Source organism: Lissotriton helveticus, chromosome 4_1 (assembly GCF_964261635.1).
Source record: "Lissotriton helveticus chromosome 4_1, aLisHel1.1, whole genome shotgun sequence".
Taxonomy (NCBI): Eukaryota; Metazoa; Chordata; class Amphibia; order Caudata; family Salamandridae; genus Lissotriton; species Lissotriton helveticus.
In genome coordinates this window covers 12,149,440-12,293,618 of record NC_136063.1, presented here as the reverse complement: position 1 = coordinate 12,293,618, position 144,179 = coordinate 12,149,440, and positions in this window count along the sequence as shown.

Here is a 144,179-nt window from a genome sequence, read left to right as displayed (position 1 = left end):
TTCTACGATACTAAGTTGAGCCCCGCCGTGCGTGTATCTTTTTAAGAGCTGAGGTGTAGCGGGGGTTTTATTTATTGGCCTTTCTCGCTACAATTCACCATTAAGTCTTATAGACCCCAGTTGGATCATTTGTCTATGGGATGGCGTAGGGGGTTGATCTGCTCCCAATTAAGCATGGGCGAAATGTGCGAATTTGCGTTCCGCAAATTCGCGCGAAAGCGAATTCGCGTTCCGCGACATCCGCAAATTTGTGCGAACTTGCGGATTTTTTTATTTTGGCGTGTTCGCGGGTTTTTTTTAAGAGCGGCTACCGCAAACTTACCCATGTGGTCGTTTTTGGGCGCGACCATCTTGAGGAAAACAACTCGGCAAACTCAGAATCAAGGTAAGTCAACGCAGCACGCGCGAGATTGTATTTTCGAAAAGCGAACAAGCAAAAAAAATTTGCAAACTTGCGAATTGTTTGGCAATTTCGCGCGATTCGCGGAACGCGAAATCGCCAAAAATCCGTAAATTTCACGAGCGGAGCAAATTATCAGCCCATGCTTACTCCCAATACATCCTCACTGCTTAATATCAAAGGCAAAGGCCCACATGGATGTCCTAAAACAGTAGTGGAGTCAGGAAGGCTATTACTAGGATACTCAGTTATTGGGGCTATTTCTATCGACTGCAAGCCCCGGCTCAAATCATCTTCAACACTGGTGAGCTCATTCAGCGCGGGGAAGGGGAATAGGGGTGCATCCAGGTGGGTGATGGTAAAACCTCCCTCTTCCCCTGAGACCTTCCCAAGAGGAACTCTATTGTTCAATAGTCAATCCAATTCCTCTAAAAACGTCAAGGGGTCGAAACTGTTCCTTAGACTCAGTGCACCCGGATTTCCCAGGGAGGCACCTGGGAATAGGTGACACGGTCCCATTCTATCGTCAAAGCTGTCCCTTCTTTCCAAATATGCAGGGCCTTGATTATGACTCGGGGTTCCCCTCAGATAGAAGTAACCAAAAGGCAAGGATCTAATGATGCTTGAGTGGTTTACAGGTCCCCCTTTTAGGATATGATTACGGTCCCTAAAATTAACCACCACACAATTACCAATAATATCCTTATTCCTGTTCCCCAACCAGCTCACTCTCCGCACATGCAAGATTTCCCCCTGTTCATTCCCTGCCAGAACATAATCTTATTCCTTAATACTTTGTGAGATTCTGTCTGTTCTGGTTTCAATTCTGGCACCCCTGCCAGTACAACTACGTATAGGGCTGCCTCAGGGGGTACATTTATGCTTGGCGGTTGATAGATAGTTGTCATAAGGGGTGACCCTCTTAATTGACCCAGAATTGGATGTTCCAGGATGGTCCTTTTGTGATATGGGGCTTGTGCAATGGTAGTTGACGGGGCAGCAGTGAACAGGGCAGTAGGTACCTTCCCTGTACTCATGGCGCTTCTAATAGGGGTACCGCTAGTGCTTAGCTGTTGGCTAATTATAGGTGGTATTGAAGATATGGCAGTGATAGTTTGCACTGCGGGAGGTCTGCTAGGTACATTCCCAGCGATAGTCTCAAGGACATTGGTGTTAGCTACAATGGCATGAGGCATAATGCCACTCTGACCCCTCCCCTTGTTTTCACTAGGGTTACTATTTTGTCTAATCTGCTCACAATTAGTTTCATCTGTGTACTAACCAATTGGTCAAAATGGCACTGTAGATCAATTACAAGTTGGGACACCCAAATGGGGGGTAATTGAAATTGCGGCACATGCCCAACCTCATCCCCTGCCACACTTATTACTTTATTGGGAGCCGGGTTTGTTTTACGCTTCTTAGACTTGGGTTTTCTGGGACTAGACCCCTTTTTCTTGCTGGGAGGTGCCTTTCTCCCATCTTTTGATTTCACAAAATCAGGTTTATTCTCCACCTGAGCACATGAGATCTCCGAGAGTGGCGACGCTAATGGACTGTGTGGGGAGTTAACCATAACCATAACATCATTCTCAGTCTCTTGAGTCGTTGTGGTCAGTTCAAATTGTGGGGTTAGTGATAGGCGTCTTTCTGTTCGCTCTATTTTGCTGGATACCACCCCAATCGCCCTTTGCAACATTCGATCATTTGCAGTGGGCTGTGCGGTTGTGGGGGGGAGAGTTTTCTTTTGTTAAGTCGCCGAGCTGGGGTTTGATGGGATACTGTGACACCGTTTTGTCAAGTCAAGTCAAGTCAATAAATTTATATAGCGCGCTACATACCCAGAGGGTCTCAAGGCGCTAGGGGAAGGGTGGGGAATTTTTTGTCAAATATCCATGTTTTAAGTTGCTTTCTGAATGCTAGGTGGTTCTGAGTAAGGCGAAGGTGAGTGGGAAGTGAGTTCCAAGTTTTAGCCACCAGGTAGGAGAAGGATCTACCTCCCATGGTGGTTTTGTTGATGCGAGGTACATTGGCAAGGGCTTGTTTGGAGGATCGTAGCTGGCGGGGGGGAGTGTAGAAGGACAGTCGTGTGTTGAGGCATTCGGGTCCGATTTCGTAGAGTGCTTTGTGTGCGTGGGTTAGGAGGCGGAAAGTAATTCTCTTGTTGATGGGGAGCCAGTGGAGGTTTTTCAGGTGACCAGAGATGTGTTCTTTACGCGGGATGTCTAATATGAGTCTGGCTGAAGCGTTCTGGATGCGTTGGAGTTTTTTCTGGAGTTTGGCGGTGGTACCGGCGTAGAGGGTGTTTCCGTAGTCCAGTCGGCTCGTGACCAGAGCGTGGGTGACTGTTTTTCTAGTTTCGGTGGGGATCCAGCGAAATGTTTTTTTGAGCATGCGAAGAATGTTGAAGCAAGATGAAGAAACGGCGTTGACTTGTGTGTTCATCGAGAGTGAGGAATCCAGGATGACGCCTAGGTTCCGTGCGTGGTCCGTCGGGATGGGTGCTTTTCCAAGGGCCTCTGGCCACCAAGAGTCATCCCAGGCGGAGGGGGAGGTGCCTAGGATGAGGACTTCTGTTTTGTCTGAGTTCAGTTTCAGACGGCTGTGCTTCATCCATTCGGCTACTCCTTTCATTCCTTCATGCAGGTTGGTTTTGGCAGTGTTAGGGTCTCTGGTGAGTGATAGGATCAGTTGAGTGTCGTCGGCGTAGGAGATGATGTTGAGGTTGTGTTGGCGTGCGATGACCGCGAGGGGGCTCATGTATATGTTGAAGAGGGTGGGGCTGAGTGAAGATCCTTGTGGTACGCCGCAGATGACTTCAGTGGCTTCTGACTTGAATGGTGGAAGGCGGACTCTCTGGGTTCTTCCGGTGAGCAACGAGGTGATCCATTCCAGTGCTTTTCCTTGGATTCCGACGTTTCTGAGGCATTGTAAAAGGGTGCTATGACAGACCGTGTCGAAGGCTGCGGAAAGGTCGAGGAGGATGAGGGCGACTGTGTCTCCATTGTCCAGTAGAGTTCGAATGTCGTCTGTTGCTGCGATGAGGGCGGTTTCGGTGCTGTGCTTGGCTCGGAAGCCGGACTGTGAGGAGTCGAGGGATTTGTTGGTTTCGAGGAATGCGGCGAGCTGGTTGTTGACCGCTTTCTCGATGACTTTGGCCGGGAATGGAAGGAGTGAGATAGGGCGGTAGTTTTTGAGTTCGGTGGGGTCAGCTGTGGGTTTCTTCAGGAGGGCGCTGAGTTCGGCATGTTTCCAGCTTTCCGGGAAGGTTGCGGAGTTGAGGGAGCAGTTGATGACGTCTCGGAGGTGCGGTGCTATAATGGAGTCTGCTTTGTTAAAGATGTGGTGAGGGCATGGGTCTGTGGGGGATCCTGAGTGGATAGAGTTCATCAGACGGATGGTGTCCTCAGTGGAGATTGGCTTCCAGTCATTGAGGATCTGATCTTGTTTGCACAGTACTGGCCATTATAATGCAGATCTGACACACGCCTACAGTCCCAGTTGCCAAATTAGCAGACACAGCCAAGATGCATCTCCAAGTCCCTAAAATCAATCTGTAATTTAAAAAAAGCCACCCCTGATACCCAATTTCTCAAACCGACCAGCACCACCCCACAATTATTATTTATTACAAAAGTTCAGTGGTGGCAGCTCCACCTAGTCACTCACAGTCCAGGCACCAGCTCTTTTCTAATCTGGCCTGAGTCAACACCAACGGAATCCAACGTGCCCTCAAAGGTCAGCGGACTGTCTCTTGAAAGGGGGGGCCAGCCCATCTTCTAACAGTCCCAGACGGCCCGCCCTTTGACCGGGCTTAGCCCGTCGCCCGTCTGCCCGCATCCCGCTGAGCGGGAGAGGCTAATTACTTTTAAACCATCCAATTACAGGTGGGAGGGGTGAGTTCTCCGGTGCCCCACAGCGTCCTGGGCCCTGTAGCCCTGCAGTATCCCCCACCGGCACAGCAGCGGAAGCAGGCGGCAATACGAAGCGTCTCCCTTCAGGACTCATTAAATGCAACCATAGAGTCAGCACCTGGAGTACACTGCACTCCCAAAAATAGAACAAAAGCTCCAGCCTTACGAATGTTTTAAAAAGTTGTATAAAAATCCCAGAGGTCATGGTTTTCTTGACCCTGCAAACATAGGGACATTTTTATAAACATTGATCGCTGGGGCCTGCTATAACTCCTACAGGTCCCCACAACAATTTCTGAATTTATTCATGGTGCCTCTGGCATCCTGGGGCCATGACAAGATGGGAAAGACATAGGCAAATCAGGTCCTACAGGTTTTGTGGGGCGCTCCTTGCGGGAACCTGTAAATATTTTACTAGCGCTCTGCCACTGTGCCAGGGAGAGCTGCACAGATTATTTTTTGTTATCTCTTTTGTTTTTGGGGTGTGCCCAGTCCCACCCTGGCACCCCATCTGCTCATATTGTTGGGGGCAGCCTAGGGAGCCCACCCTGGGCTTCCCATCCGGCTCTTGATTAGCAGCCTCACTTTCCTGCTGCGGCACAAGGCAGTAGCTTTTCTCCCTCACCCGTGACCTGGGATTTCCACGTTGGTGGTGCTGCCCATTCTTCCCAAACACTTGAAGCAGTACAGGCCCATGCCTACTTATGGGGGGGCGCAGTGCTGTATATTCACCTCTTACAGAGTGTGCAGTTGCAGGCCCCTGTGAAGGAAACCCAGCTGGGATTGAGATTTCAGGGTCCTCTGAGCTCTGGGGTGGTGCTCCATGCTGCCCCCTCCCCCGGCTATACAATGATAATGCTCCTTGATGGGACAAAAGTCAGGAAAGGCAGTGGAGACACTTTCACTCCATTTGGTCACCTATCTTCAAACTGCCTATCTCGAGACCTGTTGGGCCAATTTGGGCAATCTTGGGCTCAATTTACTCCTGGTGGTGCACTCTAGCAGATTTCCCTCCAAAATGGCGTAGTCTACAGGGAGCAGGTTCCACTAAGTCCTTTTGCCAGCTCTCCTCTTGGTCTTTGTATCTGAGTGCAGAAAGCCAGGGCTTTCCCCCAACTGGTCCTCAGAAGGTTGTAGGTGGGCCAGCCTCACTGGTCCTTGGGGGGGACTCATGGTTCTGAAGTTAACTGAATCCTTTTTGGGTATCGGGTGTTCTTCATTTCAGTTGCTCATGGCTATCGCAGGCATAGGACCAGCAGCCAGACGTACAAAAACACCAACCAAGAGAGAGTCTCCCCCTGTGTGAGACTCTCTAAAGGTGGGTGTAACTTTCTAGGAACAAGGTTCACTGGCCAATCCTGTGTGGAACATCACATCTCCATCCCTGTCTCAACCCTCCTTCACAGCATGTATCATAAAGGTGTCACTCGTCACATATAATCTGGGGGCCTCATCCTCACCCCTCACTGACATCACTGGTAGGGGCTTTCCAAAACAAAGGTTTGAAAGAGAAGCTCCCTCCTGTGTTGGCTCCATTTGTCCAGCCTTCCTCCTTTGTTCAGTGTGTATGGGCTGTCCCAGGCCCTGGTGCAGTGCAGCGAGCAATTAAAAATTCAGATTTCTTTATCTCCACCCTTATGCACTCATGAGTTGAGGGAAGCACTATTAATTACTCAGTTTGTGTAGCGCGGACTTGTTCCTGCTGCTGGAGAAACATGTGTTTAACTTGGCACAGCAGGGTGACAAAATACCTGTTCTCTGATTCTGATTGGTGCCAGAGAAATATGACGGAATGACCCATAACTACACAGATATCTTGGTGTAACCTGCAGATTTGATTGTCATGCACAGGTTTCACCCCAATTTGACATGTCACTGGATTTTGTAGGTCAAAGGGAAGCAAAACTCTGCTGTAAGGCAGTTTTCCCTCTTGGTGTACAATAAAGTGTCACTACAGAAAAAAACAGTAACTCACCCTGACTTACCCTATGTGTGTACACTAATATTCTAAGACCTGCACCAGATAAATACCTAACCCTACATTGTCCCCTCTGCACCAGACTACCTGCGCACAGTTATTGGGCTGTTATTGGGCTGCCCACAACATTAGTCTCACACGTACAGTCCTCACAAATGTGTCTGTGCACACGTGTTCACATGAAACCAGCCAAGTGCTCCTTAACTTTGTTGCATCTCAGCAGCCTTATTTTAAAAGGAGGACACTGGTGGTAAACATGTGCAGTCCTTTTGTCATGTGATTACCGTGGGTGAGACACCGGCAGTGAGACTCGCCCACAGTAAAAAGTCCAAAACCAGGTGCTCCTAAAAGCAAAACAATCCAAGAAACCTGAATGGGCAGACCCCAATTGCAACACCTGGCATATGTTCATTTTTTAGACACTGGTCAAGGATTCAGCATGGTATTTGAAAGGCTGTTAAAGCATCCAGTGAGGAACCTCAGGTTTCAGGCAGATCCATTAAGTGTTACTTTCTATAGTGGAACCCAAAGATTCCTTTGTGATTTGTATTGGGAAATGCAGCTTTTTGACCACCTCATTAGGGCTCTCACATATGATGTCTTTGCATGAAATTCAAAGCAGCAAGAGTAAGCACAATGTAAAATAGTCTGCCAAGTGCTGTATGGATCCACAAACCTGCTTCAAAGTCATTAGGTATTAGAATATTTGTTTTGCGTGCATGTATTTTTGTCCTCCACATCATCTTTCTCTGCCCTGTATTAGCTCCTTTCCTTCTGCTCCTGGTTATGTTTTAGCTTTTGTTTGTGTCAGCACCTTTTCTGTTTGTGTGTTTATTGACTGCTACAGATGCCTCCAGTCTACTATTCTGATACTAATCACTTGGAATTTAGCATCTATCTGCTACCTCACATGTATATTACATCCGCATCACAGCAGTCCCAGAGCCTCCACTTGGTGATTTGGCTGCCAGCCTGATTGTTGGTAGGACAGGGGTTAGTCACAGCCTCTCAACACTGAGGAAAAGGTAAGTCACAAAATGTACATTGTATTTTTTATAACTCTTGACATTTCAACAGTCTCAATGTATATTTTGTGTTTCAGTGTCTCTCCTTAAATATCTTAACAGTGCTTCAGTTTCCGGGGGTCCCATTCTGAATCAGGGAGCTTGATATCTTCACCCCCCATTTGTCCTGGGCTACTAACCTACTATAATAATAGGAGTGAATCCAGGCCTACAATGTGAATAATAAAACAGTGAAAGTTTCAGAATCGAGCACAGCCAATCAAAAGAAAGCAGATGTTTCACCGATCTGAACCTCCGATGTGCAAAGTTCTGTGAACTAGGTTCTAACAAGGGACGTTATTGGGCAGTGTGAAGGGGTGAATGTTTTTAGAATTCTAATGATATTTAAAATGAATTAGCAAACCAGAAGACACTTGATCTGCAAATGCAATAAACAAACAAACTCAGCGCCTTGAGACCCTCACGGTATGTAGTGCACTCTATAAGTGACTTGATTGATTGATTAATTGATTGATAGTATGCGATTTCTAATCCTATTTTATCTTTTTTAGGAATTTAGATTTGAATAACTCGGATATGAGGTGACCACATGAATCTATACGTGAATACACTTGCTGAAGCTAATCAAACATCTTTACAGCTCCCTGTTATAAAAAATAAAATAATTCCTGCATCAATACTGAAAACAAAAAAGCTCATTTTCTGACAAAAGTGAATCAGTAATTCTTATGCTTGGAATTGATTGTCTCCCAATCAACTAAACCAATATATTCCAAGAATCAGGGTGTTTGGCTACAGTGCAAATGAGGTCTATTTGTTGCCAGTTTACATCTGGGTTTCTTTGCATCACAGAATGGTTCCTCATGGTTTTCATTGTGGTTAGAAAGTACACAACCACCCTATGAGTAGGACAGGTTAGAAAAGCAGGAGCACTTGGCGCCGAGAGGAACAGAACTACATACGGTTCATTCCAATGGTGGATGTGAGGTCCTTTCTTGCATTCACGCATAGTAAAGTGGGATCGTAAGTGCACCATGTTTACAGTCCATCATGCAGGCGTGTCTTACACCAACCTGCTATGACTTTGCAGAACAGAAATGTACCATCCAGTGGCATTTTACTAGTGCATACAAAGGTCATACTCTTACCTTGGTGACTTATTTTTTTTTACTCACCAGTTCCCATGATGTTGTTTTGAGCAGATGAAGATGTGCCTACAAGGAGAAATGAGCACCAAGTCAGATGTGGCCGGAAAGTCCTAACTAGTTAAAAAGAAGGATAACCAAATCCATCCTCATATTTATTGAAAGTGAAAGTGATATTTCAGCGAATAATTCAAGTGTTTAATATTTGTTGTACTCTGCCATTTCAAGGCAAACCATGTTAAGAGAGTTTAAAAGGAAACAGAGGTGTGACATGGTAAAGTAAACCAATGAAAGCTTCTCATGGACTCAGTAGGCACATTTCATTATAAACATTGTTATAGTTAAGTTGCAAATGTACATATATATATATTCACTGAAAAAACCATAGGATTCAGGTCATATATAGTTAGGTATTAGCATTTAAAAAACCTTGGAAATTCACTGAAAAAACCATAGGTTTCAGGTCATATATAGTTAGGAATTAGCATTTAAAAAGCGTGCAAATTCACTGAAAAAACCATAGACTTCAGGTCATATATAGTTAGGTATTAGCATTTAAAACAACATTGAAATTGCTCCTATATAGTTAGTTGGACTAACTATATCTCGCGCACCCGCAATCCACTGCTGATGATGTCACATATTACATCATTCATAACATGGTCAGTGACATCACTGATGACATCACTGATGACATCTCAAATGACATCACTGATGACATCACTGTTGACATCTCAATTGACATCACTGATGACATCACTGATGACATCATCCAGTGACTGTGTGTTTCTGTAAAGTTTAAATATGTTTTACATATTGAAGAATGAGTAGATGTATAAGTGTCTGGATGAAGGATTTAGTAGGCGTGTGACTGACTGTATGAGTGAGTGATTAAATGTGTCTTACTGAATGCATGGGTTAGTGACTAAACTGTCTGAATGTGTGCATCAGTATGTCTATTGTTGTGTAAGATGCTGTATGTGTTGATTAGTAGCTATATAAGTGGCTATATGGGTCATTGATTGGTTGCCCAAGTATTTGTATGTGAGACTGAGTGTGTGTGTGGGTGACTGGGAGGTGTGTGACTCTGTGAATAGATGTGTGAGCGGTTGATTCACTAGGTGTATGAGTTCAAGAGTGCATATGGAAACAGCTGTATGGGCGGTTTACTGTGTGCATTTGTGTGTCGGTGAGTGAATGTATATCTCAGTGCTACATGTCCAAGTAAGTACAAATGTAAAACACAGTGCATGTGAGAGTTGGTATTTATAAATGACTATACATGAGAGCCAGTGATTATGCAAGTGGCTTTATGGATCAATGTGTACTTGTATCAGGGATTGTTTAAGAGGGTAAGTATGTGTTAGTATATGTTTGAATAAGTAAGGTGTTGTGTGTATAACTGTATAGATGAGGAAATGGGAGTGTGATTGATTCTTTGCATGACTGACTAGGTGTGTGAGAAACTCCATGGATGAGTGAAAGTGTATGAGTGTCTCTATAGGTGTATAAGTGCATATGATAGTATTGTATTGATGAGTGACTGTATGTATGAGTGATTGTATGGGTGAATGAGTGGATGTGTGTGTAGACCTAGGAATCAGTGAGTGCGTATGTAGTAACTGGTATTGGTGTGTCAATGGTTTCAAGAATGGTAGTTTGTATTTAAGACTGGGTGTATCAAAGGTTAGATTAGAATGTGAGGAGGTCCATCGTATTATCACATGAATTATGTCATCAGTGATGTCAATTGAGACATCATCAGTGATGTCATCAGTGATGTCATTTGAGATGTCATCAGTGATGTCATCAGTGATGTCACTGACCATGTCATGAATGATGTAATATGTGACATGTAATATATAACTATATATGACCTGAAACCTATGGTTTTTTAGGTGAATTTCCAAGGTTTTGTAAATGCTAATACCTATCTATATATGACCTGAAACCTATGGTTTTTTCAGTGAATTTGCAAGGTTTTTTAATTGCTAATACCTAACTATGTAAGGCTTCCAACTTATAGTTTTTTCAGTGAATATATATATTTTTATTTTCAAGTTTTTTTTATATGATTACAGGATCCATGCACCATGAGCGCTCCGAAAGCACACCGTAAACGCTCTGAGCTCTTACCCCGACAATTTTTTTTAAATTTCTAAAACATAATATCTACGTTTTTACCGTTGATTTTAAAGGTAGACAATATTTGCTTTAATGTAGAAAATGTTTTTTTAAAACTTTTAACAACAGTATATTACTTTTTAAAGTAGTAACAAATCTAGCGAGGGTGCATCGCACGTGCACGCAGCGTAAGAGCTCCGTCCGCGCAACGTAAAAGCTTCGAGCTCTTACCCCCGAAAGTTTTATACACTTTAAATCGTTATATCTACGTATTCATTGCACAATGTAAAGGTACACATTATCTGGGATAATAAAGAACATGTTAATTTAAACTTTCAAAGACCATAAATAACTTTAATAAACTAATTATAAATCTCGCGAGGGTGCGTATTACGTAAGCGCATTGTAAGATGACGTAACCGCTCCGTAAATAATACGTAAATGCATCGTAAGCTTACGTAAGCTTACGTAAATGCTCCGTAAATGCTCCGTAAGATTACGTTCAACCATGTGACCTGAAAACAAGACATTTTATTGGTTTATAATACTTCCTACTCCAATTGTTCATCATTCCTCTTTGGCTTTCAGAGAAGCAACATCTACTTTCAACAGCTCCTGGCTTGTTTGGAAATGGCTGAACGTGAGGAATCAGAACATTCTTCTTCAGAAGTATTTGTGGAAGAGGACCCCAATCCATCTAAAAAAAAGAGTCCATAGTCTGGAAGTTTTTTTCATTCCCAGAAGGTTTGAAGAAAGTCAATGTACTGCATGTCACATGGAAAATCTGTGACACAGTATTGTCAAGAGGAAATCCAAATAAAAAATACTCTTTTGGTACCTATAGCATGGAACGCCATGTTAAGAATATGCACCCCAACAATTGGGCTAGAGCTGTGGTGCGTAGATCTGAAGAGCAGGGCTCTGCTCCAAGTACTTCAACAGCACCACCAATGCCAGGTCCATGATTGCCAATATCCAACCGGAATTGAAAAATCTAATGATGCAGTGCATACAGTACAATAAATTAGTTGCCTTTGGACAACAGTCCGTAGAGGTTATTTTGCAGAAAAACAGGAGCCACAAGTGCACCAAATAATTTTTTTATTTATTTTTCATGGTTTGTTCATGTTGAACAATTGTTTTGGTTATAAAGTCAATTTTTTTACACCGTTTCTCTAGCAACCAAAAAAAAAAAACCAGTTCTTTTTAGAACTACCTCTACTGGTCAAATAAAGAACTATATTTCTATGTTTGTATGTAAAAGTTTGTTATAGTAAATGTAAAAGTGCAAAACTATAAGGATATGGTACAGCATAAATCTATAGGGTGTTTACCTTTAGTATACTGTAGTACTTCCAAAGCACTGAAATGTAACATATATATATAAATATGTTACAACTCAATGGGCGCAACAAAAGAGGGGACTGGGCTGTTCCTCGGGTATGGGTGCAGGTCAAAGTGTATGGATAAAGGAGGGTGGTTAAATGGTAACCATCCAATGGGTATCCATTTTGTTGGATATAGTGGCCTCACACACCCTTGCAGGTGTCATGCTTCATCATGGGCAGTGCTCCTCGTTGGGTGGGCGGTGCAATACCCAACGGGCTACACCTCAAAAGAGGGGCTCTTTGGCGGAGATCTTTTTCCAACTGCCCATGGGTGAAGTGTGGGTGAGGGGCCAGGGGAGGTAGTAGACGGATAGTGAAGTTAAAATAACGCAAGAGTACCAGAGGGAATTTTATTCTGATGGTCCCATGCGTTAACTAAAAACAATAGTTAGTCTGGGAGTTATGGAAGGTTAAGTATTCCGTGCTCAAGACTATACTACAAAGTGGCAGTAATGGTAGACATGTTTCTCGCATGGGGCAAGGTTACCCGCGATTCATCAGGACCTTTAGTGTTGCTGTCTACTGTGTTTCTGATCTGCCTAAGTATCAGTATTCACATCAATAGTATGGAAAGTACCTGTTTATACAATGTTCCAAGCCTAGAGGTCAGTGGTAACATGTACCAGTAGTGCCTGGCAGGATAGACATCGGTGAGCTAGGCCTCTGTTGCTAAGGCTAATTGGGTCTCCCGCGTCTGAATAGGAACGCCTACCCTTCTCTATCCAGGACCATTACCGCCACTTTGTTTTTAGTTAACACATGGGACCATCAGAATAAAATTCCCTCTGGTACTTTTGCGTTATTTTAACTTCACTATCCGTCTACTACCACCCCTGGCCCCTCACCCACACTTCACCCATGGGCAGTTGGAAAAAGATCTCCGCCAAAGAGCCCCTCTTTTGAGGTATAGCCCGTTGGGTATTGCATCTACCACCCAATGAGGAGCACCGGCCCATGATAAAGCATGACACCTGCAAGGGTGTGTGAGGCCACTATATCCAACAAAATGGATACCCATTGGATGGTTACCATTTAACCACCCTCCTTTATCCACACACTTTGACCTGCACCCATACCCGAGGAACAGCCCAGTCCCCTCTTTTGTTGCATACATTACTAGGGCAACTGCTGTGGCTTGGACCTTCCACTTCCTCCAAGTGGTAAATCTGCCTTCTTGATCGATTTAGATCTCCTCTCCCCCCTTTTTTGAATACAACAACAACTCAATGGGCCACATGTATGTAATCTCCATTTACCTACTCTTAAATACCAAATCATACCTGTTCAACATTTAAGAGTAGGTAAATGGGATGTAGTTAATTTCTCTTTTGGAATTACCAAATCTATATAATTCAGTCATTTTACCGAATCGGAATTTACCGATTCGGTAATTGCCATTGATTCCTATGGTCCTTGAGGCTAATACGAATCAATGGCAATTACCGAACCAGTAAATACCGATTTGGTAAAATAACTGAATTGTTAAGGGGGACAGGTTATCACTTTGACACCCTGTTGCACCCCTGATTCTAACTTGTGTGCCATGTCACACACATACATGCTCTTACGGCTTGTATGTGTGCCACATGGCACAAATGTACATGCACAGATGTGCATGTACACAGGAACTCGTTATTTACCACCGAATAGTATTTGGTGGTAACTAACGAATACTTAAGGGCCTGTGGCACTGTTTTCAGTGCCACCTACATCTAGATTTACCAAGGAAGTTCACTGGGGAAAGTGAAGTGCCAATAAATGAAGGCTTACTAACAGGTAAGAAATGGATAACAGAGTGAAGGAAGGAAAATAAGATCAAACACAAAAAAATAAAGAAAGAGGGAAACTGACTGAGGTAAAGAGGAGGAGTGGTAGAAAGAGAAAACATACAAGATTAAGTGTCAGGGAGAGATATGTAGAGAGAAAGAGAGCAAGGGACTGAGAAAGAGTGAGGCAGTTATTCTGTCACAATAACAGAGTGATAACAAACTTATTTTTCTTTCTTATACTTACCTTATAAATAATAAAAACTTAGACACTATTGCGAAAAAAGTTTTTTATTTGTTATACTTACCTTCTAGGCTATAAAAAAAGTTAAGGAAATTATTATTTAAAAATATATTATCTGTAAAACACAAGAAAAAAATAAATTGTAATGCATACAATGTATATTTCACAATACAAGAAAGAAGGAAGAAGATTAAAAGATGGGAAAGTTAAATGACACACGCAGAGGGACAGATGCCACAGGTAGAGGGTAAAATGGTGCAGGCAGAGAGTGAGATAGAACAAGTAGAAGGTGAGATGGTGCAAGCAGAGGGTAAGATGACAAAGGCACAAGTATATATTGTGCAGACAAAGGGTAAGATGGCACACACAGAGAGAAACATGGAACAGCCAAAGGAAGACATAGCACAGTCAAAAGAGAGATGGCAAATGAGCGTGAGACAAGGGGACTGAGGACACAGAGGGAGTGAAGGAAAGAGTGAGAGAAGGGGACTGAGTAAGGGAGCAAAGAAAGACAAGTGATGGAGTGTGGATGAGTTAAAGAGAGTGAGTGTAAGGGAAGGGCAGTGAGACAGTGAAGGGACAGAGGAAGTAAGGCTAACAGAGAGACTGAAGAAAGGGAAGTGAGGATGTCAGAGTTCAAAGGGAGTGACAGAAGGAGTAACTGAAGTGGAGTAAGGTGAGTGAGGAAAGGTTAATGAGTAAGGGAGCAAAAGAAGGAAAGAGGGGTAAAGGGGAGTAAATCAGATGAACTGAGAAAAGATAAGTGAGGGAAACAAGAAAGGAGAAGGGGAATGAAGGATAGGAATAAAGGGTACTGAGGGAAGCAGCCTAACGAAACAAGGGAGAGGTGAGTGAGAGAAGGACAGTGAAGTTGAAGAAAGACAAATGATAGAGGGTGGATAAAGTCGAGTGAGTTTGAGACAATGGGAGTGAGTGATTGACTACACACAGAGAGTGAATGAAGGAGTGATAGAAGGACACTCAGTGAGGGATCAAAAAAAGGAAAATGGGTAGTGTAGGTGAGGGAAAAGGAGTCAGAGAAAGGTTTTAAGTCCCTGTCAAGGCATCCACTCCAGTATAAACTTATCCTAGACTCTCCCCCCCCCCTTTTTAACCTGCAGCTGACAATTGCCCAGAACCAATGTTCATCCGCCTGGGAAAATATCAATAATAGAATTCTTCACCTAGCATCCAGGGAAGACTACATTTTCCTTCCCTGTTCAATGAACTAAGTATCATATATATATATTTGAATCATGTAAGCCAAGAATAGTACATGATGATAGCCTAACAGGAATATGATTTACCAAGCCCCTGTGGTAGATATAAAAGATAGTTCCCTTACAGGGAAATAATTCAGCATACAAGCAGTTGGTATATTTGCATTAAGCACAGATCATGACCACAGTCCCCCCCCTTTTGTTTTCGTTTATATTCATAGATATCCCCTTTTTTTCCGATCATGAAAATATCCGGATGATCAGCTACCATCAATTGATTATCATATACCCAACTGATACAAGAGTTGGTGAGTATTGTGTCTGGACGATATGTATCTAAATGTTAGTTCCTAAAACCAGTAAATACTAGCATTGGATTCATATAGATGTGATCTTTATGTATATAGGTCAAAGCATTTAAGAAGCTACTCCCTTCAAGAACGGTGGCTCCTCTGTGCACATAGAAGGCCCTATATTTGATCTGTAAGGTAAATAATGATCTAATCAATTATAAGCATAATTTGAAAGATACCCATATAAAAAGACAGAAATAAGTGGGTTCCATTGTTTTTGTACCTTTGTAGCCCATAAGACTGTGATTATTATCAGAGAAGTCCACAGCGAGTTGGAAAGCAATTGAAAAACTCTCTCTACTCACAATACAGGTACATTTATCAACACTGTATAGGAATACGAGGGTGGACCCAAATAGATTATGGGTAGACCTAATACATTACGGATAATATCAGTAGTCTGGTTAGACAAAATTAGGACTTCCTCATAATGAGTTGACAAAATTAGTACTTCCTCAGATTGAGTTGAGAAAATGGAAGGGGTCGAGCATGGTAAATAATGTTTAGGTAAAAGAGAAAAGAGCAAGGTGTGTTTAACAAGAACCAACAAAGTATATAATGATGCTAAAACACTGTTATTTAATTTGTAGATACGGAGTCAAATGTTTTTAATGTCCTGATGAAGGTGTCAAGATTGAATAGCACCAAAACGCCGTATCGACTGTTTTTACTTTGACTGTAACTATATTCATTGTATTACCATTGTAGGTGGTTTTTTAATTGTTTTTTATTATGTTTTAGATTGTAACCCAGTTGGGAGGAAGAAAATAAATTTCACTATTTGAATTTCCCTTCGGTGTATCTACTAGTCGTTTTACTTTAGTTGCCTGCTCTTTTTTGGTTAGTAAATTTAAATTGTTTAGTGGTATGTGGAATAATTCCACTATCCAACAGAGACCCCCCAAAGTTTGTCTCAGCGATCCTAGCCTGCTACATTCATGACAGAGACTTAAAAACTTTCTCTGACTTAGTATCCCCCTCCCTGCTATACACAACAGGGGAACCTCCTATATCTTTGAGGGAAAAGGAGTGACAGAATGAGGTGATGAAAAGAGTCACGCTAAAAGACAGGGAGCGATGGAAGGATAGACAAAAAGAGAAATAAAAAAGTTTTTTTTGTCAGTCGTACTTACCTTATAAATGAAATATCTGTGGAAACGAAAAAACAAATCAGTTATAATACATTATTCACAATACAAGACACAAAACAGGAGAAAAAGGAAAGAGGAGTTAGGGAAGGAAAATGAGGGAGATGGAAGGGAGAATTAGTGCAGGTGCGTTAACAACAGTGAGTCTATCACAGAGGGAGTGATGGAAGAGTACAGAGAAAGTAAGAGGACACAGGGAGTTTTATGAAGGTGTGTTTGTAGTGCAGTTAGGTGAGTGACAGAAGAGGAATTAGTGAGTGAGCAAAGGAAGGAAAGAGAGGTGAAGGGGAGTGAAACAGAGGGACTGACTTAACATGAGTGGGTGAGAAGACTAAGAAGAAGGGAAGTGAAGTATAGGGAATGAGGATAAGTAAGGGAACCAAAATAAAGGGACAGGGGTGACGTAGGGTAAAAGAATGACAGTAAGTTTGATGAAACAGAGATGATAGAGGATGAATAAAGGTGAGTGAGCATGAGACAAGAAGACTAAAAGAGTGAGGAAATAGAGGGAGAGAAGGACAGAGTGAGAGAAGGGGACTATGTGAAAGAGCAAAACAAAGTCAGTGACACAATGTGGATGAGTTAAAGGGAGCGAACATAAGAGAAAGGGAGTGAGAAACTGAAGGAATGAAAGCAGTGAGGTTAAGAGAGAGGTAGTAAGGGAAGGATAGAGAGAAACAGAAATAAAAAAGTAATGAAAATGTATTTTTTATTAGTTGCACTTACCTTATAAATGTAATATCTGTAGAAGAGAGTAAAGAAATCAGTTACAATAAATATTTCACAATACAAAATGCAAATTAAATTGTACAACATGTTATATGGTTTATTTTTGCTGTTCTCAGAATATATTGATTTTCACTAAAAACAGTGAGTTCAATACTACTCATCATATCACAGCGGGCAGAAAAACACAATCAAAATGATTGTGTTTGAAAAACCCATAAAACTTAGAAAAAACATATCTTAAATGTTTTCTTCCAAACAGCAATTTCTAAGATACAGTATCTCATTATTATACTCTCAAACTAAAGTGAAATAGAAACATATATTAACCACATTTACCCGAAATACATAATCTTCATTCACATACCTTTCCAAATGGCCAAATGGTACACAGAAAGTCATCTTTATAGAAATTACTTATTAGTAGTTTTAAACTTCCATTTACCCAACTTTCGGAATGAAAAGTCCAACATCTATTTCATCATCTAACAAAAATTATATTTACACCTCTGACTTACTCTTGATAAACATTTCCTATAATACTGATATCACTCACTATGTGATACACTTATACTACCTCTGTGACAACTACCAGTTTACTAATGATCTTGATCACTTTCACTCACAAACTAATTTTGAACAACCCACTTACTTTTATTAACTGCTCCAATCTTCATTGTCCAATTACTTTCACTAACATTTGGGTTCTAAAAACACTAGGTAAGAATTTGTTAAGTCAAAAGGAAGCGTTGTTTGAAAATCAATTGAGTATCATTACAAAATTATGTAAAAACATATATTATCAACATTTACCCGAGAAACTCATTTTTCATTGATGTACTTTCCCACATGGCCAAATAGTACGTAAAAATTCCTTGTTTTGGAAAATATTTAATAATACTCTTGACCTTCCATTTCCCGACCTTCTGCATGAAAGCTCCAACGTCTTTCTTAACACCTAACAATATTTATATCTCCACCCAAGGATGTGTATCATGTCCATAAAAAATTAAACAACCAGTAAACTATCAGAATCTGAACATCATATAATATCCTGATGACTAACTTTTATTAATTGCTCCAATCTTTCTAGGCCAATTACTTTTCCTAAAATTTAGGTTGTAAAAACACTAGGTAAGAATTTTTTAAGTCAAAAGGCAAACGTTTTTTGAAAGGTAAAATAGTATCATTACAATAGGTCCAATCGTTTTGACATTTTAAATAAGCTGTATAATGTCCAGGTGTTGTTGAAGGACGATCATGGAAAATAATTTCTACTGTTACAAAGGTTCTTCCTGAAATGGATAATTGAGAAGCCACAACATTTTTAATTAAAGTTGTTAATTTAGTTCCATCAGGTCTACATCGTTTTGTATAAATAATGTTGATAGCATTGCACAGTTACATTGGGTACAAACCATGTTTTGCTCAGCTGCTCTAACTAGATTATTAAAAGACACTGATTTGCAGTCTGGTAAAGTCAAATATATAAATCTTTCGGTATCTACTGTTGTACTACTTGAAAAGGAACAATTAACACAGACATGTTGCATTGATAAGAAACGCCAAAAATATTTTCAACATCTATACCTTCCTCTTGCAATTCAACAAGCATATCCATTAGAAATTCCTGACAATCATTGCTGAATATTCTGAGAAAATTGAGTTATACCAGAACATATGTCTAAATCATTTCGAATATCAGAAACACTTTCTATATTTGTTCTATCACTGCTACATTTCTCAAACACAGTATTCAACAAACAACAAAAACTTTGATCCAGATTTTCAACAATCTGTTCTTGCAAACTTTGGAGAAAAAAAACAACATTAACTACTACATTAGCATAGCAGTTGACACCAGAACTGTTCTCAAACTGAAATCCAACAATATCTTCAACAGAATCCTCTTTGTTTCTGCTTACAATTACTGGTTCATCTAGTCTTCTTTTTTTTGCTACAGCCTTGCTACAATTTTTCTCATTTCTTCTTTTTTGGCCTACTACACGCTTTTCAAATAGAGGAAAATGAGGTAAATTTGGAGCATACTCTCTTCTTAACCTATTATATTCCTTTACACAATTTAGATCAGCACTAATCTTTGTCTCATCAAAATCAATCAAGTACAATCCAGATAAAGTTCTGACTCAAGATAAAGCAACATATGCCATACCCTACTTTAAGACAGAACTTCCAATATTCATCAAAGCACTATCTACACTTAAACCTTGAGATTTATGAATAGTTACTGCATATGACAAAGAAACAGGAAACTGTTTTCGGCGGATATATAAATCTTTCACAAGCAAAAATCGAACAGAACAACGACTAAACTGTTGTACTTCTTCAATTCCATCAAATTTAATTTTCAAAAATTCAATTCCATCTCTATTTCGGTAATTCACAAAATCAACAACATGACCCATTGCTCCATTTACTAAACCTCTTTCCACATTTAAATTCCGTCGTAAAATTATACGACAATTTAAACATACATATAGAGTCTTTTCAAAACCAGCAGTTTTAGAAATTGTCTTCTCTAAAGAATCCAACTTTGATTTCAACTTTTCTGACAAAACAATAGTAACTCCTTCGTGCTCTATTTTATCAATAGCTTCCAGTTTCACAATCTCTTGATGTTCTAAATCTAACATTTTGTTGTTGAAGACTGAACATTCTTGAAGAGTTGGCATCAAGCATATTACAGTTTTGTTTTCAGCAACTTTCTGATAAATAATCTCTGGGAGAATAATTTCCTTTTGAAACAAATTTGAAGTTAATTGTGACTGTAAAGCTTCTTTGCCATGTTCAGTTACTTTTCCAATTCTTACATCTTGTAGAATATTTTTATAATCTTCATCCTTTGTCTATCGCATGTTTTGAAGCAGTTCTGCATATTTAAAATATAACCAGATATTCACATTTCCAATGCTTCCTAGGCACTTTCTTGTATCTTCATGCGTAAGCATCTTAAACACTGGTTGCCCTTTCACTGGAGTTAGCTGCAGTAGATCTCCAAAGACAATGATGTGTTTGCCTCCAAATAACACGTCATACTCTGTTTTGAGAATTTGTTGCATTCTTAAATGCACAAAAGCAAGCATCACATTTGAAACCATGCTTACCTCATCAATGATAAGAAGTTTCATTTTCTTCAGGTCTTTACCAACTTCACAACAAGCTTCTCAAGATAGCTTGTGGTATTTTAATTTATTATCATGCTCTACTGGCAGCATCAATAAACGATGTAAAGTAATCCCTTTAATGTTATGTGCTGCCAACCCAGTTGGAGCAGTAACAACACAAGACAGTGATGACTCTGTTCTTTTCTGGAGATAACTTGCAATTGATTTAATCAGAAAACTTTTCCCTGTTCTGGCTTCTCCACTCACAAACAGTCGGACAGGTTCAAATGACATACATCAGCACTCTTTTTTATCATGACGTAAACCATGCTCAATCTGTTCTGTGACTTCATCATATATTTTTTTCTGCTCCACGTTTAGTTGATTTCCCAAATCTTCTAAATTAACTACATCCTCCTGAGCTTGTTCCATGGCTCTTTCCACCTCTTCCATTGCAGTGGCAGCTTCATTTTGGATAATTGGTCCTCTTAGAGGATCCTGACTCAACGAAGCAGAACTCTGACTGTCTTGAGAACTGTCTCTAGCAATCTCTGCTGCAATGATAGCTTCTTGCTGTATTTCATCGTTCAACATTTGCAGATAATTTGAAAAAACAGGACATTCTATGGTATCCTTAGTTGCATTGAAAGAATCTTCAAAACTGAGAAAATCTCCAAGTAGTTCCTCTTCTGAACGCCATGGCGTAAAGAGTTGCAAAAGAGCTAAATAGTCAAATTTCCTTTTATCAGGAGATTCGCAACTCAATTTACGATGATTAATCAAATGTCCTTTTCTTTGTTTCACCAGAAATCCTTCACATCCAATTAAAGCAAATACTCCTTTATTGATATCTTCTGTCATATTCCTCTTAAAAGTATAGCTTTGCAGTACTTCATAGAGACAAACGTTCTCAAGATGACTACTTCTATTTGGATAATATGTATCCAACATGTTTGTCTTCAAAATATCTGTACTATTTAGTTGAAACTCCGCCAAATATTCAATTTCTTGTGCAGACTTCAAAACTCGGTTTCGTGTTGCAGCAAGATCTATACTTATCCAAATGATGGATCTCGATTTGGCATACAGACTTGCTGATGATAACTGATCTGAACATTCATATGCTCCAATTTCTCGATGCAAGAACATCTTCAGACTGTAACTGTATAATTTTTTACTTAGGCTCTTTTCATGCGAAATATCCTCCCACATTTCCTTCAGTTCCGTCTTTTCTGATTTTGTGATGTAAGACGTTACATATCGAGCCACAGCAATAGAGTTGTCAGCAACATATTGAATATCCATGTTAGCATTCCACATGGGCAAAATGACTGGGTTGTAGTCCAAGACCTGGAACACCCTCCCTACCGACCTCCGCCTGACCCAAGAACACCTCTCCTTCAGGAAGAAGCTCAAGACCTGGCTGTTCGAGCAGTAGCGGCACCCCCCCCTAGCACTTTGAGACCCTCTGGGTAAGTAGTGCGCTCTATAAATGCCTTGATTGATTGATTGATTGATTTATGTATTTGGACTCTTCATTTCTTTTCAAGTTGTACGTATTTTTCGGTGATTTTCTTGTCAAAGTATGTCGCAGTGAAGACATAAAATTGTTCACTCTTCCTTTACATATTACTGGTCGTGGAAATCCAAAACGACATTTTGTGTAGAACTTCTCCTTGGATTTGAACTTTCGACAACAGTACTTTCCACAGCGATGGGTTTGAAAGCGTAAGACTTGATGTCGTAAATTGTCTTCTTCTGTACTTTTCGGAACAACACAAGTGGAATATTGTTCAATGAAACTCATCACTGTGTCATCCGAATCTGTTCCAAATTTTGGAGCATCTTTGATCCATAGCAGCATATGTATGTGAGGAGCACCTCTTGCTTGATACTACTTTCTCCAAAAGAAATCCAAAACCTCTCCAAGTGGAGGATTTTTTTTGTTTGTGATGAAAGACATCATAGCTTCAAATCGATGATTAAAATACCTACAAACATTAACTGGATCCAAAGTGCACAGTTCTCCAGGTGTCTGGAATTCTATATTTTCTATGTTTCCATTTGCCTCTCGAAGAAATTCAAGTAAGTCTTCCCAGGCATACTCAGCACAGCTAAGAGTGAGGAACCATGTAGGAGTTCCTAAGTTTCTTAGCATACATTTCAATTCCCCATGACGACGGTACCAATACTCATTCGTACCACGCTGACATGCCATGAGATTGATTAGGTGAGATTCCAAAATACTGTCTTCCACTTGGACTTTATCCATAAAGTCCCTTGCCAAAACATTTTGAAGATGTACTCCAGATTTCAGTATATGGTTCACAGCATAAGATAGTCCAGAGAAGTCACTCTCAAACAGAAGATGAAACAAATATGGAATGCATTGACGAAATCTTGGATCTTCTGCATATAATCTTCTAGTCCGGTATTCCGACGCAGGAATCGGTCATCATATCTTCCACCTTGACCTGTTGGAAACAATTGAGGGAAACAACGATCTTCCAAGCTTTCTTCCCATACACTTATGGGACTTCCTTTGGCTTCTTTCATTTGGAAAAACTCAATAGCATTCCCCATTACTTCTTTGGATTGCAGAGAATGAACACTATAATGCTCACAAATCTGTTCACTTCTAGACACATCTACTTTTTCAATCTGTCCAGCTGATGAATCACTGTCCTCTTCTACAGTTGTTTCCTCTTCCCCTACATATACATTTTTGTAGTACTGATTGTTTTTTACTAAATACAACTTTGCCTTTTTGACTTTCCTAACATCCACTAATTCTTGGCAGATTTTCTTACTCTTTGTAGGAACGCCATTAGCTAGAATAACTAGAGGTTCCTCTTCCACTTTTTGTTTGCCAATGGTGTCAATATTTTTCTTTAAATCTAAAGGCAAATAAACAACTCTTCCCTTTAATCCTCTCTGTAAATCTGAAGGAGGCAATTTCCCTGTCTTAGGCTCCAAGCGAACAATAGCCTGAATAGGATGCACACATTGAATCAGAATAGACTCATAGGTACTTAAACCCATCAATTCAGACGGAATCTTTACCACCTCAGGATTATTATGTACAGCTCTAGCAGGCATTCTGTTTTCATTTAATTTATTATAACAATATTTACAAATACGCAGATCAGAACCCAAATCAAAACAATTCTCTACCAACAAATAAGTTGCAAAATCCTTCCATTCATTATTATTTTCCATTTCACTTTTAACATATAAATCAACTTACCGAGTCTGATTCTTATAATGAGTTTGTGGACAACACACACAAGAAAAATGTGGCCTTTCACTTGAAATGACCTTAAACTTTGTAATTTCATCATCAAAATTTTGAGTACTTACAATCTGTACATTCTCTTCCACATTACTTTCTATTACTGTATCAGTTACGGCAGTGTCCTCTTTTTCACCAAAGTAACCAAACTCTATTTCTTCACAAATCTTCTTCACAATTCAGATCCATGCAAAAGAGCACTGTTTAACTGTTTTAGCTTAAGTGCGGGACATTTTGCATAATACAACCTTCTCACTATTTTCCTCACTTTAGTTTGATGCACTCCTGAAATGAAATGAAAGGAAAATTTGTAAAGCGCGATGGTTACCCAGAGGCGTCCCAGCGCTACAGAGGTTTTGGGTTTAAGCTGGGTATGCTAGACTTAAAGGTTCTAGGGGGAATTAGACAGATGTTTTATTAAAAAGCCAAGTTTTAAGGAGCTTCCGGAAGGTGAGTAGCTTAGGTTCTGATCTGAGTGGAAGGGGGAGAGCATTCCAGATCTTGGCTACATTGTAGGAGAGCGACCGACCTCCACATCTGACTCTTTTAATTCGTGGAACAGGGATTAGATGGGTGGTCCCAGATCTGAGGGGGCGATTGGGATGGTAGGCCTTTACCAGGGGGCGGTTGATGGTAGGACCTGTTCCCCAGTAAAAACGGTGAGCAATACACATGCTCTTGAATTCGATTCTCACTTTTACAGGGAGCCAGTGGAGATCCTTCAGTCGAGCTTTGACTGAGACTCGACGTGGGATATCGAGGAGGGTTCTTGCCGCGCAATTTTGAATAATTTGGAGTCGGTTAAGTGTGGACTGTGGGGCCCCAAGATATAGGGCGTTTCCACAGTCAAGACGGGATAAAATCAGTCCCTGGACCATGGTTCGTCTGGAGTGAAATGGGAGAAGAGGAAGGATTTTACAAAGTAGCCTTAGGAGCCCAAAGCAGGTGGCAGCAAGCTTGCTTGCTTGGTAATTGAAGTTGAGAGTTCGGTCACTCCAGATGCCGAGACTCTTGATTTGTTCTTTGGGTAGCGGGGGACTACTTAGACAGAGGGGCCAGATGGTATCGATGGATTTGGTGATGTTATTTCCCAGGAGCATAACCTCTGTTTTATCCCCGTTCAGTTTTAAGCAGGAGCCCGACATCCAGGCGGCTACTGCTTCGAGGCATTTATATAGGCTATGGTGGGAGTTGAGAGGTGTATCTAACGCTACCACCAGCTGTGTGCCATCCGCATAGGTGACAATTTTCACTCCAAAGGGGCGGTCGACATCAGCTAGAGGGCTGAGATAGACATTAAAAAGAGTGGGGCTCAGGGAGGAGCCCTGAGGCACTCCGCAGTTAAGGGGTTTGCTGGAGGAGATAAAATCCTTCTCAAATACCTGGAAGGATCTGTCTGAGAGAAAGGATCTTATCTAGGTGAGTGCAGTTCTGGAAACTCCTATCCTACTGAAGCGGTGAGGTAGAGTATTGTGATTTACAGTGTTGAAGGCAGCACTACGGTCAAGTAGGATGATGGCCGTCGACCCGCCACTGTCTAGGATCCTTCTTGCCTCCTCCGTCACTGCTATCAAGGCCGTCTCGGTTCCATGAGGGGGCCTGAAACCTGTCTGAGTGGAGTCGAGTAAGTTGTTTGATTCCAGGAAGTGTGTCAGGACCGAGTTGACATACTTCTCAAGAAGTTTACTGAGCCAGAGTAGAAGGGAGATAGGTCGGTAGTTAGAGGGATTGTTTTGGTCGAGGCTGGCTTTCTTTAGTAATGCCTTGACCATTGCTCTCTTCCATAGAGGCGGGACAATGCCAGTATCAAGGGAAGAGTTGAGCAGGTCTTGAATGGTGGGTGAAATCTGACTGCTGATCGGGGTGAGAAATCGCGGGGGGCCGGATCAGTGGGTGATCCGGATTTGACCTGTCGCATGATACTTTCTAGGTTGGTGAGATCTAGTGGCGGGATACTCTTAAGAGAGTGTGATGGTACTGGTGCGGGACCTATATCGGCGATACCGCTAGGCGGGATGAGGGTCTGGGGAAAGGAGGAGTTGATGACTTCTATTTTGTGGTGAAAGAACTCCTCTAGCTCTTCGCAGTGGACCTGGGTGTTGCTGTGCTCTTTTGGGGCCTCAGGAAGTTGCAAGAGAGATTTAGCTATCCAGTAGATCTCCTTGGGTTTCGAAGCTGCCTCGTCGATCTTTTGTTCGAAGTATTTGGCCTGAGCTAGTTTGATGCTAGATTTGTAGCTTTTAATGGCTGCTTTATAAGCTATTTTGTCCGCTGGGAGGTAGTCGAGATGCCATTTCCTCTCCAAACGTTTGCAGATGCGTTTGGCCTCCCGGAGATCAGTCGTGGACCATGGGGCTGTCGGGCTACCCCGCTTAGGATGGGTATGTTTTAGTGGAAGTACCAGATCTAAGGAGCTGGTAATCCATCTATTGTTGTTCTCACTGCCCTGGATGGGATTGGTGGTATTGGCGGGTTTTGTAAGCTGTAGGTTGTCCCGCCATTACGGCAGGGGGATTTTGGACCAGTTGCAGGAGTGTTGAGTAGTCGGGGGTTTAGGGGGGTGATTAGGAAGGGTCCAAGTGAAAGGGATGAGGAAGTGATCAGTTCAGGGGAGGGGGGAAGGGTTTCCTATGTGGAGATTAGGGCAGTTGCTGAATATGGGGTCCAGAAGGTGACCCTTTTGGTGAGTGGGTCCGAGGACAAGTTGCTGTAGTTCAAGGGCACCTAGGCTAGAGGATAGTTCTCTCGCGTTTGGGTCGTTCAGGCCGTCAAGGTGGGTGTTAAGGTCACCCAGGATTGTGAAGTTAGCGGAATTGAGTGCAAGGTTTGCGACTGTTGGGGCAAGGTTAGAAAGAAACTGTCCTTGCGTCCCGTGCGGGCGGTATATAAGTATACCGGAAAAGGTATGTATGGGGCTGAATTTTATAGTGAAAGGAAGACATTCACTATCTGGGAGATGAACAGGGGTGCTAGTGACTTTGTATCCTGTTTTATAGATCACCGCTAGTCCACCGCCGATACCTGTTTTGCGGTCGAGGCGGAATATTTGGTATCCGGGTGGGAGAGTTTGTACCAGATCAGGTTCTGAGTGTTCCTGCAGCCACGTCTCCGTGATAAAGAGGATATCTGGGTTTGCTTCCTCTATCAGTAGAGAAATTTCCGTGGTGTGCTTGGGGAGTGATCTGCAATTGAGCAGGATCATGGAGTAGTTACTGGGTTCATATTTTGGGTGGAGTAGAAAATGAAATCCGCACTGATTGCAGGCGGGGTGTTTTGTGGATAGGTCCCATGCGTGTAAGCAGGGTAACCCTGCTTCTTGCTTTAGTTGGCAGAGGGAGTGGGGACTGTGGGTTATGACCCGGTATAGTGGTCGGGCAGCGGGGGTGGCCCCTTGCCCCTGTCGGCCACGGACGGGCGCAGATGGGCTTGCCATTGGCGCGCCTTCGGCGCACATGCGGCGCGCCCGCAGCACGCGTCCGCTGCGCGTCCGGGGGAGGCACATTTATATATGAGGAGGGGGCTTGGCCTCTGGGTCATGGGTGTGGCCTGCGGGCAGAAGATGGCAAATGGCGGCGAGTGTCACTGTGCCGTGTCAGTGTTTAGTCGGCTGCGCGGCGAGTGCCAGAAGAAGTGAAAAGTAAGCACTAGGTAAGTGCAGTGCAAGTTAAAAACAAGTATTTGTGACAATTTTCAGTTTTAAAATCAAGCGTCTCCCGGCTTTCCGCCTCAGGAGTGTTCTGCCTCTGAGAGTGAGCTAGTGATCAGCGCGCTTTAAGTAGCCGGGGGTGGAGGGGGCGTGGCCTCTGGGCCGTGGGCGTGGCCTGCGGGCTGAGGATGGCAAATGGCGGCGGGTGTCACTGTGCCGTGTCAGCGTTCAGTCGGCTGCACTGCGAGTGCCAGAAGAAGTGAAAAGTAAGCACTGGGTAAGTGCAGTGCAAGTTAAAAGCAAGTATTTGTGAAAATTTTCAGTTTTAAAATCAAGCGTCTCCCGGCTTTCCGCCTCAGGAGTGTTCTGCCTCTGAGAGCGAGCTAGTGATCAGCGCGCTTTAAGTAGCCGGGGGTGGAGGGGGTGTGGCCTATGGGCCGTGGGCGTGGCCTACGGGCTGAAGATGGCAAATGGTGGCGAGTATCACTGTGACGTGTCAGCGTTTAGTCGGCTGCGCTGCGAGTGCCAGAAGAAGTGAAAAGTAAGCACTAGGCAAGTGCAGTGCAAGTTAAAAGCAAGTATTTGTCCTAACATCCTAAAATGGTGAAAAGTACTCTGACATACTTTTCTAGAAAGACAAGCCAGTGAATGACCATGCAAACCTGTTTTTTCCCTCACTCTGCAAGGATCTAAGTCTTGTAACATCTTAAAGTTTTGTTTTAGACTTTTCTTACTATATGTACGTAAGAAATTGCAAAACAAATTATTAGAATCCTGTCGCACACTACAAATACTACTACAATTCCAAGTATAGATCGGACCCTTAGCACGTCTCCCTAAAACTTCATCAGCTAACACCTCATCTGCATTTCTAGGCACAATTTTTTCTTTTTCAACTGGACAACAGTCCTTCACCTCATATGCTCGACCACTGGTGTCAACTGCATGCACCAAATCATTATCCTGAAAGTAACTCTCTTCATTAAAAAATGGCTCACTACTTGAACTATGCTTCCATTCTCCCGAAAAAACATCACAAAAATTAGTTCGATTGATTACTCTTTTCCACTTACATTTTGATTTCAAATCATTGATTGCCTTATCTAGTGTACGAACTCTATTGATTACTAAAATATACAGCTTTCTCTTCACTTCAAAAGCCTGATCAACAAACTTTTTTATTCTTTTCTTTTTCTTGTAAAAAGTTGTTTTCCTATTATATTTCTTAAGATTTTTTAATAAATTCAAAACTACTCTGTTACGAAACATTCATCTACGAATGTCAATAAAATTCCTTTGTTTGCTTACCAGGAGCTTTTTTTTTCTCTGAAGATTGTCCTTTGCATGAATCTTCTAATTGACTCCTCTTGGTCGATAAAACGTTCTTATAAAGTCTCTTTTGGCGGTCTTAAGTAGGCATAATCTATTATGACTCTGTAGATATTTACAATCTGTTGAAAAGAAAAATGTGACATATTATAGACCACTACCAACATAACACATAGCAAACACATTAACTAAACATTTTAAACACTAGTTCACATCTCTCTTTGTGTGTCTCGTTTCACTCTTTGCCTGCACTATCTCCCTCTTTGCATGCCTCATCTCACTCTCTCCTTCCACCATCTCTCTGTATGGGTGTGTCATCTCAATCTCTGCCTACACCATCTGTCTGTTTGTGTGTGTGTCATCTCACTCTCTGTGCCTAAAACGAGTTAACAAGCTAAATGTTTTTTGCTGAAATGACTGGCTTTAAGATTTTTGACAAGCATCACACTGAGTGTGTATGTGAATTAAGGAATTATATTTTCATCTTTTTCCTTAATGTTAGCTGTGTGTGCTTACAGTTTGTATCTTTTACCTTATACGGTAGACTTCTTTTTAAAGTGTTTCTCATGCTTGAATTCAATGCTGGTATAGAGATAGTGCTAATGGTTTCATTGGGCTTGTAAATATGCTCCTTTTTTACAAGCGCTTTGCGCTACCTTTAACATGGATGCAAGCAGTAAATGTATACAGAGGGATAGGAATAGCAGATAGAAAACAATATGAAATGCCGTGAGAGATGCATAAAGGATTTTACTAATGTTATGTTATCGTAGGCTTTATTAAGCGCTCAGCTACTCTAACAGAGTGTCCCGGCGCTGACAGATCACACACAGCATAACTCATCCATCGGGGGGCAAATTAGAGGCCGAACAGCCACGTTTTAGGATCTTTCCTGAAAGATGCCAAATTCTCGCTTTTTCTCAGAGCAAGAGGCAAATCATTCCAGGCGCGTGACGCTAGATGTTGAATGAAAAGAACGGCCCCCAATCCGTGCACGCCTGATTACAGGGATCCTCGCAAGTGACAAGGCAGCCGATCGTAAGGCTCTGGTTGGATGGTGGAAGACAATTCTCTTCCACAAAAAAAGAGCCCCAATGCCATGAAGGGCTTTAAACACCATTGTAAGGGCCTTGAACTTAATGCGCTTCCTGATTGGAAGCTTGTAAAGGGCCTCCAGAAGGCCAGTGGCATGAGAACGGGGACCAAGGCCAAAAATGGCCCGAGTCGCCGCGTTCTGCACTACCTGCAACCGTGACAAAAGATATCATGGCATCAATTGAGATAGAATATACAAAAAGAGGGGCATATTTAGAAGCCCCTTGTGCAATGTTTAATATGGATGCAAGCAGAAAATGCATACAGAGTAATTTAATTGGCATTACACTATCTCTATACCAGCATTAATGTTAAAAATTGCACAAGGGGCTTGTAAATATGCCAATGAAACCATTACACTATCTCTATACCAGCATTAACGTCAAACATTGCGCAAGGGGCTTGTAAATATGCCAATGAAACCATTACACTATCTCTATAAAAGCATTAATATCAAACATTGCGCAAGGACCTTGTAAATATGCCAATGAAAACATTACACTATCTCTATACCAGCATTAATGTCAAACATTGCGCAAGGACCTTGTAAATATGCCAATGAAACCATTACACTATCTCTATACCAGCATTAATGTCAAACATTGCACCAGCGGCTTGTAAATGTGCCAATGAAACCATTACACTATCTCTATACCAGCATTAATGTCAAACATTGCACAAGGGGCTTGTAAATATGCCAATGAAACGATTACACTATCTCTATACCAGCATTAATGTCAAAAATTGCGCAAGGGGCTTGTAAATATGCCAATGAAACCATTACACTATCTCTATACCAGCATTATTGTTAAACATTGCGCAAGGGCCTTGTGAATATGCCAATGAAACCATTACACTATCTCTATACCAGCATTAATGTCAAACATTGCGCAAGGGGCTTGTAAATATGCCAATGAAACCATTACACTATCTCTATACCAGCATTAATGTCAAACATTGCGCAAGAGGCTTGTAAATATGCCCATGAAACAATTACACTATCTCTATACCAGCATTAATGTCAAACATTGCGCAAGGACCTTGTAAATATGCCAATTAAACCATTACACTATCTCTATTCCAGCATTAAAGTCAAACATTGCGCAAGCGGCTTGTAAATATGCCAATGAAACCATTACACAATCTCTATACCAGCATTAATGTCAAATATTGCACAAGGGGCTTGTAAATATGCCAATGAAAACATTACACTATCTCTATACCAGCATTAATGTCAAACATTGCGCATGGGGCTTGTAAATATGCCAATGAAACCATTACACTATCTCTATACCAGCATTAATGTCAAACATTGCGCAAGCGGCTGGTAAATATGCCAAATAAACCATTACACTAACTCTATACCATCATTAATGTCAAACATTGCGCAAGGGGCTTGTAAATATGCCAATGAAACCATTACACTATCTCTATACCTGCATTAATGTCAAACATTGCGCAAGGGGCTTGTAAATATGCCTCTTTTTTTGTATATTCTATCTCAATTTATGCCATTAAAAAAAACCTTCAAGCATCTCTCATGGCATTTCATATTCTTGTCAGTGTGCCAATTTTAATACTCTGCATGCATTTTCTGCTTGCACCCATGTCAAACATTGCGCAAGGGGCTTGTATATATGCCCCTCTTTATCTTATATTCCATCTCAATTGATGCCATTAGTGAAATCCTTTTTACATCTCCCACACCATTTCATATGGTTTTCTATCTGCTATTCCCATCCCTCTCCATACATTCACTGCTTCTACCCAGGTTAAAGGTTGCACAAGGCGCTTCTAAAAAGGAGCATATTTACAAGTCCAATGAAACCATTACACTATCTCTATACCAGCATTGAATCCAAGCATAAAAAACAATTTAAAAAGAAGTCTACCTTATAAACTAAAAAATACAAACTGTAAGCACACACAGCTAACATTATGGAAAAAGGTAAAAATATAATTCCTTAATTCACACAGACACTCACTGTGATCCTTGTCAAAAATCTTTAAGCCACACATGTTATCAAAAAACATTTAGCATGGTAAATCATTTTACACACAGAGCACAACCCATTTAAATGAACACTACACTACAATGCAGAAACCTGACTCATTTTCAACAGGAATGAAGCCCAATATGCTTGTCATGCTTCCCAATACTGCAAACAGCACTCTCTCTATATTACTCACCTTTAAAATCGCTTTTGAAAATATAGAACAGTGTCAAACACACAGAATCTCTGAAATGCACCTCAGACACTGAAACCAGAAATGGCACACTTTCCCACTCATTCTTCACACATATTTCAGTTCTTAACCAATGAAATCTCTTCCCACACTATTTCAAAACTAAACTAACATTTCAATTGGTTCTAAATTCCCACAATTTCAAACTCACATAATATTCACCCATCCCCCTAGTGCTCATTCAACCTGTCACCATGGTAACTCCCACCTAAGGAAGAACAGAGTTTAAAAGTTCATCATACTATGTTGCAAATGAATCCAACAAGGTTGTTAGAGCTTTCAAAATAACAGCTAATCATGTGCAATGTTCCTTTCAATGACCTTTTCTGAACCAATAGAATTGCATCTTTTAGAAAACAAAACTATGCACCCTAATATGTTCTTTTCCATTTCCAGAAAGCACCAACCATTTCTTAAGCTTCAAGTGCAGTGAATGTCCTCCTCTTTGTTTTCTAAACTGCAAGCTTTCCAACTGCCATTTCATTTACAGCCCTCATCTGAGTACAACCAGACCTGCCTTGAAGATGCCTTCAGTATGGTTTGTAGGACACAGTTTTGTATTCTGGTCTAAAAGGTATGCAACAAACAGAGGAATTTTAAACCTTGATTTACCAAATGTGGACATTTTATGGATTGGCCAGAGAGGATTGAGATGTCACCATTTGATACCATTGGTTAAATCCTTCATGCATCTCCCACATCCTGACCTTATAATTGTGCACTGTGGTGGAAATGACTTATGCACTTTGACTGGGGTTGTTCTGGAAATGCTATTGAAGGACATCTTTGGACAATTGATGTCACTTTTTCCTCAAACTGCCTTTGTCTATTCCAATATATGCCAAAGACAAAAATGGAATTGGTCCAATCAATTTTGTCCACAGATTGAGAAAGCAAGGAAGCATGTAAATAAATCTGTTTCTGCATACATGAGAGACTATGAGAGACTATGGAATAGGTTGTACATACCACAACAACTTGTGTTACAACATGCAAGGCATCTCTAGGACAGATGGTGTACATTTCACTGATGAAGGGAACAGAGTCTATCTCTGTAATATCAGACTCTGCTTTGGTACTTACTTGTAGGTATAAAAAAACACAATGAACACAACGGCTCTTTTTAGAGCCAACTAACATGTAAACACTCAAATATAATTTTTTACTTTATTTTTTTGTATTAATTTTTACCGAGGTCCATGCACCGAGCACTCACCGAGCACTCCCCATGCGCAGACCCATCATGTTTTCTGTTATTTAAAAAATATATATATATATTTGTAACCTTAGGATTCCTTGAACGACAACCTGAGAAGGCATAAGGGGTCAGGGACACTCTACCCTACCCCCTTCCCTCGTTTTTAAGTTATATTTTTCACTCTCTTCTGGAACCACAAAATGGCGGCGATAGGGTTCGCGCACCGTGCATTTACCGAGCACTCACGGTGCGCGGACCTATTGGAATAAAAAATAAAAATAAATAAATGGAGATGGACATCGTCTCCTCTGTAGATACCTTGTATGTTGTAATGCAAGTTATTGTGGTATATTCAATCCATACTGTAGTCTTTCAGGAAAGCAGAAACAGATTTGTTCACATGATTCCTTCCTTTCTCAATGTGTGGTCGGAATTGGTGTAGGGGGTCATGAGTTCCTACTCTGGTGAAACACACTTGCTGTTCTATATACTTACTTATGTTGTAATCTAGTGCATCAGAGAAAGTCAGTGACAGAAAGGATACAGGACATGAAGAACACAAAATTGTAGCACTTTGCTACTACCTCATAAATTACATTTAAATAAGTATAATTTTCAAAACAATTTTTTTTTACTAAATTAAAATTTATTTATCAGAATTTTCAAAATCTAAAAGAACTTGTAGGATTTCTTCATCAGAAATTTCATCCATCAAAGTGTCTGAAAATGATTCGTCAAACTCAACAACGTCTACACATTCCATTAATTCCATATCTAGTGTTTCATCAAAAAAATCTGCCATGGTATCTGCTTCATGTTCTTCTTGATTTGTTTCATCTATAGGATCAATATACACCTCAGAATAAGTTGCCTCAATAAACGTTGCTGTTATTTCAAAGAAGATGTTGGTAGGCTCCTCAATTTCATTCATCATTTTATGTTAGTGTACTATTAAAAGAAAGAGAAACAGCGCATACTGCATGATTTCCTGCTCTGGTGAGACACACTTGTTGTTCTTTAAACTTACTTATGTTGCAATCTTCTGCATCAGAGACAGACAGTGAGAGAAAGGATGCAGGACATGAAGAAGAGATGTCAAATACACATTTAAGAAAATTTTGGGGAAGAACGGAAGTATTTATGAGTAAACTTACTTTGTAACACAAAAAATTATCAGTTTGCTACTACCTCATAAATTACATTTAGTTAAGTATAAATTCTCATACAATATTTATTTACTAAATTTAAATTTATTGTTGGGAATTTCCAAAATGTAAATGATCGTCTAAGATTGCATCATCAGCAATGTCAATATTGAAAATCTCCCAAAAAGAATCCTCAAACTCAATGAACTCCAAAGCTTCCATTAAATCTGAATCCAAGGATTCATCATACAAATCATCCATGCCATCTCTTCCATCATAAAGCTCTCTTTCAGGATTACTCTCATCAACAGGAACATCCTCAATACCAGTCACAAAAATGTCTATAACGATGTCAAATGACTCTTAATTGTCAACCATTATTGATGTAAGTATACTATTAAAAGAAAGAGAAAGACGGTGAGATGTTGCAGGGTAAGAGTGAGATAGGGCAGAGAAAAACTCTTAAACTCTATAAGAAGAGTTACTACTGTGTAAATCTCAAACAAGAAATTGAACACCAAAATGTCCACAAAAAAGTACATCAGACACTATAGTCACAAAATGGCCGTGTTTCCCTGGACAATGTATAGTATCAAGCAAGTATTAGCAATATAAAGCACTGCATCTGATGGTGCCCTACTCAATCCATAAGTATAACAGAAAAACAATAAATAACTAACAGAAAACATTTTCCTTTTAACTTAAAGTGAACAGAGTTCTCCTTACAAATTAACAACTCACCTTCTAGAAAACTGTTGTACAGTAAATTCTGTCTCAATCTCACACCTCAGAAGTATACCTCAAACACTAAAATCTCAAAATGGCTGTGTTTCCCTCTCATTTTTCATACATATTCAAATACCCAGCCAATCACATTTCATCACACACAAAATCAAAACCAAAGTAACATTTTAATTGTTCAAATTATCAACACATTCAAACTCTTATAATCTTCAACCTACCCCCAATGCTTTCTACCAATTACCATACTAACTCTCCACAAAACATCTACCTAAACCCAAAGTTGAAAGAGTCATCACTCAATGTTGCACTCAACCAACATCTAAACACTGAAACTTGTTATTTTAATGTATTTCTTTTTTGTCTTTTTAAGCCGCGGTCTGCGCACGGTGAACGGACCCCGCGATTTTTAAAAAATGTCTTTTTTATATTTTTCAACCTTCGGGGTCTTTTACAGACACCATGACAAAACCTAGGGAGCTCAGGAATCTCTACCCTGCCTCCTTGTCAACTATTACACTTCTGTTTACAACCACTATCATCTGCCACAAAAACAAGATGGCGGACAACACTTCCTCATTTTGACTGAATGGAATGTTGACAGACGTCCAACAGCCAATCAGAATTCCGCGCGCGTGCGCTAAGGTCCGCGCACGTACAAGGACAGTGCAAGGACGGTGCAAGCCCGTGAGCACACCGTGTCCCGACTATAGATATATAATTTGAAAAAAGTCGATTTTCTCAACAATTACTGAAGAGATTTTCACCAAATATACAAAAGACACTTCTGCATACCAGGCTCAACCATTTTGCCAAGTTTGCAGTAATTCCATTCAGCCGTTTGGGCTGTAGCTGTGTCTAAAGGTCCTATGGAAAATTGCATTGGACTCAATTTCACATTAAATTTTCTCATAAACTACTGGAGGGATTTACACCAAACTTACAAAAGGCACTGCTGCATACCAGTCCCTACCATTTTTCCAAATCTGGTGTAATTCCGTTCAGCCGTTCGAGCTGTAGCCTTGTCAGAATGTCCCTATGGAAATTAACATGGGGAAAACACGTTTTGGGACCCCCCTTTTTTCTCAGCCCCCGTTTGACAAATCCCCCCGAAACTCTCGGGGAAGGAGCGGAGCGCAGCGAGGCAAATTTAAGGAAAATTACAGGCAGATCCCTCAATCGGCGCCAAAGTTATTATCAATAGAATGTTCACAATTTCCCATGGTGACTAGGTCCTAACTATATATACCTACTCGCGACCGCCAGTAGGTAATATAGAATAATGCAACCAAGACAAAAGGTGTATTTGAATAAAGAATAATATGCATTTACGTTATAATTCCTCTAATTATCATTATAGGAATTATTCTTCCTGCAGAGTGTGCATTGTGGACCGGGGTTAAAGTGAATTCTAGGAAGTGGAAGTACTTCAAGAAATCTAAAGTTTCTGCTTAAAAAAAAACAATAATAGTGAAAATATTCATAAGTAAGGCTTTTTTGTTAGTATCAACATTGTTTCTATAACTATAATACTAGTAATTATTATTATTCTAAGTAGAAGTAGAAGCAGTAATAGTGGTGGTAGTAGTGGTAATCGCAGTAGTAGTGGTGGTAGTTGTGGTAGCAGAAGCAGTAGTAATAGTAGTGGTAGTAGTAGTAATAGCAGCAGTAGTGGTAGTAGGAGTAGTAGTAATTGCAGTAGTAGTAATGGTAGTAGGAGTAGTAGCAGTAACAGTAGTAGTAGTAATAGTCATTGCAGTAGTAATGGTGATAGTAGTAGTAGTGATAGCAGTAGTATCAATATTAGTAATAGTGGTAGTACTTGTAATCGTTGTAGTAGTAATAGCAGTAGTACTGGGGATAGTAGTAGTAGTAGTAGTTATAGCAGAAGTATCAGTAGTAGTAATAGTGGTAGTACTATTAATACTTGTAGTACTAATAGCTGTAGTAATGGGGATAGTAGAAGTGGGAGTAGTAGTAGTGTTAATACTAGTAATAGTCGTAGTACTAATAGCAGTAGTAATAGGAATAGTATTAGTAGTATCAGTAGTAGTAATAGTGATGTTACTAGTAATAGTACTAATAACAGTAGTAATGGGGAGAGTATTAGTAGTATCAGTAGTAGTATTAGTGATATTACTAGTAATAGAACTAATAGCAGTAGTAATGGGGATAGTAGGAGTGGTGGTAGTAGTAGCAGTAGTAGTATCAGTAGTAGCAATTGTGGTAGTACTAGTAATAGTTGTAGTCCATATAGCTGTAGTAATGGGGATAGTAGTAATGGTGATAGTAGTAGCAGTAGTATCAGTAGTAGTAATAGAGGTAGTACTAGTAATAGTCGTTGAACTAATAGCAGTAGTAATGGGGATAGTTGTAGTAGTAGTGTCAGTAGTTTTAGAAGTACTTTATTAGTAGTAGCAGTAGTATCAGTAGTAGTAATATTGGTACTACTAGTAATAGTCATTGTATTTATAGCAGTAGTAATGGGGATAGTAGTAGCAGTAGTTATAGCACTAGTAGTGGTGGTAGTAGTAGCAGTAGTAGCAGTAGTAGTAATAGTGGCAGTACTAGTAATAGTCCTTGTACTAATAGTAGTAGTAGTAATAGCAGTAGTAGTGGTTGGAGTAGCAGTACTCTCAGTAGTACAAGTAGTTGTTGTACTAATAGCAGTAATAAACAGGATAGTAGTAGTAGTAGTAGTAGTTATAGCAGTAGTAATGGTGGTAATAGTAGCAGTAGTATCAGTAGTAGTAATAGTGGTAGTAATAGTAATAGTGGTAGTAGTAATAGAAGTAATAATGGCGATAGTAGTAGTAGCCTTACTGAATGTAACAGGAGCTCTTGTTGGCATCTAAGGACCCTCAGCAGCCAGTGGGACTTCACCCTCCAACCATCAGTGAGCCACTGTTAGGGCCCCCTTACCTGCATGTCCATCACCACCATGAAATCGGCGATGGAAATGCAATTCAGTATTGGGGCAAGATGGCGTCCGCACGACGGACATGCGTGTGAGGAGCTTGCTACTCGATACTGTGTGTTCCAGCCGCATTTCCTAGTCGAGCTGTGGTTTGGATTCCAGTGGCTTTGCTGACTGCTAGATGTGGAACGCGGGCCGAAAGAAATCGTTTTTGTGGCAAAGGCATAGGAGAGAGCCGCAGCGGCTGCTCAGAGGAACGCTGACTGCAGGGTTTGGAGACCAGCCTGGAGACCAGCGGGGTGCATCTGCTCACCTGCGGCCACCTGAAGCTGTTCAAAGCCAACGTTGTTTTTGGAGTTGGAGCCAGAGGAGAGCTTCCTACACAAGCAGTAAGGCTCGGGAAAAGTGTTTATTAAATCAATACACAGCGTGCAATAATACTGCAATTTTAAGCAGCTTGGAAACGTGGATGCTGAAATAGGCTGAATTGGTAGATAAGGCTGCAGCTAAATACTGGAGTTAACGAACTATCGTACATATAATGTTTTTTTTGGGAAGATACTAAGGAATAGCAGGGCCACTGTTGCCATTAGTTATTATTATTTGTGGGCATTATTTGCGATTTTCCTGCTACCGCTGGATGGTGACCTAGTTATGAAAAGAATAAGGAAGCAATTGGGGTGCCTTTGCAAGTTGTTTTTTTGTTTTATTTGTTTAGAAGATACACTTAATACCTGGAGTTTTTCGATCATCGAGCTCGATAAATACATTGTAACAGGTGCCTGGGTGCTGCACTGTGCGTCTTTATTGTGGCATTGTTTGGAGTTTGGCTACGGCACCTAATGTTGCTCGTGGAGGAAAAACTAGAATGACAGGGAAAGGGGCGGTAGGAACACGTGCCGCACTCGCTGCAAAAACTAAAGAAGTGCCGGGTATTGAGGAATTTGATAGCACCACTCAGGGCAAAGACCTAGTTCATGGCACTCCTAAGATTCCACAAATCTCTCTAATGGAGAACAGTTATTAGGGAGACTGGACTTATCTGGCCAAGCAAGTGGGGGTTTAGATGTGGAGACATCAAGTCAAGTGTCGTTGGAAGAAATTTACAGATCTATTTTAGAGCATGGGTTGGAGGCTCAAGCTGAGCACTTAAAAACAAATACTGCATGTAGGAAATTGCAAAATTCTGTTAGACACTTGGCAAAAACATGTAATGACTTCACTGATAGAATAGCGGAAGCTGAGGCCCATATATCATCATTAGAAGACCAGATGGTGACCCAAAAAGAAGATGTTGCTGGCATAAAGGCGCACAAGGATGAGGTACATGGCAAGCTTGCCGACCTAGAAAATCGACTTTGGCGCAATAATTTATGCATTCTTTGGGTCCCAGAAGGTCTTGAGGGGCAGGATATATGCAAATTCATAGTTGAGTTTCTTGAGGAAGAACTTCCAGAGGTGAAAGAATGGAATTGGGTTCCGCGAAATTCAGCGGGCCCATAGATTTCCATTTTGGCAGTGACCGGTAAGAAGTGGGCAAGCAGGACAGCAGCAACCCCGGGCTATACTGATTTCTTTGAACAATTTTTTAGCTAGGCAGGTACTGTATGATCTGGCCAGACCAGACAAGAAGAGATCTTAAAAAGGAATACAATTTTTCGTGTGGTCTGTCCCTCCAAGGTTGAAAAGCGATGGCAGTTACGGCAGCTGATTGCAACGTTTCAAACAAAGGATCTGCAAGTTTTTCTATTACAACCAGCAACTTTAAAGACAGTCAATAAGGGGCAGATTCATTTTTTTACGTCCGAGGCGGCTGCAAAAGAATGTCTTCATTCTTTGGTTTGATGGACTAGCATATAGTCATGGTTGTTATAAATTTATTATGAGGCACTTCAATTTGTGGTATCATGTATTATTCTCTTTATTTTGCAGTTTTGAAGCTTTTGAGTTTTTTGTTTTGTATATTTAGATAACGGGAGGGGCAGAGTATTTAGGGAGCCACTCACGGAGCATCACAAGGGCGATCGGCCCCATCGCCCTATTTAAGGGGGGTCATGTGCTGAGAGGTAGGGGGGTCTGATGGAGGTGAAGGGGGGTACTATGGGACACTGGTGGTGTAGTGGGCTGGGTTGGTATTTGGTAAAAGGTAAAAAGGACAAAATGTCAGTTAATAGCATGTACTGTAAGAACTTTGGAGTATATTTGTTTTTCTATTCGTATGTCAATGACCAGCGATATATACGTTTTAATGACTAATAGGAGTCTACGTTTATGTTCATTCATTGTTTGTGGGCTGAATAACATCCTCAATAGGAAACGCGTGATTGCTGAGCTGTGGCTAATCAATCCTGACATTCTTTGTGTACAGGAAATGCACATCCCCTGGTCTAAATATAGGATTTTATCGGAGTTTGGATTTACTTTATTATCAGCATCTAGACAATCTACCATGAATAGGGGGGTGGCAATTTTGGGGCGTCGGGCTGTAATTGGTACGGGCAGGGAGCAGACGGACAACTTTGGGAGGTGGGCGATCACTGAATGTACTATAGGGGGCACCACTATTACAATATGCACAGTGTACGGTTCTAACTTAGATGAAGCAGAAATCCTGGAGCCTTTGAATGTTGAATTAGCACTGTGGGGGACCCCTCTGTTACTACTTGGGGATTTTAACATACATGGGGATTCACAGATATGGGATGTTCATTTTGTGAACTATAAAGGCTGTAAGCTGAAAGTATTCAGGGCTTTGCATCAGTTGCTACAGCAACATGGTCTTGTGGATGGGTGGACGATGTTAAATCATGGAAATCCAGGGTATACATTTTTTTCTTCTCCACACAATAAAATTGTTAGGTTAGACTATATTTTTTTACCTCGATTTTTAACTGTTGGTGCAAAGAGGCAGGTAATGCCCCGTATCACCTCGGATCATGGTCCGTGGTTATGGACTTGGCTTGTTTTTGTACTACGCGCGAAGAGCGATCATTTACGTTTATTAAAAAGCTTGTAAGTGATGAGGAATATATATGCCAAATTCAGTTATGGGCTTAGCAGTTTTTTTTAATATAATAGAGGAACAGCTACTCAACCAAGGGTTTGGGATTCTTTTAAAGCCGGATTAAGGGGCTAAACCTGTAGTTATGGATGGGCCAAACAGAAGAAACAGAAAGCTTTGATATCGGGTCTGCTCGAGGAGCTGAAAAAAGCTGAGTGTGAGCTTATTTCAGCAATTACTTCTAATGTGGATAGCCAAACTGTGCAAACCAAGGTCGCTTGTAGTAAAGCTAGAATTAACGGGGTCTGGAGCCAGGAAATAGCAACTCAGATTAAAATACACAAAGCTGAAAGATACGAGTATGGAGAAGCAACTGGCAGATGTCTAGCTCAAAGACTGCGGGGTAGGCAGGCATCTCATTGCATTGGAATTTTTGAGAATGACAAAGGGGGTACGGTAAGACCATAGAAGGTATTATCGAAGTCTTTCACATATGTTATAATAAATTATACACTCAAGACCCTGTTGTTCAGGATCAAATCGAACAATATCTCCATGATCTTGATTTACTCCGAGCTAGGCCTCATTGAAAGAGAAGAGTTGGAAGCTCCAATTTCCATGCAAGAACTGCAGAAAGTACTATATGAATGTGAATGTGTATATACTGATAAAGCGCAGTCGCCCCTTCTCGGGGCATCCTGGCACTGTAAGCATACCACTATGCAACCCTTCCTCGCCTTTCCCTGTGAGATGTCCCCTCCTAGGCACCCCCAAGGTGAAGCCAGGCATCCCAGCGCTGTTAGGGCCGTTGTGGAGATTAAGCAAGCTATTGCCCAGAGTTGCAAAGTGGGACCCATAATTAGAGTAGGCACCGAGGCGAGAATTATCGAGTCCGCGGACATTGAGCCCCAGACCCTGCCGCGTCGGGTATTGAACGCTGGTCCCGGGCCTGGCCTCTGCTTCAGGGTCTGCCGCTTCTAACCAGTGAGCCACACTTCTCCACTTAGCGCTCGGGAAAGCAGCTGGTCAGGTTAAACTTCCTTTGGAGGTTTATCGGCTGGTGTTCCATACTATAAAGGACGATATGCTTGCTACTTTTATAGCCGCTCAATGTGGAAATCCTCCTTTATCTTGGGACGATGCAAACATAGTGTTTTTTAAGAAGAAATATAAGCCCCCCAGATTTCCTGGGTCATATAGACCCATATCATTAATAAACGCGGATGCAAAAGTATACTCAAAAATACTTGCAAGTCGGCTAGTACAATTCCTTCCATTGCTGGTATCTTGGCACCAGCATGGGTTCCTTCCTGGTCGGAGCACGGTTAACCATCTGCACAGAGTCATATCGCTGTTCGATATGCCACTTCATTACAAAAAAACATTGTAATCATATTTTTAGATGCTGCAAAAGCATTTGATTGTGTTACATGTTTTTTTTTATGGACTACAATGCGCAAGATGGGGTTTGGGCCCCAGTTCCTGCATGCATTACAGACTATGTATAAATGCCCTCGGGCCAACATCTGCACTATGGGGCAAGAATCATCTTTTGTATATATCACTAAGGGCACACCGCAAGGATGCCCTTGTTCACCTTTACTTTTTGCCATCTATATTGAACCATTGCTGCAACTATTAAAGACCACTAATGGTATACAATCAATGCTAGTGGGCGAGTATCAAGTGGGCTTTCTCGCCTATGCTGACGACAAAGTGGTTGTTACATCAGACCCTGCGCAAGCACTAAGAGAGATTGAGCACTTGACTCACGAGTTTGGGAAGGCCGCTGGATATAAGTTAAATATTTCAAAAACCCAGGTTGTCTGTATAGAGGGGCTTTGCCCAGGCGAGCCGCGTGTGACATAAGAGGCTAGGTACTTGGGGATTAAAATTAGGATGTCACTTCAGGAGATAATCGATGTAAACTGGGCTGACATACAGGGATCAGTTAAAAAACTGTTGAAAAGATAGAATGCCTATATCTATCAATGGTTGGTCGACATAATGTTTTAAAGATGTGAATACTCCCTAAAGTGCTCTATTATTTTCGGACGGTAAAGCTAGAGTTGACACGTGCACAATTAATGTAGTTGCAATTGATTATGGATAGGTTTATTTGGGGGTGGAAAAAAGCCCGGCGTGCTTCAAAATATATGATGTTACCATTGGCACGAGGAGGGTGGGGTGTTCCAAATTATTTGGTTTGCCTTTTGCAAAATAGGAAGTATTTGATTATTGAGGGAGAACCAATGCAGTTCAAATCCCCAAATATTTATCAGATGTTATTAGGTGCTCAGGCGTGTGAAGTTTTGCTTACATTTTTTGAACCAAGTTATCTTAAAAGCACAATATTTAAAACTATATTCGCACCATATAAAGGATGGAAATGGCTGCACAAAATTATATCTATGAATCGGATTAACTACCTCGCCCCTCTTGACTCCACAGAAATATTCCAGTTGATATTCTGGGATACAAAGATGAAGATATGGAGAAATAAGGGGATTAGCCGTTTAGGGGATATCTCTAGTGCCGGGGAATTGGCTTCCTTCACGGAATTGGCTGAACAATATACAATACCCAAGAATGAGTTCTTTAAATATTTATACTGTAGATCTCAACCTATTTCATACATTGAACTTCTTGAAGCTTTGAATAAAAGGGCTAAGATTGGGATTCTGTATGAAATATTATTGTCAAAGCAACAAGATGATATAGAGGCTCAAGATATGAAATGGCGGGCTAGACTAGGCAACTCTGGTTAATTTGTACAAGAATCAGTCGATATGGCTAGCCAAGTTATTCTGACTGCAAATCTATGCACCCATTACAAAACTGTATTTAATTTATACCATACACCTGTTAAAATGATGAAGTGGGGTGATGTTCATGATGGAAAATGTTTTAGGTGCCAGATGGAGGAAGAAGATATCGTACATATATTTTTTGATTGTATTGTGCTTAGACAATTTTTTCTGTGCTTCGAACAATTTCTGTCTCAAACGACGAAGGTGAATGTTTTGATATGCAGAGAGTTGATGTTATTTGGGGTGTGTAAGGACAGGGAAGCTATACAGATTTGCTATCCTTTTCAATATTTTATTTTTATGACGATGGCTGTAGCTCTACTATGTATTGCCACGATGTGGCTGAAACCAGAGGCGCCATCTTATGAAATGTGGCGAACGAAGTTTTATAATTTATTTCATCTTGAATTTAATCTGTATCGCATTTAATCATTAAAGAAAAAACAATTAGGGGTGAAGATTTGGCAGCCCATGCTACAACATATGGAGATGTCATTGTGAAACTATGTTAAGATAATGTTTACTCCTTTTTTTTGACTCTCTGTGCCATCTTTACATTTTTATACAGCACTGTGACTGTAGTTATATATAATACACAATTGTTATATATGCTATGATCTGAACAATAAATATTTTTTTTTTTAAAAAGGAAATGCAACTCAGAATGTGCCAGCACAGTCCCGCCACTTTCCACACCACCACCGCTGCAGGATCCCGGCAGAGGTGGTGGTCCTGAGGCAGTCCGACCAGCACCCTTGGAATACAGCGAGTGGACCCGCAGGGGTGGGGGTGATCAGATGGCCACCACTCATAATTAGTCCCTTAGTCACCCATGCCAGCCTGCAAGAAAGTCCAACCCACTTCATCTGACAAATCTTCTACCATTCTCACAAAGCAAACTCATCCTGCTTAAAGACTTACATGTCTACCACTCCAAACATTATCTCACATCTTCCCTTTACTAATCCACTTAAAATCAGACTTTACTGTTAAATAAAGTTCAAAACTGAAATCTCTATCTGTTCTCAATCAAATGTTAACTCTTACTAAATGTAAAAAGGTAACCCAATGTTATTCAAATGGAAGAATAGGCCGTAGAGTAGTGAAGAATCAATTAGGTGTGTTTCACTACCTGCAAAACACACAAGATGATGTACGGAATGTTGCACAATGGCAAAACATTCAACCCCAGTCACAGATCTGGGTTTAATCCATCGTTATTTTGCTCACCAAGTCACCCCATTTCAGACATATGCAAATCAGCCTTGACCCTGTGCCTTATGAGAACAGTCCAGCCTGAACTGCCAAGCCATGTCTTCCCTGGACCGGAATCAAGCATCCTAGGACTGGTTTCTGGCTAACAGTCGTCATCAACGAGGATAGCTTGACTCCAGTGGCTTAGTTAGCAAGGGAGCCACGTCTGGGCATACCCTTCCCACATAGGGTGAACAGCAAAACACAGAAGATGATGGACGGAATGTTGCACATTGGCAAAACATTCACCCCCAGTCACAGATCTGGGTTTAATCCATCGGTATTTTGCTCACCACACCACCCCAGTTCAGACATGGCAACATGCAAATCAGCCTTGACCCTGTGCCTCATGGGAACAGTCCAGACGGAACTACCAAGCCATGTCTTCCCTGGACCGGAATCAAGCATCCAAGGACCTGTTTCTGGCTATCAGCTGTCATCAGCCAGGATAGGTTGACTCCAGTGGCGTAGTGAGCACGGGACCCACGTTTCACTACCAGGACATGCAGATCATAAACACACAAAGCCAATTCATCCTGCTTACAGAGTTACATGTCCTTCACTCCCAATAGTATCTCACATCTTCCCTTTACTAATCCATGTAAAATCCGACGTTAATGTTAAATAATGTTCAAATTTGACATCCCATTCTGTTCCCAATCAAATGTTAACTCTTGCTGAATATAAAAAGGTAACCCAATGTTATTCAAAGGGAGGGTTAGGCAATAGAGTAGTGAAAAATGAAGTTAGGTGTGTTTTACTACCAGGACATGCAGAATGTAAAAAAAAAAGAATGTCATCCTGCTTACAGACTTACATGTCACCACTCCCAATAATATATGAGATCTTATGTTTACTAATCCACTCCTGTTAATCTATTCCGAGCAAAACACTAGAGTAATGCTTGAGATCACAACAGCAAAGTTAACAGCAAAGTTATCACACGTGCCATTGCTAATCCTACAGTGCATAAGAAGCAAATATCACTAATCTACTCAGCAAAGTGCTTCAGCGCCTCGTCAGCGACAGCAAGCACTATATAAATACAATTTCCCTTTACAATGACCCTTAACACCCATGGCACTCGCAGTCAATGTTATCAACACCTCAGTACACAAAGGTGTGATGTTTAGCTGCACAAACCTCCTAGGAAGCGACTAAGCCCTGTAAAGTGAGTCAGGGTGTGAATTCGGGGGTGAGAGCTCCCCTCAGGGATGAAAAGGCATGAGCGTTCCCAGTGCCACCAGCAGCATCACGCGCTAAACAGGGCCTGGGTGTGAATATGAAGCAGCGGTCCGAGGGTCCCCAGCTCACCTGCCCCAGCGCCGCACAGTTCACGTCTGCTCCGCGTGATCTTCGGCAGTCTCAGCTCACCTGCTCCAGAGCCGCACAGCTCTGCTCTGCTACGTGTGATCTTCGGCAGCCACAGCTCTCTGACTACAGAGTCTCAGCACCTAACAACTACAGCAGAAGTGCCGTCCTCTGCCGCAAGGGGGCGCGGCACACCCAGGCATTCTCCACGAGCCTGAACTCGACACACAGCGCGGAGAGACTGCAGTGGCGCTGTTGGTGCGAGGCGCTATGGAGACCGTCGCAGTACAGACAATGGGCCCTAGAGTGTCTGTCAGCGGGAGTGACCCGGGGCCTCTCATTGTCTTTAATCACACGGAGACCAGGAGAGCTGCACAACACACCCAGGGACAGCACTGCACAGCACAGACCACCCGCAGAGCCAAGGACAGACCGACGGACACACCCAGGGGGACAACAGGTGATCCAAAGGGCAGGAGCTGCGCGCTTCGAGACACTTTACAGGGCAGCACTGAGCAGGAAATAGCTTTGGACGGACGCCAGAATAGAAGAAAAGTCACTACCAGATCAGACAGATAAGGGACTGGAGCACATTTACAAACCCACGACGTGTTGAGGCTGAAAGACAACCTGGAGGTGTGAGACAACACAGACCTCAAAGGCTCACACACCGACCCCTCAGACCGTAACCCAGGCTCACACACTGACCCCTCAGGCCATAAACCAGGCTCAAACACCGACTCCTCAGACCATAAACCAGGCTCACACACCGACCCATCAGACACTAAACCAGGCTCACACACCGAGCCCTCAGACCCTCAACCAGGCTCAAACACCGACCCCTCAGACCATAAACCAGGCTCACACACCGACCCCTCAGACCATAAACCAGGCTCAAACACCGACCCCTCAGACCATGAACCAGGCTCACACACCGACCCATCAGACACTAAACCAAGCTCACACACCGAGCACTCAGACCCTCAACCAGGCTCACACACCGACCCCTCAGACCGTAACCCAGGCTCACACACAGACCCCTCAGACCATAAACCAGGCTCACACACCGACCCCTCAGACCGTAACCCAGGCTCACACACCGACCCCTCAGACCATAAACCAGGCTCAAACACCAACCCCTCAGACCATTAACCAGGCTCACACACCGACCCCTCAGACCATAAACCAGGCTCACACACCGACCCCTCAGACCGTAACCCAGGCTTACACACTGACCCCTGGGACCATAAACCAGGCACACACCGACACCTCACACCATAAACCAGGCTCACACACCGACCCATCAGACACTAAACCAGGCTCACACACCGAGCCCTCAGACCCTCAACCAGGCTCACACACCGACCCCTCAGACCGTAACCCAGGCTCACACACTGACCCCTGGGACCATAAACCAGGCACACACCGACCCATCAGACACTAAACCAGGCTCACACACCGAGCCCTCAGACCCTCAACAAGGCTCACACACCGACCCCTCAGACCGTAACTCAGGCTCACACACCGACTCCTCAGACCATAAACCAGGCTCAAAAACCAACCCCTCAGACCATAAACCAGGCTCACACACCGACCCCTCAGACCATAAACCAGGCTCAAACACCGACCCATCAGACACTAAACCAGGCTCACACACCGAGCCCTCAGACCCTCAACCAGGCTCACACACCGACCCCTCAGACCGTAACCCAGGCTCACACACCGACCCCTCAGACCATAAACAAGGCTCACACACCGACCCCTCAGACCATAAACCAGGCTCACACACCGACCCATCAGACACTAAACCAGGCTCACACACCGAGCCCTCAGACCCTCAACCAGGCTCACACACCGACCCCTCAGACCATAACCCAGGCTCACACAGCGACCCCTCAGACCATAAACAAGGCTCACACACCGACCCCTCAGACCATAAACCAGGCACACACACCGACCCCTCAGACCGTAACCCAGGCTCACACACAGACCCATCAGACACTAAACCAGGCTCACACACCGAGCCCTCAGACCCTCAACCAGGCTCACACACCAACCCCTCAGACCGTAACCCAGGCTCACACACAGACCCCTCAGACCATAAACCAGGCTCACACACCGACACCTCAGACCATAAACCAGGCTCAAACACCAACCCCTCAGACCATAAACCAGGCTCACACACCAACCCACTCAGACCATAAACCAGGCTCACACACCGACCCCTCAGACCGTAACCCAGGCTCACACACTGACCCCTGGGACCATAAACCAGGCACACACCGACCCCTCACACCATAAACCAGGCTCACACACCGACCCATCAGACACTAAACCAGGCTCACACACCGAGCCCTCAGACCCTCAACAAGGCTCACACACCGACCCCTCAGACCGTAACTCAGGCTCACACACAGACCCCTCAGACCATAAACCAGGCTCAAAAACCAACCCCTCAGACCATAAACCAGGCTCACACACCGACCCCTCAGACCATAAACTAGGCTCACACACCGAGCCCTCAGACCCTCAACCAGGCTCACACACCGACCCGTCAGACCATAACCCAGGCTCACACACCGACCCCTCAGACCATAAACCAGGCTCAAACACCGACCCCTCAGACCATAAACCAGGCTCACACACCGACCCCTCAGACCATAAACAAGGCTCACACACCGACTCCTCACACCATAAACCAGGTTCACACACCGACCCCTCAGACCAAAAACCAGGCTCACACACCGACCCATCAGACCATAAACAAGGCTCACACACCGACCCCTCAGACCGTAACCCAGGCTCACACACTGACCCCTGGGACCATAAACCAGGCTCACACACCGACCCCTCACACCATAAACCAGGCTCACACACCGACCCCTCAGACCGTAACCAAGGCTCACACACTGACCCCTGGGACCATAAACCAGGCACACACCGACCCCTCACACCATAAACCAGGCTCACACACCGACCCATCAGACACTAAACCAGGCTCACACACCGAGCCCTCAGACCCTCAACCAGGCTCACACAGCGACCCTTCAGACCGCACCCCAGGCTCACACACAGACCCCTCAGACCATAAACCAGGCTCACACACCGACCCCTTAGACCATAAACCAGGCTCAAACACTGACCCCTCAGACTATAAACCAGGCTCACACACCGACCCCTCAGACCATAAACCAGGCTCAAACACCGACCCCTCAGACCATAAACCAGGCTCACACACCGACCCATCAGACACTAAACCAGGCTTACACACCGAGCCCTCAGACCCTCAACCAGGCTCACACACCAGCCCCTCAGACCGTAACCCAGGCTCACACACCGACCCCTCAGACCATAAACAAGGCTCACACACCGACCCCTCAGACCATAAACCAGGCTCACACACCGACCCCTCAGACTGTAACCCAGGCTCACACACCAACCCCTCAGACCATAAACCAGGCTCACACACCGACCCCTCAGACCATAAACCAGGCTCAAAAACCAACCCCTCAGACCATAAACCAGGCTCACACACCGACCCCTCAGACCATAAACCAGGCTCAAACACCGACCCATCAGACACTAAACCAGGCTCACACACCGAGCCCTCAGACCCTCAACCAGGCTCACACACCGACCCCTCAGACCGTAAACCAGGCTCACACACCGACCCCTCAGACCATAAACAAGGCTCACACACCGACCCCTCAGACCATAAACCAGGCTCACACACCGACCCATCAGACACTAAACCATGCTCACACACCGACTCCTCACACCATAAACCAGGTTCACACACCGACCCCTCAGACCGTAACCCAGGCTCACACACCGACCCCTCAGACCATAAACAAGGCTCACACACCGACCCCTCAGACCATAAACCAGGCTCACACACCGACCCATCAGACACTAAACCAGGCTCACACACCGAGCCCTCAGACCCTCAACCAGGCTCACACACCGACCCCTCAGACCATAACCCAGGCTCACACAGCGACCCCTCAGACCATAAACAAGGCTCACACACCGACCCCTCAGACCATAAACCAGGCACACACACCGACCCCTCAGACCGTAACCCAGGCTCACACACAGACCCATCAGACACTAAACCAGGCTCACACACCGAGCCCTCAGACCCTCAACCAGGCTCACACACCGACCCCTCAGACCGTAACCCAGGCTCACACACAGACCCCTCAGACCATAAACCAGGCTCACACACCGACACCTCAGACCATAAACCAGGCTCAAACATCAACCCCTCAGACCATAAACCAGGCTCACACACCAACCCACTCAGACCATAAACCAGGCTCACACACCGACCCCTCAGACCGTAACCCAGGCTCACACACTGACCCCTGGGACCATAAACCAGGCACACACCGACCCCTCACACCATAAACCAGGCTCACACACCGACCCATCAGACACTAAACCAGGCTCACACACCGAGCCCTCAGACCCTCAACAAGGCTCACACACCGACCCCTCAGACCGTAACTCAGGCTCACACACCGACCCCTCAGACCATAAACCAGGCTCAAAAACCAACCCCTCAGACCATAAACCAGGCTCACACACCGACCCCTCAGACCATAAACTAGGCTCAAACACCGACCCATCAGACACTAAACCAGGCTCACACACCGAGCCCTCAGACCCTCAACCAGGCTCACACACCGACCCCTCAGACCGTAACCCAGGCTCACACACCGACCCCTCAGACCATAAACAAGGCTCACACACCGACCCCTCAGACCATAAACCAGGCTCACACACCGACCCATCAGACACTAAACCAGGCTCACACACCGAGCCCTCAGACCCTCAACCAGGCTCACACACCGACCCGTCAGACCATAACCCAGGCTCACACACCGACCCCTCAGACCATAAACCAGGCTCAAACACCGACCCCTCAGACCATAAACCAGGCTCACACACCGACCCCTCAGACCATAAACAAGGCTCACACACCGACTCCTCACACCATAAACCAGGTTCACACACCGACCCCTCAGACCAAAAACCAGGCTCACACACCGACCCATCAGACCATAAACAAGGCTCACACACCGACCCCTCAGACCGTAACCCAGGCTCAGACACTGACCCCTGGGACCATAAACCAGGCTCACACACCGACCCCTCACACCATAAACCAGGCTCACACACCGACCCCTCAGACCGTAACCAAGGCTCACACACTGACCCCTGGGACCATAAACCAGGCACACACCGACCCCTCACACCATAAACCAGGCTCACACACCGACCCATCAGACACTAAACCAGGCTCACACACCGAGCCCTCAGACCCTCAACCAGGCTCACACAGCGACCCTTCAGACCGCACCCCAGGCTCACACACAGACCCCTCAGACCATAAACCAGGCTCACACACCGACCCCTTAGACCATAAACCAGGCTCAAACACTGACCCCTCAGACTATAAACCAGGCTCACACACCGACCCCTCAGACCATAAACCAGGCTCAAACACCGACCCCTCAGACCATAAACCAGGCTCACACACCGACCCATCAGACACTAAACCAGGCTTACACACCGAGCTCTCAGACCCTCAACCAGGCTCACACACCAGCCCCTCAGACCGTAACCCAGGCTCACACACCGACCCCTCAGACCATAAACAAGGCTCACACACCGACCCCTCAGACCATAAACCAGGCTCACACACCGACCCCTCAGACTGTAACCCAGGCTCACACACCGACCCCTCAGACCATAAACCAGGCTCACACACCGACCCCTCAGACCATAAACCAGGCTCACACACTGACCCATCAGACACTAAACCAGGCTCACACACCGAGCCCTCAGACCCTCAACCAGGCTCACACACCGACCCCTCAGACCGTAACTCAGGCTTACACACCGACCCCTCAGACCATAACCCAGGCTCACACACCGAACCCTCAGACCATAAACAAGGCTCACACACCGACCCCTCAGACCATAAACCAGGCTCAAACACCAACCCCTCAGTTCATAAACCAGGCTCACACACCGACCCCTCAGACCATAAACCAGGCTCAAACACCAACCCCTTAGACCATAAACCAGGCTCACACACCGACTCCTCACACCATAAACCAGGTTCACACACCGACCCCTCAGACCAAAAACCAGGCTCACACACCGACCCATCAGACCATAAACAAGGCTCACACACCGACCCCTCAAGCCGTAACCCAGGCTCACACACTGACCCCTGGGACAATAAACCAGGCTCACACACCGACCCCTCACACCATAAACCAGGCTCACACACCGACCCCTCAGACCGTAACCCAGGCTCACACACTGACCCCTGGGACCATAAACCAGGCACACACCGACCCCTCACACCATAAACCAGGCTCACACACTGACCCATCAGACACTAAACCAGGCTCACACACCGAGCCCTCAGACCCTCAACCAGGCTCACACAGCGACCCCTCAGACCGTAACCCAGGCTCACACACAGACCCCTCAGACCATAAACCAGGCTCACACACCGACCCCTTAGACCATAAACCAGGCTCAAACACTGACCCCTCAGACCATAAACCAGGCTCACACACCGACCCCTCAGACCATAAACCAGGCTCAAACACCGACCCTTCAGACCATAAACCAGGCTCACACACCGACCCATCAGACACTAAACCAGGCTTACACACCAGCCCCTCAGACCGTAACCCAGGCTCACACACCGACCCCTCAGACCATAAACAAGGCTCACACACCGACCCCTCAGACCATAAACCAGGCTCAAACACCAACCCCTCAGACCATAAACCAGGCTCACACACCGACCCCTCAGACTGTAACCCAGGCTCACACAACGACCCCTCAGACCATAAACAAGGCTCACACACCGACCCCTCAGACCATAAACCAGGCTCACACACCGACCCATCAGACACTAAACCAGGCTCACACACCGAGCCCTCAGACCCTCAACCAAGCTCACACACCGACCCCTCAGACCGTAACCCAGGCTCACACACCGACCCCTCAGATCATAAACAAGGCTCACACACCGACCCCTCAGACCATAAACCAGGCTCACACACCGACCCCTCAGACCATAAACCAGGCTCAAACACCAACTCCTTAGACCATAAACCAGGCTCACACACCGACTCCTCACACCATAAACCAGGCTCACACACCGACCCCTGGGACCATAAACCAGGCACACACCGACCCCTCACACCATAAACCAGGCTCACACACCGACCCATCAGACACTAAACCAGGCTCACACACTGAGCCCTCAGACCCTCAACCAGGCTCACACAGCAAGCCCCTCAGACCGTAACCCAGGCTCACACACAGACCCCTCAGACCATAAACCAGGCTCACACACCGACCCTTTAGACCATAAACCAGACTCAAACACTGACCCCCCAGACCATAAACCAGGCTCACACACCGACCCCTCAGACCATAAACCAGGCTCAAACACCGACCCCTCAGACCATAAACCAGGCTCACACACCAACCCATCAGACACTAAACCAAGCTTACACACCGAGCCCTCAGACCCTCAACCAGGCTCACACACCAGCCCCTCAGACCGTAACCCAGGCTCACACACCGACCCCTCAGACCATAAACAAGGCTCACACACCGACCCCTCAGACCATAAACCAGGCTCAAACACCAACCCCTCAGACCATAAACCAGGCTCACACACCGAGCCCTCAGACTGTAACCCAGGCTCACACACCGACCCCTCAGACCATAAACCAGGTTCACACACCGACCCCTCAGACCATAAACCAGGCTCACACACCGACCCATCAGACACTAAACCAGGCTCACACACCGAGCCCTCAGACCCTCAACCAGGCTCACACACCGACCCCTCAGACCGTAACTCAGGCTCACACACAGACCCCTCAGACCATAAACCAGGCTCACACACGACCCCTCAGACCATAAACCAGGCTCAAACACCGACCCCTCAGACCATAAACCAGGCTCACACACCGACCCCTCAGATCATAAACCAGGCTCAAACACGACCCATCAGAGACTAAACCAGGCTCACACACCGAGCCCTCAGACCCTCAACCAGGCTCACACACCGACCCCTCAGACTGTAACCCAGGCTCACACACCGACCCCTCAGACCATAAACAAGGCTCACACACCGACCCCTCAGACCATAAACCAGGCTCACACACCGACCCATCAGACACTAAACCAGGCTCACACACCGAGCCCTCAGACCCTCAACCAAGCTCACACACCGACCCCTTAGACCGTAACCCAGGCTCACACACCGACCCCTCAGATCTTAAACAAGGCTCACAGACCGACCCCTCAGACCATAAACCAGGCTCAAACACCAACTCCTCAGACCATAAACCAGGCTCAAACACCAACCCCTGAGACCATAAACCAGGCTCACACACCGACTCCTCACACCATAAACCAGGTTCACACACCGACCCCTCAGACCAAAAACCAGGCTCACACACTGACCCCTCAGACCGTAACCCAGGCTCACACACAGACCCCTCAGACCATAAACCAGGCTCACACACCGACCCCTTAGACCATAAACCGGCTCAAACACTGACCCCTCAGACCATAAACCAGGCTCACACACCGACCCCTCAGACCATAAACCAGGCTCAAACACCGACCCTTCAGACCATAAACCAGGCTCACACACCGACCCATCAGACACTAAACCAGGCTTACACACCAGCCCCTCAGACCGTAACCCAGGCTCACACACCGACCCCTCAGACCATAAACAAGGCTCACACACCGACCCCTCAGACCATAAACCAGGCTCAAACACCAACCCCTCAGACCATAAACCAGGCTCACACACCGACCCCTCAGACTGTAACCCAGGCTCACACAACGACCCCTCAGACCATAAACAAGGCTCACACACCGACCCCTCAGACCATAAACCAGGCTCACACACCGACCCATCAGACACTAAACCAGGCTCACACACCGAGCCCTCAGACCCTCAACCAAGCTCACACACCGACCCCTCAGACCGTAACCCAGGCTCACACACCGACCCCTCAGATCATAAACAAGGCTCACACACCGACCCCTCAGACCATAAACCAGGCTCACACACCGACCCCTCAGACCATAAACCAGGCTCAAACACCAACTCCTTAGACCATAAACCAGGCTCACACACCGACTCCTCACACCATAAACCAGGCTCACACACCGACCCCTGGGACCATAAACCAGGCACACACCGACCCCTCACACCATAAACCAGGCTCACACACCGACCCATCAGACACTAAACCAGGCTCACACACTGAGCCCTCAGACCCTCAACCAGGCTCACACAGCAAGCCCCTCAGACCGTAACCCAGGCTCACACACAGACCCCTCAGACCATAAACCAGGCTCACACACCGACCCCTTAGACCATAAACCAGACTCAAACACTGACCCCCCAGACCATAAACCAGGCTCACACACCGACCCCTCAGACCATAAACCAGGCTCAAACACCGACCCCTCAGACCATAAACCAGGCTCACACACCAACCCATCAGACACTAAACCAAGCTTACACACCGAGCCCTCAGACCCTCAACCAGGCTCACACACCAGCCCCTCAGACCGTAACCCAGGCTCACACACCGACCCCTCAGACCATAAACAAGGCTCACACACCGACCCCTCAGACCATAAACCAGGCTCAAACACCAACCCCTCAGACCATAAACCAGGCTCACACACCGAGCCCTCAGACTGTAACCCAGGCTCACACACCGACCCCTCAGACCATAAACCAGGTTCACACACCGACCCCTCAGACCATAAACCAGGCTCACACACCGACCCATCAGACACTAAACCAGGCTCACACACCGAGCCCTCAGACCCTCAACCAGGCTCACACACCGACCCCTCAGACCGTAACTCAGGCTCACACACAGACCCCTCAGACCATAAACCAGGCTCACACACGACCCCTCAGACCATAAACCAGGCTCAAACACCGACCCCTCAGACCATAAACCAGGCTCACACACCGACCCCTCAGATCATAAACCAGGCTCAAACACGACCCATCAGAGACTAAACCAGGCTCACACACCGAGCCCTCAGACCCTCAACCAGGCTCACACACCGACCCCTCAGACTGTAACCCAGGCTCACACACCGACCCCTCAGACCATAAACAAGGCTCACACACCGACCCCTCAGACCATAAACCAGGCTCACACACCGACCCATCAGACACTAAACCAGGCTCACACACCGAGCCCTCAGACCCTCAACCAAGCTCACACACCGACCCCTTAGACCGTAACCCAGGCTCACACACCGACCCCTCAGATCTTAAACAAGGCTCACAGACCGACCCCTCAGACCATAAACCAGGCTCAAACACCAACTCCTCAGACCATAAACCAGGCTCAAACACCAACCCCTGAGACCATAAACCAGGCTCACACACCGACTCCTCACACCATAAACCAGGTTCACACACCGACCCCTCAGACCAAAAACCAGGCTCACACACTGACCCCTCAGACCGTAACCCAGGCTCACACACTGACCCCAGGGACCATAAACAAGGCTCACACACCGACCCCTCACACCATACACCAGGCTCACACACCGACCCCTCAGACCGTAACCCAGGCTTACACACTGACCCCTGGGACCATAAACCAGGCACACACCGACCCCTCACACCATAAACCAGGCTCACACACCGACCCATCAGACACTAAACCAGGCTCACACACCGAGCCCTCAGACCCTCAACCAGGCTCACACACCGACCCCTCAGACCGTAACCCAGGCTCACACACAGATCCCCCAGACCATAAACCAGGCTCACACACCGACCCCTCAGACCATAAACCAGGCTCAAACACCGACCCCTCAGACCATAAACCAGGCTCACACACCGACCCTTCAGACCATAAACCAGGCTCAAACACCGACCCCTCAGACCATAATCCAGGCTCACACACCGATCCTCAGATCATAAACAAGGCTCACACACCGACCCCTCAGACCATAAACCAGGCTCAAACACCAACCCCTCAGACCATAAACCAGGCTCACACACCGACCCCTCAGACTGTAACCCAGGCTCACACAACGACCCCTCAGACCATAAACCAGGCTCACACACCGACCCCTCAGACCATAAACCAGGCTCACACACCGACCCATCAGACACTAAACCAGGCTCACACACCGAGCCCTCAGACCCTCAACCAGGCTCACACACCGACCCCTCAGACCGTAACTCAGGCTCACACACAGACCCCTCAGACCATAAACCAGGCTCACACACGACCCCTCAGACCATAAACCAGGCTCAAACACCGACCCCTCAGACCATAAACCAGGCTCACACACCGACCCCTCAGATCATAAACCAGGCTCAAACACCGACCCATCAGACACTGAACCAGGCTCACACACTGAGCCCTCAGACCCTCAACCAGGCTCACACACCGACCCCTCAGACTGTAACCCAGGCTCACACACCGACCCCTCAGACCATAAACAAGGCTCACACACCGACCCCTCAGACCATAAACCAGGCTCACACACCGACCCATCAGACACTAAACCAGGCTCACACACCGAGCCCTCAGACCCTCAACCAAGCTCACACACCGACCCCTCAGACCGTAACCCAGGCTCACACACCGACCCCTCAGATCATAAACAAGGCTCACACACCGACCCCTCAGACCATAAACCAGGCTCAAACACCAACCCCTTAGACCATAAACCAGGCTCACACACCGACTCCTCACACCATAAACCAGGCTCACACACCGACCCCTCAGACCGTAACCCAGGCTCACACACTGACCCCTGGGACCATAAACCAGGCACACACCGACCCCTCACACCATAAACCAGGCTCACACACCGACCCATCAGACACTAAACCAGGCTCACACACTGAGCCCTCAGACCCTCAACCAGGCTCACACAGCAAACCCCTCAGACCGTAACCCAGGCTCACACACAGACCCCTCAGACCATAAACCAGGCTCACACACCGACCCCTTAGACCATAAACCAGGCTCAAACACTGACCCCTCAGACCATAAACCAGGCTCACACACCGACCCCTCACACCATAAACCAGGCTCAAACACCGACCCCTCAGACCATAAACCAGGCTCACACACCAACCCATCAGACACTAAACCACGCTTACACACCGAGTCCTCAGACCCTCAACCAGGCTCACACACCAGCCCCTCAGACCGTAACCCAGGCTCACACACCGACCCCTCAGACCATAAACAAGGCTCACACACCGACCCCTCAGACCATAAACCAGGCTCAAACACCAACCCCTCAGACCATAAACCAGGCTCACACACCGAGCCCTCAGACTGTAACCCAGGCTCACACACCGACCCCTCAGACAATAAACCAGGTTCACACACCGACCCCTCAGACCATAAACCAGGCTCACACACCGACACATCAGACACTAAACCAGGCTCACACACCGAGCCCTCAGACCCTCAACCAGGCTCACACACCGACCCCTCAGACCGTAACTCAGGCTCACACACAGACCCCTCAGACCATAAACCAGGCTCACACACGACCCCTCAGACCATAAACCAGGCTCAAACACCGACCCCTCAGACCATAAACCAGGCTCACACACCGACCCCTCAGATCATAAACCAGGCTCAAACACGACCCATCAGACACTAAACCAGGCTCACACACCGAGCCCTCAGACCCTCAACCAGGCTCACACACCGACCCCTCAGACTGTAACCCAGGCTCACACACCGACCCCTCAGACCATAAACAAGGCTCACACACCGACCCCTCAGACCATAAACCAGGCTCACACACCGGCCCATCAGACACTAAACCAGGCTCACACACCGAGCCCTCAGACCCTCAACCAAGCTCACACACCGACTCCTTAGACCGTAACCCAGGCTCACACACTGACCCCTCAGATCCTAAACAAGGCTCACAGGCCGACCCCTCAGACCATAAACCAGGCTCAAACACCAACTCCTCAGACCATAAACCAGGCTCAAACACCAACCCCTGAGACCATAAACCAGGCTCACACACCGACTCCTCACACCATAAACCAGGTTCACACACCGACCCCTCAGACCAAAAACCAGGCTCACACACCGACCCCTCAGACCATAAACAAGGCTCACACACTGACCCCTGGGACCATAAACAAGGCTCACACACCGACCCCTCACACCATACACCAGGCTCACACACCGACCCCTCAGACCGTAACCCAGGCTTACACACTGACCCCTGGGACCATAAACCAGGCACACACCGACCCCTCACACCATAAACCAGGCTCACACACCGACCCATCAGACACTAAACCAGGCTCACACACAGAGCCCTCAGACCCTCAACCAGGCTCACACACCGACCCCTCAGACCGTAACCCAGGCTCACACACAGACCCCCCAGACCATAAACCAGGCTCACACACCGGACCCTCAGACCATAAAGCAGGCTCAAACACCGACCCCTCAGACCATAAACCAGGCTCACACACCGACCCTTCAGACCATAAACCAGGCTCAAACACCGACCCCTCAGACCATAAACCAGGCTCACACACCGACCCATCAGACACTAAACCAGGCTCACACACCGAGCCCTCAAACCCTCAACCAGGCTCACACACCGGCCCCTCAGACCGTAACCCAGGCTCACACACCGACCCATCAGACCATAAACAAGGCTCACGCACCGACCCCTCAGACCATAAACCAGGCTCAAACACCAACCCCTCAGACCATAAACCAGGCTCACACACCGACCCCTCAGACCGTAACCCAGGCTCACACACCGACCCCTCAGACCATAAACCAGGCTCACACACCGACCCCTCAGACCATAAACCAGGCTCAAACACTGACCCCTCAGACCATAAACTAGGCTCACACACCGACCCCTCAGACCATAATCCAGGCTCACACACCGATCCTCAGATCATAATCCAGGCTCACACACCGACCCCTCAGACCATAAACCAGGCTCACACTCCGACCCCTCAGACCCTCAACCAGGCTCACTCACCGACCCTTCAGACCATTAACCAGGCTCACACACCGACCCCTTAAACCATAACTCAGGCACCCACACCAACCCCTCAGACCATAAACCACTCTCACACACCGACACCTCAGACATAAACCAGCCTCACACACCGACCCCTCAGACCATTAACCAGGCTCACACACCGACCCCCCAGACCAAAAACCAGGCTCACACACCGACCACTTAAACCATAACTCAGGCACCCACACCAACCACTCAGACCATAAACCACTCTCACACACCAACACCTCAGACCATAAACCAGCCTCACACACCGACCCCTCAGACCATAAACCAGTCTCACACACCGACCCCTCAGACCATAAACCAGCCTCACACACCAACCCCTCAGACCATAAACCAACCTCACACACCGACCCCTCAGACCATAAACCAGTCTCACACACCGACCCCTCAGACCATAAACCAGGCTCACACACCGACCCATCAGACACTAAACCAGGCTCACACACCGAGCCCTCAGACCCTCAACCAGGCTCACACACCGACCCCTCAGACCGTAACTCAGGCTCACACACAGACCCCTCAGACCATAAACCAGGCTCACACACGACCCCTCAGACCATAAACCAGACTCAAACACCGACCCCTCAGACCATAAACCAGGCTCACACACCGACCCCTCAGATCATAAACCAGGCTCAAACACCGACCCATCAGACACTAAACCAGGCTCACACACCGAGCCCTCAGACCCTCAACCAGGCTCACACACCGACCCCTCAGACTGTAACCCAGGCTCACACACCGACCCCTCAGACCATAAACAAGGCTCACACACCGACCCCTCAGACCATAAACCAGGCTCACACACCGACCCATCAGACACTAAACCAGGCTCACACACCGAGCCCTCAGACCCTCAACCAAGCTCACACACCGACCCCTCAGACCGTAACACAGGCTCACACACCGACCCCTCAGATCATAAACAAGGCTCACACACCGACCCCTCAGACCATAAACTAGGCTCACACACCGACCCCTCAGACCATAAACCAGGCTCAAACACCAACCCCTTAGACCATAAACCAGGCTCACACACCGACTCCTCACACCATAAACCAGGCTCACACACCGACCCCTCAGACCGTAACCCAGGCTCACACACTGACCCCTGGGACCATAAACCAGGCACACACCGACCCCTCACACCATAAACCAGGCTCACACACCGACCCATCAGACACTAAACCAGGCTCACACACTGAGCCCTCAGACCCTCAACCAGGCTCACACAGCAAACCCCTCAGACCGTAACCCAGGCTCACACACAGACCCCTCAGACCATAAACCAGGCTCACACACCGACCCCTTAGACCATAAACCAGGCTCAAACACTGACCCCTCAGACCATAAACCAGGCTCACACACCGACCCCTCAGACCATAAACCAGGCTCAAACACCGACCCCTCAGACCATAAACCAGGCTCACACACCAACCCATCAGACACTAAACCCGGCTTACACACCGAGTCCTCAGACCCTCAACCAGGCTCACACACCAGCCCCTCAGACCGTAACCCAGGCTCACACACCGACCCCTCAGACCATAAACAAGGCTCACACACCGACCCCTCAGACCATAAACCAGGCTCAAACACCAACCCCTCAGACCATAAACCAGGCTCACACACCGAGCCCTCAGACTGTAACCCAGGCTCACACACCGACCCCTCAGACCATAAACCAGGTTCACACACCGACCCCTCAGACCATAAACCAGGCTCACACACCGACCCATCAGACACTAAACCAGGCTCACACACCGAGCCCTCAGACCCTCAACCAGGCTCACACACCGACCCCTCAGACCGTAACTCAGGCTCACACACAGACCCATCAGACCATAAACCAGGCTCACACACGACCCCTCAGACCATAAACCAGGCTCAAACACCGACCCCTCAGACCATAAACCAGGCTCACACACCGACCCCTCAGATCATAAACCAGGCTCAAACACGACCCATCAGACACTAAACCAGGCTCACACACCGAGCCCTCAGACCCTCAACCAGGCTCACACACCGACCCCTCAGACTGTAACCCAGGCTCACACACCGACCCCTCAGACCATAAACAAGGCTCACACACCGACCCCTCAGACCATAAACCAGGCTCACACACCGACCCATCAGACACTAAACCAGGCTCACACACCGAGCCCTCAGACCCTCAACCAAGCTCACACACCGACCCCTTAGACCGTAACCCAGGCTCACACACCGACCCCTCAGATCTTAAACAAGGCTCACAGGCCGACCCCTCAGACCATAAACCAGGCTCAAACACCAACTCCTCAGACCATAAACCAGGCTCAAACACCAACCCCTGAGACCATAAACCAGGCTCACACACCGACTCCTCACACCATAAACCAGGTTCACACACCGACCCCTCAGACCAAAAACCAGGCTCACACACCGACCCCTCAGACCATAAACAAGGCTCACACACCGACCCCTCAGACCGTAACCCAGGCTTACACACTGACCCCTGGGACCATAAACCAGGCACACACCGACCCCTCACACCATAAACCAGGCTCACACACCGACCCATCAGACACTAAACCAGGCTCACACACAGAGCCCTCAGACCCTCAACCAGGCTCACACACCGACCCCTCAGACCGTAACCCAGGCTCACACACAGACCCCCAGACCATAAACCAGGCTCACACACCGACCCCTCAGACCATAAACCAGGCTCAAACACCGACCCCTCAGACCATAAACCAGGCTCACACACCGACCCTTCAGACCATAAACCAGGCTCAAACACCGACCCCTCAGACCATAAACCAGGCTCACACACCGACCCATCAGACACTAAACCAGGCTCACACACCGAGCCCTCAAACCCTCAACCAGGCTCACACACCGGCCCCTCAGACCGTAACCCAGGCTCACACACCGACCCCTCAGACCATAAACAAGGCTCACGCACCGACCCCTCAGACCATAAACCAGGCTCAAACACCAACCCCTCAGACCATAAACCAGGCTCACACACCGACCCCTCAGACCGTAACCCAGGCTCACACACCGACCCCTCAGACCATAAACCAGGCTCATACACCGACCCCTCAGACCATAAACCAGGCTCACACACCGACCCATCAGACACTAAACCAGGCTCACACACCGAGCCCTCAGACCCTCAACCAGGCTCACACACGGACCCCTCAGACCGTAACTCAGGCTCACACACAGACCCCTCAGACCATAAACCAGGCTCACACACGACCCCTCAGACCATAAACCAGGCTCAAACACCGACCCCTCAGACCATAAACCAGGCTCACACACCGACCCCTCAGATCATAAACCAGGCTCAAACACCGACCCATCAGACACTAAACCAGGCTCACACACCGAGCCCTCAGACCCTCAACCAGGCTCACACACCGACCCCTCAGACTGTAACCCAGGCTCACACACCGACCCCTCAGACCATAAACAAGGCTCACACACCGACCCCTCAGACCATAAACCAGGCTCACACACCGACCCATCAGACACTAAACCAGGCTCACACACCGAGACCTCAGACCCTCAACCAAGCTCACACACCGACCCCTCAGACCGTAACCCAGGCTCACACACCGACCCCTCAGATCATAAACAAGGCTCACACACCGACCCCTCAGACCATAAACCAGGCTCACACACCGACCCCTCAGACCATAAACCAGGCTCAAACACCAACCCCTTAGACCATAAACCAGGCTCACACACCGACTCCTCACACCATAAACCAGGCTCACACACCGACCCCTCAGACCGTAACCCAGGCTCACACACTGACCCCTGGGACCATAAACCAGGCACACACCGACCCCTCACACCATAAACCAGGCTAACACACCGACCCATCAGACACTAAACCAGGCTCACACACTGAGCCCTCAGACCCTCAACCAGGCTCACACAGCAAACCCCTCAGACCGTAACCCAGGCTCACACACAGACCCCTCAGACCATAAACCAGGCTCACACACCGACCCCTTAGACCATAAACCAGGCTCAAACACTGACCCCTCAGACCATAAACCAGGCTCACACACCGACCCCTCAGACCATAAACCAGGCTCAAACACCGACCCCTCAGACCATAAACCAGGCTCACACACCAACCCATCAGACACTAAACCAGGCTTACACACCGAGTCCTCAGACCCTCAACCAGGCTCACACACCAGCCCCTCAGACCGTAACCCAGGCTGACACACCGACCCCTCAGACCATAAACAAGGCTCACACACTGACCCCTCAGACCATAAACCAGGCTCAAACACCAACCCCTCAGACCATAAACCAGGCTCACACACCGAGCCCTCAGACTGTAACCCAGGCTCACACACCGACCCCTCAGACCATAAACCAGGTTCACACACCGACCCCTCAGACCATAAACCAGGCTCACACACCGACCCATCAGACACTAAACCAGGCTCACACACCGAGCCCTCAGACCCTCAACCAGGCTCACACACCGACCCCTCAGACCGTAACTCAGGCTCACACACAGACCCCTCAGACCATAAACCAGGATCACACACGACCCCTCAGACCATAAACCAGGCTCAAACACCGACCCTCAGACCATAAACCAGGCTCACACACCGACCCCTCAGATCATAAACCAGGCTCAAACACGACCCATCAGACACTAAACCAGGCTCACACACCGAGCCCTCAGACCCTCAACCAGGCTCACACACCGACACCTCAGACTGTAACCCAGGCTCACACACCGACCCCTCAGACCATAAACAAGGCTCACACACCGACCCCTCAGACCATAAACCAGGCTCACACACCGACCCATCAGACACTAAACCAGGCTCACACACCGAGCCCTCAGACCCTCAACCAAGCTCACACACCGACCCCTTAGACCGTAACCCAGGCTCACACACCGACCCCTCAGATCTTAAACAAGGCTCACAGGCCGACCCCTCAGACCATAAACCAGGCTCAAACACCAACTCCTCAGACCATAAACCAGGCTCAAACACCAACCCCTGAGACCATAAACCAGGCTCACACACCGACTCCTCACACCATAAACCAGGTTCACACACCGACCCCTCAGACCATAAACAAGGCTCACACACCGACCCCTCAGACCGTAACCCAGGCTCACCCACTGACCCCTGGGACCATAAACAAGGCTCACACACCGACCCCTCACACCATACACCAGGCTCACACACCGACCCCTCAGACCGTAACCCAGGCTTACACACTGACCCCTGGGACCATAAACCAGGCACACACCGACCCCTCACACCATAAACCAGGCTCACACACCGACCCATCAGACACTAAACCAGGCTCACACACCGAGCTCTCAGACCCTCAACCAGACTCACACACCGACCCCTCAGACCGTAACCCAGGCTCACACACAGACCCCCCAGACCATAAACCAGGCTCACACACCGACCCCTCAGACCATAAACCAGGCTCAAACACCGACCCCTCAGACCATAAACCAGGCTCACACACCGACCCTTCAGACCATAAACCAGGCTCAAACACCGACCCCTCAGACCATAAACCAGGCTCACACACCGACCCATCAGACACTAAACCAGGCTCACACACCGAGCCCTCAAACCCTCAACCAGGCTCACACACCGGCCCCTCAGACCGTAACCCAGGCTCACACACCGACCCCTCAGACCATAAACAAGGCTCACGCACCGACCCCTCAGACCATAAACCAGGCTCAAACACCAACCCCTCAGACCATAAACCAGGCTCACACACCGACCCCTCAGACCATAACCCAGGCTCACACACCGACCCCTCAGACAATAAACCAGGCTCACACACCGACCCCTCAGACCATAAACCAGGCTCAAACACCGACCCCTCAGACCATAAACTAGGCTCACACACCGACCCCTCAGACCATAATCCAGGCTCACACACCGATCCTCAGATCATAATCCAGGCTCACACACCGACCCCTCAGACCATAAACCAGGCTCACACTCCGACCCCTCAGACCATAAACCAGGCTCACTCACCGACCCTTCAGACCATTAACCAGGCTCACACACCGACCCCTCAGACCAAAAACCAGGCTCACACACCGACCAATTAAACCATAACTCAGGCACCCACACCAACCCCTCAGACCATAAACCACTCTCACACACCGACACCTCAGACCATAAACCAGCCTCACACACCGACCCCTCAGACCATTAACCAGGCTCACACACCGACCCCCCAGACCAAAAACCAGGCTCACACACCGACCACTTAAACCATAACTCAGGCACCCACACCAACCCCTCAGACCATAAACCACTCTCACGCACCGACACCTCAGACCATAAACCAGCCTCACACACCGACCCCTCAGACCATAAACCAGTCTCACACACCGACCCCTCAGACCATAAACCAGCCTCACACACCAACCCCTCAGACCATAAACCAACCTCACACACCGACCCCTCAGACCATAAACCAGTGTCACACACCGACCCCTCAGACCATAAACCAGTCTCACACACCGACCGCTCACACCATAAACTATGCTCACACACTGACCCCTCGGACCATAGACCAGGTTCAGACACTGACCCCTCACACCATAAATGAGGTTCACACACCGACCCCTGAGACCATAAACCATGCTCACACACTGACCCCTCAGACGATAAACCAGGCTCACACACTGAACCCTCAGACCATAAACCAGGCTTACACACCGACCACTCACACCATAAACCAGGCTCACACACCGACCTTCAGACCATAAACAAGGCTCACACACCGACCCCTCAGACCATAAACCAAGCTCACACAACGACCCCTCAGACCATACACGAGGCTCACACACCGACCGCTTAGATCATAAACCAAGCTCACACACCGACCCCTCAGACCATAAACCAGGCTCACACACCAACCCCTCAGATCATAAACCAGGCTCACAAACCAACCCCTCAAACCATAACCCAGGCTCCTACACCAACACCTCAGACCATAAACCGGTCTCAAACACCGACTGATTAGATCATAAACCAAGCTCACAAACCAACCCCTCAGACCATAAATCAGGCTCACACACCGACCCCTCAGACCATAAACCAGGATCACAACCAACCCCTCAAACCATAACCCAGGCTCCTACACCAACCCCTCAGACCATTAACCGGTCTCACACACCGACCGCTTAGATCATAAACCAAGCTCACTCACCGACCCCTCAGACCATAAATCAGGCTCACACACTGAACCCTCAGACCATAAACCAGTCTCAAACACCGACCCCTCACACCATAAACCAGGCTCACACACCGACCCCTCAGACCATAAACCGGTCTCACACACCGACCGCTTAGATCAAAAACCAAGCTCACACACCGATGCCTCAGACCATAAATCAGGCTCACACACTGACCCCTCAGACCATAAACCAGGCTCACACACTGACCCCTCAGCCCATAAACCAGGCTCACAACCAACCCCTCAAACCATAACCCAAGCTCCTACACCAACCTCTCATACCATAAACCGGTCTCACACACCGACCCCTCACACCATAAACCAGACTCACACACCGACCCCTCAGACCAGAAATCAGGCTCACACACTGACCCCTCAGACCATAAACCAGGCTCACACACTGACCCCTCAGGCCACTGAACCGTGACCCAGTCCTGAGGCGGAAGCCGGGAGCTGGAGGTACTTGAATAACTGCATATTTGTTCGTTTTTAAAAACATTTGTGTGGTGTCACTTACTTGTGTAAACATGTGTAAAACTCGCTGCTTTTAATTAGCAAATATCGCCGTCTGCACGCAGCCGATCTAAACGCTGTCGCGCACTTCTTCAGCCCTCAGCCGCCGCCATCAGCCCAGGCGTGCGAGCCAAGCCACGCCCACTTTCTAGGCCACGCCCATCAGGTCGCCTATGAATACGCTGATAACAAGCGTCCACTCACTGAACCTTGACCCAGTCCTGAGGCGGAAGCCGGGAGCTGGAGGTACTTGAATAACTGCATATTTGTTCGTTTTTAAAAACATTTGTGTGGTGTCACTTACTTGTGTAAACTTGTGTAAAACTCGCTGCTTTTAATTAGCAAATATTGCCGTCTGCACGCAGCCGATCTAAACGCTGTCGCGCACTTCTTCACCCCTCAGCCGCCGCCATCAGCCCAGGCGTGCGAGCCAAGCCACGCCCACTTTCTAGGCCACACCCATCAGGTCGCCTATGAATACGCTGATAACAAGCGTCCACTCACTGAACCTTGACCCAGTCCTGAGGCGGAAGCCGGGAGCTGGAGGTACTTGAATAACTGCATATTTGTTCGTTTTTAAAAACATTTGTGTGGTGTCACTTACTTGTGTAAACATGTGTAAAACTCGCTGCTTTTAATTAGCAAATATCGCCGTCTGCACGCAGCCGATCTAAACGCTGTCGCGCACTTCTTCACCCCTCAGCCGCCGCCATCAGCCCAGGCGTGCGAGCCAAGCCACGCCCACTTTCTAGGCCACGCCCATCAGGTCGCCTATAAATACGCTGATAACAAGCGTCCACTCACTGAACCTTGACCCAGTCCTGAGGCGGAAGCCGGGAGCTGGAGGTACTTGAATAACTGCATATTTGTTCGTTTTTAAAAACATTTGTGTGGTGTCACTTACTTGTGTAAACTTGTGTAAAACTCGCTGCTTTTAATTAGCAAATATCGCCGTCTGCACGCAGCCGATCTAAATACTGTCGCGCACTTCTTCACCCCTCAGCCGCCGCCATCAGCCCAGGCGTGCGAGCCAAGCCACGCCCACTTTCTAGGCCACGCCCATCAGGTCGCCTATAAATACGCTGATAACAAGCATCCACTCACTGAACCTTGACCCAGTCCTGAGGCGGAAGCCGGGAGCTGGGGTTACTTGAATAACTGCATATTTGTTCGTTTTTAAAAACATTTGTGTGGTGTCACTTACTTGCGTAAACTTGTGTAAAACTCGCTGCTTTTAATTAGCAAATATCGCCGTCTGCACGCAGCCGATCTAAACGCTGTCGCGCACTTCTTCACCCCTCAGCCGCCGCCATCAGCCCAGGCGTGCGAGCCAAGCCACGCCCACTTTCTAGGCCACGCCCTTTCACCCTCTACAGATATGTGCTTGCACAGGAAGCGCAGCGGACGAGCGCAGCGGGAGCGCCGTTTGCGCGCCGAAGGCGCGCCTAAGGCAAGCCCGTCTGCGCCCGTCCTCGCCAAGTCCTCGCCTCTCGCCATAACCCCTGCCCAAAAATCTTACGTATATGACAGCAATATACTGAGATCGCGCAACCCTGGCCCGAGATGTAATAATACAGAGGTATGCATTGGTCGTACCGCCCTCAACTGTAAAAACTGTAAACTGTTCATACCTGAACCACGCCCTATCAGCCACAAAGAGAACAAAGAAAGGAAACGGCACTTACCATCATGCAGCTGAACGTCAGATCCCTGGTTAAACACCATGCGGAGGTAAGAACGCTTTTAATGGACGAGAACCCAGACATAATGTTTCTGTGTGAAACCTGGCTTAAAGATGACCTAACTAGCATCCCCAATCTAGCTGTGCCGGATGAGTTCTCTATGACTTGCATTAATAGAGACTCAAGAGGAGGTGGCATTGCCGCCATCCATAGATCCTCCTTTACCTGCTCCTTCCAAAAGGAATGCATTGCAGACAGCGAATGCGCTCGCTTCAAAATCTCCACAAGTCCCCATTGCACTATTTCTGGCCTTTTTATTTACAGACCCCCAGGGCCTTCTACGAAATTCACTGAAGAGCTCATTGAGACAGCACACGCTATGATCACTGGCTCGGCCAACTTCACGATCTTAGGTGACCTCAATCTCCACTTAGACGACTCTTCAGATGCTAAAATCAGCAACTTCGTCGCAGACCTAGCGGCCCAGCAGCTAATCCAGCTCGTCCGAACCCCCACACATGTCGCGGGCCATTTGCTTGACCCGGTATTTACTAACATACCAGAGGCCAAAGCTGACGACCCCAAACCCATGGCCTGGACGGACCACTCGTTAATAACCCTCTCATTCCCGAACAACTCCCCTCCCGTAAAAAAATCACCCACCGCACGTCTAAAACGACCTTGGCACAAACTCCAACAATGTGACCTAGCGGTCAGCCTAGGGGCACCTAACCTGGAGGATATTAACGACATTGAAACATCATATGCGTCCTTCCAGGACTGGATCACCAAGGGACTGGACGCCATTATACCAGCCAAGTGGACAAAAGGGCGAAACACCCCTTCCAACCCCTGGTACGACGAGAACCTTAAAACGATGAGGAAATCTTGTAAAAAAGCGGACCGGAAATGGAGGAAGGAATATAAGCAGGAGGACAAAAACGCATACTTGGCCACTCTCAGAACATACCACAAGGCAATTCGGGTAGCCCGCGCTGCCTTCTATGCTACTGAGATAAAAGGTAGCCCCAACCCCACGAAAACTATTTTCCAAATCGTGCAAAAACTGCAAAATGGTGACAAACCGGCCTCTCACATCACCTCCACGCAGCAATGTGAAGACCTAGCCACCTTCTTCACGGAAAAAGTAAAGAAAATTTACAACGCCTTCACCCAGGATAGTCCAGAGGACATCAGCCCCCCCAACGTCGCCTTTGGAGACTCCAGGCTCACTTGCCTACCCGCTATCTCAGGTGAAGAACTCACCAAACTGTGTAGAAAGGTGAAATCGGGTGCCCCCACAGATCCGATGAGACCAATTCATTTCCTAGGAGCCTTAGAATTCTTCCTCCCATCCTTGACCTCACTCCTTAACCTCTCATTTACCACAGCCACGGTACCCACCTACTGGAAACAGGCCTGGGTTACACCGATAATAAAAAAAACCTCCCTAGACCCCTCTAAACCGGAGAACTACCGGCCCGTTTCACTGCTCCCATGGGTAGCGAAACTAGCGGAAGCCCACGCGAACAAAATTCTTAGTGATCATATGGCAAAAAACAACATCCTGGACCCCTCCCAACACGGGTTCAGGCCGGGCCATAGCACGGAATCCGCGCTCCTTACCTCCACGGAAAACTTACGGGAAATCATGGACACCGGTAAAAGTGCCGCGCTGATACTGCTCGATCTCAGCGCGGCCTTTGACACGGTCTCCCATGCCATCCTACTAAAACGCCTTGAAAACATCGGGATCATAGATTCGGCGCTTCAATGGTTCCGATCATTTCTAACCAATAGATCATTCAGGGTATCTGCCCCTCCGTTTATCTCCCAACCCCAAGACATAGGACAAGGAGTTCCACAGGGCTCTGCCCTCAGTCCCTCCTTGTTTAACCTATATATGCAACCCTTGGCGGAGGTTGCCAAGACATGGGGCCTCACAATGGTGTCGTACGCCGACGACACTCAGTTGGTCATCAGCCTCAATGAGACCCCCTCTCCTGAGGCCACTAGATTTAGGGAGGGACTGACCGCCGTTGCAAAATGGATGACAGCTAACTGCCTCCAACTCAACGGTGGCAAAACCGAGGTGCTGATAATGGGGGAAAACAGTGACAACTGGAGTGACCTCTGGTGGCCCCAATCATTAGGCCCAGCACCCCCCACCCCCGAAAACCCTAGCAAAATATCTAGGAGTTTGGCTGGACTCCACTCTTAGCTTCCAGTTGCACACCAAAAAAGTTGCCGCAACTTGCATTGGTTTACTGAGAAGTCTCAACCCCATCTTAGGCTACTTCGACTCCAAAACGCGACAACTCATTGTGCAATCTACCATCTTGTCCAGGCTGGACTACGCAAGTGTCCTGCTGTTAGGAGCTAACAAATCAGAAATAAAGAGATTCCAACGGATCCAGAATTCGGCTACAAGGGCTATAGTAGGTCTCCCTAGAAGGTGCTCGGCGAGAGCGACCATTCACAGACTACATTGGCTACCCATCGAAGCCCGCATCCAATTCAAGGCTCTCATATTCGCCTTTAAAATCCTGAAGAACGAAGGTCCAGAGCTCCTCCGTTCGCTGTTGACCCCCTATTATCCCAAACGCAATCTCCGGTCTAAGGGGCAACATTTAGCCATGATACCCCACACAAAGTTCTGCCGCATCGGAGGGCGTTCCTTCAAACTACTGGGGGCCAAGTTATGGAACTCCCTTCCCCTCCACATCCGATGCATCGACAATATGCTAGCTTTCCGTAAAGCGACCAAAACCTATCTCTTTCCCTCCTTGTAGGTCTCGTCTCTCGTCTCAGTTGGTTGTGTTATGGTTCTAGCGCCGGGACGCCCCGTTGCTGGGGCAGCTGTTTGCGCTTTACAAAACAGATAACATAACATAACATAAACTAGGCTCACAAACCGATCCCTCAGACCATAAACCGGTCTCACACACCAACCCCTCACACCATAAACCAGGCTCACAGACCGACCCCTCAGACCATAAACCGGTCTCATACACCGACCCCTCACACCATAAACCAGGCTCACACACCGACCCCTCAGCCCATAAATCAGGCTCACACACTGACCCCTCAGACCATAAACTAGGCTCACAAACCGATCCCTCAGACCATAAAAAAGGCTTTCACACACACCCCTCAGACCATAAATCAGGTTCACACACTGACCCCTCAGACCATGAAGCAGTCTCACATACCGACCCCTCAGACCATAAATCAGGCTCACACACTGACCCCTCAGGCCATAAACCAGGCTCACACGCTTACCCTTCATACCATAAACCAGCCTCACACACCTACACCTCAGACCATAAACCAGGCTCACACACCGACCCCTCAAACCATAACTCAGGCACCCACACCAACCCCTCAGACCATAAACCAGTCTCACACACCGACCCCTCAGACCATAAACCTGTCTCACACACCGACCCCTCACACCATAAACCAGGCTCACACTCCAACCCCTCAGACTATAATCCAGGCTCACACACAGACCCCTCAGACCATAAACCAGGCTCACACACCGACCCCTCAGACCATAAACCAGCCTCACACACCGACCCCATAGGCCATAATCCAGGCTCATACACCGACCCCTCAGACAATAAACCAGGCTCACAAACCGACCCCTCAAACCATAACTTAGGCACCAACAACAACCCCTCAGATCATAAACCAGTCTCATACACAGATGTCTCAGACCAAAAACCAGTCTCACACACCGACCCCTCACACCATAAACCAGGCTCACACACCAACCCCTCGGACCATAGACCAGGTTCAGACATTGACAACTCACACCATAAATGAGGTTCACACACCAACCCCTGAGACCATAAACCAGTCTTACACACTGAACCCTCAGACCTTAAACCAGGCTTACACACCGACCACTCACACCATAAACCAGCCTTACACACCGACTGTTCAGACAATAAACCAGGCTCACAGGCCACCCCCTTAGACCATAAACCAGGCTCACACACCGACCCCTAAGAACATAAACCAGGGTCACAAACCGACCCCTCAGGCCATAATATAGACTCAAATACGGACCCCTCACATCATTAACCAAGCTCACACACCGACCACTCAGACCATAAACAAAGCTCACACACCAACCCCTCAGACCATAAACCAAGCTCACACAACGACCGCTCAGACCATACATGAGGCTCACACACCGACCGCTTCGATCATAAACCAAGCTCACACACCGACCCCTCAGACCATAAACTAGGCTCACACACCGACCCCTCAGGCCATAAACCAGGCTCACAAACCAACCCCTCAAACCATATCCCAGGCTACAACACCAACCCCTCGGACCATAAACCGGTCTCACACACCGACCCCTCAGACCATAAACCAGGCTCACACACTAACCCCTCAGACTATAACCCAGGCTCACACACTGACCCCACAGGCCTTAATCCAGGCTCACACACCAATCGCTCAGAACATAAACCAGGCTCACAAACCGACCCCTCAGACCATGACCCAGGCTCACACACTGACCTCTCCCAACATAAATGAGGTTCACACACCGACCCCTCAGACCATAAACCAGGCTCACACACTGAACCCTCAGACCATAAACCAGGCTCACACACCGACCCCTCAGACCATAAGTCAGGCTCACATACCAACCCCTCAGACCATAAACCAGGTTCAGACACAGACTCCTCACAACATAAATGAGGCTCACACACCGACCCCTCAGACCATAAACCAGTCTCAGACACCGACCCCTCAGACTATAAACCAGGCTCACACACCGACCCTCAGACCATAAACCAGGCTCACACACCGACCCTTCAGACCATAAACCAGGCTCATAAACCAACCCCAGAGAACATTATTCAGGCTCACACACCAATCCATGTGACCATAAACCAAGCTCCCACACCGGCTCCTCAGAACATAAACCAAGGTCACAAACTGACCCCTCAGACTATAAACCAGGCTCACACACTGAACCCTCAGACCACAAACCAGGCTCAAACACCAACCCCTCAGACCATAAGTCAGGCTCACATTCTGACCCCTCAGACCATAAACCAGGCTCATAAACCAATCCCACAGAACATAACTCAAGCTCACACACCAATCGCTCAGATCATAAACCATACTCACAAACCAACCCCTAAGACCATAAACCAGGCTCACGAGCCAACCCATCACACCATAAACCAGGCTCACACACCAATCCCTCAGACCATAAACCAGGCTCACACACCGACCCCTCAGACCACAAACCAGGCTCTCACACTGAACCCTCAGACCATAAACCAGGCTCACACACTGAACCCTCAGACCATAAACCATGCTCACAAACCGACCCCTCAAACCATAACCCAGGCTCCCACACCAATCCCTCAGACCATAAAGGAGTCTCACACACCGACCCCTCAGACCATAAATCAGGCTTACACACTGACCCCTCAGACCATAAACCAGGCTCACACACTGACCCCTCAGACCATGAACCAGGCTCACACACTGTCCCCTCAGATCATAAACCAGGCTCACAACCAACCCCGCAAACCATAACCCAAGCTCCTATACCAACCTCTCATACCATAAACCGGTCACACACACCGACCCCTCACACCATAAATCAGGCTCACACACTGACCCGTCAGACCATAAACCAGGCTCACACACTGACCCCTCAGGCCACAAACTAGGCTCACAAACCGATCCCTCAGACCATAAACCGGTCTCACACACCGACCACTCACACCATAAACCAGGCTCACACCCCGACCCCTCAGACCATAAACTGGTCTCATACACCAACCCCTCACACCATAAACCAGGCTTACACACTGACCCCTCAGACCATAAACTTGGCTCACAAACCGATTCCTCAGACCATAAAAAAAGCTTTCACACAGACCCCTTAAACCATAAACCAGGCTCACACACCGATCCCTCAGACCATAAACCGGTCTCACACACCGCCCCTCACACCATAAACCAGGCTCACACACCGACCCCTCAGACCATAAATCAGGCTCACACACTGACCCCTCAGGCCATAAACTAGGCTCACAAACCGATCCCTCAGACCATAAACCAGGCTCACACGCTGACCCCTCAGACCATAAACCAGGATCACACACCGACCCCTCAAACCATAACTCAGGCACCCACACCAACCCCTCAGACCATAAACCAGTCTCACACACCGACCCCTCAGACCATAAACCAGTCTCACACACCGACCCCTCACACCATAAACCAGGCTCACACTATGACCCATCAGACCATAATCCAGGCTCACACAACGACCCCTCAGTCCATAAGCCAGGTTCACATACCGACCCCTGTGACCATAAACTAGGCTCAAACACTGACCCCTCAGACCATAAACCAGGCTCACACACTGAACCCTCAGACCATAAACCAGGCTTACACACCGACCACTCACACCATAAACCTGGCCTTGCACACTAACCGTTCAGATCATAAACCAGGCTCACACGCCACCCCCTTAGACCATAAACCAGGCTCACACAACGACCCCTAAGACCATAAAACAAGGCTCACAAACTGATCCCTCAGGCCATAATATAGACTCAAATACAGACCCCTCACACCATTAACCAAGCTCACACACCGACCACTCAGACCATAAACCAAACTCACACACCAACCCCTCAGACCATAAACCATGCTCACACACCGACCCCTCAGACCATAAACCAGGCTCATACACCGACCCCTCAGACCATAAACCAGGCTCACAAACCAACCCCTCAAACCATAACCCAGGCTACTACACCAACCCCTCAGGCCATAAACCGGTCTCACACACCGACCCCTCAGACCATAAACCAGGCTCACACACCAACCCCTCTAACCATAACCCAGGCTACTACACCAACCTCTCATACCATAAACCGGTCTCACACACCGACCCATCACACCATAAACCAGGCTCACACACTGACCCCTCAGACAATAAACCAGGCTCACACACTGACCCCTCAGACCATAAACCAGCCTCACATACCTAACCCTCAGACCATAAACCAGGCTCACACACCGACCCCTCAATCCATAACTCAGGCACCCACACCAACACCTCAGACCATAAACCAGTCTCACACACCGACCCCTCAGACCATAAACCAGTCTCACACACCAACCCCTCACACCATAAACCAGGCTCACACACCGACCCCTCAAACCATAACTCAGGCACCCACACCAACCCCTCGGACCATAAACCAGTCTCACACAATGACCCCTCACACCATAAACCAGGCTCACACTCCGACCCTTCAGACCATAATCCAGGCTCACACACCGACCCCTCAGACCATAATCCAGGCTCACACACCGACCCCTCAGACCATAATCCTGGCTCACAAACCGACCCCTCAGACCATAAACCAGGCTCACACACCGATCCTCAGATCATAATCCAGGCTCACACACTGACCCCTCAGACCATAATCCAGGCTCACACACCGACCCCTCAGACCATAAACCGGGCTCACACATTGACCCCACAGGCCATAATCCAGGCTCACACACCGACCCTCAGACGATAAACCATGGTCACACATCAATCGCTCAGAACATAAACCAGGCTCACACACCGACCCCTCAGACCATGACCCAGGCTCACACATGGACCCCTCTGAAGGACTGGGCTATTCTAAGGCCCAGCGGTGCCAGTGGACAACACCTGAAACCTTCGTGGGTTACCTGTTCCGGCGTACAAATTACAGAGTCACCGGACACTTCCTGCAGCGTCAAAGGTCAGCGTTTATTTACTGCAGGGATACAGAAGTCGCAAGAAGTACACTGCGTGTAAGTTCTGAGAGACTGCTTCAAATTGTACAAGTGGAGCGCTCCTTTTATACATATTTTCGTCATTGAACAGCATGGCGAACAAAAGGTTACAACTCAGTTCCCACAGTAAATTTCAAAAGGGTCGCTTTCATGTCTTCAGAAGCCCGGAACATAATTACAGTAGCATCGCCGGTTTCCCAACTGTAAAAGCACGTTATCCCACCATTAAGTACATTCCATTCTGGCTGTAAACGAGTTAAGAGAAGGGACAGAAACAGGTGCAGAGGAAGACCAAGGACGAACAACAGATTGGAAATGAGTGTAGGGGGGGGCAATATCGGAAGCATGATTGCAGGATCAAAGGATTCGTGCCTAATGCATGCACGACTGAAACAATAGGCCGGCACGGCAAGATGAGCCCCGAGCGGAGCCATCTGCCTTTGCAGTGTCATCCCCCTCGTCATAAAGACATCCTCAAAGAACACGTGTCTTCCGCAAGACCTTGGGAATCCCAGGGTCACGAAGCGGACAGTGTCCGTTCACTGGCTACTTGAGGGCAAGAAACAAAATGGATGCCGTATCTAAAATGGAACCCGTGGGTTCAGATGGAGAAACCCACGAATAAGATGAATGGTTCAGGACAGTGTAGCGAAAACGCGCACACCCACTAAACTCGTCATTTGCGGTTCATAGATACCAAACTCGTCCATATTCGAACAAGTCGAAAACACCATTACGATTGTCACGGAACCTCAGACGCTCCTTTTGCCCTCATGTAGGCAAGCACTAGTCGATATCAGAATAGATCTCGATATTCATCAGATCATCCAGATGTTGCTGCAACATTATTCTATCCATCAATGCTTCCTTGGTAACAGATGGCCGTCTTATACATGTCGTAGCACAAAGGCCACATAAGGCAGGACCACACTGAACACAAAGACAACACGTGAATAGAAACGCTACAACAACCCCAATGATCATCAGAATTTTCCAACCCCACGTGGACATCAAGCCCCAAAACCATCCTAGTAGCCTCCAATCACATACGTCCACGTGTATGGACTCGGAGAACTTATGCAACTTCGAGATGGCTTGATATACAGTTGGAGCATTATCAGGGATGAAAATGCAACAGCTTGAATGGATCACCTTGCACACACCACCTCTATCTGCGAGAACAACATCTAGAACCATACGGTTCTGCAACGTCATAAGTCTATCCGCCTGAAGCTCTGCCGTCAGATTACCAAGAGCACTTGCAGTTATATTAGCAGTCGATTCTACCACACGAGTCAACTGTCTTAGGTTCCTACTATAAACCATAGGTCCCCAAAATGGCAGGAAAACCCTTAAAGAAGTCTCCTGCTTCTTGACCGGCAGTGTCCTCTTTGCTAATAACGCCTCTCACAACTCTAGTCTTGTGATAGTTTGAGGCAACTGTGAAAGTTGGTGGCAACAAATTCGCAATATAACAGGTGCCCGAGAAGTCAAGGGGCAACCATGTATATGCGCGATCGTAACATACAAAGTATGTACCCTTGGCAGTCAGGAAAACAGGGGAAGAGAGCATTGGCAAAACATACTTTTCAGTGTAAGCACTCTCCCCAAGATGAGCTCTCGGACTTCGACCACGACCGTGCAAGCAGAAATTACCGAGGTGGGGTACGATCCAGATCGGTGACGAGCTCTTGAGCTGTCTATCACCCACTGACCTGCTATACTCAGCCTCACTCAGATCCTTGTATGCTCGCACCTCTTCCTCTGTAATAAGCGATGCATCGAAAATGTCTCTATCTAAGTCAGCAATCGCTATTGCCAAAGACTTGTGGTACGGGCCGGGACCGAAGTTTGCAGAGCGTGGCTCTCGATGGGGGTAGGAATCTAGTGCGCTACGAAACATAGTTTGGAATGCTCGAGCTGACCCCTGGGAGCTATACGGAAGAACCAAATACGGAATACCCCTATCCATGGTATGTGGCATTAACCCACACACCCAACAGTTAGTAGTATTCATCACCAACTGATGCTGATGTAGGAGCTGGACAAAAGAGTTATTCCTGAATTCCGCACGCCTAACCTGTTCATGTTGTGGCAGAGGATGAAAGGAATGTGGAGAAACAGTGGGAATAGAGTTCAGTTCAGGAGAAGAAGTAGGTGAAACGGAAGGTAATAACGACTGTATTCCAAAATACCCTCCACCCACCAATAGTATAGAAACAGTCAGAAACAGCAGGAATACCTGTAACAGAAAACATTTTGTTCGTACAACCCTTTTCAATTTCGATCTTTGAGCCAACATCCTCCCTACTTCCGACAACTTTGAGAATTCCATCCTCTAAAAACCGTCCGCAACGTTCTTGACGCACTTCGTTCTGAGTAGCGATTATCAATTCCCGGGAGTTCCCAGAAATCGACAAAAGTAACGACCTAGTGTCAGGAACCTTCTAAACAGAAGGAAGTACCCGCACGGCCCTACGGTCAACCCGGATGAAGGGTTTTTTAATTAAACATTCAATTTTAGTACAAATCTCCTAGCTGTGGAAGAAAACATACGTGAAAAAGAACTTCAAAAATTAATAGAGGATGTAATTGTTCATAATGTTCGTGGCAACAGTAAGGGGATAGTATAAAAAGGGGAAAAAGAATTTCTTTTATTAGTCTTTGTTACGAGAACGAAGAAAATATCGAATTTTCCCAGGTCGAGTCTGTTCTTCAAATAATTGTTTAGATTGTGGGACAGCGTCCAATCGATCAGATGACAGTTCAAGTCTCGAATTCTCCAATGCTGATGGTTCAACAGATGTATCTGGCTGCAATGAATTATTTTCTACAGGTTGAGCATCACTGAACGGCACGAAGCGTGCTGGGGTCTCAGTTTCCGTTGAGGCAATACCAGTCCTCACCCAAGAATCTGCTGGCAGAGGGATCGGAACCCTTTTGGTGTGGGTGGCATGTACCCAATTCTTTCGGCCTTCCAATCGAACTGCAGTCCTTGTTGCCAGCAATACTTGGAACGGACCCACAAATCTCGGCTCCAAGTTTCGCTTCCTTCCGAAGTTGAGGGTGACGACCCAGTCACCCGGTTGGAGCCGATGTCCAGGACCCTCTGTCTGTGCCGGCAGTGCTTCAAAGACCTGTTGATGAATTAACCTCAGTTTAGCAGTCAGATCATGAAGATAATCAATTAACATTGGATACTCAAGACTATCAAAGGCCTTAGGCCTCGGAACCCCCCAAATGTTTGCAGGACGGCCGAACACAATCTCATATGGGCTAAGCCCTACTCGAGAGTGTACAGTCGCCCTGGTCGACAAGAGAGCCAGAGGCAAGGCGTCAGGCCATGACAAACCAGTCGTAGCTTGAATCTTTGCAACTTTCAGTTTCAGAGTACCATTGTACCCTTCAACCAAACCCGCTGACTGGGGATGATTGGCGCTATGGAATTTTTGTCGAATTCCAAGGCCCTTACACACACTGTTCATCACATTCCCCACGAACTCACTTCCGTTATCCGACCATACAATCCGTGGCATTCCATACCGAGGAAAGTATTCCTTCAGTAGGACTTTTGCTGTGGACAGTGCAGTATTATCTTTAAGAGGATAGGCCTCAATCCATCTGGAGAACGCGCAAACCACAACTAAAACGTACTTCAGGTTATTGCATCTCTCCATATGGATGAAGTCCAATTGGATAACCTCAAAGGGACATGTAGGAGGAGCAAAATGGCCTGGAGGAGTGGGGGTACCCTTGCCAGGATTATACATCAAACACACCATACAATTCTTAACCACTCTCTCAGCACATTTAGCAATACCATCTTTCTTCCATACAGGAGACAACAACTTACATATACCTTTCGCGCTAATATGTGACGAGCCGTGCACCATAGTCACAACGGCTAGTACATATGCATCCGGTAACATCCACCTCCGACATTCCGACAAATCAACCCAACATCCATGCGTGTCTAACTTTCCCGTGCTTTCTTTCCACTTAGTCTTTTCAGCTTCGGTGGCCTCATTCTGAATCGCTTTCACGCTCTCAACAGTATCCTCACACATACCAGTCTCTGCCGGCCACCTTACTGAACTCGTAACATACATTCGGTTTGAAAGATTCTTAGCTGTCTCTTTGGCAATCTCATCCGCAAACGCATTACCACGACCAACATCATCCGTAACTTTCCGATGCGCACTGCATTTAATGATTGCCACTTGCTTAGGTAATGTAAGTGCTTCTAAAAGATCGTTCACAAGTTGTCCGTGTTGGATCTTCGTACCATGCGATGTCATAAATCCTCTTTCTCTCCACAGTCGACCAAAACTATGTGCAACGCCAAAGGCATATTGGCTATCTGTAAACACATTCACTCGCTTTCCCTTAGACAAAACACACGCTCTCGTCAACGCAATCAACTCTGCCGCTTGCGCGGAATTCTGACTCAATCTCGCAGTTTCCACAACCGTACTCAAAGTCACCACAGCATACGCAGTCGTAACATCACCATTCGGCAACTTGAAACACGAACCATCAACATACAAAGTACCATCGGGGTCTGTCAATGGGGTGTTTTTTAGGTCAACACAACCCTTCGTTTCTTCCTCGGTTCGTAAGTAACAATCATGTGGTGGTATATCATCTGATTCCATATTTGTCGGCAACAACGTCGCCGGGTTCAGTACATTACAGCGCTTGATTTGTATATGACTTGCCAAAAGCGCCAACTCATAACCGGACAACCTTGCACTCGTCAGATGTTGAGTTTTTGTACGGTTCAAAAGAGTGTCAACTGCATGCGGAACCATCACCGTGAGCATATTATCCATGACCAATCCTGCAGATTGCCGGATGGACACCGCAGCCGCCGCTGTCGCTCTTAGACAACTCGGCAATGCTCTTGCTACTGGGTCCAAGGTCGAGGAAAAATACGCACATGGACGCTGCTTACCGCCAAATTGTTGCGTCAAGACACTCAACGCACAACCCTCTCTCTCGTGAACGTATAGTGTAAACGGCTTGCTGTAGTCAGGAGTACCTAACACAGGAGCCGAACACAACGCATCACGCAATTCAGAAAAACTTTTCTGACACTCTTCAGTCCATGGCAAAGGAGTCGGAACATCCTTGCACGTGAGGGCTACCAATGGCTTCGCTAGCAATGAAAAATTTGGAATCCATTGCCTGCAGTATGACGTGATACCTAAAAAGGCACGCACATCTCTCTGAGTTGTTGGCACAGTCATTCGAGCGATCGCTGCAATTCTTTCTGGGGTCAACCTTCTTCCCTCCTTTGACAATAAGTGACCTAGATAGGTTACTTCTTGACAACAATATTGCAGCTTAGAAGGTGACACCTTGTGATGTAAGTCACAAAGATGTTGCAACAGCGATACTGTAGCGATTTTGCAAATCTGCTTAGTGTCAGCAGCCACCAATAAGTCATCAACGTACTGAATCAAGGCCACACCAGCCGGTAATACAAACGCATCAAGCTGACTCTTCAGAGCTTGGCTGTAGATCGATGGACTCTCACAGTAGCCCTGGGGAGCGCGTTTAAACCTAAAGCTGCGACCACCTAATGAGAAGCCGAATAGATCTCTGCTTTCCTCAGCAATCGGAATGCTAAAGAAAGCATTCTTCAAATCGATCACTGAGAACAAAGATGCAGAGGCTGGAATCAAAGTCAGTAAAGCCGTAATGTCAGGCACCACAGGAAATTGTGGAATCACAATTTTATTTACCTCCCGTAAATCAATGACAAAACGGTACACAGGAGGCTTGGATGGATCAGTTCGTTTCAAAATAGGTAGCACAGGACTGTTACACACATTTCCCCGAGTTTCTTCGATGACATCTTTATCGATCAAGTCGTAAATGATCGCTAATAGCGCTCGCTCACCATCAAGAGAGATACGATATTGGGGAATACGTGGTAATCGCACATTCGATTTCAGTTGGACAACATAGGGTGATATATCCAACAGGCCCACATCATTGGGACCTGTTGCCCACAAAGACTTAGGAAGAGAACTCAATTCCGGTGGGAGCTTATCAGATGACAAATACATAGGAGAGATCACTCTCTGACCCAATGTAAGCTCCACTCCCGCAGGAGAACAGTACAAAGTCGCATATAACCGTTTCAACAAATCCAGGCCTAAAAGATTCTCACCACAACCAGTAGTCAAAATCAAAGGAGCTTCTAGCTCACGAGGCCCAATTGTAAGGGGCAAAGGGCTAGAAACCGGATTGCTAACGGGGGCGCCAGAGAATCCAACGGAAACATTTGTTAAGCCAGACAAAGGTGCGCCAGGGAGTTTCGAATGCATGATGGAACTTTTCGCTGCACCAGTGTCCAACAGAAAAGGCTCAACGACGCCCGATGTGGCAACTACGACGTAAGGCCCTCTCTGATCAACCGGAACTGATACTACTCCCTCTCTTTGTTTATGGCTGTCCTAGTAATTACCCTCAGCATCGATATCATGCTCGACGTAACAGTCATCCACATGATACTGTGCAGATCTACCTGACGATGAATTGCGCTGATCAAAGCAATTATTCGAGTCTGATGAAGTGGTAGAACGCTCATTCTGATTTTGAGTAGCACCGCGACCTCTACCACGTGATGCTTGTTGAGGACCACTACGACCTCCTCGGGCTGAAACAACATTGTTTCGGTCACGCAAAATTGGACAATTAAACTTCAAATAGCCATCACCCCTACAATAAGCACATTGATTATACCCAAGCATAGATTGTGGTGTAGAGGAATCAGTACGTGACTGCGACCTAAAAGACTGTGATTGCGATTGATTTTGCTGTTGCGAGTCATTTTGATTCGAGCGCGGAGGATACGCTTGCTGCAAGTTTTAAGATCCTTCGTTTTCTTATCTGCACGATCACTTTCTTCTTTCTCTCTATTTTCGTAATATTGAGCCGTGGCTAATATTTGAGCAGTGGTAGAAACCGCCCACGAACTTTCGGAATTTTTCAATTTGTTGCTTAGATCGGGCAACAAATTCGATACAAATTTATCAACAAACAGTTGCTGACCTCCCTCAGTGCTCATATCTTGACCACTGTGATCGATGAATGCCTCCTCAAATCTCGTAAAGAAATCAGAGACACTCTCGACCTTCTTTTGCTTACACGCGGACAGTTTATCCCAATTAACTCTCATTGCTGGCATAAGTGTTTTCATGAGTGTAATGATTCTTTGGGGAAGATTCGCAATCAACTGTTCAGGCTTAGCTCCATCAACCTGTAAACCATCAGCTGCTACAAGAGCAGCCCAATCAGCACCTAACTCAGCTGCGTGATTCTCTTGACGGATTTTTGCCCAAATCGGTTGCGGTACTACGTTACCGAACAACATTTCAATATCGGCTAGGTTCATAACAGTAGCATCCACAAGTTGGGATAACTCCTTATAGTAACCTGCCGGATTTTTGCGGGAGTCAGGCAAAGACTGTTTCACCTGTAAAACTTCTGATCGCTTCCATGGGAGATGTATCCAAACTCTCTGGAAGTACGGCGGAACAACAGGATTAGCTTGAGGATCCCCTGGCATCCATACTGGGGGAACTTCCCGCATAGGATATTGACCAGGTTGTGCCATCCACTTCTCAGTTTCGTCCGTAAACAATGCTCGAGGTTGCACTGTAGATCGAAAAGATAGAAGATGCTCTAAAGCGCGTCGAACATTACTACCCACAATCATACCACTAGAGAACTGATTCTGGAGTTCAGTCATTTCGGGTGGCACATTGTCTACCTAGTCATTATCCCACTCCTCACGTAGGGATTTACACATTTCTTCGAACACAAATCTTTGCGTGGGCTCATTGAACTGAGAGAACGTATCAAAAACTACACGCGAAGTATATTTAGCAGGATGTCTAATCCATTTGGGCGTCATTTTCACTAACGTATCACTTTCCCTACCACCAGGAATCTGACTTCGTCTTTGAGGGACATCGGAAACATCGGACCCAAGGATCGGTCCAAATGGAGAGTAGAGAGTAGCAACAGCATTAGGTATGCGACTACGAACAGACGGAGAAGAGGAAAGAAGTACAGGAGCAACAATATTAGAAGTAAACATAGGAACAGTAGGAGTAGTCGCGATAGCAGGAGTAGTAGTAACAATAGGCTGAGGAGGTACAGGCAAAGGAGCAGTAGGAAGAAGAGCGGGTAAAGGAACCGGGACAATTTGATGAACAAGAGGATTTGGAGGAACAGGACCAACGACAGGCTGACCAGCAGCCGCCGGAACAACAGGTTGAGGAACAGGAGGAACCACAGGAGCTGTAGTATCCCGTGCATAAGGGGGTGGTGATTTCAGTAGATAGGACAACAAAGGGTCCTCTACCGCTTCCTCTCCCTTCATATCGGAACTCGACGGTAAAACAGGATAACATTTATCCACCGCCATGTGTTGCAGTCTAGCAAAAACTTCCTTTTCCTTCTCTTCTATGTCTCGCTGAAACTGCTCTGCATTTCGCATCACCGTAATGATACCTTCTCTTTTATCTTTCTTAATCTGTTTAATTTTTTCTGCTTGGCCTCTTTTCGCCATAACCGAAAGGAATCAAACATGGCCGGCCTAGATTTCTTTTTAAACAACTTTGCCTCAAGATTATCCAAAATAGCAATTTCGAAACTACCGTGAGGTGGCCAACTAAGGACACCATCATTTTTAGTGTCGCGGATCCAATAATCATTATATACGATAGGACCCACTCCGTGGCGACTATAGAGCTCATAGATCGGAGTTCCAACTGGAGGTATCGGACATGAGTCCTCCAATCGGGAATCCGCACCGCAACTTTTAAAGCAACCAAACAAAGAACTACGGCCAGGCATCGTGCACACTAACCGAGTTTACAAACTTCAAGGGTTATCGAATTACGATGTCCTCGCAAAAATGCAAGATCCTCGGTTTTTGGCAATTGCAATCGTCAAATAAAACCCAACTAAGAGCCAACAACTAAGAACCACAAATGCAATGGAACCATGCAAACAACCAAGTATCAGCAACAACGACTAAGGACTCTGGGAACGACCCACAAATACTTAACTGAAAGAGCAATGGCGTCACCAGGAAGGCCCGTCTATCGTCTCGCCGTACAAAGAACTACGCCAGGCGCCAAAACAGGTCGACAGTCAGGGCATCAGTCCGTCGCAGCCGTCAGGAGGCGGGAATCTTCGCGGGAAAAGTCTTCGGACCACTTATTTCGACAACTGGATCGATGAAGCGGGGTGCACCTTCCCTCGGAGATTTCACACGAAGTTCCTCACGATCGTCGGGATTTGGACCGGCACCGCTGATGCCGCCCAACGTTGGGCGCCAACTGAAGGACTGGGCTATTCTAAGGCCCAGCGGTGCCAGAGGACAACACCTGAAACCTTCGTGGGTTACCTGTTCCGGCGTACAAATTACAGAGACACGGGACACTTCCTGCGGCGTCAAAGATCAGCGTTTATTTACTGCAGGGATACAGAAGTCACAAGAAGTACACTGCGTGTAAGTTCTGAGAGACTGCTTCAAATTGTACAAGTGGATCGCTCCTTTTATACATATTTTCGTCATTGAACAGCATGGCGAACAAAAGGTTACAACTCAGTTCCCACAGTAAATTTCAAAAGGGTCGCTTTCATGTCTTCAGAAGCCCGGAACATAATTACAGTAGCATCGCCGGTTTCCCAACTGTAAAAGCACGTTATCCCACCATTAAGTACATTCCATTCTGGCTGTAAACGAGTTAAGAGAAGGGACAGAAACAGGTGCAGAGGAAGACCAAGGACGAACAACAGATTGGAAATGAGTGTAGGGGGGGCAATATCGGAAGCATGATTGCAGGATCAAAGGATTCGTGCCTAATGCATGCACGACTGAAACAATAGGCCGGCACGGTAAGATGAGCCCCGAGCGGAGCCATCTGCCTTTGCAGTGTCACCCCCCTCGTCATAAAGACATCCTCAAAGAACACGTGTCTTCCGCAAGAGCTTGGGAATCCCAGGGTCACGAAGCGGACAGTGTCCGTTCGCTGGCTACTTGAGGGCAAGAAACAAAATGGATGCCGTATCTAAAATGGAACCCGTGGGTTCAGATGGAGAAACCCACGAATAAGACAAATGGTTCAGGACAGTATAGCGAAAACGCGCACACCCACTAAACTCGTCATTTGCGGTTCATAGATACCAAACTCATCCATATTCGAACAAGTCGAAAACACCATTACGATTGTCACGGAACCTCACCTCACAACATAAATGAGGTTCACACACCGACCCCTCAGACCATAAACCAGGCTCACACACCGACCCCTCAGACCATAAGTCAGGCTCACATACCGACCCCTCAGACCAGAAACCAGGTTCAGACACAGACCCCTCACAACATAAATGAGGCTCACACACCGACCCCTCAGACCATAAACCAGGCTCACACACCGACCCCTCAGACCATAAGTCAGGCTCACATACCGACCCCTCAGACCAGAAACCAGGTTCAGACACAGACCCCTCACAACATAAATGAGGCTCACACACCGACCCCTCAGACCATAAACCAGTCTCACAAACCGACCCCTCAGGCCATAATATAGACTCAAATACGGACCCCTCACACCATTAACCAAGCTCACACACCGACCACTCAGACCGTAAACCAAGCTCACACACCAACCCCTCAGACCATAAACCAAGCTCACACAACGACCCCTCAGACCATACACGAGGCTCACACACCGACCGCTTAGATCATAAACCAAGCTCACACACCGACCCCTCAGACCATAAACCAGGCTCACACACCGACCCCTCAGACCATAAACCATGCTCACAAACCAACCCCTCAAACCATAACCCAGGCTACTACACCAACCCCTCAGGCCATAAACCGGTCTCACACACCGACCCCTCAGACCATAAACCAGGCTCACAAACCAACCCCTCAAACCATAACCCAGGCTACTACACCAACCTCTCATACCATAAACCGGTCTCACACACCGACCCATCACACCATAAACCAGGCTCACACACTGACCCCTCAGACAATAAACCAGGCTCACACACTGACCCCTCAGACCATAAACCAGCCTAACAAACCTAACCCTCAGACCATAAACCAGGCTCACACACCGACCCCTCAATCCATAACTCAGGCACCCACACCAACCCCTCAGACCATAAACCAGTCTCACACACCGACCCCTCAGACCATAAACCAGTCTCACACACTGACCCCTCACACCATAAACCAGGCTCACACACCGACCCCTCAAACCATAACTCAGGCACCCACACCAACCCCTCAGACCATAAACCAGTGTCACACACTGACCCCTCACACCATAAACCAGGCTCACACTCCGACCCTTCAGACCATAATCCAGGCTCACACACCGACCCCTCAGACCATAAATCATGCTCACACACTGACCCCTCAGATCATAAACCAGGCTCACAAGCTGACCCCTCACACCATAAAGGAGTCTCACAAACCGATCCCTCAGACCATAAACCGTTCTCACACACCGACCCCTCACAGCATAAACCAGGCTCACACACCGACCCCCTCAGACCATAAACCGGTCTCATGCACTGACCCCTCACACCATAAACCAGGCTCACACACAGACTCCCTCAGACCATAAATCAGGCTCACACACTGACCCCTCAGACCATAAACTAGGCTCACAAACCGATCCCTCAGACCATAAAAAAGGCTTTCACACAGACCCCTCACACCATAAATCAGGCTCACACACTGACCCCTCAGACCATAAACCAGGCTCACAGCCAACCCCTCAAACCATAACCCAGGCTCCTACACCAACCCCTCAGACCATAAACCGGTCTCACACACCGACCGCTTAGATCATAAACCAAGATCACACACCGACCCCTCAGACCATAAATCAGGCTCTCACACTGACCCCTCGGACCATAAACCAGGCTCACACACTGACCCCTCAGACCATAAACCAGGCTCACAACCAACCCCTCAAACCATAACCCAAGCTCCTACACCAACCTCTCATACCATAAAACGGTCTCACACACCGACTCCTCACACCATAAACCAGACTCACACACCGACCCCTCAGACCATAAATCAGGCTCCCAGACTGACCCCTCAGACCATAAACCAGGCTCACAAGCTGACCCCTCACACCATAAAGGAGTCTCACACACCGACCCCTCAGACCATAAATCAGGCTCACACACTGACCCCTCAGGCCATAAACTAGGCTCAGAAACCGATCCCTCAGACCATAAACCAGTCTCACACACCGACCCCTCACACCATAAACCGATCTCACACACCGACCGCTTATATCATAAACCAAGCTCACACACCGACCCCTCAGACCATAAATCAGGCTCACACACTGACCCCTCGGACCATTAACCAGGCTCACACACTGACCCCTCAGACCATAAACCAGGCTCACAACCAACCCCTCAAACCATAACCCAAGCTCCTACACCAACCTCTCATACCGTAAACCGGTCTCACACACCGACCCCTCACACCATAAACCAAGCTCACACACCGACCCCTCAGACCATAAACCGGTCTCATATACCGACCCCTCACACTATAAACCAGGCTCACAACCAACCCCTCAAACCATAACCCAAGCTCCTACACCAACCTCTCATACGATAAACCGATCTCACACACCGACCCCTCACACCATAAACCAGACTCACACACGACCCCTCAGACCATAAATCAGGCTCTCACACTGAACCCTCAGACCATAAACCAGGCTCACACACAATGACCCCTCAGGCCATAAACTAGGCTCACAAACTGATCCCTCAGACCATAAACCAGTCTCACACACCGACCCCTCACACCATAAACCAGGCTCACACACCGACCCCTCAGACCATAATCCGGTCTCATACACCGACCACTCACACCATAAACTAGGCTCACACACCGACCCCTCAAACCATAACTCAGGCACCCACACCAACCTCTCAGACCATAAACCAGTCTCACACACCGACCCCTCAGACCATAAACCAGTCTCACACACCGACCCCTCACACCATAAACAAGGCTCACACTCCAACCCCTCAGACCATAATCCAGGCTCACACACCGACCCCTCAGACCATAAACCAGGCTCACACACCGTCCCCTCAGACCATAAACCAGCCTCACACACCAACCCCATAGGCCATATTTCAGGCTCACACACCGACCCCTCAGACGATAAACCAGGCTCACAAACCGACCCCTCAAACCATAACTTAGGCACCCACACCAACCCCTCAGACCATAAACCAGTCTCACACACCGACGTCTCAGACCATAAACCAGTCTCACACACCGACCCCATACCCCATAAACCAGGCTCACACACCGACCCCTCACACCATAAACCAGGCTCACACACCGACCCCTCGGACCATAGACCAGGTTCAGACACAGACCCCTCACACATTAAATGAGGTTCACACACCAACCCCTGAGACCATAAGCCAGGTTCACATACTAAACCCTGGGACCATAAACCAGGCTCACACACTGACCCTTCAGACCATAAACCAGTCTCACACACTGAACCCTCAGACCATAAACGAGTCTTACACACCGACCACTCACACCATAAACCAGGCTTACACACCGACCGTTCAGACCATAAACCAGGCTCACAGGCCATCCCCTTAGACCATAAACCAGGCTCACACACCGGCCCCTAAGACCATAAACCAGGCTCACAAACCGACCCCTCAGGCCATAATATAGACTCAAATACGAACCCTTCACACCATTAACCAAGCTCACACACCGACCACTCAGTCCATAAACCAAGCTCACACATCAACCCCTCAGACCATAAACCAAGCTCACACAACGACCCCTCAGACCATACACGAGGCTCACACACCGACCGTTTAGATCATAAACCAAGCTCACACACTGACCCCTCAGACCATAAATCAGGCTCACACACTGACCCCTCGGACCATAAACCAGGCTCACACACTGACCCCTCAGACCATAAACCAGTCTCACAACCAACCCCTCAAACCATAACCCAAGCTCCTACACCAACCTCTCATACCATAAACCGGTCTCACACACCGACCCCTCACACCATAAACCAGACTCACACACCGACCCCTCAGACCATAAATCATGCTCACACACTGACCCCTCAGACCATAAACCAGGCTCACAAGCTGACCCCTCACACCATAAAGGAGTCTCACAAACCGATCCCTCAGACCATAAACCGTTCTCACACACCGACCCCTCACACCATAAACCAGGCTCACACACCGACCCCTCAGACCATAAACCGGTCTCATGCACCGACCCCTCACACCATAAACCAGGCTCACACACCGACCCCTCAGACCATAAATCAGGCTCACACACTGACCCCTCAGACCATAAACTAGGCTCACAAACCGATCCCTCAGACCATAAAAAAGGCTTTCACACAGACCCCTCAGACCATAAATCAGGCTCACACACTGACCCCTCAGACCATAAACCAGGCTCACAACCAACCCCTCAAACCATAACCCAGGCTCCTACACCAACCGTTCAGACCATAAACTGGTCTCACACACCGACCGCTTAGATCATAAACCAAGCTCACACACCGACCCCTCAGACCATAAATCAGGCTCACACACTGACCCCTCGGACCATAAACCAGGCTCACACACTGACCCCTCAGACCATAAACCAGGCTCACAACCAACCCCTCAAATCATAACCCAAGCTCCTACAAAAACCTCTCATACTATAAACCGGTCTCACACACCGACCCCTCACACCATAAACCAGACTCACACACCGACCTCTCAGACCATAAATCAGGCTCACACACTGACCCCTCAGACCATAAACCAGGCTCACACACTGACCCCTCAGGCCATAAACTAGGCTCACAAACCGATCCCTCAGACCATAAACCGGTCTCACACACCGACCCCTCACACCATAAACCAGGCTCACACACAGACCCCTCAGACCATAAACCGGTCTCATACACCGACCCCTCACACCATAAACTAGGCTCACACACCGACCCCTCAGCCCATAAATCAGGCTCACACACTGACCCCTCAGACCATAAACTAGGCTTACAAACCGATCCCTCAGACCATAAAAAAGGCTCACACACTGACCCATCAAACCATAACTCAGGCACCCACACCAACCCCTCAAACCATAACCCAAGCTCCTACACCAACCTCTCATACCATAAACCGGTCTCACACACCGACCCCTCACACCATAAACCAGACTCACACACCGACCTCTCAGACCATAAATCAGGCTCACACACTGACCCCTCAGACCATAAACTAGGCTCACACACTGACCCCTCAGGCCATAAACTAGGCTCACAAACCGATCGCTCAGACCATGAACCGGTCTCACACACCGACCCCTCACACCATAAACCAGGCTCACACACCGACCCCTCAGACCATAAACCGGTCTCATACACCGACCCCTCACACCATAAACTAGGCTCACACACCGACCCCTCAGCCCATAAACCAGGCTCACACACTGACCCCTCAGACCATAAACCAGGCTCACAACCAACACTTCAAACCATAACCCAAGCTCCTACACCAACCTCTCATACCGTAAACCGGTCTCACACACCGACCCCTCAGACCATAAACCGGTCTCATATACCGACCCCTCACACTATAAACCAGGCTCACAACCAACCCCTCAAACCATAACCCAAGCTCCTACACCAACCTCTCATACGATAAACCGGTCTCACACACCGACCCCTCACACCATAAACCAGACTCACAAACGACCCCTCAGACCATAAATCAGGCTCTCACACTGAACCCTCAGACCATAAACCAGGCTCACACACAATGACCCCTCAGGCCATAAACTAGGCTCACAAACCGATCCCTCAGACCATAAACCAGTCTCACACACCGACCCCTCACACCATAAACCAGGCTCACACACCGACCCCTCAGACCATAATCCGGTCTCATACACCGACCCCTCACACCATAAACTAGGCTCACACACCGACCCCTCAAACCATAACTCAGGCACCCACACCAACCCCTCAGACCATAAACCAGTCTCACACACCGACCCCGCAGACCATAAACCAGTCTCACACACCGACCCCTCACACCATAAACCAGGCTCACACTCCAACCCCTCAGACCATAATCCAGGCTCACACACCGACCCCTCAGACCATAAACCAGGCTCACACACCGTCCCCTCAGACCATAAACCAGCCTCACACACCAACCCCATAGGCCATAATCCAGGCTCACACACCGACCCCTCAGACGATAAACCAGGCTCACAAACCGACCCCTCAAACCATAACTTAGGCACCCACACCAACCCCTCAGACCATAAACCAGTCTCACACACCGACGTCTCAGACCATAAACCAGTCTCACACACCGACCCCATACCCCATAAACCAGGCTCACACACCGACCCCTCACACCATCAACCAGGCTCACACACCGACCCCTCGGACCATAGACCAGGTTCAGACACAGACCCCTCACACATTAAATGAGGTTCACACACCAACCCCTGAGACCATAAGCCAGGTTCACATACCAACCCCTCGGACCATAAACCAGGCTCACACACTGATTCCTCAGACCATAAACCAGGCTCACACACTGAACCCTCAGACCAAAAACCAGGCTTACACACTGACCACTCACACCATAAACCAGGCTTACACACCGACCGTTCAGACCATAAACCAGGCTCACACGCCACCCCCTTAGAACATAAACCAGGCTCACACACTGACCCCTAAGACCATAAACCAGGCTCACAAACCCACCCCTCAGGCCATAATATAGACTCAAATACAAACCCCTCACACCATTAACCGAGCTCACACACCGACCACTCAGACCATAAACCAAGCTCACACACCAACCCCTCAGACCATAAACCAAGCTCACACACGACCCCTCAGAACATACATGAGGCTCACACACCGACCGCTTAGATCATTAACCAAGCTCACACACCGACCCCTCAGACCATAAACCAGGCTCACAAACCGACCCCTCAGGCCATAATATAGACTCAAATACGGACCCCTCACAACATTAACCAAGCTCACACACCGACCACTCAGTCCATAAACCAAGCTCACACATCAACCCCTCAGACCATAAGCCAAGCTCACACAACGACCCCTCAGACCATACACGAGGCTCACACACCGACCGCTTAGATCATAAACCAAGCTCACACTCCGACCCCTCAGACCATAACCCAAGCTCCTACACCAACCTCTCATACCATAAACCGGTCTCACACACCGACCTCTCACGCCATAAACCAGACTCACACACCGACCCCTCAGACCATAAATCATGCTCACACACTGACCCCTCAGACCATAAACCAGGCTCACAAGCTGACCCCTCACACCATAAAGGAGTCTCACAAACCGATCCCTCAGACCATAAACTGTTCTCACACACCGACCCCTCACACCATAAACCAGGCTCACACACCGACCCCTCAGACCATAAACCGGTCTCATGCACCGACCCCTCACACCATAAACCAGGCTCACACACAGACCCCTCAGACCATAAATCAGGCTCACACACTGACCCCTCAGACCATAAACTAGGCTCACAAACCGATCCCTCAGACCATAAAAAAGGCTTTCACACAGACCCCTCAGACCATAAATCAGGCTCACACACTGACCCCTCAGACCATAAACCAGGCTCACAACCAACCCCTCAAACCATAACCCAGGCTCCTACACCAACCCCTCAGACCATAAACCGGTCTCACACACCGACCGCTTAGATCATAAACCAAGCTCACACACCGACCCCTAAGACCATAAATCAGGCTCACACACTGACCCCTCGGACCATAAACCAGGCTCACACACTGACCCCTCAGACCATAAACCAGGCTCACAACCAACCCCTCAAACCATAACCCAAGCTCCTACACCAACCTCTCATACCATAAACCGGTCTCACACACCGACCCCTCACACCATAAACCAGACTCACACACCGACCTCTCAGACCATAAATCAGGCTCACACACTGACCCCTCAGACCATAAACCAGGCTCACACACTGACCCCTCAGGCCATAAACTAGGCTCACAAACCGATCCCTCAGACCATAAACCGGTCTCACACACCGACCCCTCACACCATAAACCAGGCTCACACACCGACCCCTCAGACCATAAACCGGTCTCATACACCGACCCCTCACACCATAAACCAGGCTCACACACCGACCCCTCAGCCCATAAATCAGGCTCACACACTGAGCCCTCAGACCATAAACTAGGCTTACAAACCAATCCCTCAGACCATAAAAAAGGCTCACACACTGACCCATCAAACCATAACTCAGGCACCCACACCAACCCCTCAGACCGTAAACCAGTCCCACACACCGACCCCTCAGACCATAAACCAGTCTCACACACCGACCCCTCACACCATAAACCAGGCTCACACTCCAACCCCTCAGACCATAATCCAGGCTGACACACCGACCCCTCAGACCATAAACCAGGCTCACACATGGTCCCCTCAGACCATAAACCAGCCTCACACACCGAACCCATAGGCCATAATCCAGGCTCACACACCGACCCCTCAGACGATAAACCAGGCTCACAAACCGACCCCTCAAACCATAACTTAGGCACCCACACCAACCCCTCAGACCGTAAACCAGTCTCACACACCGATATCTCAGACCATAAACCAGTCTCACACACTGACCCCATACACCATAAACCAGGCTCACACACCACCCCCTCACACCATAAACCAGGCTCACAAACCGACCCCTCGGACCATAGACCAGGTTCAGACACCGACTCCTCACACCATAAATGAGGTTCACACACCAACCCCTGAGACCATAAGCCAGGTTCACATACTGACCCCTCGGACCATAAATCAGGCTCACACACTGACCCTTCAGACCATAAACCACTCTCACACACTGAACCCTCAGACCATAAACCAGGCTTACACACCGACCACTCACACCATAAACCAGGCTTACACACCGACCGTTCAGACCATAAACCAGGCTCACAGGCCACCCCCTTGGACCATAAACCAGACTCACACACCGACCCCTAAGACCATAAACCAGGCTCACAAACCGACCCCTCAGGCCATAATATAGACTCAAATACGGACCCCTCACACCATTAACCAAGCTCACACACCGACCACTCAGACCATAAACCAAGCTCACACACCAACCCCTCAGACCATAAAGCAAGCTCACACAACGACCCCTCAGACCATACACGAGGCTCTCACACCGACCGCTTAGATGTGGTAAATAAATTTACTGTATCATTTTTCCATACAATTACAAGTAAAAAGGATAGCTCAAGTAATGAGAGGCAGAGTCCGTGGAATCTGAGTCATACGGGCTTTAATGAAAATAATACCTCGAGGTATGGACATCGAGTTCCATCACCACAAAGGCTCAGGAAGGGATATTCAACTTTTTATTAACATCACACATTATATATAGTAAAACAGTATACTTGATTCAAATGCAGTAGGCGTAACAGGTGAAAAGAGAGAGATAAGAACACATGTGCATAACAGGAGGCGTGTAAGAAGGCGTACACATGGGCGTGCACTTGACATGTCAGAGAAACGTCACATAAAACGTCACAAGTGGGTGGATGCTTAGTGAAGTTGCAGAGTCGGCAGAAACTTCTGACCTAGATGCGCGCGCAACTGAGCATGACGTGTAACTGGGGAGAACTGGGGGCTTTGACTTTTGCACGAGTAGAGGAGACTGATGTCTGGGGTGTCAGAACGACCTGCACCTATAGCATATCTGGTATCTCATGTTTGGAGGATGTAGTGTCTGAAGTAAAAGGTCTCTCGGGCAGAGGCCGTTCATCACTGAATGCTAGTGCGTGCATATGAATCTTCATGTAGAGTGCGGGGGCCATGGGCCTACCATGGTAACGGGAGCAGTAAATTACTTGCATGGAGACAGGAAGGCAGGGCCCTTTGCTCTGCAGCCGGGAATATGTTTACCTATGTCACTAGACTGGAATGTGTTTTCGCGGAGGCTGAACAGATAACTGTAGGCAAAATAACGTTTTGGCAGGCAAGCAGGCAAAGCCGGGCACCACTCGTCTGTGCAGGATGTAAGGTAGAGGTCAGGGATGCATACCTAAACTGCAGCTTTCAGAGGCAGAAAATGAACTTGGAGCTTCGTTAAGGGCCTGGCTCGACTGGGCCAGGAAACATGGAGAAAACGAAAAAGTGTACCATATAAAGACGTTGGCACCATAGGCAAAGAAGCCTAATGAACGGGATTTTTATGCATGACTGGATAGCTGACATGTTAAGGATGGACGCAAATCCATATGCGTCTTTCTAGCATGAACAGAACAGAAGTTACAGGACATACATGGAACATGGGTGCATGGATAGGGTGCGAGTGGGGGACACATTGACTACCTGAAAATTTCTATTACCTCATTCCCTCCTTGGCCCCTACCACACCCTTTAGGATATATCTATATTCATGAGACCATCTATCTGTTCATATAACATCATTTGCTCGTCTCTCTTCATTCGGGAATGGGAACGTGAACTTGGACGGGGAATACAAGCTGTGGCGCACAAGCCGCAAATCGCTGGCCCACATTGCAGACAGAGACAACAACTGAATAGAATAAGCAGTATTATTCCTAGGAATGATAGCAATTTCCATCCCCAGGCGGACAACACACTCCAGAGCCAACCGGACCAAGTCCAGGTGCTGGATTCTGGTGAATCAGGTGAGCTATTTCGTGAAGCCTTGTTATGGCCTTATACACGGATGGCGGGTTATTAGGAATGAAAACACAACAACTGGATCTGATGACTCTACAAGCCCCGCCCCTATCGGCCAGTATGACGTCAAGGACAAGGCGATTTTGAAGAACTACAATCCTCATAGCAGATTGTTCTTCGGTCAGGTTACCTAAAGCAAAAGTAGTTTCGTTCACTACCGCTTCGAGAGTTCTGGGTAATCTGCGTATTATTTTACTGTTCTGGACAGGACCTATGAACCAGAAGTATCCTTTAACATAATCCTTATACTGATCCCATGCTGATTCGGAATAGTCAATAACAGGAGGAAGGTCTCTTCTGTGTCTGATATTCACAAGCCGTGAATTTCGGTAACAATCAGGCGGGGCTAGAAAAACAGGTGGCAATAGGAACGCAATATAACACGTCCCATCCCAATCAGGGGGCAGATGTACATAAGCTGTATGACCACAAATAAAATAAGAATGGCTTGAGGCTTTGAAAGTAGACTTTCCTTTATCACTGAATTCGACCACAGTATTACAATCACTGTGTCCTAGATGAACTGAACCATTCTTTCTAACGCATAATTCACCTTTCACTGGTAAAACTGTTATAAACGGCAAGTTCGAATTAGTCTCGGACTGGACGTTCAGGATCATGAGATTGAGGGAAAAGTTACCTAATGCATACACTTCATTTTCTAGATCGGTCCCTATCCTTTGAGGGAGACCATCGGCGTCTGGGAAACATGCTTTATTCATAACTGTATTCAGGTTCCCCCATATCCAATTGCCTTGGGAAACCTTGGACTTACTATCTAAGTAAGACATTAAAGCAAACCATGCACCACATGAACCATTATGTGTGAACGGGTAAGGAAAGAGGGGCAGAGCTCCCTTGTATTTCTGATAAGGTGGGAGTCGGCCGCATACCCAACAATTGGTAGCATTGTTGGTCTGGTGAGTATGGTGTAACATACGAATGAATGTATTGTTGCGCATTGCTAATCGATAGGATAATTCATGTGGGGGCAGGTCGCTGAAAGTGTGCTCTGCAGAATCATTAGGAAAAGTATGTACATGTGAATTGAAAGGAGGAAAGAAATCATGTAACAAGAAGCTTACACATATTATCGAAATGCTCAGAATAAACATGAAAATTAATGTTATAACACAACGACTATGCAAGTTCTTACAGTATTGTTCTCTCTTTTTGATACGCCTATCTCTCTGACTACTGGGGTCTATCTTATTCATGTCAGAAACCTGTCTAACCGCTTCACCCGAGGGGGACTTAAACAATTAAACGCTGTCTGACTTACTAGACCTCAACTTTGAACGATACTCCTGTTGGGGAGTTTTCTCTATCAGGGGAAGTTTAGAATCAGTGTCCGAAAGGGGGCAGTCTTTGAACGGAGTCTCTGGACACAGTCCGTGAAATTTTTTGATATGGCTGGAGTGTAACCACCCCTTGCAACCTTCTAGCTTGACTGCGGTCCTCGTAGTCATTAACACCAACTTGGGCTGCTTCCATCTGGGTTCCAGTGGACTTCTTCTGTCGAAATTACTGACAAAAACTAGCTCTCCAGGGACGACTTCATGCGGTTTCACTTGGGTGTTGTCCGGGAAGGCAGCCGCAACCTGTGAACGACAAGATTGTAGTGCAGACATCAAGGAAGCTAGGTAATCTGTCAACATAGTACTATCGACATCAGTAATCTTTTTCGGCATAGGCGTACCCCACATATTGGGAGGCCGCCCGAAAACAACTTCATAGGGGGATAGTCCGGTTCTGGAGTGAGCTACCATGCGCATATAGAAGAGTGCAACTGGCAGAGCTACGATCCAATCTACACCTTTTTCTGCACATACTTTCGCTAAGCGTGTTTTCAGGGTCTGGTTGTGTCTTTCGACCAAACCAGCTGCTTCGGGATGTCGTACACAGTGAAATTTCCACTGGTAACCTAACAGGAGTGATACCTGTTTCATAAGCTCGGACGAGAATGGCTGTCCATTATCTGAGTACACGACACGGGGCAAGCCGTATCGCGGGAAAAATTCACGAACCAGCTGCTTGGCAGTGGTCGCGGCAGTGGAATCTGGGACTGGATATGCTTCTGTCCATCTGGAAAGGGCACATACAACTACAAGGACATATTTGAATCCTCTACATCGGTCCATCTGGATATAATCCATCTGAAGGACTTCAAAAGGATGGTCGGGAGGGTGGAAACCACCTTGTTCCACGGGAACACCTTTTCCTGGATTGAACTGACAACAGATCATGCAGGTACGCACTTTCTGTTTGGCTGCTGCTCGTAAATGCTTGTTGAACCATAAATTCTGAATGCTGTCTAACATGGCTTTTTCTCCTAAGTGTGCTGGACTATGTGCTGTGTTAATGATAACTTGAACCATAGAGTCGGGGAGGAACCATGTGGCTCTTCCCTTCGTCATCCATCCCTGATCTGTTTGGATCCCTCCTTGTTCAGTCCATTTCTTGATTTCGTCTGATGTGGCATGTGTCTGTATGTCGAGTACATCTAGTGTGGGATCCTTCACTGTCATACAATGTGTCTGTGTTGGTACTCTAGTCTTTGTCGGGTTTGTCTGAGTCTGAGCTGTGAGTTTAGCTGTTCGATCTGCCAGGTCGTTACCCTGGGAAATAGTATCAGTGACTTTCGTATGTGCTTTACACTTCATGATAGCAATGGATGCAGGTAAGTGTATTGCTTCTAACAGAGCTTGAATGAGGGGACCGTGTTGGATCTTGGCACCGTGAGAAGTTAGAAAACCTCTTTCTTCCCAAAGAACACCGAAGTCATGAACGACTCCGAATGCATACTGTGAAACTGTATATATGTTTACTTTCTTGTTCTTGGCTAGTATACAGGCTTGGGTCAGAGCGATGAGCTCTGCTGCTTGGGCAGACAGTGTGTCAATACGATGTGTTTCTAAGACTTCAGTTTCAGTGGTCACTGCATAGGCGGCCACTAACTCTCCTGTGCTTGTGCTCATACATGAACCATCCACGTAAAGTGTCAGGTCTGGATCGGGCAATGCGATGTCTGTCAAGTCTTGTCTGGGCTTCGTTACAGTATTGATGACTTCTACGCAGTCATGTGGTGTCGGGTCAATTGTGCTCGAGGGTAACAATGTAGCAGGATTTAATATATTGCAACGTCTGATTTCTATGTGTGGCTGAAACAATGTCAATTCATAACCTGTCAGTCTTGCTATGGTCAAGTGTTGAGTCTGGGTTCGGTTCAAAAGAACTTCCACGGAGTGTGGAACCTGTACTGTCAGGGGATGTCCTAACACTATTGAATCGCTTTGTCTGATTGCTAGAGCTGTTGCTGCAACTGATTTGAGGCACGCAGGCAGAGCCTGGGCCACGGGATCTAATGTACTAGAAAAATAAGCACAAGGCTTGTGGTGTCCTGCTTGGTCTTGTGTGAGCACAGATAATGCTGTGCCGTCGCGTTCAGTAACAAAAAGTGTAAAAGGCTTGCTATAACATGGTGTCGCTAAAACAGGTGCTTGACATAAGGCTTTCTTTAACTCGTCAAAAGCTTGTGTGTGTTCCTGAGTCCAAGGGAGGACAGTCGAAGTCGCTGCCTCCTGTGTTGTCAACTGTATGAGTGGTTTGGCTAGATATGCATACTGAGGGATCCATTGTCTGCAGTACGAGGTGAGGCCAATAAAGGCCCTTACCTCTTTTTGTGTCTTTGGCTGTGGCAGATGTGCAATTAACTGAATACGTTCTGGTGTCAGTTGTCTCCCCCACTTGGACAGCAAGTGCCCAAGGTATACCACTTGCTGGGCACAGAATTGTAGCTTCGAAGGGGACACTTTATGCCCCTTTTCGGCCAAGAAACATAGGACAGTCAATGATGCGTGCTCGCAGTCACGTTCGGTCCGGGCAGTAATTAACAAGTCATCAACATATTGGAGCAGAGCAGTGTCAGCAGGCATGTGAATACTGTCTAGTTGTCTTTTCAGGGCTTGACTGTAAATACTGGGACTTTCCGTGAACCCTTGAGGTGCACGTGCAAATTTGAAGCTTCGGCCATTTAAAGAGAATCCGAATAAATACTGGCTTTCCGGATGAATGGGGACACTAAAGAAAGCGTTCTTAAGATCGATTACAGTAAAGAACGCAGCTTCGGAATCAATGGCAGTCAACAAGGAGGATATGTCCGGCACTACTGGGTACTGGGGAACGATGCATTTATTCAGTTCTCGAAGATCGATCACCAATCTGTTGACTGGTGGTGCATTTGGGTCAGTTCGTTTAAGAATCGGAATGATTGAAGAATTACATACATTGGAGTCAGTTTCAATAACTACTCCTTGGGCAATCAATTCGTCAATGATTTTCAGTAAGGCTGTTACAGCCTCGGGGGGCAATTTGTATTGTCGGATTCGGGGTAGTACAACTCCTTGCTTGAGAGTGACACGATAAGGTGTAATGTGCATACAACCTACATCAGTTGGACCTTGTGCCCATAAATGCGCTGGTACATTTTGCAATCTTGGATCAAAATCTCGTAACACATAATGACCTTTGAAGTCACGTAAGAATAATCTCACTCCTTCCGGAAAACAACATATCACAGCTCCTAAAGCTTTCAACGTTTTAATACCAAGCAGATTTTCAGGACATTCTTTCATAAGTAACAGGTCTGTAGTGCGGGACAATGGACCAACTTCAAGAGTAACTGGCTTTGACACTTCATTAACAATAGGCTTTCCTGAAAAACCCAGGGAAACATTCTGTGAGACTGAGAGGGGTGCCCCTGGAACCTCGTCATGACTGATGGTAGTTCTACTTGCCCCTGTGTCAATCAAAAATGTTCTGTCTTTCCCTAATACCTGACTATGTACATAGGGACCCTCTTGATCTACAGGAACCTCAATAAGAGGCAAGCCAACCTCCCTCTCTAGGCTGTTTCATGAGTACTGCTGGTAATCGGGGTAATCTGACTGTGCATACTGGTACATTGGTTGGGTAACATGTTGCGTGGCAGCAATAGGCTGGGGTTGAGGTTGGGGTACAGCTACTGTCTGTTGTGCTTGCTGTGGTGGTTGCGTATTCTGTGGAATATGCTGTGGAACATGTTCCTGTCTAGGAGGACGCGGTCTTTCTTTCGTCCTACCGGTAGCAATATTGTGTTTCAAAACCAAACATTCATTTATATAGTGACCTGGCTGTTTGCAGTAATTGCAATTCCCTTTAACGGGAGCTGCAGGCTGACCTGGAGGTGCTGTACCCTTTCTCTGACTGTCTGCTGGAACAGACTGAGCTACTAGTACTTTCATTTTCGTATCTTTCATACGTCTCTGTTCATGATCATGTTCCTCTCTAATTCGGTTCTGGTGGTACTGTAACATTTGTAACATTTGGGAAGGTGTATTTGCTTGCCATGTGCTCTCGACTTTCAGGACTCTATTCTTAACTTGGGGTAAGGAATTCTCAACTAATTTGGTCACAAAAAGATGTGGATATGACTCACTACTTGTTTTCAGGCCGCTATTAATAATAAAACATTTCTCAAATCTGGAATAAAAATCACTAGTATCCTCGTCTTGTTTCTGTTTGCAGGCTGAGATTGCATCCCAGTCTTCCTTTTTAGTTGTCAATAACCTCGGCAAAACCTGTACTAATAATCCTAGTAATGCTTTAGTTTTGTCCCCAAGACCTAAACCTGGGGTACGTGTTTTTTCTTCGTCCTCTAATTCAGTCCAGATAATCTTTTTATCTCCCACCTCCCATTCTTTTTCTTTGAGTTTCTCGTAAATACCGGCTGGTAACAGTACTTTTAACATTTTCATAATATCGGGATATGTGTAGTCTCCCATAAGTAACATGTCTTTTAATTCACGGTGAAACCCTGCTGGATCTTTATCATGACAGGGCACCATTTTCTTCATTTCCAATAATTCCATTTTGCTTAAGGGTGTGTATACGAATACGCGTTGAAGCGCACCCCCTGGAGTCGTCTGGACGGGATGTACTTCTCGTAAGGGATTCTGTCTGTCTATGTAAAAGGGTTTCCCTACTGGAGGTGGAACGGGAACAAAATGTGGAGTCAAAAATGTTCTGTATCTATGACGTTGTTCTAGAATCACATTAATTAAATCGGTTCCTAGGCCTCTCCATCTTTTCAGGAGTAAGTCATCTAATATATTGTATAGAGGACCTGGATCAGAATGCTGACTCTCATATAGCATAATGAGATGCTGGATCATGTACATACCAGCTAAACGCTGTTCAGTTGGAGTAAGACTCAAAAATGTTTGCGCTACTGAATCATCTTTATATACACTGTTATTATCAGCCCACTGTACTGCGGACCGTGCTAGTTCCTGTTCACGCATTGTACTAAGTTTGTTGTAACCTATTCTTTCTTTCAGGATTTTATCAGTGGCTTGGAATAAATGTTCAAGAGAACATTGTTCTGGTATGGGAGAAAGAAAACGTCTTTTAATTTCTGGGTGTATAGGTCTGTCAAAAGGTCTTGCTCTACCTACGTACGCTATCATCTCTTGCCGTTCATCTGACTCTTCTAACCCATCCTCTTCCTCCTCCGTTTCACTCTCTTTCTCGGCTCCCCTAGCTTCTTTCTCTTTTTCGTGTATTATTACTATTTCTTTGCGGATCTTTCTGTACATAGAATCTATACAATTTTGTTTGTCATGTTTACCATCAGCTATGTTATTACTCCAATGTATCAACATGTCCTTCTCTTCTTGGCTTGTACCTGGTCGATCTCATTCCCTTATCAAACAATTAATCAGAAATCGTAAGATCATACTTTGTGTCTCAACCTTCTGATGTGCCATGGCCTCGCGAATGCATTCAGGTCTCTCCCCTGTTCTAATAAAATGATATATATTGTCTAGATGGTTAGTCATTTCGGGCAAAAGCATCAAATAATCCGTAACGCGTCGTAGACGTAGCGAAAATAACATCATGTCCCCCTTGCCAGGTACTGGGTCATATCTACAATCTGTCATGTATTGTCTAAGGTTTTCGAATGTAGCTGCTCTAGGTGTACGCTGTAATGCTAGTTCTCTAAACGTCATTTGTTTTGTTTGTGGCGGGGTATGAAGATGACCTCCTGCTGCGCCTCCTGTAGCGGAAGCGTGGGCGTGAACTGACTGGACTGAAGCTGCGGGAAGAGGTGGCATATGTACTGGAGGTGGACTCTGGGTCACATCTGTCGCGAAAGGATTAAGAGGACCAATAGTAGGTGGGACAGTAACAGTAGCAGTAGCAGTAGGGGAAGTGACAACAGGCGCGGGAAGCGTGACTTGGTGACATGGAGGGGTCGTGGCTTGGACAGTGGGTTGAACAGACGGAGCAGGCTGCTGTGCATTATTAACGGGTGGTACGGGTACGTTAGTATATGCTGGAGCAACATCATCTAAATAGGAAGAAAGGAAAATATCTGCTGCGGTTTGTTTATGACGGAGTTTAGTCGGGACCAATGGTGGTGGCAAGTTACGTGTTACTTCCGGGGTCGCCTTGGGCAGGCCCTCGGCAAGAACTGGATACAGTCCTGTAATAAGGGCGTTTCTTTGTCTGTCTTGTTGTTCTATTTGACTCGTTCTCCTTCTTCTAGTAACTCTTTTTCTCTAGCTTTTTCGGATTCTTCTCTACTTCTCTCTGCTTTCCTGATTTCTTTCTCATTTCTTCTATGAGCTTCTTTACGCCATAATTCTATGGCATTCTTCTGGGATTGTCTGGCTTTCTTCTTCCATAATGCTTCTTCTACTCTCATGATGCATTCAGCATCCCATGTCCCTGAGACAGGCCATCTATACTTCTCTTCCAGACCCTTGGTGTAGTCCACCCACAAATCTAGGTACAGTATGGCATCTAAGCCATGCTTATTATACATAAAATGTCCAGGAGTGTCCCTAGGCGGGACGGGAACTGCTTCTTCGAGTATCCCTTTCCTAGTTCCTATCTGACGTAATTTCGAGAACAGTGGCATGTCGAGACTGAATTGAACGTGAACACAATAAACACAGTAATGAATAGAAAACAATCATTCATACCACAACATGAAACACATTAAAACATTTTCGAACAGTTACTACCTAGTACATGAAAACACAATACTGGAAAATTCTCAAGATTCTAGAATACTGGATGGATTACTAGATGCACTGAATTACTAGATGCACTGTTAGAACAGTACAGACCGGTCCCATAAAGAGACACGTGTTGCCGTATCTACCTAAGTAAACACGTCCGGACCAGGTCTGTGTACCCAGACCTGTCTTGACCGGGCACAAATTAATGAACCCGTCTAGATGCGTTCCCAATAACGGTACTCACCGGGAAGCAGAAACTGAAGGCCTCGGAAACTGGACTGGACTGGACTGCGTCAGGTATCGATTCTCCTACGCATGCGCTTCGGAACAGGTGGGCCTCTGGATACCTCGGACTTTGCTCTCTCGACTAGGGGCTCTGGTCGGGATCCTCCGTATTCCTCACCGCCTCGTCTGGATGCTGGGTCGCAGTCACCGTCTCCTCCGTAGGCCCGAGGGAGAATAGCAGGAAAACCCGCAGAAGTGCACTGGTTCCGTCGCTGCTGCAGAAGGGGTCAAGGCCTGCGGGACATCGCCGGCGAGTGGGGAAGGGGGGGTCCCTATTTGGGCGCCAAATTATGTGGTAAATAAATTTACCGTATCATTTTTCCATACAATTACAAGTAAAAAGGATAGCTCAAGTAATGAGAGGCAGAGTCCGTGGAATCTGAGTCATACGGGCTTTAATGAAAATAATACCTCGAGGTATGGACATCGAGTTCTATCACCACGAAGGCTCAGGAAGGGATATTCAACTTTTTATTAACATCACACATTATATATAGTAAAACAGTATACTTGATTCAAATGCAGTAGGCGTAACAGGTGAAAAGAGAAAGATAAGAACAAATGTGCGTAACGGGAGGCGTGTAAGAAGGCGTACACATGGGCGTGCACTTGACATGTCAGAGAAACGTCACATAAAACGTCACAAGTGGGTGGATGCTTAGTTTTTTTTATTTATTTATTTTTTTGGGGGGGGTTTCTAGAGCGCACAGCTACCCTAGGGCATCCCAGCGCTAAAAAGACCACGGTACTGAGGAAGAAAAGGACCGGGGAGATGGGCTCAGGGGAAGAGTAGAGTTTTTAGGCGTTTCCTAAACCTGAGGTGGTTGTGTTCTTGCCTCAGGGAAAGAGGGAGGGCATTCCATAGTCTAGGAGCATTATAGGAGAACAGGCGACCGCCTGTTCTGGCCTTCCTAATTCTTGGGACATTTGCAAGGGAAAGAGAATTAGATCTTAATAGTCTGCTTGAATGTTGTTGAGTCACAAGTGTCCTGAGGATGGGAGGGCCTTCGTTGTGCATAATTCTATGGGCAATGCACAGGGTCTTAAAGTTGACCCTCTCCTTTACTGGCAACCAGTGCAGGCTTCTAAGGGCTGGTTTGGCCGAGTTCCTTGCTGTGGTTCCTGTGAGGATTCTTGCCGCCGCATTTTGTGCACATTGAAGTCTATGTACTACCGAGGCTGGGGACCCCAGATACAGAACATTTCCATAGTCTAATCTGGAGTTCACCAGCCCCTGCATCAGGAGTTTCCTGGACTGGAGAGGGAGTAGATGTAAGATCTTTCGTGCCATCTTTATAAGGCCGAAACAAGTTCCCGCCGTTTTTCTCGCCTGAGTTTTAAAACTTAGATCCTGGTCCAGCCATATCCCGAGGCTCTTGACTTCAGCTCTGGGAGTAGGTCGGGTGCCCATGCATGGTGGCCAGGGAAGGGGTGTGGGGATTTTGTTAGTGTTTCCCAAGAGAAGTATTTCTGACTTCTCCCCATTCAGTTTTAACCTGGATTCGCACATCCATTGATGCACCTTCTCTAGGCAACTGCTTAGATTGGACAGGGCGTTGTCAGATTGGTTGAGGGAAACGACGAGCTGAGTGTCATCAGCATACATTATTGATTTAATGCCAAATGGCTTGACAACATCCTCAAGGGGAGCCATGTATACATTAAAAAGTGTGGGGCTCAGGGAAGATCCCTGAGGCACACCACACTTAAGAGGCTGAACATTGGAGGTAGAGTACCCATCAGCAACTTGAAAGGACCTATCTTCGAGAAAGGATGAGATCCAGGCTAAAGCGGAATCCGCCACTCCTATCAGACCAAGGCGGTGGACAAGGGTTGCATGGTCCACCGTGTCGAAGGCGGCACTCAGGTCGAGGAGGATCACTGCCACTGATCCTCCTGCGTCCATTATGCCCCTAGCTTCTTCGACCACGGCTAACAGTGCGGTGTCGGTCCCTTGTCCTGGTCTAAAGCCTGTCTGGGAGATACGGAGGAGGTGGTTGGTCTCTAGAAAATCCGAAAGTTGTTGATTTACTAGTCGCTCGGCTATTTTGCTCATAGCCGGTAGCAGAGAGATCGGTCTAAAATTAGATGGATCTGTGGGATCTAGGTGCGGTTTTTTAATGAGAGCCTTAACTGTGGCTTTTTTTCCAGTTCGCCGGGACTATGCCATTTTTAAAGGAGGCGTTGATCAGATTAGTGAAAAGGGGGGCTATAGTGGAAGCAACGTGCTTCAATTTGCTAATGGGGGCTGGGTCTGATGGGGCACCACTTTTAACTTTATGTAAAACGTTAAGAAACGTTTCGATGGTGATTTGGGGAAAAGAGGATAATCTCGGGGTGTCTTGGAGGGGAGAGGGACTAAGACATGTTTGTGCAATAGAAGGAGCTGGGAGGGAGGTCAAGATTTTTGCGATTTTTTCCGAAAAGAATTCGGCCATTTGGTTACACTTTGCGCCATCCAAGTCAGGGGATAATGGGGGGTCTTGTATTTTGGTGAGAAGTTTAACTATTCGGTAGGTCTCTTTTGCGGAGTTAGTCGCTGAGGCTATTTGCTCCTCAAAGTAGGAGGCCTGTGCTGTTTTTAATGCGTTTTTATAAAGCCTAATATGGGTTCTATATTCACTTTTGTCTTCTTTGTTCCAATTCTTTCTCCATTGGCGTTCGAGCCTTTTACCTTTCCATCTTATTTCGCGTAATTCTTCCGTAAACCATGGTAGTTTGGACGATTTCCTGCTGGATGGGAGAGTTTTAAGTGGCAAAACTGAATCGAGGGAGTCACTTATCCATTTATGTAGTTGGATTTCAGCTTTCGAGGGGTCAGAGTCTACTGTGGGTAGAGTGGAAATCAAAGAGCGGTCCCATAGGACTGTGTCCAGTTTTTTCCAAGGACGTGAAGGGGCTCGGGGGAGGGGGGTGTCCGACGTTTTACCTGGAAGTTGGAGTTTAAAAGGGACCAAAAAGTGGTCTGACCAGGGGAGGGGCAGAGGGGTTTGAACGGAGAGTTTGGAAAGGTTGGAAAAAATGGGATCCAGTAGCCGTCCTTTCATATGGGAGGGTTCATTGTTGAGTAGTTGTAAATTGAGGGAAGCCAAGTCGGTTTTTAGGTCAGTGGCAAGTTTATTACTTAGATCATTAAAGTGGAGGTTTAAGTCTCCAAGGATTGTGAAGTTTGGGGTCACGCAAGCCAGGGAGGAGATGGCGTCCATGAGAGAGTTTATGAAACTTAGTGAAGTTGCAGAGTCGGCAGAAACCTCTGACCTAGATGCGCGCGCAACTGAGCATGACGTGTAACTGGGGAGAACTGGGGGCTTTGACTTTTGCACGAGTAGAGGAGACTGATGTCTGGGGTGTCAGAACGACCTGCACCTATAGCATATCTGGTATCTCATGTTTGGAGGATGTAGTGTCTGAAGTAAAAGGTCTCTCGGGCAGAGGCCGTTCATCACTGAATGCTAGTGCGTGTATATGAATCTTCATGTAGAGTGCGGGGGCCATGGGCCTACCATGGTAACGGGAGCAGTAAATTACTTGCATGGAGACAGGAAGGCAGGGCCCTTTGCTCTGCAGCCGGGAATATGTTTACCTATGTCACTAGACTGGAATGTGTTTTCGCGGAGGCTGAACAGATAACTGTAGGCAAAATAACGTTTTGGCAGGCAAGCAGGCCGAGCCGGGCACCACTCGTCTGTGCAGGATGTAAGGTAGAGGTCAGGGATGCATACCTAAACTGCAGCTTTCAGAGGCAGAAAATGAACTTGGAGCTTCGTTAAGGGCCTGGCTAGACTGGGCCAGGAAACATGGAGAAAACGAAAAAGTGTACCATATAAAGACGTTGGCACCATAGGCAAAGAAGCCTAATGAACGGGATTTTTATGCATGACTGGATAGCTGACATGTTAAGGATGGACGCAAATCCATATGCGTCTTTCTAGCATGAACAGAACAGAAGTTACAGGACATACATGGAACATGGGTGCATGGATAGGGTGCGAGTGGGGGACACATTGACTACCTGAAAATTTCTATTACCTCATAGATCATAAACCAAGCTCACATACCGACCCCTCAGACCATAAACCAGGCTCACACACCGCACCCTCAGACCATAAACCAGGCTCACAAACCAACCCCTCAAACCATAACCCAGGCTACTACACCAACCCCTCAGACCATAAACCGGTCTCACACACCGACCCCTCAGACCACAAACCAGGCTCACACACTGACCCCTCAGACCATAACCCAGGCTCACACACTGACCCCACAGGCCATAATCCAGGCTCACACACCAATCGCTCAGAACATAAACCAGGCTCACACACCGACCCCTCAGACCATGACCCAGGCTCACACACTGACCACTCCAAAAATAAATGAGGTTCACACACCGACCCCTCAGACCATAAACCAGGCTCCCACACTGAACCCTCAGACCATAAACCAGGCTTACACACCGACCACTCACACCATAAACCAGGCTTACACACCGACCATTCAGACCATAAACCAGGCTCACAAACCGAACCCTCAGGCCATAATATAGACTCAAATACGGACCCCTCACACCATTAACCAAGCTCACACACCGACCACTCAGACCATAAACCAAGCTCACACACCAACCCCTCAGACCATAAACCAAGCTCACACAACGACCCCTCAGACCATACACGAGGCTCACACACCGACCGCTTAGATCATAAACCAAGCTCACATACCGACCCCTCAGACCATAAACCAGGCTCACACACCGAACCCTCAGACCATAAACCAGGCTCACAAACCAACCCCTCAAACCATAACCCAGGCTACTACACCAACCCCTCAGACCATAAACTGGTCTCACACTCCGACCCCTCAGACCACATACCAGGCTCACACACTGACCCCTCAGACCATAACCCAGGCTCACACACTGACCACTCCAAACATAAATGAGGTTCACACACCGACCCCTCAGACCATAAACCAGGCTCACACACTGAACCCTCAGACCATAAACCAGGCTCACACACCGGCCCCTCAGACCATAAGTCAGGCTCACATACCAACCCCTCAGACCATAAACCAGGTTCAGACACAGACTCCTCACAACATAAATGAGGCTCACACACCGACCCCTCAGACCATAAACCAGTCTCAGACACCGACCCCTCAGACTATAAACCAGGCTCACACACCGACCCTCAGACCATAAACCAGGCTCACACACAGACCCTTCAGACCATAAACCAGGATCATAAACCAACCCCAGAGAACATTACTCAGGGTCACACACCAATCCATGTGACCATAAACCAAGCTCACACACCGGCTCCTCAGAACATAAACCAAGCTCACAAACTGACCCCTCAGACCATAAACCAGGCTCACACACTGAACCCTCAGACCACAAACCAGGCTCACACACCAACCCCTCAGACCATAAGTCAGGCTCACATACCAACCCCTCAGACCATAAACCAGGTTCAGACACAGACCCCTCACAACATAAATGAGGCTCACACACTGACCCCTTAGACCATAAACCAGTCTCAGACACCGACCCCTCAGACTATAAACCAGGCTCACACACCGACCCTCAGACCATAAACCAGGCTCACACACCGACCCTTCAGACCATAAACCAGGCTCATAAACCAATCCCAGAGAACATAACTCAAGCTCACACACCGATCGCTCAGATCATAAACCGTACGAACAAGCCAACCCCTAAGACCATAAACCAGGCTCACACACCGACCCCTCAGACCACAAACCAGGCTCACACACTGAACCCTCAGACCATAAACCAGGCTCACACACTGAACCCTCAGACCATAAACCAGGCTCACAAGCCGACCTATCACACCATAAACCAAGCTCACACACCGACCCCTCAGACCATAAATCAGGCTCGCACACTAACCCCTCAGACCATGAACCAGGCTCACACACTGACCCCTCAGACCATAAACCAGGCTCACAACCAACCCCTCAAACCATAACCCAGGCTCACACACTGAACCCTCAGACCATAAACCAGGCTCACAAGCCGACCCCTCAGACCATAAATCAGGCTCACACACTGACCCCTCAGACCATAAACCAGACTCACACACCGACCCCTCAGACCATAAATCAGGCTCACACACTGACCCCTCAGACCATAGACCAGGCTCACACACTGACCCCTCAGGCCATAAACTAGGCTCACAAACCGATCCCTCAGACCATAAACTGGTCTCACACACCGACAACTTACACCATAAACCAGGCTCACACACCGACCCCTCAGACCATAAACCGGTCTCATACACCAACCCCTCACACCATAAACCTGGCTCACACACCGACCCCTCAGCCCATAAATCAGGCTCACACACTGACCCCTCAGACCATAAACTAGGCTCACAAACCGATTCCTCAGACCATAAAAAAGGCTTTCACACAGACCCCTCAAACCATAAACCAGGCTCACACACCGACCCCTCAGACCATAAACCGGTCTCACACACCGACACCTCACACCATAAAAAAGGCTCACACACCGACCCCTCAGACCATAAATCAGGCTCACACACTGACCCCTCAGACCATAAACCAGTCTCACACACCGACCCCTCAGACCATAAATCAGGCTCACACACTGACCCCTCAGGCCATAAACTAGGCTCACAAACCGATCCCTCCGACCATAAACCAGGCTCACACACCGACCCCTCAAACCATAACTCAGGCACCCACACCAACCCCTCAGACCATAAACCAGTCTCACACACCGACCCCTCTGACCATAAACCAGTCTCACACACTGACCCCTCACACCATAAACCAGGCTCACACTCTAACCCTTCAGACCATAATCCAGGCTCACACACTGACCCCTCAGACCATAAACCAGGCTCACACACCGACCCCTCAGACCATAAACCAGCCTCACACACCGACCCCATAGGCCATAATCCAGGCCCACACACCGACCCCTCAGACGATAAACCAGGCTCACAAACAGACCCCTCAAACCATAAACCAGGCTTACAAACCAACCCCTCAAACCATAACCCAAGCTACTACACCAACCCCTCAGACCATAAACCGGTCTCATACACCGACCCCTCAGACCATAAACCAGGCTCACAAACAACCCCTCAAACCATAACCCAGGCTATTACACCAACCTCTCATACCATAAACCGGTCTCACACACCGACCCCTCACACCATAAACCAGGCTCACACACTGACCCTTCGGACAATAAACCAGGCTCACACACTGACCCCTCAGACCATAAACCAGCCTCACATACCTAACCCTCAGACCATAAACCAGGTTCACACACCGACCCCTCAATCCATAACTCAGGCACCCACACCAACCCCTCAGACCATAAACCAGTCTCACACACTGACCCCTCAGACCATAAACCAGTCTCACACACCGACCCCTCACACCATAAACCAGGCTCACACACCGACTCCTCAAACAATAACTCAGGCACCCACACAACCCCTCAGACCATAAACCAGTCTCACACTCCGACCCCTCAGACCATAAACCAGCCTCACACACCTACCCCTCAGACCATAAACCAGGCTCACACACCGACCCCTCAAACCATAACTCAAGCACCCACACCAACCCCTCAGACCATAAATCAGTCTCACACACTGACCCCTCACACCATAAACCAGGCTCACACTCCGACTCTTCAGACCATAATCCAGGCTCACACACCGACCCCTCAGACCATAATCCAGGCTCACACACCGACGCCTCAGACCATAATCCAGGCTCACACACGGATCCTCAGATCATAATCCAGGCTCCCAAACCGACCCCTCAGACCATAATCCAGGCTCACACACCGACCCCCCAGACCATAAACCAGGCTCACACATTGACCCCACAGGCCATAATCCAGGTTCACAAACCGACGCCTCGGACCATAATCCAGACTCACACATGGATCCTCAGATCATAATCCAGGCTCCCAAACCGACCCCTGAGACCATAATCCAGGCTCACACACCGACCCCCAGACCATAAACCAGGCTCACACATTGACCCCACAGGCCATAATCCAGGCTCACACACCGACCCCTCAGACGATAAACCAGGCTCACACACCAATCGCTCAGAACACAAACAAGGCTCACACACTCACCCCTCAGACCATGACCCAGGCTCACACATGGACCCCTCACAACATAAATGAGGTTCACACACTGACCCCTCAGACCATAAACCAGGCTCACACACTGAACCCTCAGACCATAAACCAGGCTCACACACCAACCCCTCAGACCATAAGTCAGGCTCACATACCGACCCCTCAGACCATAAACCAGGTTCAGACACAGATCCCTCACAACATAAATGAGGCTCACACACCACCCCTCAGACCATAAACCAGTCTCAGACACCGACCCCTCAGACTATAAACCAGGCTCACACACCGACCGTCAGACCATAAACCAGGCTCATACACCAACCCTTCAGACCATAAACCGGGCTCATAAACCAACCCCACAGAACATAACTCAGGCTCACACACCAATCCATGTGACCATAAACCAAGCTCACACACCGACTCCTCAGAACAAAAACCAAGCTCACAAACCTACCCCTCAAGACCATAAACCAGGCTCACACACTGAACCCTCAGACCACAAACCAGGCTCAAACACCGACCTTCAGACCATAAACCAGGCTCACACACCGACCCTTCAGACGATAAACCAGGCTCATAAACCAACCCAACAGAACATAACTCAGGCTCACACACCGATCCATGTGACCATAAACCAAGCTCACACAACGATCGCACAGATCATAAACCATACTGACAAACCAACCCCATAGACACTAAACCAGGCTCACACACCGACCCCTCAGACCACAAACCAGGCTCACACACTGAACCCTCAGACCATAAACCAGGCTCACACTGAACCCTCAGATCATAAACCAGGCTCACACACTGAACCCTCAGACCATAAACCAGGCTCACAAGCCGACCCCTCAAACCATAAAACCAGGCTCACACACCAATCCCTCAGACCATAAACCAGGCTCACACTGAACCCTCAGACCACAAACCAGGCTCACACACTGAACCATCAGACCATAAACCAGGCTCACACACTGAACCCTCAGACCATAAACCATGCTCACAAACAGACACCTCAAACCATAACCCAGGCTCCCACACCAATCCCTCAGACCATAAAGGAGTATCACACACCGACCCCTCAGACCATAAATCAGGCTCACACACTGACCCCTCAGACTATAAACCAGGGTCACACACTGACCCCTCAGACCATAAACCAGGCTCACAACCAACCCCTCAAACCATAGCCCAAGCCCCTACACCAACCTCTCATGCCATAAACCGGTCTCACACACCGACCCCTCACACCATAAACCAGACTCACACACCGACCCCTCAGACCATAAATCAGGCTCACACACTAACCCCTCAGACCATAAACTAGGCTCACAAACTGACCCCTCAGGCCATAAACTAGGCTCACACACCGACCCCTCACACCATAAACCAGGCTCACACACCGACCCCTCAGACCATAAACCGGTCTCATACACCGACCCCTCACACCATAAACCAGGCTCCCACACCGACCCCTCAGACCATAAATCAGGCTCACAAACTGACCCCTCAGACCATAGACTAGGCTCACAAACTGATCCCTCAAACCATAAAAGAGGCTTTCACACAGACCCCTCAAACCATAAACCAGGCTCACACACCGACCCCTCACACCATAAACCAGGCTCACACACCGACCCCTCAGACCATAAATCAGGCTCACACACTGACCCCTCAAACCATAAACCAGTCTCACACACTGACCCCTCAGCCCATAAATCAGGCTCACATACTGAGCCCTCAGGCCATAAACTAGGCCCACAAACCGATCCCTCAGACCATAAACCAGGCTCACATACCTACCCCTCAGACCATAAACCAGGCCCACACACCGACCCCTCAAACCATAACTCTGGCACCCACACCAACCCCTCAGACCATAAACCAGTCTCACACACCGACCCCTCAGACCATAAACCAGTCTCACACACCGACCCCTCACACCATAAACCAGGCTCACACACCGACCCCTCAGACCATAAATCAGGCTCACAAACTGACCCCTCAAACCATAAAAAAGGCTTTCACACAGACCCCTCAGACCATAAACCGGTCTCACACACCGACCCCTCACACCATAAACCAGGCTCACACACCGACCCCTCAGACCATAAATCAGGCTCACACACTGACCCCTCAGACCATAAACCAGTCTCACACACCGACCCCTCAGCCCATAAATCAGGCTCACACACTGAGCCCTCTGGCTATAAACTAGGCCCACAAACCGATCCCTCAGACCATAAACCAGGCTCACACGCTGACCCCTCAGACCATAAACCAGCCTCACACACCTACCCCTCAGACCATAAACCAGGCCCACACACCGACCCCTCAAACCATAACTCATGCACCCACACCAACCCCTCAGACCATAAACCAGTCTCACACACCGACCCCTCAGACCATAAACCAGTCTCACACACCGACCCCTCACACCATAAACCAGGCTCACACACCGACCCCTCGGACCATAGACCAGGTTCAGACACCAACCCCTCACACCATAAATGAGGTTCAGACACCGACCCCTGAGACCATAAGCCAGGTTCACATACCGACCCCCTCGGACCATAAACCAGGCTCACACACTGACCCCTCAGACCATAAACCAGGCTCACACACTGAACCCTCAGACCATAAACCAGGCTCTCACACCAACCCCTCAGACCATAAACCAGGCTCACAAACCAACCCCTCAAACCATAACCTAGGCTACTACACCAACCCCTCAGACCATAAACCGGTCTCACACACTGACCCCTCAGACCATAAACCAGGCTCGCAAACCAACCCCTCAAACCATAACCCAGGCTACTATGTTAAAAATGGGTCAGGCAGAGTTCGCTCGATAACCTCCAAGTATTGCCCGGCGTTAGCCGCCTCTCAACCCACTCGAAATTACCAACAAAGAGGCAGGCGCTGGAGACTGGAAGGCGTGAAACAGAAGTTTATTCCGACGGAGCAGAACACGGCAAATCGGACAACAGGGTATCTTCTCGAGGTGCTCTAAACGCATCTCTCAGGCCTGGCCTCTTATACACAAGTTTATGGTCTTTATTTCAATTTATTACATGTGGCACATTCTTGTAAATACTTTGAAGTACGGAAAGATATCCTCAGAATCCCCACTTCATTCTCGTTCCCACACACATTTACAGTAGAAGTCCCCACCCCGATCTCAGTAGGCGATGGCTATCGCCCAGCTGGGCATTCCGCTGGTTCCCGGAATGTGTGAGGTTGATCGAATCTCATGGGGTGGGGGCTTTGATCAGTCATTGATCCTTTGAAGAGAGCAGCTTCCTACTGTATGGGGGGGGCAATAAACCACATCTGCAGGATCAGGTGGCGGCCTGGGAGCGAGCAGGATGTTCGGACACAGAGGGAAGAAAGGGGGGTTTATCAAAAGGATTCATGATCATGAAAGGGAAAGAGGGAGGCGTTGGCTGGATACAGGATGTGGCTCCGAGGCAGAGTCGCACTGAAGGGGAGGTTTATGACCCAAGCATGTGAGAGCGGGGGCTGTCAACGTGTGGGGGATGCTTGCGAGGTTAGAGGGGGTGAGAGAGAGACGCGCTGGCTATCGGCAGTGGGCAGAAAGGCCATGGTACTCAAAATGGCTGCTACCTACGTGCATATATGAGTCCGAAAAGGGACAAGATGGCGCCGACAATGTTGATGTCGCAAACTAGATTTTAACAACTACACCAACCTCTCATACCATAAACCGGTCTCACACAACGACCCCTCACACCCTAAACCAGGCTCACACACTGACCCCTCAAACAATAAACCAGGCTCACACATTGACCCCTCAGACCATAAACCAGACTCACATACCTAACCCTCAGACCATAAACCAGGCTCACACACCGACCCCTCAAACCATAACTCAGGCACCCACACCAACCCCTCAGACCATAAACCAGTTCTCACACACCGACCCCTCAGACCATAAACCAGTCTCACACACCGACCCCTCACACCATAAACCAGGCTCACACACCGACCCCTCAAACCATAACTCAAGCACCAACACCAACCCCTCAGACCATAAACCAGTCTCACACACCGACCCCTCACACTATAAACCAGGCTCACACTCTGACCCTTCAGACCATAATCCAGGGTCACACACCGACCCCTCAGACCATAATCCAGGCTCACACACCGACCCCTCAGACCATAATCCAGGCTCACAAACCGACCGTTCAGACCATAATCCAGGCTCACACACCGATCCTCAGATCATAATCCAGGCTCACACACCGACCCCTCAGACCATAATCCAGGCTCACACACCGACCCCTCAGACCATAAACCAGGCTCACACACTGACCCCTCAGACCATAAACCAGGCTCACACACTGACCCCACAGGCCATAATCCAGGCTCACACACCGACCCCTCAGACGATAAACCAGGCTCACACACCCATTGCTCAGAACATAAACCAGGCTCACACACCGACCCCTCAGGCCCTGACCCAGGCTCACACACTGACCCCTCACAACATAAATGAGGTTCACACACCGACCCCTCAGACCATAAACCAGGCTCATAAACCAACCCACAGAATATAACTCAGGCTCACACACCAATCCATGTGACCATAAACCAAGCTCACACACCGACTCCTCAGAACATAAACCAAGCTCACAAACCTACCCCTCGGACCATAAACCAGGCTCACACACTGAACCCTCAGACCACAAACCAGGCTCACACACCAACCTCTCAAACCATAACCCAGGCTCCCACACCTATCCCTCAGACCATAAAGGAGTCTCACACACCGACCCCTCAGACCATAAATCCGGCTCACACACTGACCCCTCAGACCATAACCAGGCTCACACACTGAACCCTCAGACCACAAACCAGGCTCACACACCAACCTCTCAAACCATAACCCAGGCTCCCACACCAATCCCTCAGACCATAAATGAGTCTCACACACCGACCCCTCAGACCATAAATCAGGCTCACACACTGACCCCTCAGACCATAAACCAGGCTCACACACTGACCCCTCAGACCATAAACCAGGCTCACAACCAACCCCTCAAACCATAACCCAAGCTCCTACACGAACCTCTCATGCCATAAACCGGTCTCACACACAAACCCATCACACCATAAACCAGACTCACACACCAACCCCTCAGACCATAAATCAGGCTCACACACTGACCCCTCAGACCATAAACCAGGCTCAAACACTGACCCCTCAGGCCATAAACTAGGCTCACAAACCGATCCCTCAGACCATAAACGGGTCTCACACACTGAACCCTCAGACCATAAACCAGGCTCACAAGCCGACCCCTCAAACCATAAACCAGGCTCACACACCAATCCCACAGACCATAAACCAGGCTCACACACCGACCCCTCAGACCACAAACCAGGCTCAAACACTGAACCCTCAGACCATAACCCAGGCTCCCACACCAATCCCTCAGACCATAAAGGAGTCTCACACACCGAACCCTCAGACCCAAAATCAGGCTCACACACTGACCCTTCAGACCATAAATTAGGCTCACACACTGACCCCTCCGACCATAAACCAGGCTCACAACCAACCCCTCAAACCATAACCCAAGCTCCTACACCAACCTCTCATGCCATAAACCGGTCTCACACACCGACCCCTCACACCATAAACCAGACTCACACACCGACCCCTCAGACCATAAATCAGGCTCACACACTGACCCCTCAGACCATAAACCAGGCTCACAACCAACCCCTCAAACCATAACCCAAGCTCCTACACCAACCTCTCATGCCATAAACCGGTCTCACACACTGACCCCTCACACCATAAACCAGACTCACCCACCGACCCCTCAGACCATAAATCAGGCTCACACACCGACCCCTCAGACCATAAACCAGGCTCACAAACCAACCCCTCAAACCATAACCCAGGCTACTATGTTAAAAAGGGGTCAGGCAGAGTTCGCTCGATAACCTCCAAGTATTGCCCGGCGTTAGCCGCCTCTCAACCCACTCGAAATTACCAACAAAGAGGCAGGCGCTGGAGACTGGAAGGCGTGAAACAGAAGTTTATTCCGACGGAGCAGAACACGTCAAATCAGACAACAGGGTATCTTCTCGAGGTGCTCTAAACGCATCTCTCAGGCCTGGCCTCTTATACACAAGTTTATGATCTTTATTTCAGTTTATTACATGTGGCAAATTCTTGTAAATACTTTGAAGTACGGAAAGACATCCTCGGAATCCCCACTTCATTCTCGTTCCCACACACATTTACAGTAGAAGTCCCCACCCCGATCTCAGTAGGTGATGGCTATCGCCCAGCTGGGCATTCCGCTGGTTCCTGGAATGTGTGAGGTTGATCAAATCTCATGGGGTGGGGGCTTTGATCAGTCATTGATCCTTTGAAGAGAGCAGCTTCCTACTGTATGGGGGGGCAATAAACCGCATCTGCAGGATCAGGTGGCGGCCTGGGAGCGAGCAGGATGTTTGGACACAGAGGGAAGAAAGGGGGGTTTATCAAAAGGATTCATGATCATGAAAGGGAAAGAGGGAGGCGTTGGCTGGATACAGGATGTGGCTCCGAGGCAGAGTCGCACTGAAGGGGAGGTTTATGACCCAAAGCATGTGAGAGCGGGGGCTGTCAACGTGTGGTGGATGCTTGCGAGGTTAGAGGGGGTGAGAGAGAGACGCGCTGGCTATCGGCAGTGGGCAGAAAGGCCATGGTACTCAAAATGGCTGCTACCTACGTGCATATATGTGTCCGAAAAGGGACAAGATGGCGCCGACAATGTTGATGTCGCAAACTAGATTTTAACAGCTACACCAACCTCTCATACCATAAACCGGTCTCACACACCGACCCCTCACACCATAAACCAGGCTCACACACTGACCCCTCAAACAATAAACCAGGCTCACACACTGACCCCTCAGACCATAAACCAGACTCACATACCTAACCCTCAGACCATAAACCAGGCTCACACACTGACCCCTCAAACCATAACTCAGGCACCCACACCAACCCCTCAGACCATAAACCAGTTCTCACACACCGACCCCTCAGACCATAAACCAGTCTCACACACCGACCCCTCACACCATAAACCAGGCTCACACACCGACCCCTCAAACCATAACTCAAGCACCAACACCAACCCCTCAGACCGTAAACCAGTCTCACACACCGACCCCTCACACCATAAACCAGGCTCACACTCTGACCCTTCAGACCATAATCCAGGGTCACACACCGACCCCTCAGACCATAAACCAGGCTCACAACCAACCCCTCAAACCATAACCCAAGCTCCTACACCAACCTCTCATGCCATAAACCGGTCTCACACACTGACCCCTCACACCATAAACCAGACTCACCCACCGACCCCTCAGACCATAAATCAGGCTCACACACCGACCCCTCAGACCATAAACCAGGCTCACAAACCAACCCCTCAAACCATAACCCAGGCTACTATGTTAAAAAGGGGTCAGGCAGAGTTCGCTCGATAACCTCCAAGTATTGCCCGGCGTTAGCCGCCTCTCAACCCACTCGAAATTACCAACAAAGAGGCAGGCGCTGGAGACTGGAAGGCGTGAAACAGAAGTTTATTCCGACGGAGCAGAACACGTCAAATCAGACAACAGGGTATCTTCTCGAGGTGCTCTAAACGCATCTCTCAGGCCTGGCCTCTTATACACAAGTTTATGATCTTTATTTCAGTTTATTACATGTGGCAAATTCTTGTAAATACTTTGAAGTACGGAAAGACATCCTCGGAATCCCCACTTCATTCTCGTTCCCACACACATTTACAGTAGAAGTCCCCACCCCGATCTCAGTAGGTGATGGCTATCGCCCAGCTGGGCATTCCGCTGGTTCCTGGAATGTGTGAGGTTGATCAAATCTCATGGGGTGGGGGCTTTGATCAGTCATTGATCCTTTGAAGAGAGCAGCTTCCTACTGTATGGGGGGGCAATAAACCGCATCTGCAGGATCAGGTGGCGGCCTGGGAGCGAGCAGGATGTTTGGACACAGAGGGAAGAAAGGGGGGTTTATCAAAAGGATTCATGATCATGAAAGGGAAAGAGGGAGGCGTTGGCTGGATACAGGATGTGGCTCCGAGGCAGAGTCGCACTGAAGGGGAGGTTTATGACCCAAAGCATGTGAGAGCGGGGGCTGTCAACGTGTGGTGGATGCTTGCGAGGTTAGAGGGGGTGAGAGAGAGACGCGCTGGCTATCGGCAGTGGGCAGAAAGGCCATGGTACTCAAAATGGCTGCTACCTACGTGCATATATGTGTCCGAAAAGGGACAAGATGGCGCCGACAATGTTGATGTCGCAAACTAGATTTTAACAGCTACACCAACCTCTCATACCATAAACCGGTCTCACACACCGACCCCTCACACCATAAACCAGGCTCACACACTGACCCCTCAAACAATAAACCAGGCTCACACACTGACCCCTCAGACCATAAACCAGACTCACATACCTAACCCTCAGACCATAAACCAGGCTCACACACTGACCCCTCAAACCATAACTCAGGCACCCACACCAACCCCTCAGACCATAAACCAGTTCTCACACACCGACCCCTCAGACCATAAACCAGTCTCACACACCGACCCCTCACACCATAAACCAGGCTCACACACCGACCCCTCAAACCATAACTCAAGCACCAACACCAACCCCTCAGACCGTAAACCAGTCTCACACACCGACCCCTCACACCATAAACCAGGCTCACACTCTGACCCTTCAGACCATAATCCAGGGTCACACACCGACCCCTCAGACCATAATCCAGGCTCACACACCGACCCCTCAGACCATAATCCAGGCTCACACACCGACCCCTCAGACCATAATCCAGGCTCACACACCGACCCCTCAGACCAGAAACCAGGCTCACACACTGACCCCTCAGACCATAAACCAGGCTCACACCCTGACCCCACAGGCCATAATCCAGGCTCACACACCGACCCCTCAGACGATAAACCAGGCTCACACACCCATTGCTCAGAACATAAACCAGGCTCACACACCGACCCCTCAGGCCCTGACCCAGGCTCACACACTGACCCCTCACAACATAAATGAGGTTCACACACCAACCCCTCAGACCATAAACCAGGCTCATAAACCAACCCACAGAATATAACTCAGGCTCACACACCAATCCATGTGACCATAAACCAAGCTTTCACACCCACTCCTCAGAACATAAACTAAGCTCACAAACCTACCCCTCGGACCATAAACCAGGCTCACACACTGAACCCTCAGACCACAAACCAGGCTCACACACCAACCTCTCAAACCATAACCCAGGCTCCCACACCAATCCCTCAGACCATAAAGGAGTCTCACACACCGACCCCTCAGACCATAACCAGGCTCACACACTGAACCCTCAGACCACAAACCAGGCTCACACACCAACCTCTCAAACCATAACCCAGGCTCCCACACCAATCCCTCAGACCATAAATGAGTCTCACACACCGACCCCTCAGACCATAAATCAGGCTCACAGACTGACCCCTCAGACCATAAACCAGGCTCACACACTGACCCCTCAGACCATAAACCAGGCTCACAACCAACCCCTCAAACCATAACCCAAGCTCCTACACCAACCTCTCATGCCATAAACCGGTCTCACACACAAACCCATCACACCATAAACCAGACTCACACACCAACCCCTCAGACCATAAATCAGGCTCACACACTGACCCCTCAGACCATAAACCAGGCTCAAACACTGACCCCTCAGGCCATAAACTAGGCTCACAAACCGATCCCTCAGACCATAAACGGGTCTCACACACTGAACCCTCAGACCATAAACCAGGCTCACAAGCCGACCCCTCAAACCATAAACCAGGCTCACACACCAATCCCACAGACCATAAACCAGGCTCACACACCGACCCCTCAGACCACAAACCAGGCTCACACACTGAACCCTCAGACCATAACCCAGGCTTCCACACCAATCCCTCAGACCATAAAGGAGTCTCACACACCGACCTCTCAGACCCAAAATCAGGCTCACACACTGACCCTTCAGACCATAAATTAGGCTCACACACTGACCCCTCCGACCATAAACCAGGCTCACAACCAACCCCTCAAACCATAACCCAAGCTCCTACACCAACCTCTCATGCCATAAACCGGTCTCACACACTGACCCCTCACACCATAAACCAGACTCACACACCGACCCCTCAGACCATAAATCAGGCTCACACACTGACCCCTCACACCATAAACCAGGCTCACAACCAACCCCTCAAACCATAACCCAAGCTCCTACACCAACCTCTCATGCCATAAACCGGTCTCACACACTGACCCCTCACACCATAAACCAGACTCACACACCGACCCCTCAGACCATAAATCAGGCTCACACACTGACCCCTCACACCATAAACCAGGCTCACACACTGACCCCTCAGACCATAAACTAGGCTCACAAACCGATCCCTCAGACCATAAAAAAGGCTTTCACACAGTCTCCTCAAACCATAAACCAGGCTCACACACCGACCCCTCAGATCATAAACCGGTCTCACACACCGACCCCTCACACCATAAACCAGGCTCACACACCGACCCCTCAGACCATAAATCAGGCTCAAACACTGACCCCTCAGACCATAAACCAGTCTCACACACCGACCCCTCAGCCAATAAATTCAGGCTCACACACTGACCCTTCAGGCAATAAACTAGGCTCACAAACCGATCCCTCAGACCATGAACCAGGCTCACACACTGACCCCTCAGACCATAAACCAGCCTCACACACCTACCCCTCAGACCATAAACCAGGCTCACACACCGACCCCTCAAACCATAACTCAGGCACCCACACCAACGCCTCAGACCATAAACCAGTCTCACACACCGACCCCTCAGACCATAAACCAGTCTCACACACCGACTCCTCACACCATAAACCAGGCTCACACTCCGATCCCTCAGACCATAATCCAGGCTCACGCACTAACCCCTCAGAACATAAAACAGGCTCACACACCGACCCCTCGGAACACAAACCAGCCTCACACACCGACCCCATAGGCCATAATCCAGGCTCACACACCAACCCCTCAGACGAATACCCAGGCTCACAAACCGACCCCTCAAACCATAACTTAGGCACCCACACCAACCCCTCAGACCATAAACCAGTCTCACACACTGACGTCTCAGACCATAAACCAGTCTCACACACGGCCCCTCACACCATAAACCAGGCTCACACACCGACCCCTCACAACATAAACAAGGCTCACACACCGACCCCTCGGACCATATACCAGGTTCAGACACCGACCCCTCACACCATAAATAAGGTTCACACACCGACTCCTGAGACCATAAGCCAGGTTCACATACCGACCCCTCGGACCATAAACCAGGCTCACACACTGACCCCTCAGACCATAAACTAGGCTCACACACTGAACCCTCAGACCATAAACCAGGCTTACACACCGACCACTCACACCATAAACCAGGCTTACACACCGACCGTTCAGACCATACACCAGGATCACACGCCACCCCCTTAGACCATAAACCAGGCTCACACACCAACCCCTAAGACCATAAACCAGGCTCACAAACCGACCCCTCAGGCCAAAATATAGACTCAAATACGGACCCCTCACACCATTAACCAAGCTCACACACCGACCACTCAGACCATAAACCAAGCTCACACACCAACCCCTCAGACCATAAACCAAGCTCACACAACGACCCCTCAGACCGTACACAAGGCTCACACACTGACCGCTTAGATCATAAACCATGCTCACACAAAGACCCCTCAGACCATTAACCAGGCTCACACACCGACCCCTCAGACCATAAACCCAGCTCACAAACCAACCCCTCAAACCATAACCCAGGCTACTGCACCAACCCCTCAGACCATAAACCGGTCTCACACACCGACCCATCAGACGATAAACCAGGCTCACAAACCAACTCCTCAAACGATAACCCAAGCTCCTACACCAACCTCTCATACCATAAACCGGTCTCACACACCGACCGCTCACACCATAAACCAGGCTCACACACCGACCCCTCAAACCGTAACCCAGGCACCCACACCAACCCCTCAGACCATAAACCAGTCTCACACACCGACCCCTCAGATCATAAACCAGCCTCACACACCTACCCCTCAGACCATAAACCAGGCTCACACACCGACCCCTCAAACCATAACTCAAGCACCCACACCAACCCCTCAGACCATAAACCAGTCTCACACACAGACCCCTCACACCATAAACCAGGCTCACACTCCGACCCTTCAGACCATAATCCAGGCTCACACACCGACCCCTCAGACCATAATCCAGGCTCACACACCGACCCCTCAGACCATAAACCAGGCTCACACACTGACCCCATCAGACCATAAACCAGGCTCACACACTGACCCTTCTGGCCATAATCCAGCCTCACACACCGACCCCTCAGACGATAAACCAGGCTCACACACCAATCGCTCAGACCATAAACCAGTCTCACACACCGACTCCTCACACCATAAACCAGGCTCACACTCCGATCCCTCAGACCATAATCCAGGCTCACGCACTAACCCCTCAGAACATAAAACAGGCTCACACACCGACCCCTCGGAACACAAACCAGCCTCACACACCGACCCCATAGGCCATAATCCAGGCTCACACACCAACCCCTCAGACGAATACCCAGGCTCACAAACCGACCCCTCAAACCATAACTTAGGCACCCACACCAACCCCTCAGACCATAAACCAGTCTCACACACTGACGTCTCAGACCATAAACCAGTCTCACACACGACCCCTCACACCATAAACCAGGCTCACACACCGACCCCTCACAACATAAACAAGGCTCACACACCGACCCCTCGGACCATAGACCAGGTTCAGACACCGACCCCTCACACCATAAATAAGGTTCACACACCGACTCCTGAGACCATAAGCCAGGTTCACATACCGACCCCTCGGACCATAAACCAGGCTCACACACTGACCCCTCAGACCATAAACTAGGCTCACACACTGAACCCTCAGACCATAAACCAGGCTTACACACCGACCACTCACACCATTAACCAGGCTTACACACCGACCGTTCAGACAATACACCAGGATCACACGCCACCCCCTTAGACCATAAACCAGGCTCACACACCAACCCCTAAGACCATAAACCAGGCTCACAAACCGACCCCTCAGGCCAAAATATAGACTCAAATACGGACCCCTCACACCATTAACCAAGCTCACACACCGACCACTCAGACCATAAACCAAGCTCACACACCAACCCCTCAGACCATAAACCAAGCTCACACAACGACCCCTCAGACCGTACACGAGGCTCACACACTGACCGCTTAGATCATAAACCATGCTCACACAAAGACCCCTCAGACCATAAACCAGGCTCACACACCGACCCCTCAGACCATAAACCCAGCTCACAAACCAACCCCTCAAACCATAACCCAGGCTACTGCACCAACCCCTCAGACCATAAACCGGTCTCACACACCGACCCATCAGACGATAAACCAGGCTCACAAACCAACTCCTCAAACGATAACCCAAGCTCCTACACCAACCTCTCATACCATAAACCGGTCTCACACACCGACCGCTCACACCATAAACCAGGCTCACACACCGACCCCTCAAACCGTAACCCAGGCACCCACACCAACCCCTCAGACCATAAACCAGCCTCACACACCTACCCCTCAGACCATAAACCAGGCTCACACACCGACCCCTCAAACCATAACTCAAGCACCCACACCAACCCCTCAGACCATAAACCAGTCTCACACACAGACCCCTCACACCATAAACCAGGCTCACACTCCGACCCTTCAGACCATAATCCAGGCTCACACACCGACCCCTCAGACCATAATCCAGGCTCACACACCGACCCCTCAGACCATAAACCAGGCTCACACACTGACCCCATCAGACCATAAACCAGGCTCACACACTGACCCTTCTGGCCATAATCCAGCCTCACACACCGACCCCTCAGACGATAAACCAGGCTCACACACCAATCGCTCAGAACATAAACCAGGCTCACACACCGACCCCTCAGACCATGACCCAGGCTCACACACTGACCCCTCACAACATAAATGAGGTTCACACACCGACCCCTCAGACCATAAAGCAGGCTAACACACTGAACCCTCAGACCATAAACCAGGTTCACACACCGACCCCTAAGACCATAAGTCAGGCTCACATACCTACCCTTCAGACCATAAACCAGGTTCAGACACAGACCCCTCACAACATAAATGAGGCTCACACACTGACCCCTCAGACCATAAACCAGTCTCAGACACCGACCCCTCAGACTATAAACCAGGCTCACACACCGACCCTCAGACCATAAACCAGGCTCATACAACAACCCTTCAGTTCATAAACCAGGCTCATAATCCAACCCCACAGAACATAACTCAGGCTCACACACCAATCCATGTGACCATAAACCAAGCTCACACACCGACTCCTCAGAACATAAACCAAGCTCACAAACCTACCCCTCAGACCATAAACCAGGCTCACACACTGAACCCTCAGACCACAAACCAGGCTCACACACCGACCCCTCAGACCATAAGTCAGGCTCACATACCGACCCCTCAGACCATAATCCAGGTTCAGACACATACCCCTCACAACATAAAGGAGGCTTACACACCGACCCCTCAGACCATAAACCAGTCTCAGACACCGACCCCTCAGACTATAAACCAGGCTCACACACCGACGCTTCAGACCATAAACCAGGCTCATAAACGAACCCCACAGAACATAACTCAGGCTCACACACCGATCCATGTGATGATAAACCAAGGTCACACACCGATCGCTCAGATCATAAACCATACTCACAAACCAACCCCTAAGACCATAAACGAGGCTCACACACCGACCCCTCAGACCACAAACCAGACTCACACACTGAACCCTCAGACCATAAACCAGGCTCACAATGAACCCTCAGACCATAAACCAGGCTCACACACAGAACCCTCAGACCATAAACTAGGCTCACAAGCCGACCCCTCACACCATAAACCAGGCTCACACACCAATCCCTCAGACCATAAATCAGGCTCACACACCGACCCCTCAGACCACAAACCAGGTTCACACACTGAACCCTCAGACCATAAACCAGGCTCACACACTGAACCCTCGGACCATAAAACATGCTCACAAACCGAACCCTCAAACCATAACCCAGGCTCCCACAACAATCCCTCAGACCATAAAGGAGTCTCACACACCAACCCCTCAGACCATAAGCCAGGTGCACTCAATGACACCTCAGGCCATAACCCAGGCTCACAAATCGACCCCTAAGACCATTAACCAGGCTCACACACAGACCCCTCAGATCATAAACCAGTCTCACACACCGACCCCTCACACCATAAACCAGGCTCACACACCGACCCCTCACACCATAAACCAGGCTCAAACACCGACCCCTCGGACCATAGACCAGGTTCAGACACCGACCCCTCACACCATAAATGAGGTTAACACACCTACCCCTGAGACCATAAGCCAGGTTCACATACCAACCCCTCGGACCATAAACCAGGCTCACACACTGATTCCTCAAACCATAAACCAGGCTCACACACTGAACCCTCAGACCATAAACCAGGCTTACACACTGACCACTCACACCATAAACCAGGCTTACACACCGACCGTTCAGACCATAAACCAGGCTCACACGCCACCTCCTTAGAACATAAACCAGGCTCACACACTGACCCCTAAGACCATAAACCAGGCTCACAAACCCACCCCTCAGGCCATAATATAGACTCAAATACAAACCCCTTACACCATTAACCGAGCTCACACACCGACCACTCAGACCATAAACCAAGCTCACACACCAACCCCTCAGACCATAAACCAAGCTCACACAACGACCCCTCAGAACATACATGAGGCTCACACACCGACCGCTTAGATCATTAACCAAGCTCACACACCGACCCCTCAGACCATAAACCAGGCTCACAAACCAACCCCTCAAACCATAACCCAGGCTACTACACCAACCCCTCATACCATAAACCGGTCTCACACACCGACCCCTCACACCATAAACCAGGCTCAAACACCGACCCCTCAAACCATAACTCAGGCACCCACACCAACCCCTCAGACCATAAACCAGTCTCATACACCGACCCCTCAGACCATAAACCAGCCTCACACACCTACCCCTCAGACCATAAACCAGGCTCACACACCGACCCCTCAAACGATAACTCAAGCACCCAGACCAACCCCTCAGACCATAAACCAGTCTCACACACCGACCCCTCACACCATAAACCAGGCTCACACTCTGACCCTTCAGACCATAATCCAGGCTCACACACCGACCCCTCAGACCATAATCCAGGCTCACACACTGACCCCTCAGACCATAATCCAGGCTCACAAACCGACCCCTCAGACCATAATCCAGGCTCACACACCGATCCTCAGATCATAATCCAGGCTCACACTCACCCCTCAGACCATAATCCAGGCTCACACACCGACCCCTCAGACCATGAACCAGGCTCACACACTGACCCCTCAGACCATAAACCAGGCTCACACATCGACCCCTCAGACCATAAACCAGGCTCACACACCGACCCCTCAGACCATGACCCATGCTCACACACTGACCCCTCACAACATAAATGAGGTTCACACACCGACCCCTCAGACGATAACCCAGGCTCACGCACTGAACCCTCACACCATAAACCATGCTCACACACTGATCCCTCAGACCATAAGTCAGGCTCACATACCGACCCCTCAGACCATAAACAAGGTTCAGACACAGACCCCTCACAACATAAATGAGGCTCACACACTGATCCCTCAGACCATAAACCAGTCTCAGACACCGACCCCTCAGACTATAGACCAGGCTCACACACCGACCCTCAGACCATAAACCAGGCTCATACACCAACCCTTCAGACCATAAACCAGGCTCATGAACCAACCCCACAGAACATAACTCAGGCTCACACACCAATCCATGTGACCATAAACCAAGCTCACACACTGACTCCTCAGAACATAAACCAAGCTCACAAACCTACCCCTCAGACCATAAACCAGGCTCACACACTGACCCCTCAGACCATAACCAGGCTCACACACTGAACCCTCAGACCACAAACCAGGCTCACACACCAACCTCTCAAACCATAACCCAGGCTCCCACACCAATCCCTCAGACCATAAATGAGTCTCACACACCGACCCCTCAGACCATAAATCAGGCTCACACACTGAACCCTCAGACCATAAACCAGGCTCACACACTGACCCCTCATGCCATAAACCGGTCTCACACACAAACCCATCACAGCATAAACCAGACTCACACACCAACCCCTCAGACCATAAATCAGGCTCACACACTGACCCCTCAGACCATAAACCAGGCTCAAACACTGACCCCTCAGGCCATAAACTAGGCTCACAAACCGATCCCTCAGACCATAAACGGGTCTCACACACTGAACCCTCAGACCATAAACCAGGCTCACAAGCCGACCCCTCAAACCATAAACCAGGCTCACACACCAATCCCACAGACCATAAACCAGGCTCACACACCGACCCCTCAGACCACAAACCAGGCTCACACACTGAACCCTCAGACCATAACCCAGGCTCCCTCACCAATCCCTCAGACCATAAAGGAGTCTCACTCACCGACCCCTCAGACCCAAAATCAGGCTCACACACTGACTCTTCAGACCATAAATTAGGCTCACACACTGACCCCTCCGACCATAAACCAGGCTCACAACCAACCCCTCAAACCATAACCCAAGCTCCTGCACCAACCTCTCATGCCATACACCGGTCTCACACACCGACCCCTCACACCATAAACCAGACTCACACACCGACCCCTCAGACCATAAATCAGGCTCACACACTGACCCCTCAGACCATAAACTAGGCTCACAACCAACCCCTCAAACCATAACCCAAGCTCCTACACCAACCTCTCATGCCATAAACCGGTCTCACACACTGACCCCTCACACCATAAACCAGACTCACACACCGACCCCTCAGACCATAAATCAGGCTCACACACTGACCCCTCACACCATAAACCAGGCTCACACACTGACCCCTCAGACCATAAACTAGGCTCACAAACCGATCCCTCAGACCATAAAAAAGGCTTTCACACAGTCCCCTCAAACCATAAACCAGGCTCACACACCGACCCCTCAGATCATAAACCGGTCTCACACACCGACCCCTCACACCATAAACCAGGCTCACACACCGACCCCTCAGACCATAAATCAGGCTCACACACTGACTCCTCAGACCATAAACCAGTCTCACACACCGACCCCTCAGCCAATAAATTCAGGCTCACACACTGACCCTTCATCCAATAAACTAGGCTCACAAACCGATCCCTCAGACCATGAACCAGGCTCACACGCTGACCCCTCAGACCATAAACCAGCCTCACACACCTACCCCTCAGACCATAAACTAGGCTCACACACCGACCCCTCAAACCATAACTCAGGCACCCACACCAACGCCTCAGACCATAAACCAGTCTCACACACCGACCCCTCAGACCATAAACCAGTCTCACACACCGACTCCTCACACCATAAACCAGGCTCACACTCCGATCCCTCAGACCATAATCCAGGCTCACGCACTAACCCCTCAGAACATAAAACAGGCTCACACACCGACCCCTCGGACCATAAACCAGCCTCACACACCGACCCCATAGGCCATAATCCAGGCTCACACACCAACCCCTCAGACGAATACCCAGGCTCACAAACCGACCCCTCAAACCATAACTTAGGCACCCACACCAACCCCTCAGACCATAAACCAGTCTCACACACTGACGTCTCAGACCCTAAACCAGTCTCACACACGACCCCTCACACCATAAACCAGGCTCACACACCGACCCCTCACACCATAAACAAGGCTCACACACCGACCCCTCGGACCATAGACCAGGTTCAGACACCGACCCCTCACACCATAAATAAGGTTCACACACCGACTCCTGAGACCATAAGCCAGGTTCACATACCGACCCCTCGGACCATAAACCAGGCTCACACACTGACCCCTCAGACCATAAACTAGGCTCACACACTGTACCCTCAGACCATAAACCAGGCTTACACACCGACCACTCACACCATAACCCAGGCTTACACACCGACCGTTCGAGCCATAAACCAGGATCACACGCCACCCCCTTAGACCATAAACCAGGCTCACACACCAACCCCTAAGACCATAAACCAGGCTCACAAACCGACCCCTCAGGCCAAAATATAGACTCAAATACGGACCCCTGACACCATTAACCAAGCTCACACACCGACCACTCAGACCATAAACCAAGCTCACACACCAACCCCTCAGACCGTACACGAGGCTCACACACCGACCGCTTAGATCATTAACCAAGCTCACACACCGACCCCTCAGACCATAAACCCAGCTCACAAACCAACCCCTCAAACCATAACCCAGGCTACTGCACCAACCCCTCAGACCATAAACCGGTCTCACAAACCGACCCATCAGACCATAAACCAGGCTCACAAACCAACTCCTCAAACGATAACCCAAGCTCCTACACCAACCTCTCATACCATAAACCAGGCTCACACACTGATTCCTCAGACCATAAACCAGGCTCACACACTGAACCCTCAGACCATAAACCAGGCTTACACACTGACCACTCACACCATAAACCAGGCTTACACACCGACCGTTCAGACCATAAACCAGGCTCACACGCCACCCCCTTAGAACATAAACCAGGCTCACACACTGACCCCTAAGACCATAAACCAGGCTCACAAACCCACCCCTCAGGCCATAATATAGACTCAAATACAAACCCCTCACACCATTAACCGAGCTCACACACCGACCACTCAGACCATAAACCAAGCTCACACACCAACCCCTCAGACCATAAACCAAGCTCACACAACGACCCCTCAGAACATACATGAGGCTCACACACCGACCGCTTAGATCATTAACCAAGCTCACACACCGACCCCTCAGACCATAAACCAGGCTCACAAACCAACCCCTCAAACCATAACCCAACCTACTACACCAACCCCTCAGACCATAAACCGGTCTCACACACCGACCCCTCACACCATAAACCAGGCTCAAACACCGACCCCTCAAACCATAACTCAGGCACCCACACCAACCCCTCAGACCATAAACCAGTCTCATACACCGACCCCTCAGACCATAAACCAGCCTCACACACCTACCCCTCAGACCATAAACCAGGCTCACACACCGACCCCTCAAACGATAACTCAAGCACCCAGACCAACCCCTCAGACCATAAACCAGTCTCACACACCGACCCCTCACACCATAAACCAGGCTCACACTCCGACCCTTCAGACCATAATCCAGGCTCACACACCGACCCCTCAGACCATAATCCAGGCTCACACACTGACCCCTCAGACCATAATCCAGGCTCACAAACCGACCCCTCAGACCATAATCCAGGCTCACACACCGATCCTCAGATCATAATCCAGGCTCACACTCACCCCTCAGACCATAATCCAGGCTCACACACCGACCCCTCAGACCATAAACCAGGCTCACACACTGACCCCTCAGACCATAAACCAGGCTCACACATCGACCCCTCAGACCATAAACCAGGCTCACACACCGACCCCTCAGACCATGACCCATGCTCACACACTGACCCCTCACAACATAAATGAGGTTCACACACCGACCCCTCAGACGATAACCCAGGCTCACGCACTGAACCCTCACACCATAAACCATGCTCACACACTGATCCCTCAGACCATAAGTCAGGCTCACATACCGACCCCTCAGACCATAAACAAGGTTCAGACACAGACCCCTCACAACATAAATGAGGCTCACACACTGATCCCTCAGACCATAAACCAGTCTCAGACACCGACCCCTCAGACTATAGACCAGGCTCACACACCGACCCTCAGACCATAAACCAGGCTCATACACCAACCCTTCAGACCATGAACCAGGCTCATGAACCAACCCCACAGAACATAACTCAGGCTCACACACCAATCCATGTGACCATAAACCAAGCTCACACACTGACTCCTCAGAACATAAACCAAGCTCACAAACCTACCCCTCAGACCATAAACCAGGCTCACACACTGACCCCTCAGACCATAACCAGGCTCACACACTGAACCCTCAGACCGCAAACCAGGCTCACACACCAACCTCTCAAACCATAACCCAGGCTCCCACACCAATCCCTCAGACCATAAATGAGTCTCACACACCGACCCCTCAGACCATAAATCAGGCTCACACACTGACCCCTCAGACCATAAACCAGGCTCACACACTGACCCCTCAGACCATAAACCAGGCTCACAACCAACCCCTCAAACCATAACCCAAGCTCCTACACCAACCTCTCATGCCATAAACCGGTCTCACACACAAACCCATCACACCATAAACCAGATTCACACACCAACCCCTCAGACCATAAATCAGGCTCACACACTGACCCCTCAGACCATAAACCAGGCTCAAACACTGACCCCTCAGGCCATAAACTAGGCTCACAAACTGATCCCTCAGACCATAAACGGGTCTCACACACTGAACCCTCAGACCATAAACCAGGCTCACAAGCCGACCCCTCAAACCATAAACCAGGCTCACACACCAATCCCACAGACCATAAACCAGGCTCACACACCGACCCCTCAGACCACAAACCAGGCTCACACACTGAACCCTCAGACCATAACCCAGGCTCCCACACCAATCCCTCAGACCATAAAGGAGTCTCACACACCGACCCCTCAGACCCAAAATCAGGCTCACACACTGACTCTTCAGACCATAAATTAGGCTCACACACTGACCCCTCCGACCATAAACCAGTCTCACAACCAACCCCTCAAACCATAACCCAAGCTCCTACACCAACCTCTCATGCCATACACCGGTCTCACACACCGACCCCTCACACCATAAACCAGACTCACACACCGACCCCTCAGACCATAAATCAGGCTCACACACTGACCCCTCAGACCATAAACTAGGCTCACAACCAACCCCTCAAACCATAACCCAATCTCCTACACCAACCTCTCATGCCATAAACCGGTCTCACACACTGACCCCTCACACCATAAACCAGACTCACACACCGACCCCTCAGACCATAAATCAGGCTCACACACTGACCCCTCACACCATAAACCAGGCTCACACACTGACGCCTCAGACCATAAACTAGGCTCACAAACCGATCCCTCAGACCATAAAAAAGGCTTTCACACAGTCCCCTCAAACCATAAACCAGGCTCACACACCGACCCCTCAGACCATAAACCGGTCTCACACACCGACCCCTCACACCATAAACCAGGCTCACACACCGACCCCTCAGACCATAAATCAGGCTCACACACTGACCCCTCAGACCATAAACCAGTCTCACACACCGACCCCTCAGCCAATAAATTCAGGCTCACACACTGACCCTTCAGGCAATAAACTAGGCTCACAAACCGATCCCTCAGACCATGAACCAGGCTCACACGCTGACCCCTCAGACCATAAACCAGCCTCACACACCTACCCCTCAGACCATAAACCAGGCTCACACACCGACCCCTCAAACCATAACTCAGGCACCCACACCAACGCCTCAGACCATAAACCAGTCTCACACACCGACCCCTCAGACCATAAACCAGTCTCACACACCGACTCCTCACACCATAAACCAGGCTCACACTCCGATCCCTCAGACCATAATCCAGGCTCACGCACTAACCCCTCAGAACATAAAACAGGCTCACACACCGACCCCTCGGACCATAAACCAGCCTCACACACCGACCCCATAGGCCATAATCCAGGCTCACACACCAACCCCTCAGACGAATACCCAGGCTCACAAACCGACCCCTCAAACCATAACTTAGGCACCCATACCAACCCCTCAGACCATAAACCAGTCTCACACACTGACGTCTCAGACCATAAACCAGTCTCACACACGACCCCTCACACCATAAACCAGGCTCACACACCGACCCCTCACACCATAAACAAGGCTCACACACCGACCCCTCGGACCATAGACCAGGTTCAGACACCGACCCCTCACACCATAAATAAGGTTCACACACCGACTCCTGAGACCATAAGCCAGGTTCACATACTGACCCCTCGGACCATAAACCAGGCTCACACACTGACCCCTCAGACCATAAACTAGGCTCACACACTGAACCCTCAGACCATAAACCAGGCTTACACACCGACCACTCACACCATAAACCAGGCTTACACACCGACCGTTCAGACCATAAACCAGGATCACACGCCACCCCCTTAGACCATAAACCAGGCTCACACACCAACCCCTAAGACCATAAACCAGGCTCACAAACCGACCCCTCAGGCCAAAATATAGACTCAAATACGGACCCCTCACACCATTAACCAAGCTCACACACCGACCACTCAGACCATAAACCAAGCTCACACACCAACCCCTCAGACCATAAACCAAGCTCACACAACGACCCCTCAGACCGTACACGAGGCTCACACACCGACCGCTTAGATCATTAACCAAGCTCACACACCGACCCCTCAGACCATAAACCCAGCTCACAAAGCAACCCCTCAAACCATAACCCAGGCTACTGCACCAACCCCTCAGACCATAAACCGGTCTCACAAACCGACCCATCAGACCATAAACCAGGCTCACAAACCAACTCCTCAAACGATAACCCAAGCTCCTACACCAACCTCTCATACCATAAACCGGTCTCACACACCGACCGCTCACACCATAAACCAGGCTCACACACCGACCCCTCAAACCGTAACTCAGGCACCCACACCAACCCCTCAGACCATAAACCAGTCTCACACACCGACCCCTCAGATCATAAACCAGCCTCACACACCTACCCCTCAGACCATAAACCAGGCTCACACACCGACCCCTCAAACCATAACTCAAGCACCCACACCAACCCCTCAGACCATAAACCAGTCTCACACACAGACCCCTCACACCATAAACCAGGCTCACACTCCGACCCTTCAGACCATAATCCAGGCTCACACACCGACCCCTCAGACCATAATCCAGGCTCAAACACCGACCCCTCAGACCATAAACCAGGCTCGAACACTGACCCCATCAGACCATAAACCAGGCTCACACACTGACCCCTCCGGCCATAATCCAGCCTCACACACCGACCCCTCAGACGATAAACCAGGCTCACACACCAATCGCTCAGAACATAAACCAGGCTCACACACCGACCCCTCAGACCATGACCCAGGCTCACAAACCCACCCCTCAGGCCATAATATAGACTCAAATACAAACCCCTCACACCATTAACCGAGCTCACACACCGACCACTCAGACCATAAACCAAGCTCACACACCAACCCCTCAGACCATAAACCAAGCTCACACAACGACCCCTCAGAACATACATGAGGCTCACACACCGACCGCTTAGATCATTAACCAAGCTCACACACCGACCCCTCAGACCATAAACCAGGCTCACAAACCAACCCCTCAAACCATAACCCAACCTACTACACCAACCCCTCAGACCATAAACCGGTCTCACACACCGACCCCTCACACCATAAACCAGGCTCAAACACCGACCCCTCAAACCATAACTCAGGCACCCACACCAACCCCTCAGACCATAAACCAGTCTCATACACCGACCCCTCAGACCATAAACCAGCCTCACACACCTACCCCTCAGACCATAAACCAGGCTCACACACCGACCCCTCAAACGATAACTCAAGCACCCAGACCAACCCCTCAGACCATAAACCAGTCTCACACACCGATCCCTCACACCATAAACCAGGCTCACACTCCGACCCTTCAGACCATAATCCAGGCTCACACACCGACCCCTCAGACCATAATCCAGGCTCACACACTGACCCCTCAGACCATAATCCAGGCTCACAAACCGACCCCTCAGACCATAATCCAGGCTCACACACCGATCCTCAGATCATAATCCAGGCTCACACTCCGACCCTTCAGACCATAAACCAGGCTCACACACTGACCCCTCAGACCATAAACCAGGCTCACACATCGACCCCTCAGACCATAAACCAGGCTCACACACCGACCCCTCAGACCATGACCCATGCTCACACACTGACCCCTCACAACATAAATGAGGTTCACACACCGACCCCTCAGACGATAACCCAGGCTCACGCACTGAACCCTCACACCATAAACCATGCTCACACACTGATCCCTCAGACCATAAGTCAGGCTCACATACCGACCCCTCAGACCATAAACAAGGTTCAGACACAGACCCCTCACAACATAAATGAGGCTCACACACTGATCCCTCAGACCATAAACCAGTCTCAGACACCGACCCCTCAGACTATAGACCAGGCTCACACACCGACCCTCAGACCATAAACCAGGCTCATACACCAACCCTTCAGACCATAAACCAGGCTCATGAACCAACCCCACAGAACATAACTCAGGCTCACACACCAATCCATGTGACCATAAACCAAGCTCACACACTGACTCCTCAGAACATAAACCAAGCTCACAAACCTACCCCTCAGACCATAAACCAGGCTCACACACTGACCCCTCAGACCATAACCAGGCTCACACACTGAACCCTCAGACCGCAAACCAGGCTCACACACCAACATCTCAAACCATAACCCAGGCTCCCACACCAATCCCTCAGACCATAAATGAGTCTCACACACCGACCCCTCAGACCATAAATCAGGCTCACACACTGACCCCTCAGACCATAAACCAGGCTCACACACTGACCCCTCAGACCATAAACCAGGCTCACAACCAACCCCTCAAACCATAACCCAAGCTCCTACACCAACCTCTCATGCCATAAACCGGTCTCACACACAAACCCATCACACCATAAACCAGATTCACACACCAACCCCTCAGACCATAAATCAGGCTCACACACTGACCCCTCAGACCATAAACCAGGCTCAAACACTGACCCCTCAGGCCATAAACTAGGCTCACAAACTGATCCCTCAGACCATAAACGGGTCTCACACACTGAACCCTCAGACCATAAACCAGGCTCACAAGCCGACCCCTCAAACCATAAACCAGGCTCACACACCAATCCCACAGACCATAAACCAGGCTCACACACCGACCCCTCAGACCACAAACCAGGCTCACACACTGAACCCTCAGACCATAACCCAGGCTCCCACACCAATCCCTCAGACCATAAAGGAGTCTCACACACCGACCCCTCAGACCCAAAATCAGGCTCACACACTGACTCTTCAGACCATAAATTAGGCTCACACACTGACCCCTCCGACCATAAACCAGTCTCACAACCAACCCCTCAAACCATAACCCAAGCTCCTACACCAACCTCTCATGCCATACACCGGTCTCACACACCGACCCCTCACACCATAAACCAGACTCACACACCGACCCCTCAGACCATAAATCAGGCTCACACACTGACCCCTCAGACCATAAACTAGGCTCACAACCAACCCCTCAAACCATAACCCAATCTCCTACACCAACCTCTCATGCCATAAACCGGTCTCACACACTGACCCCTCACACCATAAACCAGACTCACACACCGACCCCTCAGACCATAAATCAGGCTCACACACTGACCCCTCACACCATAAACCAGGCTCACACACTGACGCCTCAGACCATAAACTAGGCTCACAAACCGATCCCTCAGACCATAAAAAAGGCTTTCACACAGTCCCCTCAAACCATAAACCAGGCTCACACACCGACCCCTCAGACCATAAACCGGTCTCACACACCGACCCCTCACACCATAAACCAGGCTCACACACCGACCCCTCAGACCATAAATCAGGCTCACACACTGACCCCTCAGACCATAAACCAGTCTCACACACCGACCCCTCAGCCAATAAATTCAGGCTCACACACTGACCCTTCAGGCAATAAACTAGGCTCACAAACCGATCCCTCAGACCATGAACCAGGCTCACACGCTGACCCCTCAGACCATAAACCAGCCTCACACACCTACCCCTCAGACCATAAACCAGGCTCACACACCGACCCCTCAAACCATAACTCAGGCACCCACACCAACGCCTCAGACCATAAACCAGTCTCACACACCGACCCCTCAGACCATAAACCAGTCTCACACACCGACTCCTCACACCATAAACCAGGCTCACACTCCGATCCCTCAGACCATAATCCAGGCTCACGCACTAACCCCTCAGAACATAAAACAGGCTCACACACCGACCCCTCGGACCATAAACCAGCCTCACACACCGACCCCATAGGCCATAATCCAGGCTCACACACCAACCCCTCAGACGAATACCCAGGCTCACAAACCGACCCCTCAAACCATAACTTAGGCACCCATACCAACCCCTCAGACCATAAACCAGTCTCACACACTGACGTCTCAGACCATAAACCAGTCTCACACATGACCCCTCACACCATAAACCAGGCTCACACACCGACCCCTCACACCATAAACAAGGCTCACACACCGACCCCTCAGACCATAGACCAGGTTCAGACACCGACCCCTCACACCATAAATAAGGTTCACACACCGACTCCTGAGACCATAAGCCAGGTTCACATACTGACCCCTCGGACCATAAACCAGCTCACACACTGACCCCTCAGACCATAAACTAGGCTCACACACTGAACCCTCAGACCATAAACCAGGCTTACACACCGACCACTCACACCATAAACCAGGCTTACACACCGACCGTTCAGACCATAAACCAGGATCACACGCCACCCCCTTAGACCATAAACCAGGCTCACACACCAACCCCTAAGACCATAAACCAGGCTCACAAACCGACCCCTCAGGCCAAAATATAGACTCAAATACGGACCCCTCACACCATTAACCAAGCTCACACACCGACCACTCAGACCATAAACCAAGCTCACACACCAACCCCTCAGACCATAAACCAAGCTCACACAACGACCCCTCAGACCGTACACGAGGCTCACACACCGACCGCTTAGATCATTAACCAAGCTCACACACCGACCCCTCAGACCATAAACCCAGCTCACAAAGCAACCCCTCAAACCATAACCCAGGCTACTGCACCAACCCCTCAGACCATAAACCGGTCTCACAAACCGACCCATCAGACCATAAACCAGGCTCACAAACCAACTCCTCAAACGATAACCCAAGCTCCTACACCAACCTCTCATACCATAAACCGGTCTCACACACCGACCGCTCACACCATAAACCAGGCTCACACACCGACCCCTCAAAACGTAACTCAGGCACCCACACCAACCCCTCAGACCATAAACCAGTCTCACACACCGACCCCTCAGATCATAAACCAGCCTCACACACCTACCCCTCAGACCATAAACCAGGCTCACACACCGACCCCTCAAACCATAACTCAAGCACCCACACCAACCCCTCAGACCA